Source organism: Tenrec ecaudatus, chromosome 5 (assembly GCF_050624435.1).
Source record: "Tenrec ecaudatus isolate mTenEca1 chromosome 5, mTenEca1.hap1, whole genome shotgun sequence".
Taxonomy (NCBI): Eukaryota; Metazoa; Chordata; class Mammalia; order Afrosoricida; family Tenrecidae; genus Tenrec; species Tenrec ecaudatus.
Genome location: NC_134534.1, coordinates 84,228,057 through 84,372,235, shown reverse-complemented (window position 1 = coordinate 84,372,235; position 144,179 = coordinate 84,228,057). Strand labels below are relative to the sequence as shown.

Sequence of the window (144,179 nt, the reverse complement as noted above, 5' to 3'; positions counted from 1 at the left end):
AGCAGCGTCTTGGGTTTGGCATATATTGGGGGAGACAACTTGGGAGAAATCTTTCTGTATCCATAATTTCTTCAAATAGGGTTGATCACTTTCTTATAGGATGGATGTGAGAAAAGTTATTTTAAAGTTTTGTGAATTTCAGGTTTCTACAAATTTAAAACAAACGAAAAATACAACGTATATTATATAATCACTTAAAAGTAGTAACTAGTAAAATTTGATCTTTTTCAGTTTTCTTTCATGTATGAAGTAAAATCTAAGAGAACAAAGCTAGAAAGTGAACCCAAAGTTGACACTTTAATATGGACTATAGTATATGGTGTATGAAATTATTTCTCATTTTCATTGATATGATAGAAAAAAGTAAGGCTCTGCTTAAAAGTCCCGGTGGGTATAAAGTTTTGGCTACAATGAAAATGCTAGTATAAAGATTGCCTGGTGAAAGGACATTTAGGGTGCAGGCCGTATTTTGCAATGCTGGGTGGGGCTGACTTTTCTCATAGAGACAGTAATTTTCTCCTAGAGCAAATGCGTGAGAATGAATAGAGAGAGGAAATGCTCCTAAGAGCTGAGAGCAGAAGACAGGGTTCAAGAAATGTATGTGTGAATCTTATTTTGAAACCAACTGATCACGTGATCGTGGGCTAGCTTCAATTTCTCTAAACTGAAAAAGTTAGATAATATCATATTTGTTATGTATTTGTGTGAGATAATTGGTAAGAGATATTTTTTCACTCTCTTCAAAAAAAAGTAGAAAGGACAACAGCAATATAACTATTATAAGTGATCACATAAAGGGCTGTGATTAATGAATCATTTTTCATTCTTGTTAGCAGAGGTTTTCTTAGATCACACCGCACTCAGAAAAGTAGCACAGACATATTTAAGGGACTCAGAGTGAATGGCCTTCGGGTGAGCGCATGGGGTTGTAGAATCTCAGGAGGGGAAAAATTCCAGAGAGCGTGGTAAGCAGGAACTAGTGTGTGACAAGGAAGGTTTCTTTTAAAAGTACTGTCTCCACTGAGACTTGTTGTTGACAGAATGCAGCTGGGTGAGAGACAGTGTGTGTATACATCATAATCCCACCTTGGGAACAGTCCACACAAAACTCAGAGGAACTTAGGACGTGAGGATGGTAGAGGGAGGGCGAAGGACGAGAGTGGGATCGAAGCATGCCATAGATCATGCTAACCTTTCGTATCTTGGGAAGAATTAGAAATGCTTCATGAGGGCTATGTGAGGGGGATCCAGAAGAGAGGGTTAGGTTTGTCACTTGGCTAAAGGTGTGGATCCTGGAGCAGCCATTAAAATGCTGGAAGTTGGAAGAGATATGGTCAACTTTACAGTTTTAAAAAGAGCATCCTGCTCTAGAGCTGGAGGAGAGATTGATGGGGAGCAGCGCTGGAGTCGGGACTAAAGTTAGGAGTCCTTTGCAGACATCTCTATTAGAGGGGAAAGTAATTTAAACTAGGATATATCATCCGTGTAACACAAGGGAAAAAAAGAGATGATTCCGTGCTTACTTAAAAATGAGAACTTCTTGCTAATGAGTTACATGTGAACTGTGAAGGTAAAGGGAAATGCAAGACGCAGGATTTGGGTCCGGCCACTGGGTGGATGTGTTGCCTCCATGGATTGGTAATTCTATTTGCTATTTATTGCCGTGTCTCAAATTACCTCAGAATATAGCAGGTGAAAGCAGTCCACGTTTATTATCTCACAGTTTTGTGGTATAGCACAGATGGATAGCTCTGGTTTAAGGTCTCTCTGTAGTCAAGTCATTGGCCAGGGCTGTGATCTCATCTAAACACCCAAATGAGAAGGAATCTACTTCAATCCACAGTCCTTCACTTTACGACCTCAGTCCCGTATCAAAAGACTTCACATGATAGCTTGATTCCTTCAAAGTGAGCAATGCAAGGATGAAAGAGCACCCAAGACAGAAAGCACAGTCTTTTTGTAGCCTATTCTAAGAAGTGACAGCTTGTTGGGTTCACATTCTGTTTGATGGAAGAGCCCACGTGCAAAGAGAGGGGATTAAATAAGGGTAAAGGCTAGGATGCAGAAACCATGGGGGTCATTTTGTTGTTGTTGTTTTAAGGCACCACCTAGAAGGTTCCTATGATCCTGTGCACAAGAAAATGAAGAACTACTTTGTCCTACACTAGCTTCCAAATTGTTGCATGTGTAGTTCATTCTTTTCCAGGTACTGATCTTTTCTGATGAGATATCTAAATTATGTGAGACCAACTCTCAATCAACATCCTCATTTCTATGCAGTATTCTGACTATAATTCTTCCAAGACAGGTTTGTTTGTTCTTCTGGAGGTCCATGGTACTTCCAATATTCTTTGCCAACACCAGATTCAAATGCATCAGCTCTTCTTTAGTCTTCCTAATTCATCGTCCAACTTTACATGCATACGAGGCCATTGAAAACACCATGGTTTGGGTAAGGCACACCTTAGGCCTCAAAATGACACCCTTACTCATGAACAGATTTACCCAGTGGCATGTACCATTTGATTTCTTGACTGTTCCTTCCATGAGAATGGTGAATCCAAGCAAGATGATATTCTTGAGAAGTTCAATTTCCATTAGTAAGTCCTCCTCACTTTCAGTAAGCAAGGTTGTGTCATTTCTTGTTACAAGTAGTTAATAAGCCTTCTGCCAATGCTCATCTGTATTCTTTTTCATATAGTCAAGCTTTTCAAATTATTTTCTGAGCATGCATGTTGAATAAGTGTTAGGGTCTCGACCAGCGAGACCCTCACACGGTGACCCGGAGGGGCAACGAACCTGGATGGGAAAAAGAAACAGAGACATGGGGCAAGACAAGTGCTGATCAAGCCCGTTTATTTTGCCAAAACTCTGGGTATATATTCACAACAGAGAAGGAAGTGGGAGGCACATATTCCAATGAAGCACACTGTAACAACCACACACTGTACAACAACCAATCAGCCACATGTTCCCAATAAGGTACAAAGGGTGCGCAACAGTACTCAAAGACGTCCGTGGTGACGTCCACATGCAAATCAAGGCTTACCGGGTGAACTTATCACGATGTTCCTAATACGGTATATCTGCAGTTCAATGGGTGCTCAGTACTTTGACTAATGGCAACAAGGTCAGTTATCAGAACTGCCCATGCTACAGTAGCTTGGAATGTGGGGGCGAAGTTGGGCAGGAAACAAAGCCTTGCTGTTAGAAAGCGGCCACGTTTCTGCTACGTGTCTGAGGCCAGGGTCTTAATGACTATCGGCTCCCAACAGGTCCTCCTTTTTTGTTTTATGTATTTAGAAAATGAGAGATTCCCTTAGGGAGTTGTGCCTGTCTTAGGTTGCCAGGTGCGGCTCTGACCCTTAACCGTCTTCGGCTTCTGTGAACGCATCTTATCCACCTTAGGTGGAGGTGAGCAAAGGCCTGTCTTAGGTTGGTGTCAGGGGCACCCAGTCTTACCCGTCATTGGCTATCCAACTCATCTCATAAGGGCGGAGGGTCTTATCGGTGACGCATACTCATCGTCAGATACCGAGCCACCCCGACTAATCATCTCAAGGCGATGGTAATGGACCTGTATGGGCTTAGCCTGGATGGCCTCTATTTGTTGTTTGATAAAAGACATAAGTTTGTTAAAGATGACAGGCCCCAATGAAATTACGACAAGCAAAACAATTACCGGCCCTGTAAAGGGGGCAAGAAACGAAAATAACGGCGAAGACCACCAATTCATTGAGTTGAGTGAATTTGGGGGCGGGCGTCCGAAATTAAGTAATTCCTTACTGATCTTATTGAGATTGTTCACCCGCTCCTCAACTAATCCAGATTCATTAATATAGTAACAACATTCTTCTTGTAAAAACAGACAAGTACCCCCCCTTTTTGGCTGTAATAAGGTCCAGTGAGCGCTGATTTTGCAAAACAACTTGAGCTAAAGAGTTGATTTGTCGTTGGAGAGACGCCAGAGACTGTGCAGAGTCATCCAGAGCTTCTTGAAGGCGGGCGGCCAGATCGTTGGTGGCGGTGATAGAATGTCCAAGTGCTCCTCCTCCAAAACCAACAGCGGCGACAGGGAGGCCAATGAAAGGCCCATTAAGACAGGGAGAAAAATAGCTCTTTTTGACTTGGAAAGGGGGTGAGGAGAAATTTTAGATTGAAATTCAGCGGTGGTATAAACAGTTAATTGGGGCACCAGAGTAACAGGCATACACCATAAGGAAGACGGAAGGGAAGCATTCAAATGTTTTGTGAGGGTATGATTACACCACAAGAAAAAGCCATTGGGCGCAACTGCTTCTGTTGTGAGTGTGAGAGAGTTATTACAAAGAGATGAGGACGGCGCAGAGTAACAAAACGGAACTAGGGTTGTGCCAGGAGGTAAATAAAGCGGAACATCATTGACAATTATAGGAGTTTGGGGAGGCGGGGTGGTGTTGGTATTATTAGAAATAGGGTTGGAGGTTGGGACTGCAGCAAGCGGGGGGCGATTGCTGCGATTCTGATTCCAAGACAAGAGGTGAAGGTCCACATCTGTGAGTAGAAGGGTCTTCGGGCTAATATAAATTTGTTGAACCTGTAAAAACACAAAAGGAGAACTATCTCCCAGGGGGTTGACTCCTCCCTGGAGGGTATTACTTCAGGTTTATGGTCCATTTGTCTGACCAGTTTTTCTGGTAACCATCTTGCTGCATTGTGCTCTTGAGACTAGACACAAACGGAGCCTCTTCCCCAGATAAGTACTGGGTCCGGTCCGTGCCATGAATTGTTTATAGGATCTTTCCATTTTGCCATGGCAAATTGTGAATTAGATTTAGGGTGCCAAAACCGGTCTGCAGCTGATTTTCCCGAGTCATCAAGGCGTAAGAAATTGAGTATCCTGCTTTTATTTTTTCAATAGTAAGTTTTAATGTTAGGTTTGATCTTTCCACTACCCCCTGGCCTTGGGGGTTATATGGGATGCCAGTAACATGTTTTATAAAGAGTTTGCAACAAAATTCTTGAAAGGCTGCAGAGGTGTAACCAGGGCCATTGCCTGTTTTTATTTGCTTAGGGGCCCCAAGTATAGAGAAACAGTGTAAGAGGTGAGCTATAACATGTCTGGTGGCCTCTCCTGTTTGGAGGGAGGCCACTATGAACCCACTAAAGGTGTCCACGCACACATGAACATATTTTAAATTGCCAAACTCAGAAAGGTGGGTTACATCCATTTGCCAGATATCATTTGGCACCAACCCTTTAGGATTGACTCCCAAGTGCGGTACCGGGAGATGGGTTACACAGTTGGAGCACTGTTTTACTATTTGTCTAGCTTGTTCCCTGGTTATTTTATACATTAGGCGTAAAGTTCGAGCATTAATATGATGTAAGGAATGGGCGGCGTGAGCCTTTTCAACGTTATCTGTGGAGGCAAAGGCGACAAATCGGGTGGCCGCATCAACAACCCCGTTGCCTTGGGATAAGGGACCGGGGAGGCCTGACTGGGCTCTAATATGACCAATGAAAAGGGGGGCTGTCCTGGCATGAATTGTTTTTTGACAGTCTTTTTTATTTGAGGAGCGGTTTCCAGCAAAGGAATGGAATGTGCCAAGTAAGCGCTATCAGTGTATATATTAAGGGTTTGTCTGCAAATTGTGATAAAACGCACATAATAGCCTTGAGCTCAACCAACTGAGCTGAAACGCAGTGAGTCTGGATTTTTGTAATTATGCCATTTACACAAAAGGCCGCAATCCCTGTTTTAACATTTGATGAGCAACAGTGTCGTTGGGGCTGCACATTATAAGCTTCATTTGGGAAAGAATGTCTCGACCCCATAAATTAACAGGAATACCTTTTATTACAAAAGGCTTGACAATGTCGGTGTTTCCTTCAGGGTCTTTCCAGTGTAAATACTTAGAACTTTGCATGGGGTTGGCAGATTGCCCGATACCCTGTAAATGAGTTAAGGAGGGAGTAAGAGGCCAGGAAGCGGGCCAACAATCGGAGGAGATTATGGAGGCATCAGCCCCAATATCAAGAAGACCTTCAAATTGTTTGCCATTCAGTGTGAGTGTTAATAAAGGCTGTTCAGGGGAAATTTGCTGGACCCAATAGGCATCAGAGGAGCCAAATTTGGAATTGCCTCTAGCAGGTCCCTGAACCTGGTTAGAAAAATTGACTAAGGGCGAAAGAACTAATTGTGCTATGCGGGATCCGGCAGGGAGGTCAATAACTTGCTCTGATTTGACAAGGATTTGAATCTGTATCTGTCCTGTATAGTCATTATCAATAATGCCAGGAAAGACAAATAATCCACAGAGATTAGAGTTGCCTTTACCTAAAATGAGGCCAAAAAATCCCTTTGGCAGAGGACCGAAGGTGGTGGTGTTAACTACTTGAGTGTCCTGTTCAGGAGTTAATATTGTGTGGGAGGAGCAACAGAGGTCCAGTACTGCACTGCCTGCTGTTGCCCTTGAAAGGGAGGCAAGGCTTGTGGCTTGATACCAGGTGCTGGGTCTGAGGGAGTTGGTGGCCTTGAGGAACAAACCTGATAGCCCCAGGGGTTTGTCTCGCAAAGGGGGCCCCCCCCCGCTCAGAGTTACCCTGTACCGCAGAGTGAGGGGACAAAGGGCTTCCTTGAAAATCAGCCCTGGATCTGCATTCAGAAGCCCAGTGAAAACCACGTTTGCAGCGAGGGCAGGCGGTGGACGGTCTCGGCCTTTCAGGGTGAGGAGCCCTAGGCGCTGGGCAGTCTCGGGAGATATGACCAGGCTGTTTACAGTTAAAACAGGTTTTTTTGAGCAAGCACAGCAGGGCTTTGGATTAGACCTTAAAGAGCAGCTCCTATGGCTAGTCCAAGGTTATACGAGGGACCAACTCCTGCGCAGTATTTTATAAAGTCAGAAATATCTCCCGTGCGGCGGTGTGGGCGGAGAACATCCTGACAAATAGGGTTTGCATTTTCATAAGCTGGTGTTTGATAAATTCACTTTCATTTTCATCTTTGCCAACAAGTCGCTCATCCGCGGCCGTTAAACGGTTAATAAAATCACTATAGGGCTCCTCAGGTCTCTGCTGAATTTTTGCCAAACTGTTGCAAAACATTTTGTAAAGACTGGAAACCTTCACAACACGTTTTCATGGTTTCCTTTAAAAGCGCCCAGTTATGAGGGGCGTGCGTGATAGGAGCTGAGGCGGCAGCGGCAGGATCAGGGGCGTGCTTTCCCAGGATATTGTACGGCGGTGGCCGGCCAGAGAATCCCGATAAGGGAGGCCAATCGGGGTTATGATAACACACCGCTGCTGCTTCTAAATCATCCCAATTAATTTCTGGGTCGGTGTTTCGTAGCGGATTTTGCGGGGCTGGAGTTTGTAATGGCGCCTGCAAGGGCGCTTGAGGGTTACTAGAAGGAGGTCGATTTTTATGGTCAGCGAGGGACGGGTAAAGTAACTTTGAAGGAGTTATCTCTGTCTCGGAAACAATAGAAAGGGAATCCTGTTCTCTGGGTTTTTCTGGGGGAGGAATAGAAGGTGGAGGTGACAAACAGACGGAGCTCGGGAGGAAGGTTTACTGCTCTTATATCCAGTTTTTAAATAATCATGCGACTGGGACACAACCTGAGAAATATCAGGGTGATAATGGTGAATTTTCAAAATTTCCCATATCAAAGACCAGAGATTATAGGCATCAACAGGCACTTTAGAAGGCCCAAAAGAACAATAATAATCTTGTAAACAATCCCCTACCGGTAATCAACATTTTTCGTGGATAGTTCCTTCCTGGGGAACCAAGAACACACATCTTCCAGCAAAAGAAAAAGTTTACTAAATCTATCTTTTTAACCCGAGTCCCATGTGTCTTAAGGGATGCTTTTAGTTCCTCAATGAATTGATCGTGTGCGGACAAAGTTTGTCCCATGTTGTGATGCGCTGCTTTGCTTACCTTACGAGTGTCGATATCGCAGTTGGGCTGCCTGAGTTGACCTCAATGTGAGTCATTTTCTGCGGCTCCGGCAGGGAGTGGGCGGGAACCGCAGTGGACTCAAACTGATCTCCGATGCTTCTCAGGAGACGGAGATTTCACTGCTCAGAACGGCCGTTCTTCGGGGAAGCAGCGTCCAGGATCGAAGACCACTGTCGGGCCCCACGTTTGGGCGCCAGTTGTTAGGGTCTCGTCCAGCGAGACCCTCACACGGTGCCCCGGAGGGGCAACGAACCTGGATGGGAAAAAGAAACAGAGACATGGGGCAAGACAAGTGCTGATCAAGCCCGTTTATTTTGCCAAAACTCTGGGTATATATTCACAACAGAGAAGGAAGTGGGAGGCACATATTCCAATGAAGCACACTGTGTAACAACCGCACACTGTACAACAACCAATCAGCCACATGTTCCCAATAAGGTACAAAGGGTGCGCGACAGTACTCAAAGACATCGTGGTGACATCTGCATGCAAATCAAGGCTTACCGGGTGAACTTATCACGATGTTCCTAATATGGTATATCTGCAGTTCAATGGGTGCTCAGTACTTTGACTAATGGCAACAAGGTCAGTTATCAGAACTGCCCATGCTACAGTAGCTTGGAATGTGGGGGCGAAGTTGGGCAGGAAACAAAGCCTTGCTGTTAGAAAGCGGCCACGTTTCTGCTACGTGTCTGAGGCCAGGGTCTTAATGGCTATCGGCTCCCAACAAATAAGTATGGTGAAAAGATACAAACCAGACCCAACCCTTTCCTTATTTTAAACCATCAAATATCTTTTTGTTTTGTTCCGGCAGTTGATTCTTGGTCTGTATGAAGAGGTCTGGAATTCCCATTCCTCTCATAGTTACCCATGGTGTGTTATGGTCCACGCAGTCAAATCCCTTTGCGTCGTTAATAAAACACAAATGAACATCTGTAATAAACAATGGAGGTGCACATATCTGACTTCCTTTATTGCCAAAAACCCGAGTTTAGAAAAGCCGCCATGGTCCATTCTTCTTCATCTGTTCTGACTGCAACCATTTCACACCACTCTGCATCTATGCTGGGTTTAATACATCTTTGCAATGACCAAACAAAACTCAGAGACAATACTGACCAGTAAAGGGGGTTGGTGGGCAAGTCAATAGGTAAGGACAATTCAGGATCAGCAAACAGTAAGGATATAGTCATTGTTCTCCTCAACTCCCAGTCAAGTTTCTCTCTCCAGTTCTCAACCTCTCAGTCACCTGGTCCCTTGGCCTTTGCTTCCGTGGGCCAGGAAGGCAGCCCGCCTGTCGCTCTGTCCCACAGTCCCACGGTCTCAGGTCAGATGAGAAGTACAGTGGAACCCTGGACCTCAACGCTAATCCGTTCTCGAAGGAGCATCGAGATGCGATGCAGTCGAGTACTGAATCATTTTTCCCATTAGAAATAACTGAAAACAGATTAATCCATTCTCTACCACCAAGCTTTTACCCTAACCTTGCCTTCTTATACAAAACATGACAAAGAACTTTCAAAGTAAGTAAGTTCACAGTTAAATCTATAATTTAAATAGGAATACATTTAAAAAGTTTTTAACAACAACTGTATGGCCCATACCTTGAGAATGAGAGGATCTGGATCTGTGGGCATGGCTGTGGAGAGGAGGCATGGAGCGAGAGGCATTGTTGGAAGGGAATTCTCTTCCATCAAATCAACCTGCTTCCATCAAATCAATCTGATTGACGTAGCTGCTTTTCAGGAGGTCCCCCCCCTCCCCTCTTTGCTATTTTCACTAGGACCTGGCTGGTTTTATCTAAAAAACAAACAAACAAACAATCTGTCTAATGTGGTCTGCTGTTGGTACTTCCTTAACTGTTTTCTAAAAGGGTTTACTAAGTTATCATCAACAAGAGCAATAGCATAGCTAACCAGCTCCTTATCATGATGATTCTTTTAAAAAAACTCTTTCTTAGGACCCATGTTTTTTAATCTAAAAACAGTACAAAAACCCACAAAAAGTAAGAAAATGATAGCAAAAGGCTTGAAACACAACCTCAAAAGGTTTAAACAATGCGTACTAACAATGCCAACTAACTGTCAAGTGACTGAGTGACCGAAACATGAACTGCTTTTGTTTACAACCATCACTTGCATCAGAAGGATTCCGATGAGCTTGATACAAAATTGTCAGGTAGAGTTGGGATCATGATAGTGGGGGAGGAAGCATTACAGAACTAGAGGAAAGTTGTATGTTTCATCGTTGATACCCTGCACCCTGAATGGCTTGTCTCCTCCCCACGACCCTTCTGTAAGGGGGTGTCCAGTTGACTACTGATGGGTTTTGGGTTTCCCCTCCGTACTCCCCCTCATTTACAATGATATGATTTTTTGTTCTTTGATGCCTTATACCTGATTCCTTCGACACCTGGTGATCACACAGGCTGGCGTGCTTCTTCCATGTGGGCGTTGTTGCTTCTCAGCTAGATAGCCACTTGTTTATCTTCAAGCCTTTAAGACTCCAGATGCTATATCCCAAACTGCCATTTTGATGTGGTATATATGTAGAGTTCTTCAAGGAAAGGTTAAGTGATAGAACCCTCTACTTTCAGAAGTGTATAGACCTAAGTAAAACATATTGAGATACAATAACTTCACATTTCTATATTTTCATTCAATAAAAGTTTCGATGGCTCGTTTCAGTGATGCTTCTTGACTTACTTTGTACCTGTGTCTGCCGGAGGCTCTGCTTTCATATTTCTTGAATAGGCACCTACAAATGAAAACTCTGGTGGCACAATGTTTGCAAAGCGGTGGCAGTTTGAAGCCACTAGCTACTTTGAGAGAAAGAATACCTGACCATCTGTAAAAATTACAACCTAACAAAACACAGTTCTCTCTTGTCAGATAGGGTTGTTACATGCCAGTATCAACTCCACTGCACATAGCAACAGTGCCAGTTCTATGTTTACCTTTTCTTAGTCATCACCAAACTCTTGGTTTTTGTTTTGTTTTTATAGTAGCTAGTTTTACAATCCCAGTAGCATTGGATGACGGTTCCAATTTCCCCTCATCATTGCCAGGATGTTACTATTTATAAAGCGCTAATTACTGAGTGATAAGCTGGTCCTTGAAGGTGGTTTTAATTGATATTATTCATCCTCAAAGTCTAGCAGTGCCCGGCACCTCTGTTAATTAAATGATTATTGGGGAGACGAAATATCTCTTATGCTTACGTACTATTTGCATGATTTCATGTAAAGCAACACAAAAATGGCCTTTTTCTATTTATTTAAAATAATTTAAAGACACTAATTCTAAAGAAATTTTAAAAATTAATTTTAATGAAGGGAACATATATACTCTCAAGCAGGTTTAACAAAACCTTCCCACTCTTGTTGAATGCAGGGGTCCCGAGAAGGGTGGTTAATGACTATGAGGTTGATATGATTTTTAAGTTCAAGGAGACACCATAATATTGGTAAGCGTTCAAACAAATTCATCCAAGAACCATAAATCGGCAAATGTAGGCCCAGAAATAATTCATTGTTACAATTACTACAACAAAAATCTTACACATATACATTATTTTAAGTGTCTGTTTTATCATTGTAAAAGGGTAGTGGTAGTAAGTGTCAGAATTTGTCTAATTTTGTTGTTCTATTGTTTGAATCAGTTCTGACCCATAGTGACTCTATGAACAACCGAACAAGACGCTACAGGGTCCTGCGTCATCTTTGCTAGTCTTCCTTTGCTTGAGCCCATTGATGCAGCTACTGCGCCAACCCATCTCATTGAGAGATTTCCCCTCCTTCACTGCCCTTCCACTTTAAAGCATGCGGTCTTTCTCCAGCCACTGATCTCTCCTGAAAACGTGTCCAAAGTGTGTAAGATGAAGTTTTGCCTCTAAGGAGCACTCTGGACTAACTTATTCCAATACAGATCGATTTGCCCATTTAGCAGTCCATGGTACTTTCAATATTCTTCTCCAGCACCACAAGTTAAATGCATGGTTATTTCTTTGGCTCTCTATTTTCAATGTTTAATTTCTTAAATTTATTTTAAAAATCATTTTATTGGGGGCCTGTACAACTCTTATCACAATCCATACATACACCCATGTGTCAATCACATTTTTAATGTCCAACTTTTTTATGCATGAGGTAATAGAGAAACCCATGGCTTGGGTCAGGCGCATCTTAGTCCTCAAAGCAGCCCCCTTGCTTTTCAATACTCTAAAGAGGTCTAGTGCAGGGAATCTAGGACGGACGAACACCTCAACACCAGGAGGGAAGGGAGTGTAGAAAGGGAGAACCAATCTTGGAGATCTATGTGTAACCTCCTCTCTGGGAGATGGGCAATGGGGAGGTGGGTGAGGGGAGACACCGGGCAGTGTAAGATAAGATATAATAATTATTTATAAACTATTAAGGGACCAGGGGGAAAGGGAAAGGGGGAAGCGGGGAGGGAGAAGGAGGGGGGAAAAAGGGAAACCAAGTTGATTCCAGGAACCCAAGTGGAAGGTGAATTTTGAGAATGACGAGTGCAATGAATGTATAAGGGTGCTTTGCTCAATTGGTGTATGTATGGATTGTTATAAGAATTGTATGAACTCCAATAAAAAGATTTATTAATAGAAAAAATAAATAGTTCAAGGTAAAAAAAAAGAGGTCTAGTGCAACAGATTTACCTAATGCAATATATCTTTTGATCTCTTGACTACTGCTTCATGAGTGTTGATTGTGGATCCAAGCAAGACAAAAATCCTTGGCAACTTCAAACTTTTTTCCACTTATCATGATGTTACCTATTGGTCCAGTTGTGAGGATTTTGTTTATCTTGATATTAAGTTGTAATGCAATCCATACTGAAAAAAGGAAAATACTTTTACATCAAGTGCTTCAATTCCTCTTCATTTTCAGCAAGCAAGTTGTGTCATCTACATATTCCAGGTTGTTAATAAGCCTTACTCCAATCCTGATATCACAATCTTCTCCAATAAGCCAGCTTCTCTGATGATTTGCTCAGCATCCAAATGGGAAACAAGTATAGTGATAGGATACAACCCTGATGCCCACCTATCCTAATTTTAAACCATGCAGTATTTCCTTATTCTGTTCATACAACTGCCTCTTGATTTATGTACATGTTCCTCATGAGCACAATGAAGTGCCCAAGGTTATCCACAGTTTACTATGGTCCATACTGTCAAATATCTTTGCATAGTCAATGAAACACAAGTAAACATCTTTCTGGTATTCGATGCTTTGGGCCAAGATTCATCTGACATCAGCAATGATATCCCTTGTTCCATGTGCTCTTCTGAATCCAGATGAAATCTTTGTCAGCTTCTGTCAATATATTGTTGTGACCATTCTTGGATGATCTTAAGCAAAATTTTGCTGTGTATTATATCAATGATATTATACTATAGTTTGAACACTTTTGGGTCACCTTTATTTGGCACGGGCACAAATATGGATCTCTTCAGCCAGTTGGCTGCGTAGCTGTGTTCAAAATTTCCTGCCATAGAAGAGTGATTCTTCCAGTGCTTCTTCCGCTTGCTGAAACAGTTAAATTAATATTCCATCAATTCTTGGAGTCTTGCTTTCTTCGTGAATGATGTTCTTGTCATCCTCCCACAGTTCATTAGTTTAAAATATTTTCTTTCTACTTGAGCCTTTGGTATCAGCTCATTTCACCCCCCCCCCTCATGAAGCCTTGATAATTTATAAATTGTTTTCATGTTTTACACAGATCTGTCTCCCTTTCTTATACATATAGGAGAGTTTATAGATTTGTTTCTCTAGTCTACCCAGATTAACACAGTGGTTGGTACATAAATTTCAATAATAGTTGTATTGATTGGATTTCCTTGAAGGTAGATAGATATAATCCTCTTACAGACAGCATTGTACTTCATGATGGACTTAGCAAGATCAATTTCAGCTCATTAATGCCTAGGATACCAATCTACATGCATACTATTTCACTTTTAAACAGCTTCCAATTTTCCTAAATTCATAGTTTACACATTCCATGTTCTGATCATTATCCTGAGTCATACCCCATCAGCAAATTAAGCTCTCAAAGACTCCACTCCCACAGGCTTTATGTGACTCATGTCACCATTGTCAACTCCCCTCCAAGAACTTACCTCTTCTTTAGTCACTTTTTGAGTGCCCTTGACCCTGAGGGACCCATCTGTGAACAGTATCTGACATGGTTCCGTTTCCTTTGTTTGGGCTTTCACATTTGAAAATGCTTTGAAGTTATGCATAAGGTTGTCAGCTGCTTCTTCCTCTGAAAGGGAACTGGAGCCGTCTTTGTAGTCTGGAAGTTCTGCTGAAACCTGTTCACTTTGGGTGAGCCTGCTGGCATTTGAAATACCAGAGACATAGCTTCCAGCATCACAGAAACACACAAGGCAAAACAGTAAGACAAACTGCCAGACAGGAGGTGGTATATAATTTTAGGGAGAACGATGACCAGGATATGCCTCAAACTAGTTCTCTGTTGTTTTTTATTAATTATTTTATTGGGGGCTCTTACAAATCTTATAGCAATCCATCATTCTATTGTATTAAGCACACTGCAGGTATGCTGACATCAACATTTTCAAAACATTTTTTTCTACTTGAGCCCTTGCTATCAGCAACTCTTTTCCCCCCTCGCATCCCCACCTTCCCAAGCTCGTTAATCCTTGATCAATTAAATATTATTTTTATTTTGTGTCTTACACTCTCCATTGTCTTCCTTCACCCACATTTCTGTTATTTGTCCCCCTCAGGGTTGGGGGTGGGGGCTATATACCCAATCTTGTCCTGGGTTCGCCTTTCTTCCCCTCCCTCCCCCCCCCCCCCACATCCTCCTACCCTCATGATATCACTACTCCCACTACTGTTCCTGAGGCGTTTATCTGTCCTGAATTCCATATGTTGAGATCTCTGCGTGCACTCTGGTCTAGCTGGACTTGTAAGGTAGAACTGGTTCATGGTAATAGGGGGGAGGAGGCATTTAGGAACCAGAGGAATGATGGGCCCTGTCGGTGCTAAACTGCACCCTGGTTGAATTGTCTGTTCCTTGAAACCATTCTGTGAGGGGATGTCCAATTATCTACAGATGGGCTGAGTCTCCACTCCAAGGCCCCTCATTTATATCAACACAATTGTTTGTTTGGGATCTTTTGATACCTGATACCTTATCCCATCAACACCTCAGGATCACACAGGCTGGGGTGCTTCTTCCACGTGGGCTTATTTGCTTCCCTGCTGGATGGCTGCTTGTTTAACTTCAAGCCTTTAAGACCCAAAAGGCTATATCTTTTGATAGCCAGGCACCATCTGATCTCTTCCTCACATTTGCTTATGCACCCATTTTGTCTTCAGCGATCATGCCGGGAAGGTGTGTATCAAAGAGTGCCAGGTTATTGGAACGAAGTTTTCCTGTGGTTAGGGAGGCCTTGAGTAGAAGTCCAAAGTCCATCTGCTAACTTAATACTAAACATAAAAAAATATTTAACATATAAATACATATACATTGACCTCTATCCCTTTCATTATAAATTAATACTTACATATATACATGCCTATAGATATACCACTATAAATAGCTTTTGCCTCCTAGTTCTTTCCTCTATTTCCAGTTACCTTTCTCCTACCACACTATCACGCTCACCCTCCATTTGGCTCTCAGTAATTCCTCTTGGATACATTGCACTTGATCAAATCCCACCAGGCATTATACGCCCTCCTGGCCATCAATTTTAGATCTCTTGTTCCCTTATCCCTGAGTTTGTTGGCTCCCCACTCCCCCTCTTCACGCCCTCCTCTCATGTCCCCACAGGACTGCCAGATCTGTTTTTTTTATCCTTGGGATTGTTGGTCCTACCTATTTTATATAGATATAGTTAAAGAAAGAAAAAAAAGATAAAGAGTTCCAGGTCTGTCTTCTGACCCAGTACCTAGCTCAGCAGGAGGGGAAAAGAGAAAAAAAAATCATTGGATCTGATGAGGTGACAAACCCTGTCCCTCAAGTCAGAAGTCTTTTTTCAGGACTTCTTGGGGACTTTGTTACTTTGCTCCCCTTGTTGGATTCCCTTTGAGTTTTGCCCTGCTGTGCGTGAAGCAGACTGGGAACACTTCCCACACAGTGTCTCCAGTGCTGTCTCCAGTAGCGCTATGGACTCGTTGTGGGGTTGGTCCTACGGTCCTCTCTGTGCCTTGGCTACTCTGAGCAAGAATGTTGTCCCTGAGGCTTGGTGGGCAATGATGAGGTCCTCTCTCTCTCTTTCCTTCTTTGTTTGCACTGGTATAGTTTAGACAGGTTCACCACTCTCCCTGGGCTGTATCTTCAGTACTATCCTCTGTGTTACATTCTTCTGGGGAGGGGGGTCAACATAGTCAGCTTGGGTCCGTCGTCCTCTCTATTAGTTCGCTGCTCCATGTCCTGTGTATATAAGAGACAGTTTTATATCAAAAGTAATTGTACATTAAAAAACCGTCCCAACCCAGTCCAGTCCAAGCCCATTACGTCCGATATTAGCCCATATGCCTGACACCAATCTATAAAATCATCTTTCAACTTACAAAACACATTTAGGGACGCCAAATGCATGATGATCACAGGCCAGTGAGTAGAAAGCCTTTGGATCCAGTGGTGTTTTAAGCATCTCAGCACTGGCAGGGGTCTCTATGTGGCTTCTCCAGCTTCCAGGGCTGCATCAGGGTAGGTTATGTGGTTTGTCCTCAGGGATGTCTCACAGGGAGTCAGTAGAGAGAAAGTGTCTCCCGCCTCCAAGAAGGAATACCGGATTTCCCAGAATTCTCAGGAGAAGGCCATGCCCATACAGAGGCCTCATTGACTATGATCTGATTGACAGACTAGACTCCACCCTTTCACTTGCAATCCTCTCAAGTTGACACCAGATTATGTAACTACCACAAGTGCCTTGTTCCCTCATTTTTTGTTTCTTTTTTCTCTCTTTTCCCCTTCTTTTTAGTTGGCGGCCATATGCATCCCTGGGTTGAGTCTGACCTCTGCCAAAGTGCCTAGACCTCGACCCAGGATTTATGCATGAAGCAGCTTATCCTCCATGCCCATTGCACTTCTTGACCTTCCCTCAGTGGACTCCTGTTGTGCTTGTCCCTTTGTGCCTGGCTAACTTCACTTAGCATCATTTCCTCCAACTCTTCCCAGGATACAATGTGCTTCATGTGTTTGTCAGCTACTTTTGGGGGCTGCATACTACTCCATTGTATGTATATGCCAGAGATTTTAATCCATTCATCAATGGATAGACATTTAGATGGTTTCCAATTCTTCCCGATTGTGAACGGTGCTGCAATGAAATTTGGAGCACAGATGTCTAGTCTTGGTCTGCAAAACTAGTCCTTATTAGGTGGAGGTCATACGTAGTAGCTCTACTCTCCAGGGTTGTTTTTTTTGTGTGTGTGTGCCAGGTTTGATACCAGCTGTCCCTCTCATGGAACTTTACTTCTTTGCTCACTACTCTCTTGCAGTGGCCACACAACACTCACCAACCACACTTACAGTTAAGTAGTGTGTTAAGGAACAGGGTGCAATTCCGGATCGGGAAAGATGCAGCCAAAGTCTCCCTTCTACCGCGCAGGCCTCCTCTTATCCCTGTAGGGCACACTCCTCTTGGCCCTGCTGTCTGTCAGGCCCCTTCCAAGCCTCTGGTTGACTTCAGCATTCTTTACCTTCTTCCTCGGTTTCTTCTCTCTTGCCCATTCTCCTTTTGGCTTTGCCCCATTTCCTTCTTGCTTGCTTCTTTCTGCTTCAAAGGGTCTGTGAGTTGAGCTGCTTACACACACATTTTTGGGGGGTCAGTATCAAGGCAAGGCCCATCCCAGAAGAAGATAGCACATAGATACTTCATGTATGTAGTTTACTTACCTATAAGGTGTACAAGGAGATTCTCCCCCCCCCCCAAAAAAAAACCAGAATTTGTTTTTCAAGGCTATATATTTAAATTTTTTAAACAAACTTACCACCTTCAAAGTACTCTCCATTACACTTAATACATTTGTCAAATCTGCAATTCCATTCATGAAAATCCTTTCAAACACTTATAATTGAACGGCTGACAGCACCTCCCTTGTTTTTTTCCTCACCTCTTCTACATCCTCAAATCACTGTCCTTTTTATGTTCTCTTAAGTCATGGGAAAAAAAAGAAGTCTCACAACGTGAGGTCAGATAAATAAGGTGCGTGGCCAAGAAAGGCATGCTGGCTTTTGCCCAAAACTGGCTCACTGAGATGGCTGCGTGAACAGGTGAATTGTTGTGGTGGCAAAACCAGTCCCCTGTCTGCCACCAATCAGGTCTTTTTTGTCGCACACCATTACACAATCTTTTCAGAACCTCTAAATAGAAAGCTTGATTAACAGTCTGACCTGGTGGAACAAACTCCAGATACATTGTTAGTCGACATTTTCATCCATTTGGGAAGTTGAAAGAGCTCCAAAATGAGGTTTGTCATCAATTGACATTTCACCCTTTGTGAATCGAGAAAACCACTCCTACATTTGAGTTTTTCCCATAGTGCTGTCCTTCTAAGCTGTGTTCAACATCACAACTGTTTCTGTGGCATTGTTTTCTGAGTAGGAAACAAAATTTCACAGCCACACATTGTTCTCTTAAATTGGCCATCACAAAAATTGAGGTTTCGGTGAAATTGCTTTTATGAAAAAAATCCACTGTGACCAGAGAGAACCTTCCCTAGCCACGCCACTGGGTGCACTAACTCAGAGCAAGTTGCTCAATGCTCACTTAGTGGAAAAAATGCATCATATGAAAGTTCTGTCCAGCAGAACTTTTTGGGGGGATGGTACCCCCTTCTATACCAGTCACAGGACAGGCGGCAGCCCAGGACTAGACAAAAAATATCAAACTACACAAGTTGTTTACAACTTCCCCCAGGAAATGTCAATCAGCTTGGATAAAAGTAGCGACAATCTGGGGTAAAAAATCTAGGAAAACAGTAATACCTTAGAGTTTAGGGGGAAATTTCTTCAATTCATTTTCCAAAAATAGCCAAAGAACTCCCTTAGGAACAATAATTGAAGTAGCAATACCATGAGGGTAAGGGTAAGGTGGTTGGAGAAGGGGGAAATAGGGGAACTGATCACAATGACGGATGCATAATACTGCCCCTTCAAGGGGGATGAACAATAGAAACATGGGTGAAGGGAGACAGCAGATAGTGTAAGATATGAAAATAATAATAGTTAATAATTTATCAACAGGTCACAGGGTGGGAGAGGAAGGGGAAAAAAGAAGAGCTGATGCCAAGGGTGAGTAGAAAATGTTTTGAAAAGGATAAGTGCAACATATGTACAAATGTGCTTGATACAATTGATATATGGATTGTTATAAGAGCTGTAAGAGCCCCAAGGAAAATGATTTGTAAGAAAAAACATTTGTGGAAAAATGAAATTAAAAAAAGAAGAGAACACAAAATTTCCACCAACTTTTTGAAGTCCCTTCATATGTGTCTATGTACAACAAATATATTGTTTTGTGAGGTTGTTTACAACTTCATGAAATGCTGTACTAATGTAGTTTTCTGCAACTTTGCTTTTGTTTCCTTCAACAATATATTTCTGCCATGCTGAAAAACACCAAGCTAACTAAAGTAAAGGCCATATAAAGGAATTTATCCACCATAGTAATTCTTAGTAATTTGAAGCCAATAAATTACCTCAATGGAAATAATTAAACTAGGAGAAATTGGACACTGTCACTGTATTAATGTAAGGTTTCTTAAACTCTTCCTCAAACTCCTACCAAAAAAATCAATAGCCAGATTTTTAGTCTTTGTCCTCCTTTCAACTTTCCAATGCAACCTTCACCTAAAGCTATAAAATGCTCCAATTTTGCTGCTTAAAATGCTGTGACTCCTATTGGCAGGGACAGCACAGGGGCTTCGGCCCTGCCTGCTGAGGGAATGAACAAGTTATCAACACAGGAGTCTGTAAAAATTAGCTTGGTAAACACCTTAACCATGCGAAAACCCTGACACAAGACTGTCCTCGAAGACATGCTGTCTGGGTCACGCTCACCCAGAGTAGCAGCCCACAAAAAACGGAGAGAATGATGTCTGAGACCCGAGGACAAACTGAGGAACTAATGAGAACGTTGCTGGACCATCTTGAGTGGCATCCCTGCCTCTTTGGAAATTGCCATAAACACTTAAAGTGTTCCCCTGGACAAGGTATCTTCTCAGCTTCTGAGCGGGACCCGCTTCATTTCTTTTGAAGGAGTATTTCTACACTTCAATGAAATGGTTGCTTAACTCTGTTGTTGCTGTGTGTGTGTGTGTGTGTGTGTGTGTGTGTGTGTGTGTGTGTGTGCTTGGCTTACACCTGGATCCTAACACATCATGCATGATCATCTGGGCACAAAACTTCACATCTATCACCTATGGATGAAATCTAAATTTCTAAGCATATTAATTTTAAGATATAAAAATCCTCAAAATAATACACAGTGCTGTTTTGCTTTCCAAAAATCTAGTTGAACACTACCCCAAAGGAACCACTAGGAAGAGCAGCTACTGAATATGTGAAATAGAGCTAGGACAAACAGACATGTGCTGTAAGTTTTAAATATTCATGGGCTATAGAAGACTTAGCAATATTTTAGGATACAAAAATCGAAACCCAACTCACTATGCTTGATCCCAACTCATAGCAACCCTAGAGGACATGGTAGAACTGCTGCTGTGGGTTACTATTTATGGGAGTAGAAAGCCTCCTTTTTCTTCTGAAGGTACAAAGAGACCTCAAATGTTAAATACAATTTAAAGAGAATATTTATTAAATATTAAATAGAAGACAAGACGAAGACACATCATCCAGATAGAGACCATTAACCTGAGATCATAAGAGCACCCGAGGATTTTGAGAATTGGAGACATAAACAGGATATAGGAGGGCAACAGAGAGTGTCACAAAAGCTTGATTAGTGGCAGATCAATACATCCCAGTTCAGGTAGGACTACAGAAGCAGGAATGGGACCATAATTGGTACACATGTGTTGTGATAGACAGACGAGCTTAGCAGATTGGTTCAGCGCTCTCTAACTTAGGTAATCAGGATGTGACTCTTGACCACTCAACCCTAGTGCCCAATTTCCATCAAGGGCACACCCAGGCCAATCCCCAAGGGCTATGCCACTTCCCCCTTGACGGGCAAAGCATGTCACACTGCCAGTTAATGATCAGAATGAATTCAGTGGAGGCTGAATGTATGTGAATGGATTTAGAGCTTCCACACTTTGTGACCACTGGTTTATTAAAAGTCTTTTGATCACACATAGACTGGAGTGGTTTTTTTTGTACAAACTTTTTGACACCTTCCTTACATGGCTGGCTGCTTGTCTTCAGAAGCCTGTGAGACCTCAGACGCTATTCTTTCTGACGGCTGAAAGCTGCTTTCATCGCACTCTGAGCTCATCGCGTCTTAAGGGTCGGCGCAGCAGGGCCAAGCTAAGAGCTAATTACGCCCAGGTTAGCGTTTAAAGTAAGTGCAAGCTCAAAGTATATCTACACAGTTATGGATATGTATTTCTATGATATCTCCCGAAGAAATTACATTGTAAGTAATTTCTATGGGATATTTGATAATTCTAATAATAACAGTACCATTAGCCTAAACAAATCGTATCGATTTAAAGTGCTAGTGAGAAAAGGAAAATATATCATTGTAAAGGAAAGATGGTTTAGTTAAACGTGTGGAGGAAAGGTTCACAAACAAAACAACAAACCTTAGGTGACAAAACACGTATTAAAGAAATCAATGAGGGTGGAGCTTAAGGCAACAATTTCAATAGCGTTCATTCCCTGGGGCAAACTCTTAAGTTACAGAATTTAAGACATATAATAAAAAGCAAAGGCTATGACCATAGGTGGTAAATAGATGATAGACCTAAATGGACAAATATAAGGTTGTCAAGTTCCGTTCGCGGGCTGTTGCCCACGGGGGACCTAGCAAACTCTGAACCCCTGTGGTTTATTGGGGTGTCGAGGTAAGCCTCACTCACCCACACATACACAAAATAGCAGCAAAGAGTGAAGCCACAAGTTCGTAAAGCAGAGTCACTTCAAAGGAAACGAAGCTTCTGAGAAGGACGCCTTGGCACAGATAAGATACACTGTGCTCCGGGAGTCAAGCAAGTTCCCGAGGAGGTGAGCAGGGACACTTTAAGTCTAGTTGCGATAGGCTTTGCTCAGGAAGTGAGGCGAGTCTTCTAGGGGTACGCTTCCGGTTTTCATATGGATGGCACTCTCCAAGGGGAGGAAGTTGTTGCTCTGCAGATGACTGAGTGAGTGACTTTCTAATTAGTCACACAGTTCATCTGGGCTGCTGCTCTGGGTCAGCACATCCTCTGAATTATCTTTGAGGGCCATCCTGTGCCAGAATTTTACTGGGGCCTGGCTCCAAGGCCAAGGCGTTTACTAAGCCAGTTGCCACAGTCTTTTGCTCACTATAGGGTCCCTTACCCGTTTCCTGGGGTGCTTTCTTCATTCCCTTCCCAGACAGGGCAGCAGTCCCTGTTCTGTCCCTGTCCAGGTAGCCTGACAGGCAACAGTGGTTTAAACGTAATCCAGTGAGTTTACCATCCAGGAGCCTAAAATATCTGCCCTCTATTCCTGGTCACATGGAGGCATTCTGTTTTAAGTCCAAAGAAGTATTTAAGTTTCGTTCATGCACAACAGATGTACTTAAGTCAAAGCCCAATTTTGCTTCAGTAGAATTCTAGCTAGAGAATTTCTGATGTGATTTAAGAAAATTGCGGTACCCCTTGTAAAGATAAAAGTCCAAAGTCCAGGTACCCTAATGCTTGAGGCCCTACTCACCAAAGACAGAAAGAAGTCCAGTTAAAAGTGCGTAATTACAGGGCCGAGCTTTTTCTATTGGGTGTGTACAAAAAGCAGGTTAAATGTTTTTTGTTAAGTTTCTTTTTCTAAAAGGGCAAACTATCCTAGAAGTGAGATCACCATCTCAGTGGTAGACACAAATGTTGTCAGGAGAGACCAGTCCCTAGAGAAGACATCATGCTTGGTACAATAGAGGGGAAGGGCAAAGGAAGAGGAAGGTCCTCAGAGAGATGGGTTGATATAAGGGCTAAAACATTGGGCTCGGGCATAGAACAATTGTGAGAATGGTGCAGGACCAGGCACCTAACAAAGCAATAAAATATATGTACATTTATGCTTACATTTATATACATGATTTGTGTGTGTGTAGATAGATCATTCCCTCTTCTGATCATGAATTTCCATAGAAATTCATTGTTCAGACTGAATACTTCGTGCACAGCACCCAACACCCACCAGGCCCAGTGCCCAGCCTCCAGCAAAGTGAAGACTCATGAGTCACTGTGAATTGGCTGGCTCCTGGCGGGATAGCCAGGCATACAGACACCAGTCCAAAGGGCCAATCATCAAACTTGAAAATAGGCCAATCAATAAGAAGGTTTCACAGACAAATCAGAGGCTGTCCAAAAGGACCAATCAATACGAGGCCTCATTGACCAATCAGAACACCAAGGGTCAGACCAAAGAGAGGACTCAGTCTGGGCTTAAACTAGCTAATGGAATCCCACCTCCATGCCCCTATAAAGTCTGCGCTTCGTTCCCAGACCGAGCTTTCCTCAACTCATGAGAGGACCTGCTTTGATCTCTCTGAAAGAGTACTTTGCTTATTAAATCCTTGCTTTGCTTTCTGTTTTATTGCTGTGTTGCCTTGCTGTCATGTGTAGCTTCCTCGTTTGCAGTACAGCACGACTTGGGAGAAACTTGCTGCTTTCTCTGAGGTAGTGACATCCTCTTGCAGCAAGAGCAGGCAAATCGATTACATTAGGGTGTCTGTGGGGCAAAGCTACACTGGGGGAGCTATTTGGCCCCTCCCCCACTCTCCCAAAAGGAAACTGCCTCTAACTGAGGGGGACCTCATCTGAAAAAGTAGTATTATTTTTTAATGTGCAATAAGGGGGTGGTGAACGAATGGATGGTTAACATTTGTGAGGCAATTCAAGTATCAGTGGAGCACAATGCTCAGAGCAAAAAGATCTACTGCTTTTTCCAAACTATTGTTCTAATATCAAATGGCTTTTAGGCATTAGATACTTTGTGGACATTTTTAGTTTATTTTTCCAAGCCCCAAAGTTAAAAAATATCTGGAGATCGATAACTCTAAAATTGCAAAAAGGGCATGAAAAAAATATGAACACCAGTATTAGTCTAAATATTTGAAAATAACATTCAAGACGAAGAATAATCGGTAGCATGAAGTGTTTGCTCATATCTAAACAACTCCAGTAGCAGCTACAGTGTATAAAACCTCAGGTTGTATGTCAGCAAGAATACGGACCCAGACAGGGAAACATTCTTCTTTAAGACTTTAAACGTTTCTTGGGACTTAGTAGGAAATCTCACTGCCATCCTACATTGTTACCCAGAGCTCAAATCTCAGCTTCTCCAGTCAGGACGCTTTCCCGAAAACCATTTTATTAGGAGCTAATCAAAAAAATCACACCCTTCCACAGTTCCATCATATCAAACAGCGTTGTAGAGTCGCTACCATAATCGGTTTCATAGTATTTTCTTTCTTCTTAAACTCTTTATATCAGTTCCCCCTTATACCCTCATCTCCCCTGACATACACCCCAGGAACTTTTATTCTTGTTATTGTCGCTATAGGTTCACCTATCCTGGGTTTCATATACTGAAAAATATAGAAAAATACATACCATAGAGTCAAGAAGTCTACCCACAATGGAAAAATACAGCAGAAATTAAACCCCATATGGAAAAAAACCCACAGAAAATATTAAAAATCAGATTAAGCTCAAAGTGTAGCAAAAGGGATATCAAATTACAAAGTTTTAACCAAGTCAGATGTATCATTTTCTTCTACCATAATCATCTCTCTAATACCCGTGGTCTGATAGCCAGGTTATTCCCATCCCTCAATTATGGTTAAAGGGAAATTGCCAGAGACTTATTCCCTGTGTAGATTCTGCAAGTGTAATTTTGGCTTCTACTGTCATCCATAGTCTCTGCAAACCAGAATCTTATAATTTAAGCTCTTATACTATTCCCTTCTTCAGATTTGGATTATAAAATTTACAATCTTTGGATCATGGATGTTGGTGTGCTACTTCCATGTGGAGTTAGTTGACATCTCACCTGAATGGCTGCTTCTTTGAAAAGAAGCCTTTAAGAACCTAGACCCTATTCTGTCTGATAGCCTGGCACCATCTAATTTCTTCACCACATTTTGCTATAGCATCTATATCTTACAGGTTTCCATCATGAGGACAAGTATTGAGGAGGGTCATGTCATAAGAACTATTTGATTTTAGATTGTTACTAAGATTATTTTTTAATGAATTTATTAAATTGCTAATAAAAACTGTCAATTTGAGAGTTGTGATGTCTTAAGTTAAACAATTTGAGAGAAATGAGAAAAACAGTTGTTTAAATACCGAGAATACTCTTAAACCCCACAGTACTCTCACATAAAGACCTTACAGAAACAATCAATCTATGTAGTGGTTAATTCCTGTTCTTGACAACATTCTAATTAGTTGTAACTTATGAATACTGTCACCTTTCAGAGTTCTAGAAAGCTTGAGTCTATGGTGCTCCAAGCTCAAGATATTAGTACCATTTTCATATATCCAGTATAGTCCACTTTTTAGTTGAGGATTTTGGGGCAAATGTCTTTGTTTCACAAAGCAAAAGTTTATCTTGATATGGCATGGTTAATTCATAATTATAATTAAGTGATTAATAATTATTATGGAACATATATGGAAGAGCTTATCTAAATTTACAATGAAATATCTGGTTATTATGAAATATACACATGAAAAATCTGATCAGGAAATTTTGGAACTAATACAACTACTTATCTCTTGATGATGCTGGAAGCTATGTCACCAGCAGGGTCACTGAATGTGAACAGGTTTCTACAGAGCTTCAAGACTAAGAACAGACTATGAAGAAGAAATAGGCTATCCATTTCTGGGGAATTGGCCACTGAAAACCTCATAAATGCAGTAGAACATTGTTCGATCCAGTGCTAGATGGCCCCTTGGGTTGGAAGGCACTCTAAAGGAGGTTGAGTACAGCTGCCTTCTCAAAGGAGAGGTGACCATAATGATGGGGATGGAGTAAAGTTTTTGGAACCTTCATTTGCTGATGGAACATGGCTCAAAATGAGAATAAGCAGCTACAAACATCTACGAATAATCAAAATTTGGAATGTACAAAGTATGAATCTAGGAAAACTGGAAATAAGAAAAAATGAAATACAATGCATAAGATTGATATCCTAGGCAGTGGTGAGCGACTGGCCATTTTGAATCAGACAATTATATGGTTTTCTATGCCAGGAATGACAAATATAAGAGAAATGGCTTCACATAAATCTTCAAAAAACCTAGTTCAAGATCTTGAAGTACAATGATGTCTATGACAGGTTAAGGTCTATATGCATACAAAGAAATCCAATTCATACAAAGATGATTTATTCATGAACCAGTAAAGCTAGTGATGAAGAAATTGAAGAATTCTACTAACTTCTTCAGTCTGAATTCGATCAAGTGTGTAATCAAGATGCATTGATGATTAGTGTTCATTTGGAAACAAGGAAGAAATAGTTAGAAAATATGGCTTTGGTGATAGAAATGAAGCTGGAGATAGCATAATAGAATTCTGCAAATTCAATAATTTCTTCATTACCTTTCAAAAAATAGTTTTATTGGACTACATTTCACATATCATACAACTCAATAGTTCAATCATATTAAAGAAAGTTGCACAGTCATCTATGTAATCAATTTAAGAACATTTACTTCTTTCTTGTACTAGGTGTCATTAGCTCCCCACCTCCACACAGCCTCTCCTGACTTACCCCCCAATAAACTATTAATGTATTGACTTTTTATAGCTCTATCCATCCCAGATTATGAAAACATGAAGAGAAAATAATGTAGAAAGCAAAACAAAAACACTGCATTCTGTATGAACCAAGACTATTCCCAACCCTGGCCTATGGTCAGAGAGAATTCACCAGAGACTTAATCCATATGTAAATCCTGAGAATGGATTTTGGTCTCCCACTGCCATCCAGTGCCTTCCACATGTGAGGTGCCCACATTTTAAGCTCTGATAGCATTCCTTCCTTTGGATTTGGATTTTATTGTTCATGCCCTTATGACATGGCCCCTGATTGACACTTGTCCTCATGAGATCATTGAAAATGTGGTGCTATAGCAAAGTGTGGTGAAGAAACTAGATGGTACATGGCTATTAGGACAAAACAGCATCTTTAAAGAATTAACTTTGCAGGGAATCAGTAGAGAGGTCTGAGGGGTCAGCCCCAATCCCAGATACATGGACAGCCCCACCTACCCACAGAAGATTTCACTTCAGAGGACAGCAGTGAAACTACAGCTTGGGGAGAGGGACATATCTGATTAGAGCACACAGGAGCAAATGAAGGGGGAGGAAGGGAAAGTGGAACATATTCTGGCCCACTAAGCCCTGAAGATAATATTCCTGCTCAGAGCAGCCAATGCACAGAGAGGACCACAATGCACAGCCCCACTATGAAACACAACACCCCTCACTGACCCATAGTGCTACCAGGGGAAACACTGGAGACAGTGGAGGAATTGCACCTGATCTGACCCCACCACACTGAGGTAAAACGCTAGGGCATGCAGCATAACAGCAAGGGGAACAGAGCAATAAAGTCCCCAGGGAATAACAAAAATAAACTTTAAGGCCAGGGCATGTCACCCCATCAGACTCGAATGGAAAACACTCCTAAAGGTCAACAAACAGACCTTGAACTATTTACAGGCTTTTCTTTTTTTGGTCTTTGTTTTTTTTTGTTGTTGTTGTTATTCTTTTCTTTTGTTGCTTTGTTTTGCTCTCTGCTGTTTTTTGCGCATATTATTTTCTCTGCAGGTCTAGCTAGATAAGATAGGGGGTGATAAACAATCTGGAGGAGAAAACAACGGGACCAATAGTTCCAGAGGGACATGGGAGATGGGGTGGCAGAGGAAAGAAAATGGGTGTTAATAAACCCAGGGACAAGGGAACAACAAGTGATCCAAAATCGATGGTGAGGAGGGTGTAGGAGGCCTGGTAGGGCTTAATCAAGGGCAATGTAACAGAGAGGAATTACTGAAACCCAAATGAAGGCTGAGCATGATAGTGGGACAAGAGGAAAGTAAAAGGAAATAGAGGAAAGAACTAGGAGGCAAAGGGCATTTATAGAGGTCTAAATACAGACATATACATATGTAAATATATTTATACATGATGATGGGGAAATGGACTTATGTGCATATATTTATAAGTTTAGTATTAAGGTAGCAGATGGACATTGGGCCTCTACTCAAGTACTCTCTCAATGCAAGAACATCTTGTTCTATTAAACTAGTATTCCATGATGCTCACTTTCCCAACATGATCACTGAAGACAAAGAAGGTGCAATGTGGTGAAGAAAGCGGATGATGCTCGGCTATCAAAAGATATAGCATCTGAGGTCTTAAAGGCTTGAAGATAAACAAGTGGCCATCTAACTCAGAAGCAACAAAGCCCACATGGAAGAAGCACACCAGCCTGTGTGATCACAAGGTCTCGAAGGGATCAGTTATCAGGCATCAAAGAACCAAAAAAATCATATCATTGTGACTGTGGGGGAGTGCAGAGTGGGGACCCAAAGTCCACCTGTAGGCAACTGGACATCCCCTTACAGAAGAGTCGTGGGGAGGAGATAAGCTGGGGAGGGTACAGTGCAGCAATGATGAAACATACAAATTTCCTCTGGTTCTTAAATGCTTCCTCCCTCCCACTATCATGATCCCAATTTTACCTTACAAATCTGGCTAGACCAAAGCATGTACACTGGTGCAGATGAGCTGAAAACACAGGGAATCCAGGACAGATTAAATAATCAGCACCAATAATGAGAGTAGCAATACCAGGAGGGTAGGGAGAAGGTGGGCTAGAAAGGAGGAACCGATCACAATGATCTACATACAGAAAAGTGGGTGAAGGGAAACATTGCACAGTGTAAGACATGAAAAAATAATAGTTTATAAATGATCAAGGTTTCATGAGGGAGGGGGAAAACGCGGAGCTGATACCAAGAGATTAAGTAGAAAGCAACTGTTTTCAGAATGATGATGGCAACTAATGTACAAATATGCATGCCACATTGGATGTATGTGTGGATTGTGATAAGAGTTGTATGAGCCCCCAATAAAATGATTTAAAAAGAAAGAAAGACTTATCTTTGAACCAGCAGCCATTTGAATGAGGTGTCAATTGGGCCCACACTGTAGAAGCACACTAGCCTCTCTTATGCAAGGATTGCAAATACCCCTTTAAACTACATAAATGGCTACTATAAACGTGTACTTTGCCAGATTAAATACACAGAAATCAAATTGACCTCCTCTGTGGGAAGAGATGATAGAGGTCAATATTAACAAACCAAAACGAGGCCAGGTGCTGACCATCTATTGCTCATTTGAAGTGAAAGTTAGAAAATCAAATGGGAGAAAATCCCTCCAATATGGCCATGTAGTTGGAGGTTCTATGAAATCCTCTTCAAACACTTTTGAAAAAGTGGAGTCAACTCAAGAACCGGAATTCTGGACCACCCTGAAAGAACAGAAACCTGTACTAATTACACGGTGGTATTTCAGAGGAAGGAATCATCATCATAAAAGATCCCAATGAGCTGCAGACTCTGTACTGCTCCTAGAGGATGACTACAGAGCTACCCCCCTCTCCCAGCATACTAGAGCTCAACAGAGGGGGAAAGGCAAGCACAACAGAGGACATGAGCACTTGATACTAGCACTTCAACTTACTTGGGAGAGCTGGGAGTCAAGTCCATGTTGAGGAGGGGCACCTGTGATTGAACTTGGGCAGGAAAATCCACAGGTTATCCCAATCTAGATTTGCTGCATTCTGATAGGAGAGATTAAAATCAGGGGGAGGCTGACTCTCAACACGCAATTGGAACTTCGGGACCGTACTGCGGAAATCCTGACATGAACACCAGGGTGTTGATCCAGCCCTGGAGGAGTGAAACATTTGGAGAGCCTGTGTCAGAAAAAATAGCACAGGAGTGTTTGACCTTCATCTCTCCACAGACCCAGGGCTGAAGGGGGCCTTGCCTGCCTGTCTGTTGGCTCACAACCAAAGGAGAAGAATTAAAGAAGAGGTCCGATCCTGCTCTAACACATGGAGTCAGTGAACACAGTTTGGGCAGGGGAGCAGGCCGTGTCTTGGACAGTCTTCTCTCAGTTGTGTTGATCATGGATCTCCATTCCCTGAAATCATAGGAGCTGATCTCAAAAGGAGTATCTTGACAGGTAGTATTTCACTGTTTACTCTCTTTGTGAGAGGCTGGTTCTGGGCAATCTAGCCACTGTTGACTCTTCAGGACCGACAGCAGGTGCACAGGGATTGATGTTCAGCCAGAGAAAATATTAAAACACTATAGAGGCAGCAACCAATCTCTGTGCACATGTGAAAGCAAGGGGAGGAAAGCTCGAGTGGAATACAAACATACGCGACAACAGAGGAGGTCTTGGAAGAAGAGAAAGCTTTAGATCTTCCTATAAAAGTGTTTAAGGGAATGATACTGTTCCTTTAAAGCAGTGGTTCTCAACCTGTGGGTCGTGACCCCCTTGGGGGTTGAATGACCCTTTCACAGGGGTTGCCCGATTCATAACAGGAGCAAAATTACAGTTATGAAGTAGCAACAAAAATAGTTTTATGGTTGGGGTCACCACAACATGAGGAGCTGTATGAAAGGGTCGCGGCATTACGACGCTTGAGAACCACGGCTTTAAAGGAATGGAGGGAAAAATTGACAGAAAGAAGAAAGCAAAGCACTAGAACAGCAATCTGAAAAAAAAATTAAAAGCTAAGAATAATTCAACAACTCCAAATAGAAATTCAAAAGATATTAGATTCCAAGATATTAGAACTAGATAATAATTTGAAAATATAAAAATTAAAATAATGGAAACAATGAAATCAGTGATCTTGAAGACAAATCTCTCAAGACCAAACTACAAGATCAAACTATTGAAAAGACCAAAACGCATAAGAAAGCTTTACAATAGTATAGGACACTGTCAAAAGGAAAAATTTACATTTGATAAATGTTCCAAAATAGAAAGAAAAATTAACGAGAGAAAACAGTTGAAGTATTGAAAGAAAACTTCAATAATATTGTGACAGAACAGAAAATAACTATCCAAGAAGCCTAGAGAAACCCAAGTAGAATTGATCCCAAACCTATTGCTTTGAGAATGCACACTAAATGGTGGGCCAGGCTACCATATTTTACTGTTTTAACGCCCTCCTTGCTTTACTGTGATATGCTTTAATCATGTGGGTGTGGGTGTGGGTCTGCCACTGTCAAGGAACATTATTGAAAGTTTGCCCTATCACCAACCCCGAGTCCAGTCACTTAAGAGTTTCATCTGTACAAGTCAATAATTCATCTACTGCAGTCTGAAGCCAGACTAAACTAGTATAATTTCCTTTTCTCTACAGTGTCTTAAATGCTATACCATTGGCTAAACCAATGGCACTGTCAATGTGTAATGGTTTTGCATTGGCTGGTAGCTGCAAGATGAGCAGTTCAAAGCCTCCAGCAGCGTTGTGGGAGAAGGATGAGGCTTTCTGCTGTTTTAATGATTTAGGGTCTGGGAAACTCATAGGGGCAGTTCTATCCTGTTCTATAAGGTCTCTGAGTCAGCATTGATTCGATGGTATTGGAAGCGATGTCTCAGGGGGATGATTGGTAATGTTTTCTAACATAAAATGACAAAGATGTTTTTAAGCTGAACAAGAGATACAACCAAGCACTTGTAGACATCTAATTTTTAACAAACAACTGAAGAGTATTAAGTGGGGTTAAAGACAGCCTTTTCAATAAATGGTGCTGGAAAAATTGGATCTCCATTTACAGAAGAATAAAACAGATCCAAGAATAGGAACAAAGTTAAAGGTCCTAATACAAGGCAAAAATACACTACTAAGCAAAATGGAAAGCACCCACACAATAGAGGACTAGAATCTTCTAAAAATACAAACATCAAAAGACTTCACCAAAAGAGAACCCACAGACTGCGGAAAAAGTTTGATAATGATATGTCAGAAAAAGAACTAATTAAAAAAATTTATAGACAACTGCATTAATAAGAAAAAAAGGGAACAATACACGAATAGACAATTTACTCAAGATGACACCCAGGTAACCAACAATCATATGAAGAAATGCTCACATTAGCTATAAGGGACATAAAAATTAAAACAATGTTGAGATATCACCTCACCCCAACGCTTTTAACAAAAATGTTAAAACAAACTGAAAATAAAAGCAGGAGAGGATGAAGGGTGTGAAATGCGCACACATTGGTGGTGGGATTGCAAGATTGTGGTCACTATGGAAAACACTCATGTTTATCACAATTTCTTTTTTTAAATTGTTTTATTAGGGGTATCACAACAATTTCTATAATATCAAAAGGATGGAAAAAAATCAGAAGCCCCATTTGTGGAAGAATGCATGAGTAAACGTTGGTGCATACATACAAGCCTTGGTGGCAAAGTGGTTATGCATTCGACTACTAACTACCAGGTCAGAAGTTTGAAATTACCACCTACTCTACAGAGGAAAGATGAGGTTTTTCTATTCCTGTAAGGAGTTAGTTTGAGAAATCCAGAGGGACAGTTCTACTTTTTTTTTAAATTTTTAAAAAGCATTTATTTATTTAATCATTTTGGGGGCTCATACAACTCTTATCACAATCCATCTATTGTGTAAAGCACATTAGTACATTTGTTGCCTTCATCATTCTCAAAACATTTGATCTCCATTTAAGCCCCTGGTATCAGCTCATTTTTCCCCTCCCTCCCTGCTCCCCCTACCTCATGAACCCTTGATAATTTATAAATTATTTTGTCATATCTTGCACTGTCTGACTTCTCACTTCACCCACTTTTCTGTTGTCCATCCCCCCAGCGAGGAGGTCACATGTAGATCCTTGTAATCAGTTTCCCCTTTCTACCCCACCCTCCTTTCACCCTCCCAGTATTACCATTCTCAGCACTGGTCATGAAGGGATCATCCACCCTGGATTCCCAGCGTTTCCAGTTCCTATCTGTGCCAGTATACATCCTCTGGTCTAGCCAGATTTGTAAGGTAGAATTGGGATCATGATAGTGGGTGGGGAGAAAGCATTTAGGAATTAGAGGAAAGTTGTATGTTTCATCGTTGCTACACTGCACCCTGACTGGCTCCTCTCTTCCCTGTGAAAAATAAGCTTAAGGCTATGATGAGGCTGGGGTAGGAGGTGGAGGGAGAGATGGGGGAAAAGAAAAAAAAAATGATGAAAGAGCCACATACACTAGGGATTTGCTGGGATAGGGTCGTTGTTTCAATGCGATGGACTGCAACTATGTATCCTATGTTTTTCTTTGTAGGTATTATATTCCACAAAGAAATGGGAAAAGAAAAAAAAATAGAAGAGAAAATTTCACAGCCTTAAAAACCTCTCTAGATTTCTTACCCATCAGATGTACATACTGGTCTAGGTGGTTATCAAAGGAGGGAAAGTAAAATGGAAACTGACTTCAATTCTTTTGTGCCATGGGCGTGTTTCAGACAAGCAAACAACAGTCGAATGATCCATTGCGTTGCAGGAATCTGCTGTCTAAGACCTCCTTAAAGTACTGGAGAGCAAGGATTTTACTTTGAAGACTAAGATGTGCCTGACCCCAGACATGGTATTTTTAACTTCGTCATAAGCATGTTAAAGTTGGATGTGGGATAAGCAATTAAAGGAAGAATGACTGCATTTTCATTATGCTCTGCAGCAAATAATTCCATCTTGGAAGAAGAGAAGCCAGAATGATCCTTGGAAGAGGGAATGTCGAGGCTTTGTCTTAAGTACTTTGGACATAGAATCCAGAGAGACCACTTCCTAGAGAAGGACATCATGCTTGGTGAAGCAGAAGGGCTACAGAAAAGAGGATGGCTCCCAAAGATGGATTGACACCGGGGCTGCAAAATGGGCTCAAACATAAGCACAACAATTTTGAGAATGGGCCAGAACTGGGTAGTGGTTAGTTCTATTGTAGATAGGTCCTTTATGAGTCAGAACCGACTCGATGGCACCTAACAACGCCAAGCCAAACCAAGTTAATGTAAGGTCAGAAGAATCGTTTGACAAAAGAAATGTCTTAAAATACAATGATCAATCCTATTCTTTAAAATTTCAAATATAAGGCGTAATCTTCAAGCTATTAAATCTTTGTTTTTCCCCTCTGTTGGACGTGTAATTGAGGAGTTTTGGGAGTGACTTATGGGCAATCACTCCCAAATTTCATTTCTCCTGAACAAATATATTTGCCACGATGAACAGTATTTACACGAACTGATTATCATTATAAACATGCCATGACATAGGACTTTTAACCCCTATTTTGTGGCTTTTTTCACAGCACCTATGTGGCATTGTGCAGTGAAAGATCCACCAGTTTTTATTCCATCTTGTGAATGATCTACTAAAATTCCTCTAATATTGTAAACATTTTAAAACATCCCACTGTTTCTTGTATTCCAGACCGAAGCGAATAAAATCTATTTAACCTCAAATCTTCTACAACTTAGCATACACCTTCAAGTTTGCCTTTCTCGTCTTTCACTTTCTGGTATAACCTGATATTCTGCTTTAAGACAAACTACTTTTTTTATTTTAAGAGAAAACAAAACAGCCCAAAGGACAAAAACTTGTTAACAGTCACTCTGTCTCCTGTCTAGCCTTTCAGTCCACTCCACCTTTTGACTCTGTTCTTAAGGTGGTCTTCATTCAGCCGGGCCAGATGCACTAAGTTATTTCGTGCAGGCTCAGCGCCCTCTAAGTGCTACGCTTTAAAAATTGGATATGATACAATCATAGTTTACATCAAGGAAGAATAGTTTAAAGACATAAATTTGAACAAGTATGAGTTTAAAAAGTAAATCTTAATTAAGCATGTAGGTAAGTGGGTAGATTTAAAACAAACAAGTTAGCATTGAAACGATCAAAATGATAACTTAAGTAGAAATAATAATCATAAGATGTACAGGTCTGCAAGAGTAATCGACAATCCAATCAGAGGGACACTTCTGACTAGCAAGCCATTGCTTGGTCGGTGCTCATGACCGCATGGCGGAGTAGCCCTGATGGCCCTGCACCCTACATCATGCAGATGGTTGCACACTATGTTTATTCTAGAACAATGCAGCAAGTCATTAAAAAACTCCACAGAGGTTGGGGTGAGGAACAGGGCAACATGACTTTCATAAAGTGTTCAATTGTCAGGAATTTATAACAATCTGAGAAATGACACTTGAGTTTCAGTCTTTTTCAAAACCACATGGTTTGTTGAACCTAAATCACCCTTGTCCTGGAAGTCACATTATCGACGGAATGAATTAGGTTTTCAAGTGATTTGAAAAAATTTTTATTTCAATGGCAAGAAACTCAATTATTTGTTAATGCCATATAATATGAATGCTTCTCCTCCTAAAATGTCAACCAATTACACTGTTAGATAAGCAAGGCTTTGAGTATATCAAATAAAAGTATCATTAATGAACCCTGTAAATATTATTCTTATTGTATTCATATACCTCTTTTATAACCCTTTAAAATAAAGGGATAAAATGAGCATGCTATTCAACAGACTGAAAGATACATGTATCTTTTCTTTAAAAAACTTAAGTGAACTTCAAATTGTAACAAACATTTCTTTTTAATTATTTTATTGGGGGCTCATAAAACTCTTATCACAATCCATAAATACATCCATTGTGTCAAGCACATTTGTACATCTGTTGCCATCATCATTCTCAAAACATTTGTTTCTAGTTGAGCCCTTGGTATCAGCTCCTCATTTTTTCCCCTCCTTCCCCACTCCCTCCTCCCTCATGAACCCTTAATAATTTATAAATTATTATTTTGTCTTGTCTTACACTGTCCAGCGTTTCTCTTCACCCACTTTTCTGTTGTCCGTCCCCCAAGGAGGAGGTTATATGTAGATCCTTGTGATCAGTTCCCCCTTTCCACCCCACCCTCCCTCTACCTTCCTGGTATCGCCACTCTCACCACTGGTCCTGAAGGGATCATCTGTCCTGGATCCCCTGTGTTTCCAGTTCCTACCTGTACCAGTGGTAACAAACATTTTTTAACCCAATTTAGTATCAGCAAATTGCTTAAAAGATTCTATGCACTGCAAGACATAGCTGAAAACTTTAAAAAAGTATTTTAAGGTTTTTCTTTACTTGTTTTATCTAAATTTAGCTCTCCTGGATTTAAAAAAAATTATTTCTAAAAGCGGTCATTAATTTTGGACTTAACTGGACTTAATTTTGAATCATAGCAACCTAACAGAATAGAGTAAAAACTGCTTTCCAGGTTTCTGAGACTGGAAAAGTCAATGCGAGCAGACTGATTGACCTTTCTCTTTAAGCAAATGTTAAGCTTGAACAGGCAACATTTTGATCAGCAGTCAAAGCCTTGACCTTCTGTGCCACTGGGGGGGTCTGTTTCTGCATTGGGTTTGGTAGGAGTTTTCCGTCAAAAACCGTTTCTGTGGCTCTTCCTTAGGTTGTTATCTATAAACATGGCTCAGGTGGGAAAAGAATAAGGAAAACAAGTTTTTTCCTTAATACCCCACCTCCACCAACCTTTGTAATGAAACCTATTCGGCAATATTTACTTTAAATTATTTGTAAATGTCTAGCTTCTAAGGTACATCTATATCTATACACACACAAAATCCATCGAATTAATAATCTCATTAATTCTCCAAAATATTAAAACAAGTTAACTCATAACCATACTCATGTCATGGATTACAAATGAAACTCTTTGAAAAATAAAATATATACATGAATTCTAAATAATGCCACTTGGAGGCAACATTTCTATAATTTGGACATATTTTGCTTTGGAAAGACTTTGTTATACCAATAAAAAATTAATAGGTTTTCTATAGTGTACTTTCTTACAAGGACTATCTAATTAAAGAGCACAAAAAGACAGTTTCTTAAGGAGAGGGGTGGGGCGAAACTCAGATAGCATGCTGTGAAGGGAAAGGAAGTCCATGGTGGACTTTCACCCAGCAGTTTAGCTGCCTCACAAGCTGTTTTCACGTTAAGCATGAGCCATATTAGGAGAATGTTAAACACTTTCTTTATAACAGGCTAAAAGATCACTCACTTGCTGCCTGTGTTTTTTGCTTATTATCTTTCACGCTACGAGGATTAACAACTGCACAACATTCTCAACACAGTACAAACATATAAAAGGAAGCCACATGATTGTCAAGTTCTGTTAGTTAAGTTAACCCATTTTAAAATGGTTGGAAATATTCTATTGCATGAGTCCAAAGGAGGCATTCCATTTTACCAAAGGGTTAAATACATGTTCAAAACTGTTCCAACCCGCGGGAACTTCAACGCGGACCCTGGAGGAGGGAGTGCAAATTGAGGAGACAAGAGACACGAGAAATGGAAACAAGACAAGTAGCCTGATCAAGTCTCTTTCATTAAATGGAAGGTTACAGCTTATATAGGCCAGTAATGGTTGAAGCAAGCCACAGGTGTTTCCCTGAGAACAATAAATGGGGGAAGCAAGCTGCAGGTGTTTCCCTGAGAGCAATGACCGCAGAACAAACAGCAACTGTGCGTTCCTGTGGAAAGTTACAGAGCTCAGGCAATAAAGATCAAGACAATGGCCGGGCCTCATGGCTCCGGACAGGCAAGGTTATGGCCGGGCCTCATGGCTCCGGACAGGTCACCCTTTTTTATTTTGTAAAGCCAAGAGAGATCCCTTCGGGAACTGCGTCTGTCTTAGGTTGTCAGCATCAAGAGTCATCCTTACCCGTCATTGATCAATGGAATGCTTTCATAAAATAAGAGCAAACCAATGTCTGTCTTAGGTTGGTATGTCTTGTGCCGATCTTACCCGTCATTGACTGTCCAGTTCAGCACACAAGGGCAGGGGGTCTTATCATAACTACTCGTATGAGCCACCCTGTTCGCACATCTCAAGGCGGTGGTAACGGACCTGTACAGGCTTTGCCGGATGGCCTCAATCTGTTGCTTGATAAATTCCATGAGCTGTTAACCACCACAGGTCCCAGTGAGAGCAAGAGTAATAGGCTAACCAAGGGGCCCAAAAGTGGTAAGAGAGAGGGTAAAAGCCCGTTCTCTTCTTTGCTTCTCCAGGTCTTCTTGTAGTTGTCTGATCTTGTCTCTGACAACCCGACTTATTGGCGTAAAAACAGCATTTTTCCTGTAAAGCCAAACAGATACCTCCCTGTTCTGCTGTAAGTCTAAACCTCTTCTATTTTGTAACACTACTTCTGCTAAAGAGTCTACCTCATCTTGCAGATCTTGTATGGTGCTTGATAAAGCTTGTGCATCTGAAACCAATTGTCTAGACAGTTTGGTATATTGGGTAAGGGAAAGGCTGAAACCTGCAGTTCCAGATGTCACTGCAGTGGTAATTCCCAAACCTCCTAGCAAAGGAACAAACTCTACTGCTCTTTTAGTTCTTCCGTCTGGGCCATGGCCACCGTTATTTGTGGACAACTCTCCTTTCTATCAAATCTTTAATTAAATTCCAATAAGAAAAAGTTGTAACAGGAATTCTTTCCGATCCAAAGACCTCATAATAATCCTCCAAAGCATTACCAACTCTTTTCCATCATTTTATGTCGATTGTCCCTTCTTGCGGAAACCAATGACAAGTATTTTTTATAAAGTCAAAAAATTTAAATAAATCACAACTTTTAACCTTTACTCCTCGTGTATTTAAAGCCTCTTTCAGTTGTTTAACATAAATCTGATGCTGGCTTAATTCTCTTCCCATTTTCAGGCGCTTTTACTCACCTTCTGTCTCGGCGTGGCAGGTTCCCGTGACTGCCGAAGGATTTTTCTTTCATTTTTACTCGCCGGCCTCCTTTGGCACCTTCTTTGTCAAGGTATCCCTCGTATCCGGGCCCCACATTGGGCGCCAGATGTCCCAACCTGCCAGAACTTCAACGCGGACCCTGGAGGAGGGAGTGCAAATTGAGGAGACAAGAGACACGAGAAATGGAAACAAGACAAGTAGCCTGATCAAGTCTCTTTCATTAAATGGAAGGTTACAGCTTATATAGGCCAGTAATGGGGGAAAGAAGCCGCAGGTGTTTCCCTGAGAACAATAAATGGGGGAAGCAAGCCGCAGGTGTTTCCCTGAGAGCATTGACCGCAGAACAAACAGCAACTGTGCGTTCCTGTGGAAAGTTACAGAGCTCAGGCAATAAAGATCAAGACAATGGCCGGGCCTCGGCTCCGGACAGGCAAGGTTATGGCCAGGCCTCATGGCTCCGGACATAAAACGGAATGGGGACTGTCCCTTATTTCCCCACCGTTCTGGGTGAGATAATCCGCAAAGCACATGAAAACTCATGGCAACAAGTTGATACAGAAATATGTAAATCATAGTAAATCACTCGGCCTAACAGCAACACTATTCACACCACCAGTGACTGATCAGAAGGAATTCAATGGAGGCTTAATTCACATGGGGACTCATCAATGGACTAAGGGCTTCTACTGTAAACGCTGACAATGCAAAATCATTCAGTTGTGTGGACACAAGCCTTGAGAAGAGTGTGAACTCCAGATCAACCAGTTTGTGCTCGTGTAGAACCTGTACATGGATCAGGGAAACGTAGTGAGAACAGAACAAGAGACTACTGCATGGTTTAAAGTCTAGAATGATTATTATCAGTGTTGTTTCCTCTCTCCATATTTATTCAATCTGTAGGCTGAGTAAATCATCAGGGAGGCTAGATATATGAAGAATGTGGTATCAGGATTGGAAGAAGGCTTATTAGCAACTTGTGATATGCAGATGACACAACCTTGTTTGCTGAAAGTGAGGAGGAATTTAAGGACAAAGTAATGATGACCCAAATCCTCACAACCGGACCAATAGGTAACCATGATAAACAGAGAAAAGACTGAAGTCAACCAGGTTTCATCTTGTTTGGATCCACAACTAAGGCTCATGCAAGCAGCAGTAGACCAAAGAAGAATGGTGCATTTCAGTTGTGGTGCTGGCAAACAATATTGAGATGATGGGCTGCCAAAAGAACAAAGGAATCTGTCTTGGAAGTACAGCCAGAATGCTCCTTAGAAGCAAGGATGGTGAGACCTTGTCTCATTTACTTTAGATAAGCATCATCTCCTGATAACATGGCGGCAGCACATTTTTACATACGTTGCCATCATAATTTTCAAAACATTTTCTTTTTACTTGAGTCTTTGGTATCAGCTCCTCTCTTTTCCCTTCCTCCCTGCCTCCCCCCGACCCAATGCCTTTTTCTTTCAAGATAGATTGGTTTGTCCTTTTAGCAGTCTAGGGTATTTTCAAAATGTTACTCCAGTACCACAATTCAAATGTATCCATTCTTCTCAGTCTTCCTTATTCAATGCCCAGCTTTCACATGTGTATAAGGCAATGGAAAATACCTTGAATTGTGTCAGATGCACCTTAGTCCAAAGAAATGTCCTTGGTATTCAATACTTTAAAGCGGTCTTGTGCAGTAGACTTGCCTCATGTAAAGTGTCTTTTGATCTCTTGATTGCTGCTTGCATGAGCATTGATTGTAGTGCCAAGCAAAACAAAAACCTGAACAACTTCCATGTTTTCCATTGATCACAATGTTACCTAGGAGTCCAGTTATGAGGATTTCGGTCTTCTTTACATTGATGTGTAATTCATGCTGAAAGCTGCAGTCTTTGATCTTCACCAGACAGTGCTTCAAGTCCTCCTCACTTTCAGTAAGCAAGGTTGGGTCATCTGCATATTGTAAGTCTTCCTCTAATCCTGATGCGGCCTGTTCAAATAATTCAGCTTCTCTAGTGATTTGCTCAGCATACAGATTGAATGAGTATGGTGAGAGGCTACAACCCTGTTACATACCTTTCCTGATTTTAATCCTTGTTTTGTTTGCACAAGTGCTTCTTGATCCATGTCCAAGTTCCACAGGAGCACAATGAAGTGTTCTGGAATTCTCACCCTTCTAAAAGTTTTCCACAGTTTATTATGGTCCACACAGTAGCATGCCTTTGCAGTCAATAAAACACCAGTAAACATCTTCTGGGATAGTCTATTTTCAGTGGAGAGCCACCTGACATCAGCAATGATATCCCTTGTTCCAAGTCCTCTTCTGAGTCTGACCTGTACCCCTGGAAACTCCCTGTCAATGTACTGCTACAACATTGTTGATGATCGACAGCAACATTTTGCTTGTATGCATTATCAATGATATTATTGAATACTTTGAGCATTCTGTTGGGTCACCTTCCTCTGAAATAGGTACAAATATGGATCTCTTAACTGGCTAAGTAGCTGTCTTCCAAATTTCCTGGCATAGACTAGTGAGTGCTTCCAGTGCTTCATCAGCTTGTTGAAACATTTCGATTGGTGTTCTGTCAGTACCTGCAGCCCGTAGCTGGCTAGTGCCTTCAGTGCAGTTTGGACTTCTTTCTTCAGTACCATTGGGTCTCGATCATATGCTACCTCTTGGAATGGTGGTATATCGACTAGTTCTTTTTGGTACAGCGACTGTGCATTTTTTCCATCTTTTTTGTATGCTTTCTGCATCATTAAATATTTTGCTAATCGATTCTTCCAATATGACATTCACTCACAGAAGGGTCACAAGGAAAAAAATGAGGCAGCCAGGATGCAGCATAGCACCAACAAAACACACACATTCCTCTAGTTCTTTAATGCTTCCTCCCCCCTACTATCACGACCACAGTTCTAGCTTACAAATCAGGCTAGACTGGAACATGTACAATGCTACAGATAAGAGCTCTCGACACACGGAATCCAGGACAGATAAACCCCTCAGGAGCAGTAATGGGAATAGCGATACCATGAGGGTGGGGGGAAGGGGGGGAATGGGGAACCATCTTCAATGATTGATGTATAACCCACCCCCAGGGGGACAAACAACAGAAATGTGGGTGGAGACAGTGGATGGTGTAAGATATGAAAATAATAATTTGTAATCTAGGGGTCCCTGAGGGTGGGAGGGTGGGTGAGGAAGGGAAAAAAGAGGAGCTATTATCAAGGGCTCAAAAATATTTAGAAAATGATGGCAATATATGTGTAAATAAGCTTGATACAATTGATGTATGGGTTGTTATTAGAACTGTAATAACCCCAAATAAAATGATTTATTGATAATAATAATTTTTAAAAGAACCTTCCAATATTGTAACTCAAGGCTAGAACCTTTTCCTTCGGTTCTCTTAGTTTAAGATATGCTGAGCTTGTTCTTCCTTTTGGGTTTTCTAACTCGAGGTGTTTGAACATTTCAGTAACTATTTGACTTCATCTTTTGGAGTTACCATTTTAAATGTTCTATTCAGCTCTTTGACTGCATTGTTTCCTCCATTTGCTTTAGTTAGTCTATAGTTAAGAGCCAATGTGGGCATATCCACTTACATCTTTTCTTTCTTTCCTGTCTTTTTAATGACCTTTTGCTTTCTTCATGAATCATGAGTTGGTTTTTTTTAAATGATTGTTTTATGTCCACCCACAATGTATAGGGTTTTCTGTATTAGGGTTTAATGCTGTTCTCAAAATTGAGATGTCATTGAGATGTTCTCAAAACTCAGGTTAAGTAGTTTCAAGGTTGCAATGCGGATCTTGTGGATTTGTTTGAATTTTTTTTCCAGCTTTGATCTTAACTTACATAAGCAGTTGATAGCCTATTCCAAAGTCTGCCCCTGGCTTGGTTTTAGCTGCTGCTATGGAGTTTCTCCATCATTTCTTCCCACAGATGTAGTCAGTTTGATTTCTGTGTAATCCTTCTGGAGAAGTCAATGTGTATAGCTGCTTTTTTTGTGTGTTTTTGGAAAATAAGGTATTTGTTATAAGTCATTGGTCTTGCAAAATTGTATCTCTATAACCTGGCACTCTTTGATACTTACCTTCCCGACATGATTGTTGAAGACAAAATGAGTACATAAGCAAATGTGGTGAAGAGAGCAGATGGTGCCTAGCTAACAAAAGATATAGCATCTGGGGTTTTAAAGGTTCGAAGTTAAACATGTAGCCATCCAGCAGGGAAGCAAACAAGGCCCTTGAAGAAGCATACCAGTCTGTGTGATTATGAGGTGTTGAGGGGATCAAGTATCAGGTATCAAAAGATCCAAAACAAACAACTGTATCAGGGCGAACAAGGGGATTTGGGGTGGAGACCCAAAGCCTACCTGTAGACAATTGGATATCTTCTCACAGAAGAGTTCTAAGGGAGGGGTGATTGAACCAAGGTGTAATGTAGCACCAATGAATCACACATCATTCCTCTAGTTTCTGAATGCTCCCCCCACATCTCCCTCCCCACCCATGACCCAATTCTACCTTACAAATCTGGTCAAATCAGAGAACACACATTTGTTCAGATAAGAGATCTCAACACATAACATTCAGGACAGATAACCTCCTCAGAAACAGTAGTGGGAGTCATGATATGAGGGTAGGGGAATGGTCGGGAAGGGGGAATGGGGAGAAGGGGGAACCCATCACAAGGTTGGATATATAGCCCCCCCCCCCCACCTTGAAGGGGACAAATAACAGAAATGTGAGCGAAGGGAGACAGCAGACAGTGTAAGATATGAAATAATAATAATAATATATAATTGATCAAGGATTCATGAGGGTGGGGGGAAAAGAGCTTATACCAAGGAATCAAGTAGAAAATGTTTTATAATTGATGATGGCAACATATGTACACATATGCTTGATACAATTGATGTATGGAATGTTATAGAAGCTGTAAGAGCCCCCAATAAAATTTTTAAAAATTTCCATCTCTAGGTTCATTTCTATCACCAATGCCATATTTTCCAACTACTGTTCTTTCCTTTGTCTCTACCTTTGAATTCCAAGCATCAGTAATTATCAACGCATCTTGGTTTCATGTTTCATCAATTTATGACTGAAGTCATTGGTAGAATTCTTCAATTTCCTCATCATTAGCTTTTGGTGAAAATATTTTAAATAATATTTGTATTGATTGGATTTCTTTGAAGGTGATTTGATACCATCCTTTCACAGACAGCATTGCACTTCAAGGTTGATTTTGAGATGTCCTTTTTGAGAATGCAAAGCCATTCTTCTTGACTGTGTCACTCCTAGAATAGTAAATCATAAGATTTCTGATTCAAAATGGCCAGTACCCAGATCAGTCCAGCTTCCGAACACCTAGGATGTCAATTTTTGTATGTTCCATTTCATTTGTCACAATCTTCAGTTTTCCGAGATTCATATTCAGTACATTCCATGTCCCTATCATTAGCTTATTTTGTACCTATATCTTCTTGAGTTGTGCCTCATAAGCAGATGAAGATTCCAAAGGCTCCACTTCCACAGGCTGCACCCCACTCGTGTCACCACTGTTGACCTCACTCTGAGAAAGCCGCTCCTTCTCAGCCGCTTTCCAAGTGCCCTCCGACTTCCAGGGCCCATTCTTCCACTCTTGCTCTCTGACAATGTTCTGCTTCCATTCATTAGGCCTCCAGTATCTGAAGATGTTAGACATATCTTTGCAGTGTCTATGTCCTCCAAGTCCTTCGTCATAGTCTCTTCTTCACCAGGAAGTGCCATTGAAACCCGTTCCCTTGGAGTGGCGCTGCTGGCATTTGAAATACCAGCGACAGAACTTCCAACATCACAACCCACAACCCACCACAGTATGAACAGCTGACAGACAAGTGGTGGGTTCATTAACAGTTTATATTGATGATTAAATTACATAAAATCTGTATGCATTTAATTTCTTTTCTCCACAAAACAGAAACCCTTAAAATTGGACTGGTAGAAACATGATAAATGGAGAAGAAATTGAAGTTAATGATTTCATCTTACTTGGGTCAATAATCAACTTTCATGGAGGCAGCAGTCAAGATATTAAATAATATACTGTATTGAGCAAATCTGCTGTAAAAGGGCTCTTGAAAGTTTTCGATGGCAACGATGTCACTTTGATGACAGAGAAGCTGGATTATATGAAGAATGTGGCATCAGGATTGGAGGAAAGCTTATTAACAACCTGTGATAAGCAGATGGTACAACCTTGTTTGCTGAAAGTGAGGAGGAATTGAAACACAATGTAAAGAAAATAAAAATCCTCAGTTCTGGACCTATCTGTAACATGATGACAAATGGAGACATTGAATTTGTCAAGGACTGTGTCTTGCTTGGGCCCAACATCAATGCCAAGGAGCAGCAGTCAAGAGACCAAAAGAGGAGTTGCATGAGACAAATGTGCTTCACAAGAATACGTCACAGTTCTGCAAAGCAAAGGTGTGACGTGGAGGACTAAGGGGCACCTGATCCATGTCGTGGTATTCCCCATTGCCTCATATGCATGTGAAAGTTGAACATTGAATAAGCAAGACTGAAGAAGTATCCATGAATTTAAATTGGGGTACTGGAGAATATTGAATGTGTCATGCATTGTTAAAAGGGCAAACAGATCTGTCTTGGGTACAGCTAGAATGCTCATTAGAGGCAAGGATAGCAAGACTTCGTCTTACATTTCTTGGACATATTGTCAGGAGCGATGCATCCTTGATAAAGGGCATCATACTTGGTAAAGGAGAGGGGCAGAGAGAAAGAGGAAGGCTCTCAATCAGATGGATTGACACCAGGGCTCCAACAGTGGTCTCAAGCGTAGGAACAATTGTGAGGTTGACACAGGACTGGGCAATGTTCCATTTTCTCATGCATAGTTTAGCTCTAAGTCAGAACCAACTTGATGGCAACTAACAATAGCTCTTGTTTGAGGCATTAAGACATCAGTTTGAAAAAAGTTCCTGTCATAGCAATATAAATGCTGCTGAAGTTGAAGTATGAATATCAAATTCATGCGTAGAAGATTCGTAAATTTATTGATGCTTTTGAAAAAGTTTGTAGAGACAATGACCTATATAGATTCTAAGAAGGGAACCGAAGTTGATGAAGACTGGTTAGCAGCAGGAAAATAGTCAACACTGTAGACATCTCAATTTAGTTGAGGTTTCACAGTTCTGACTGAAAAGTTAAAAGTTGAGTAAACTTTTAGGGGTGATAAAACTATTGCACCTCGATCAGTTGCAGATAAGAGCAAAAGTTTCAACGGATTTTTTTTGCCCTAATCATTTTCTTTTTTTTTCTCCTCTTTTCTTTTTTTACATTTTATTAGGGACTCATACAACTCTTCTCACAATCCATACATATACATACATCAATTGTATAAAGCACATCCATACATTCCCTGCCCCAGTCATTCTCAAAGCATTTGCTCTCCCCTTAAGCCCTTTGCATCAGGTCCTCTTTTTTTCCCCCCTCCCTCCCCGCTCCCCTCCTCCCTCATGTGTCCTTGGTAATTTATACATCGTTATTTTGTCATATCTTGCCCTATCTGGAGTCTCCCTTCCCCACCTTCTCCGCTGTCCCTCCCCCAGGGAGGAGGTCACATGTGGATCCTTGTAATCAGTTCCCCCTTTCCAAGCCACTCACCCTCCACTCTCCCAGCATCGCCCCTCACATCCTTGGTCCTGAAGGTATCATCCACCCTGGATTCCCTGTGCCTCCAGCCCTCAGATGTACCAGTGTGCAACCTCTGCCCTATCCAGCCCTGCAAGGTAGAATTCGGATCATGGTAGTTGGGGGGAGGAAGCATCCAGGATCTGGGGGGAAGCTGTGTTCTTCATCGGTACTACCCGGCTATCAAAAGAGATAGTGTCTGGGGTCTTAAAGGCTTGAAGGTGAACAAGCGGCCATCTAGCTCAGAAGCAAAAAACCCACATGGACGAAGCACACCAGCCAGTGCGATCACGAGGTGCCAAAGGGACCAGGTATAAGGCATCATGCAAAAAAAAAAAAAGATATATGTGTGTATATGTATATGTGTATGTATGTATATATATGTGTGTGTGTATATATATATATATATATATATACACACACACCATATTGAATGAAGGGGGAAGTGCAGAGTGGAGACCCAAGGCCCAAGTGTCGGCCAATGGAGATCCCCTCATAGAGGGGTTTAGGAGAGGAGATGGGTTAATTAGGGTGCGAGGTAGTACCGATGAAGAACACAGCTTCCCCCCAGATCCTCAATGGATTTTTAAACAAATAGGATCAATATCTTGAAGCATTTCTTCAATGAATTATAACAGATAAAATATAGCTTTACCAGTATGATTTTGATGAGAAAGCATCACTAAAGCAACAGTGACCAAGGGGTGGAAGTGGTCCAGTGAAAGCAAAAGCAGGCAGGTCAAGAGTGAAGGTCATGGCAAGTTTTTGAGATGCTCAAAAAATTCTGCTTGTTGACTTTATGGAGGATCCAAGAATAACATTTACTTATTACAAGAATATTTGGGAAAAGCTAGTCACAGCTGTAGCAGAACAAAGCCTGGGAAGGTTTCACCAAGCAGTCTTGTCCATCACCACAATGTTCCTCCTCCTCCTTCCTCTCATCAAACAAGGGCAATTTCACAAGAGTTTCTATGGGAAATCATTAGGTATTCACCCTGCTGTCTTGATTTGGCTGCTTCTTTGTGTTTTCTATTCTTAAAAAAATATATAAAGGACACCCATTTTTCTTCAGTTAATAATGTGAAAGACTGCCTTAACATGGTTAAATCCACAAATGAGTCTCAATTCTTTTTTTTAATAAGTGGTAAGCATTTCAACATATAATTAAATCTCCACATAGCTTCAAGCCACAAGGACACAGATTTCCCTCCCCCAACACCCATGCTTAATCTACTCTTCAGCAATTCTCTGCTGAAGAATTTGGCCTTCCCAATGGCAGGTTGCTTTGGGAGTTTTCACTTCCCCAACTTTGTCACAGTCCAACAGCACCACAGGCTGCTTCTGTAACGATACACAGCAGTGTCCGTTCTACAGGGTTGCTATGAGTTGGAATTGAATTGACAGCATCAGTTTGGGGGGTACACTTGGTAATACAGTGTCATAAAATGGACTTGGACTCAGCAACCCAATAGAAGTAGAAGTCCCCCTGTGGGTTTCTGCGGCTACAAACTTTCATGGGAGAAGCCTCATGTTCCTCTCAAGGAGCAGCTGGAGCATTGGTGGGTTTAAGCTGCTAAACTTGCTGTTAGCAGCCCAATTTGTAAGCCAGAACACTACGCAGGGCTCTTACACTTGGGTAGTCTAAGAAAAAACTGCTCACAACTCACGATTAGGGCATGCAAAGTGAAATAACATCAGACTGGAACAAATACATTGGAAAACACATGCAATGCATTTTCCTATTCCTTGATAAGAGGTTATACATTTTTTGAAGAGCAACTTGACTTGTAACAAATACCAGATTTCAGTTCTAGGATTCAATCTGATCTAGAAAATACACACAGCAGTACAATGTGCAGTTACCAAAAAATTTCATAATCTAAAAATGGTTAGAGCAAGTCTAAAAAATTTGTACAATGTATGTTAGAAATGTATGCACTGATATGGAAAAATATGGAAGATACACTATGAAAAAAGTTTCGGCACAATCAAATCTCATTCCACTCTGTACGGCATGTACTTTTACTGCAGAGAAAGGTCTCAAAGGGCAGATGCCAAAGTGTTCATGGTAGATTCTGGAAGCAGAAATGTGAGAAATGGGTATAAAGAGGTTAGAGAAAGCTTTTTTCATGGCTCATTTCATATCTAATGGTCAAAGTGTACATTCATTTTTGTAAGCTATTCTTTAAAACACTTTGCAGTTGAGCAGGAAAAAGAGGAAGGCTTGGGCAAGAGCAACGGCTGCTGACTTCCTTACTTGGCTCTATGCGAAACGGCTCCAGGGGCTTCGATTTCCCCACTTTATGCACTTGGCTTCTTTGTGAGATTTTGTTTGGATATAGAACTGAAATAATAGATCACGTTTATTTTAACTCTTGAGTACTAGCGTACTGAGTCTACACATCTGTCATCTTCATTCATGTGCAAGAATACATACATTCTGGTTCAGCTTTCAGCTTAACCAATATAAACTTATGTAAAAGCAAGAAAAATTGGCTTTAAAATGAACACAAGCAACAAAATGGGAGAAAACATGAAAAGGGAAATGTCAAAAAACGAATAGCTGTTGACTGTTTTACTCTAGTCTTCTATGGCTTTATGACACACTTTAGCTCTAGGGAATGCCTAGACGATCTATGACCAATGCTGCTACTATCTTTAAAATGGTGATGGGTTTTTAACATATCCAGTAGAGAAAAATACATCATGTTGGACTATTAATGGTTTCTTGGGGGTATGGAAGGGAAGGTTTGGGGGGAAATGGGGAGTTAACAAGAAATACAATGAAGAAAATGTGCTAAAATTGATTGTAATGATTGTACAGCTAATCTTGCCATGATTTAACTACTGAATTGTCTATGTGCCAATAAAATTGTTAAAAAATACTTAACTGATTTTGATAATGCAGTTGATTACAAATTTAACTTTCAGTGACTACTGTATATACTCGTGTATAAGCCGAGTTTTTCAGCACATTTTTGGACTTATACACGGGTCAGTGGTACCCCAGCGAGGTCTAGCATCTTGCGGTGATTGCCATTCCTCCACTGTTCATTCAAAGCCCCGCTGACACTGTAGGGCTTTGAATGTTTCTTTACTCACATCTAACCAATCAGAGCTGTCCTATGACGTGGCCGGCTCCAATTCGCAGAAGCACCTATACTGATTCACTTACGCCGGCAGTTGAACTGGTAAGGATGTGTCTGTGGCTGCGCTCCATCTCTTCCGTCTGGTTTCTGTATTAATTCACATCCTGCATTTCTCACCCTAGGCTTATACTCGAGTCAATCAGTTTTCCTGGTTTCCCCGGTAATTAGGTGCCTCGGCTTACACTCGGGATGGCTTATATTTGAGTATATACGGTATTTCAAATGCAATTCATTACAGAGGATATACAAGGGGGTTTCAAAATGTTCATGAAAAAATTTCATTATCTTTTAATTCTATTTTCCCAGAAACTTTTTGAAGCCCCTGCATGTTATAAAGGTTCAAGATAATAAAATCAGCATTGCTCTTCTGCAATCCAACTTCTTTTTAATTTAGTATCAATCATCCACATTTCTATTGTTTATTGAAAACAATAGATTACCCCAGGCCCATCTGGGCCAAAATCATGTTCTTTTTTGTGTTTAACACACTCATTTTTGGGTCCCAAATTTCACCCCATGGCAAATGTGTAACCATCTCACCTTGGATCATTGGATTCTAGCATCAATTAACTATTTGGGAAAATGATTGGATACTTTTTTTTTTCAGGTGAATAATTAAGAACACAGTCTTCCTCCTGTTTTATTGTCATTTTAATACAAAAAATAAAGTTTTATATTACAAAATAGACCTGTTACTTTTACAGTGACAATATAACAACATTAAATCCAAAATAATATAATGGTCAAGCAAATTTTAGATGGAAAAACAACATTTAATGAAGGCATTTCTAGGGAAACGAACTGAATACACATATACTTTTACTCTGGGATTTGAAGGAATATTCTTACAGGGCCTGAAGGGTGCAAGACCCAGAAGCAGGAACAAAAAAGAATAAGACTGATATACATGACTGAAAAATAAAACAAAACACAAAAAGACTGATATGTGTGACAAGTAAAAAACAAAACACTTTAGAAAATAAAAAACTTACATATGGCAAAAACCAAAAAAATAAGATAATTTTCTAGTTCACAAAGAATGCAAAAAACACATCAACAGAAAAATGTAACAATCTAAAAAAATTTTTAAAAATAGGAATAGGTTTAAAGGAGGCACACAATTAAATGACAAATATATGAAAACATAAAGTCTTGTTTATTAGCAGGAAAACACAGCCAGTAAGATACCATTTTCTCTCCATGAGAGGAAAAGTTGAAATGTTTGATGATGCTCAGAGCTGGCAGGTGAAGGAGGGCTAAGATTTGTCCCATGGGGAATCCAGGGTGGATGATACCTTCAGGACCAAGGGTGTGAGGGGCGATGCTGGGAGAGTGTAGGGTGAGTGGGTTGGAAAGGGGGAACTGATTACAGGGATCCACATGGGAGAGGGACGGCAGAGAAGGGGGAAGGGAGACTCCGGATAGAGCAAGATATGACAAAATAACAATGTATAAATCACCAAGGGCATATGAGGGGGGGTTGCGGGGAGGGAGGGAAAAAAAAAAAGAGGACCTGATGCAGAGGGCTTAAGTGGAGAGCAAATGCTTTGAGAATGATTAGGGCAAAGAATGTACAGATGTGCTTTATACAATTGATGTATATATATGTATGGACTGTGATAAGAGTTGTATGAGCCCCTAATAATACGTTTTAAATAAAAACAAACAAAAAAAAGATTTGTCCCATGGGTACACTTGTTCAATAGCATTTTAATATTTAAGAGCAATGCAAACAATTGGCAATCACATTATATGAAAAGCAGCCTAAGTGTTCATTCACAGGGAACTAGTTAGATGAGTTATGGTTAGGCCATTAGATGAAAATGCAAAATGAACATTAAAAAGAGTAAAGCATTTAGCTGTATATACTGTTAATTAAACAAGTGTGTGTGTGTGCGTTTGTAAGGGGGTGTAGAACAGTGCATCAGTAAGAGAAAAATGGCTTTTACTTTTTCATTTTGTGTTATCCTATACTGTTTTAAGGAGCCCTGGGTGTAGCAGTAGGTCCTAAGTTGGGCTGTACCACAAGGTCAGCAGTTTGAACCCACCAGCCACTCTGCAGAATAAAGATTAGCTTCTCTACTCCTGTAAAGATTTACATCCTTGGAAACCCAAAGGGACAGTTCTACCGTCCTATAAGGTCACTATGAGTTGGCATCAACACAATGGCAGTGAGTTTGGTTTTCTGCTTGTTTCTAGTCTCAAATGAATAACATTTATTTTAATAGAAGGTAAATGAGTAGAGAGAACAGCATTTCTTGTTTCTTTTAATCTATGTTAAAGGAAGATCCCCGTTGGTGCCATGGTTAAGCTCTCACTGCCAACCTGGTGATCTGCTTGCCTTAAGCAAACCTAGAAAGACTAAAGCCTAGAAAACCCTATGGGGCAGCTCTTCTCTCACTTAGGGCTGACAGGGGCGTCAAAATGGACTTGATAGCAATGAACAACAATGGATTTTAAAAATTGCATATATGAAGACGCTAAGTCAAGATTAAACAGATATATAGATATATACACCCTGTTCTTTTGATACAAGACACTTATATCTTAAAATATGTACATGGTGAATACTACCCACAGATCTCAAGAGTACTTTATAAATCTAAATATTGGGCTCCGGTGAGTGACAGACTTCATTATGTATGCTTACATAAGACAAGTGGGTCCAAAACATAAGGGAACACAGGAATTACTGGTGTCTGAGACCACCAGGCAGCATTGCTTCTCAGGCCCCGTCAGCTACGTTTTAGGGGCTGATCTTTTGATCAGGTCACCAAAATAAGCAGTGATTGTCTTCAATTTATTGTTCAGAAAATTTTGCTCTATTTCTACTTCCCCACCAGGTCCAGCTAAGGATGCCACCTAAAAAAGGAACAGAAGAGAGTCACATGAGCAAAACCTAAAACAACTTTTCATTCTTAGTGCTTTATCAACCAATACCAAGACTCTACTTTTTCATTCAAGCCCTTGAAATAATGGTCATTCCAATGTCCAGTTCCTTCTCGGTGGGTTTAAATAGTTTGAGGAGGGTAAACCAGTGGAACTACATTGCGGTATGGGACCTAATCTCTTCAACATCATAAACCACAATACTCAGAGGAAGAGAAGCCAAATAAATCCTCTCCAAATATCTACCAGCTAATTTACTTCCATAAAATTAATAACCCTTCCCCGAAAGAGTGGCATAATGGTTCCACTGTGCTGCTAACTACAAGGTCAGCAGTTCAAAACCAGCAGCTACTCGGCAGGAGAAAGACGAGGCTTTCGACTCTCATGAAGACTTAGCTTCAGAAACGCGTAAGGGCAATTCTACCCTGTCCTATCGGGTGGCTAAGTCAGAATGGACTTGATAACAGTGAGTTTTGGACTTGTTTCCTTGCAAAATTTCCACTTCATTTTATCAGAAGCATCTTATCCTCTCATTGCTTTGATGATATTTACTAAATACCTGTTATCCAAGTCTAGGAATACAATAGAAAGTATGACAGATAAGATAAATACTCTGGTGAGGATTCTACACTCTACTCTTCAGTTTTCCAACTCTAATTGGTGTCATTTGCTGTTCTCTCAATTGTCCATCGTCTCTCCTTTTGAGTATACTATAATAAAGTGAAGAAACCCCGATGGCACAATGACTAAGTGCTTGGCTGCCAAAAGAAAGTCCAGCAGGTCACTCATTAGCCACTCCTGGGAGGAAAGAGCTAGCGATCCACTCCTGTGAAGAAACCAGATGGGGCGGTTCTACTGCATCCTAAAGGCTAAGAGTGTGAATGAACTCAACAGCACACATGACGAGACGCGCTCCTGTGATCATTTGCTCCATGGGGCAAAGATCCAAGCTAAACACTGGCTTCCAAGCTGATCTTCTAGGCCACTTAAACTCCATGGGTCCCTTCAGAAGGTTTTTTGGTGATAATTCTTATGGGCTTCTAAAGGGCTAATACTCAAAAGATTTTCTTGAAGGACACAGAATGATTCTGAGGGCTTATCATGAAGTTTTAAGAAAACGGAAAACGCCACATGTAAGAAAAACAAACCGAAACAAACAAGGCCCCTGCGCACTGGAGAAGGGTAGTGAGGGCTGCCCTAATAGGATTTCATCAGTAGGGCACTCTGCACTTCGGGGCTTGCCTCATCAGACATCTCTTTGTTCCCTAAATTCACAATTCTGGCTCCTTGGGGATGCCAGTTTGTATGGTGGAAACTGAAAGGTGCAGAATTCTTCAATGAAGGGTGAGAGAGAGAAAGAGAAAGAGAGAGAGAGACAAAAACAAACAAACAAACAAAAACTTCCCGTAGAGGTGTACAGACGCAGGGGGGTGAAATGTTGAGAAACCATAGCTTCTCATTGTGATATTTTTGTTTAATAAAGCTTTCAATGATTTTGTAACAATGCTTTTTGCCTTACCCTTATATCAAACCCAATCCTTTAAGAAAGTAACTTATTTAAGGAAAATGAGATTGGTTAGTGGAAGTTTTAAAAAATTGAGCGTGTGTGGAGGGGAATAGAAGTGAGTAGAAGAAAAATACAAGAAAAGAAAGGACGGAATGAAATATCCAAAGTAAAATAAAGGCAACTGAGCCAGTAAAAAACTTGCTAGAATAGATTAAGTTGGGGTCGTGGTGGGGAAGCAGAGGTAAAGCAAATTTTAATTCGTTTTAATAATAATCAGCTGCATCAATTTAGAAAACCATTTCAATAGGCTTTGTCTCCCCAGATCTGAAAAATAGCACTGGTCTTCCTAAAAAGGGCACTGAAGAAAAAAAAAAGCAATTTCTGAAATTTATTTAGAAAAAAAATTTTTTTTGAGTGGTTCTATACAAATAATATGCAGCCCCTGTATTTTGCAAATAGTTTGCTCAGGTGCTAACCAAATAGTTAAGTTTCACCCAGTCGTCCCTCAGAAAAAGACCCGATGATTTACTTCTGAGAAACCCGTTGTCGATCACCATGAGCAGAACTGACTTGACAACAACTACTTTTGGTTATACAAATAATAAGCTCCAATAACATTACATTTAAAACATTTCCCAAGAAGATCAGGCGATTTCTTCCTTTTTTATACATTTAAAACAGGCACTTGCATTTGGATGCTTTGGAAAACAGGAATGAGGATATACTTTCATGGGAGTTTTCTGACTTCTCTAACAAAATAATTAACTTTCCTGTGAGGATTTTGAAATCTCCATATAAAAATATAATAAGGAAACATAAGCATCTTTTTAGTCTTTAGAAAAGAATTTCAGAAAATACAGCTTGCTAGTTTAAAGTCATCTCGTTAAAAATAATTTGTAGTTTAGCTTTTTGGTACTTCATTTTCTAAACTGCACACATTTTACGTTAAAGTTTTTAGACCTTAGATTACATGTTCTTCAGGTCAATAAGTAATACTTTATTTCAAACAAACCTAATTTTCCGCTGCTCCCCTTATCTTTCACAAGCAGGTCTAACTGACCAAATTGGTTCCTTCCGCTTTCTCTAAGCGTAGTCAGTTGGGGGTGGGGTAGAGTGAGGGCAGAAGGGAGAGGAATAGATAGGTAAGCAACTAAAGATTAGTAGGTCTGCATTATGTGCCATGTTTTTGATCTATTACCTGTATACATTCGAGAACTGCAAAGGAATGTACACTTCATTAATACTGGAAGACTGGGGAGACTACTATAATAGAGCAATTAGATTTTATGTCAGTCCTATGGAGACCATGAAGGCAGACACGGGAGAAAATTCACAAATATAGTGGGGACTATTTTAGTGAAAATGAAGGCATGGAAGATTTAGGGTTATGCAAACATTCACAACTGCATTTTTCAAAACTCAAAATTGATTTAAAGTACAAAAAATGAGGAAAGATAACTTCTGAGGGTAAATCACCAACTAGCACGAAGATGCATAACGACGTAAGTGAAGGCAATATACGATAAAGGAGAGATCAGCAAAAAAGGATGAAGGCAAGACACCAAGAGGCATACAAGAATGGAATCTTATATACATAGTCCCATGCTAAGAGTAATGCCAAGAATCTTTGAGTAGATACTTGCAGGCTGAAAAGGCATGCAGAGCACAATGTGACTATATCTATGAATCTATGAATATATAGGTCCAGTATATAGGAATCAGTAAAGCATGCAGGAAAGGAAGTTATATCAACTTGGCCATAAGCAAATACATCAAAGGAATAAGGTCTTAGAATCATCTCAGGGGGCACCACGAGCAAGTGCCTAACAGAAGCCACAGTGTCCTAAATCCTAAGTGGTGAGGGGTCTTAGCAGCTTATGAGCAGTTATCTAAGGGGGAGAAAGGTAAACTAGAAGCCCGTCTAGGGTATGAAGGATATTAGGCTTCAGCATCTGCCAACCACTGACTTCCAGGGTTGATTAGGCTGAACTGGCTGGCTAGGTGGGCGTCTCCTTCCACCCTCCCTGCTCCATGTGCGTGCCTGCTGAAGCGGCACGCTCCGATGAAGAGGACGACTCCCCCAGCTAGACGAGGACTGTCCTCCAGTCAAGGTTATATGAGAAGCTGTGGTTCTCCACTAGGACTTCCAAACAAGCTCCCAGGGTCTAAAATCTCCCAAACAGATCCTAATGGAAGAACAGATAATAAATACTATGGACAATGAGAGATGCAGAAAAACTAGAGAGAACAGGAAAAAAAAAGTCCTATGGCTCTATTAGAGAAGTAATGAAATATGAAATATGTAAGCCACGCTGGTGAAAACGGGCAGAGCAGCAGTGATGGTGCACAGAGAAGGGCCTTTCCGCTCTGTGGGAGACGATGGGGCAGCTCCAGTCATACAGGGTCACTGTGAACTGGAATCCACTTGAGAGTAATAGGGGATAAAGCATAATAATAGAACTTTAAAAAGGTCGTGGAAAAATTTCATCATCTTTTAATTCCATTTGGGAGCCCCCCTGTATATGCAGCGCAAGAACAAACAATACTGATCTAAAAGAGACAATTTCCCCATGGGAAGACTAGACTAATTATTAAGAGAGCCTCAATTATTATCCTTAATTGTAAAGCATGACTAAGAAGCTGATTTTACCAAGAGGAGAGCTGGTTAAAAACCAGTCACAAAAAGACCGGACAGGTGCCCATGGCACACAGCACTTAGGAGCACGTCTACGTGGGCTTTGGTGATTTGATGCTCACCTGGTCTTTCTCACCAAACTGGGATGGAGCAGGAACGGAAGCAGAGCAATTCTTTGACAATGTGGTAACAGCCGAGTGCTTTGTGCCAGTCAGGCACTAAGGTTGTGATCACAGGGTGGAATGACTAGACAAATCACTGTCCCAAGTTTGCGCAATAAAAGTGGCTTGATTTGCTTATTCTCCAGAGTGATCTAATGAAATACATGAGATTTCTAACTCTACCGGTGCCTTTTGCCTCAAAAGGATGAATAGCCTTTTGAATGCATGAGTTTTAAAGGCCACGCTCTTCTCAGACAACTTTCTGCTTTCAAGGAAAGGTTGCATTGATGTAAGTGATGAAAGGTCCATTGGTAAAGCTTAGGCTAACTGTCCTTTACAGGCATTGTGTGGGGAAATGCAGCCTGTGTTTCAAAGAGCAGACTGAGAACTTGGGAGACCCAACCTGTTTAGTGCAGGATGATGACATGTTAAGTGTCTCTTAACAACACAGCTAATTAATTAATTTCTCTATAACCCTGTGATCTCACAAAAACTACTTTAAAAAAATTCTACATATGAAATAAATTTTCTCCATTTGAAAAAGTAAAAAGGGATTTTTCAATGTTATTCCATCTGAATTCCAAACTGAACATAATGACGTACTTGACTTTCATGATTGTCCACTGTCTTTACAGGGAGCCCGGGTGGTAGAGTGGCTTAACCACGTGGTTGCTAATGAAAAAGTCGGTGGTCTGAACTCACTGGTTGTTCTGTGAAAGAAAGAGGAGCCAGCCAGCTTCCGTAAAAATTACAGCCTCAGGCCTTAAGGGCAGTTCTACTTTGCCCTATTCAAGTTGTCCGGAGCCATGATCAATTTGAGGGCAATGGCTTTTGGGGCTAGTGTCTTTACTCCCTCTAGAGGCAGAAGATGCGCATGAACCACCATCCCTCATCCTGGCAGGTTTTCCAAAGTGAATCAAAACCACGTGTAAAAAGCAAAAAGTGAATTTCTTTCTCTTGGGAGATTCAACTAGTAAAAACTATCTACAGTATCCTTGACACTAAACTGAATTTCTGATGACCTATTGAGTACCTAAATGTACCATTTATATTTAATATAAGGATAATACAGTCCAGTATGTATCTTATCCCTTATGAAATTAAACAGTGTATATACAGATGAAAGAAACAAGACTTATGAATCAATATCTTATTTGGGAGTCTAAAAATCAGCGTTGAATCACATGAACAGCAGCATTTTTCATAAAATTGAATATTTTCCTATATGGACATCACCTATTTTGAGACCTCTCATCTGTGTTTGTTGTATTCTAGTGTGTGTGTGTTGCTACGATGCCACCAGTATTTCAAATCCCAGAAGGCTCACTGTGGTGGATAGGTTTCAGCAAAGCTTCCAGACTAAGACAGACCAGGAAGAAAAGCCTGGTATTCTACTACTGAAAATTAGCTCAGGAAAAACACCAGGGTCACAACAGAATCTCATCTAACAAGTGCTGTAAAACAGGTCTCCTAGGAGAGAAGGTACAACAACAGACTCAAACCAACCAATGGTCGTGAGGAAGATGTGGGACCAAGCAACTTTTTCTGAGACGTCTTCGGGGGGAAAGTCCATTTTTTTTAACTTTCATTCTCCCATGAGTTTTCTGAAGCCCCCGTGTATTCTGTTACACATGGGGTCACACGATCCAAGGTCCACTCAAGAGCATTAAACTAACATCAACACTAGATCAACTGTACAGACAGGATGGCTCATAAATGAGACTTCAAGAAGAAAATCCCATTATCTTCTAATACCATTTTCCCGTGAACTTGATGAAACCCCCTAGTAGATGCCTGGCAGCAAGATATCATTTCACCTCTTTCTGAACCCCAGGAGGAACCTAAGCTTGCTAATTTCCTTTCTTCTTTTTAACTCAGAGGATCTCAAGTCTAGAAGCATGCTACTTATTCCAGGGGCTTAAAAAATATGCGTGTCACTTTGAGTGTGTGTGCGCATGTGTGTGTAGGGGTGGTGACTGCGGTTTAGAGGTGGCATGTGCTTGAAAGACTACAAGGAAGAGATTTACAACTGCTCTTGCGCCCTCCTTTCCTTACAGAATGGGGTGGGGGTGGGGGGCTGTTTTGTGGAAGAAACCCCGTGCAGGGCACATGGGGAGCGAAGTGGGTGGGACCTAACTTCTGGCAGTCACTTGCCCACTCTAATACCATGATAGTTGGCGACACTCCAGGCAGGAGGGCAGCCTGGATATGCTACCTCTAGCTGGCCCTCCATAAGTCAGCACTGCAGAGTCTGCTTTGTGAGGTAATTAGTTGTGGTATGGGGCGCCTGGGTTAGCACGCACAGCGTTCATCAATCCTATTTTTAGAGACTGTCGCTGGAGCTGACCCAGGCTGGACAGTAGTTCTCAACTCAGGCTACATATTAGAGCGGCCTGCAGGCACCCAGGAGCTTCTAAGTGCGGCAGAATTGGAGGTGATACGCATAGGATCCCTCTCAGGCCTTTCTCTTGCCTCGCTTTAGAATTATTAATCCCTCAGGTGAAAATGAGACCCCTTGTCTGGTTCCACACCACCCTCACAGTTGTTCCTATGCTTGAACTCACTGTTCCAGTCATTGTGTAAATTCACCTCATCCAAGGACTGCCTTATTTTGTTTTTTGGGCGGCCCCTTTACTTTACCAAAGCATGATGTGCTTCTCCAGAGGCAGGTCTCTCCTGATATGTCCAAAGTGTAAAACAGGGGTCCTCAAACTTTTTAAACAGGGGGCAGGTCACTGTCCTTCAGGCCGGTACTAAAGTTTATGAAGCCTGATGATCCTTGCCTTTAAGGAGCACTTTGGCCTTATTTATTCCAAAATAGATGTTTGTCTTCTAGCAGGCCACAGTACTTTAAATATATTTTTGCATTGCTTTTTTTCTAACACAATTCAAATGTGTCAATTTTTTCAGTCTTATTTAATATGTAACTTTCACATGCATATGAGGCAATGGAAAATATGGCTTGGGTCAGGTAGACTCAGTTCTAAATGTGACATCCTTGCTCTTCAATATTCAAAAGAGATCTTGTGCTATGCATTTACCCAATGCAATGCAGTTTGATATTTTGACTGCTGCTTCCGTGATCATTGTGGATCCAAGCCAAAATAAAACAAATCCTTGACAACTTCTGTCTTTTCTCCATTTATCATGCTGTTATCTACTGTTCCAGTTGTGAGGATTTGTTTTAATTACACTGAGTGGTAATCCACACTAAGGCTGCAATCGCTAAGCCCTCGGCAAGTGCTTCAGGCCTTCACTTTCAGCAGGCAAGATTGTGTCATCTACATCGGAAGACTGTTAGTAAGCCTTCCGCCAATGCCGAGGCCACGATCTTCCTTATGTATGCCGGCTTCTCTGATGAACTGCTCGGCATACAGATCAAGTAGAATGGGAGGGCACTGCCCTGTTGCACACCTTTCTTGCTATTAAACCATGCGGCATTCCCTTGTTCTTCTCACACAACTGCCTCTCGATCCACGTACAAGTTCCACAGGAGCACAAGGTGAGTTCTGGAATTCCTATTCTACACGGTCCACACCTTGGCACGTAATGCCTTGGCATAGTCTACACAACACAAGTAGCATCTTTTTGGTATCCTTTGCTTTCAAATCCATTGGACAACAGCAGTACTGTCCTTGTTTTATGTTCTCTTCTGAATCCAGCCTATTTCAGCTCCCTGTCAACGTACTGCTGCAACGGTTGATGGGTGATCTTCAGCAAAATTTTACTTGTATGTGATATCAAAGATATTGTTTGATAGTCTGAGAATTCTGTTGGGTCACCTTTCTTTGGAATGAGTACAGACAGGGATCTCTTATAGTCCGTTGGCCAAGTAGCTGTCTCGGACTTCCTGGCTGCATCAGCTCGTTGAAACATTTTCATTGGTATCCTATCAATTTCTGGCACCTCATTTTTAGCTAATGCTTACAGTACAGCTTGAACCTCTTTCACCAACACTGGGTCCCGAATAGCTGACAGTCAACCAATGACTATATCATTTCCATCTTCTCTTTCTAGCTTCCTTAGATGCTGCCTACACCATTCAATATTTTACCCATAGAATCTTCCAATATTGCAACTTGAAGCTTCAATTGTTTAAGTTCTTTCAGTTTAAGATATGCTGAGTGTTTCTTGTTTTTGGTTTTCTAACTTTGGGTGTTTGCACATTTCATTGCAATGCTTCTTGAGCTGGTTTTGAAATTTTCTATTTAACCTGTTGCATCATTTCTTCCATTTGCTATAGCTACTCTCAGATCAAGAGCAAGTTTCAGTCTCTTCTCACATCCTCTTTGATGCTTTCTTTCTTTCCTGTCCTTTTAATGACCTTTGCTTCCTTCACATGCAATATTCTTGATGTCATCTATAGCTCATCACGTTTTCTTTCATTAAGGTTCAATGTGTCTAATCTGACCTTGAAATGGAGGCGGGATAAGCCCAAGGTGGTATTTTGGTACGTGTTTAAATTTCTTCAGCTTCAGTCTAAACTTACATATGTGCAGTTGATCTCTTCTACAGTAAGCCCCTGGTTTGATTTTAGCTACTGATACTGAGTATCTCCATTGTTTCTTTCCAGAAATATAGTCAATTTGATTTCTACGTATTCCATCTGGAGAAAACCACATTTATAGTCAGTCACTTTTTCTGTTATTGAAAAAAGATATTTGCTATGAACAAGTACTTGGTCTTGAAAATTCTATCATCTTCAGCTTAATTTATGTCACCGAATCCACATTTTCCAATTACTGTTCCCTGTTTCCAACTTCAGTCACGACTGATCAATTGCCAACTGAAGAAGTCTCCAGGTTTATCATTAGCTCTTGTGGTGGCGGGTAAATCTGAGCAATAGCTGTGTTGATTGGATTTCTTGAAGGATAGATATGATCCTATTATAGACTGCATTGTATTTCAATATAGACCTTGAATTCATTTGTGACAATTTCTAATTTTCCTAGATTCATAATTTGTATAATCCAAGCTCCGATTATTAGGTTTTGCAGCTGTTTTTTCTTACGTGAGTTGGGCCCGCACCAGCCAATGAAGATCCTGACGCTTCACTGCCCCAGGCTTTATCCCCTTCACATCGCGTGTTTGACTCCTCAGTCACACTGCAAGAGTCTGCCGAGCAGCGGCGGGGCGCATTCTCTGCCACTATTCCTGATAATGTTCTGCTTCCATTCACTAGGCCTTCAGTCTACGACTTGCTCAAAATTGACAAAAGCCCAGCAGTCCTTTTCTCTGCAGCTCTTCCTTTCAACAGTAAAACTCCTCTCCCCCTCAAAGTTTTGAGTGGGGCTCAGGCTTTTTGTTTAAGCCCCTTACTCTATCTTGGCATCGAACAAAATGCCTTTCCTTTTCAGGCAATTCTTAACTCCATTTTCTGCATATCTACTCAAATATGGGCCCATGATGGGCTTACAAGCTCTTATAATCATGATTTTAAACTTATGTATAAATGCGCACACATATATATGTGTTTATATATGCACGCTTCAAAAATTTGGGGGAGGGAAATGGAATCAAAAGATAGACTCCTATTTAAAAGATAACTTTTAAAGCCCGCTCCTATATACCTATGCCAGTTGTGGGGACTGAGGAGATGCAATAGATGGGGATCTGACAAACACTTGCAGTGCTTTGGTAGACACCAAGCCGGGACTCTGCTCATGTGTTATCACGTAAGGAAACACACACATCGTTTACTTCCCATTCTCTGAAACAGGCCAAAGGCTCACAGAAGTTCTTCAGCACTCACCTGGTCAATATCAGCATTTCTTGGCAGAAAATAGACAATATTATTAGTGATCTTCTGGGAAAGCCTGAAAATTTCAAATGTGGAGAGCAGTTAAGGAAAAGTAACAGAAACAGCCGCGATTTTCTGATCAGAGAGTTCTTTACTCATTATATAACGATCTAAACATTACATTTTGATATGTAAACAACAAAACACAAGTTTAAATTCTCATGACCACACCTAAAAGGAATGACTAAGGAGCAATTTCCTAATTCAGCAGCACATGCTTGGTAAGTCAGAGATGAGAACTGGAGACTGCGGAGGGACAGTGGCCTCTGGCACCCGACCTTGCAGTTAGCAGTCCAGGGCATCACCAGCAAGTCACACTTCGGCTCCGAAGTGAAGCTGGTGGAATCTTTTCACCTACTATTCTAGTGGAAGGACGCCAAGCGCAGTGACAGGCACGCTGTCCTGCTGCCACTGCTAATTACTGCAAAGAGAGAAGAGACAGGAGTACGCAGTAAGTCCGTCTTTCCAGGAAAAAATAAGATGAGCAGCTCTTGTCATTGAAGTCTACACTCTGAGTTTTAAGTACTAAGTTGGAAATGGATCTCTTTTTTTGTTAAAGTCAGACAGATGAGTGTTTTGGGGAGCAGGGAATGAAGGAGAAAATAATGCTATTCTTAATGAAATGTCTGTTCCAGCACCTGAAAGTTTAACAACAACAAAAAGAAAGAAAACAATTCAAGACATACCAAGAAGTAGCCCCGAAGTCAATGTGTGTTGAAGAAAACCACCCAAACTCTGGGGAAAGGTCTTGAGGGGTTCTCCAATCGTGCAACAATATCCTTTCATGCTTTCCATTTCTCTTGCTTTGCAATTAAAAAATCACATAATTTTCGTATACCTACTTTTTATGTTAAAGAAACTGGAGCTTATCAGATGCTATTGGAAAATATTACTCTTCATTAATTTCAATTACTCACACACACACCCCCTCACAATGACTTTTATACCCAAACACGCGGGGCTTTCAAAGGATATCCATCAGGAGACATCATTGTCCTGATGTCAAAGGTCTCTGCGGTGGCGTAGTCTGGTCCACCCCAGGGAGGGCTGAGGAACACAACGTCTGCCTTTAGGTGGGAAGCCAGCAGGAGAAAATCTCCACAGATAAACTCTATCTTATCTGCTACCCCATACACTTCTGCATTATTTCGAGCGAGATCAATCTTCACAGGATCAATATCAATGGCGATCACTAAAAATGGCAAAAGGTCAAATGAGTCATTAATATTATCATTTCATAAAGTTAACCTTTATAAGTCTGCTTACCTTCCGTACAACAAACATTTTTTAAAGACTAAAGGACACATCATTAAGGTATTTGGCTCCATAGACCAGTTATATACCAAAAACAAGCAACCTTTCCCCGTACCCCCTACCAAAACCCCCACCAACCACACACACATACAAATAAAAAACTCAAACCCACTGTTAGCGTCAGTTCTGACTCACAGTTAGTGCTGCCCTAAAGTAGAATGAGTTCTTTAAGAATGTTGACCAAGAAAATGTGACTGGCTGTCAAAATAATTTCCCTCACTCAGCTGTACCAAAGCAAGATGGTAGTACTATTTTCTAGTCTTAATAGTTTTATTGTCATATAATTCCACACCATACAATCTAATAGTTCAGTCAGATTAAATTTAGGCAACCACCACCATCACAATCAGTTTCGCAACATTCTTTCTCATACTCAGTTGTCCTTAGCTTCCTCTGCCACGCCCCTAGGTATTTATTAATTCAGTTATCATCTCTATAGTTTTACCTATCCCGATTTCATATGTAGAAAATCATACAAAAAAACCAAGAACCAAATAAAAACAATAGTCACCAAGAAACAAAACAATGAGTTGGGCCATGTCCTAAGTGCAAGGCCATTATCCATTCATACATCTATGGCTTATGTCTCCTGTTCATTTTAGAGACAACATGTCATGGAGCACAACATAAATAATCCCCATGGGGCATAAGGCAATTCTATTGAGAGTATTATTAATTTAGCCCATTGTATTAAATTTAAAACAATGTTGAGAAAAGGAAATTAGACCTGCATAGGCTGGCTTTTCTTACCACAATGCATGAATTGTTGACTTGTACAGATTAAAAGTTCAATGACTGGACACAATTTACACAGGGAGGTTTGGAGATAGGGCACAACTTTCAATAACATTCAATCATAGGCAGAACTGTGCCTGACAGATAAATATATGTCCTGAAAAGTAAAAGTCAAACCAAACTCACTACCATTGAGTAAATCCCGACTCACAGCGACCCCACAGAGCAGGGTAGATATAACTGCTCCTGAGGATTTCTGAGACCTTAACTGCTTATGGGAGTAAAAAGCCGCGTCTTTCTTCTGAACTATTTTGAACTGACTATGGGGATTACAGTCCAACTTGTAACCATGACATCATCAAAATAGTAATTACTTATTAGTCCAGGGTCACCATTCACTGGACACCCTCAAAGCAAGATAGCTGAACCCAATGACTACCAATTCCATAACCTTGGGATAGTGGCCACCTGCTTCTTCTCATTCTGAGGCATTTCAGCCTTAAGTCCAAGGGAGTATGTTGGTTCCTGAAATCTGCTACACGGGAGTTTAATATAAAGCTCAGTGCACTGAGAGGAGTGTCTACACTGAATCCTGTGGTATGGTCTATGGAGGACAGCTGGAGAGAAACTAAGTCAAAAGTGTCCAGTTAGGAACATAATTCTGGGTGTATTCTCCCTTGGGGCCTATATAAGTATTATTTTTTTCCTGGTTGCAGGTTGCCCCACCAGTTTGCACAAAAAGAAATGTAATTGCCTCCTCTGAGATAGACACCCTCTTCCCACCTGCCCCTGCATCACATTCAGTAAGGTTTGCTAATCACGCTTGTAGGACTATCTGTTGATTTGGGGTGATCTTAGAACTATGTTGTATGGTAATAATTGATTGGTCTTCTCCCTTTACTGGCATCTTGAGAGAGTGACCCCAAATGAAGTGAGGCCTCTCTACAATGGTTGTACATTTTTACAAGCCTATCAGCCCTGTATGAGTTGCAATCTCTCTGCAGCCTCTCCTGCATTTGTTCTGTTTTTGTTTTTTTTTGAGTTATCATTATCATTGTAGGTGTAAGGTGATGTCATTATTTTGATTTGCATATCTTTAATGATTAGTGATCATGAGTCATAAGCATTCTAGTTGTCCTTTGCCTGTCTTTCTTTTTCTTATTGATATATTACAGAATTCTATATATTTTAGTAATTAGTCCCTTGTCCAGGTATCATGGCTAACAATATTTTTTCCAAATCCATGGGCTCGTTTCACTAGTGTTTAAATAAGTCCCAGTCATATAGTTTGTCCTTCACATGTGTGTTTGCTTTGTTATATTTGGTAGTCTGGGTGTGTCCTACAGTAGGATCAATGTTTATCCCAATTTTCTCATTTATAATGCCCATAGCTCTGGGGCTTACATTTAGGTTTCTAATCCATAGTAAGTTAATTTTACTGTAAAATTTTATCCATTTGAGCACACCTTTATCTGCACATTTATTTTGACCTGAATGTGCTAACTTTATAGTGCCAGAAAAACTCATAGACCAAAAAAATATAAAGTACTTCCCAAATGTTGAAATCTATGTTGGGCTGCTAACCACAAGGTGAGCAGTTTGAAAGCACCAGTCACTGTGAGGGAGAAAGATGATTTTCTCTCATAAATTTAGTTTAGAAAACCCACAAGAGGCAGTTCCACCCTGTCTAAAGGACCACTATGGGTCACAATCAACTCAATGGCAGTGAGTTTTTCCAACTTCACTGTGTTCTGTGTAGCCTGGTAGGAGGCACTTGAAAACATCACCAATTGCACAGAAGGCTGATAATGCAAAGGTTTCAAGAAATACAAATTTTATCAAAATGAGATAGCCTTCAAAGACCACAAATTTGACAAATCCAAAGAAAACACACTTACAGAGCTATATAGTCAAATTATGAGCAATTTCTATTGCAGAAGCAATAGAAAGCATTATTTTCACTAAAGGTTTTGGTTAGATGCCCTTCTAACTCATAGCAAGCCTCTGTCCAATGGAATGAAGTTTGCTGCCTGGTGCTGCCTGAGCCTCACAACAGTCTCTCTGTTTGAGGCTATTGTTGCAGTCATTGTGTCAATCCAGCTTGAGGTAGTTAATTGTGCTAACCTGGCCGATAAACACATGTGGGGTAATTGAAGGGTGGAGGAATAAATGGCTTGGTGACCTTGGCCTTTCTAGTTCTTGGGTCTCTTGCTTTGTGATGGTTGGACCACGGTTCAGCTGCCTTAGCCAGTTTCCTGCTTCAGCTGGCAAGGCTCACTTCCTGCAAGACATTCCCAAGGACCTACCCCGATGCAGCCCTGAGATGCTTACACGCCCACCGATTCGGCTTTCCTCCTGCGATCGGCGTCATAGTGTTTTTGTGAGCTGGAGGAGGACTTTGTGGATCGGTGTCGGACATATGGGCTAATGTTGTTTTTTTGGGTTAATGTTGGATTTGTGAGCTTGGGCAGCACTGGGTTGAGATGTTTTCTTGATGTACACTTACCCTTTATATAAAACTCTCTCTTATACGTCAGTTTCTGTGGGTTTATTTCTCTAAAGTCCCCAGACTAACATACAGCTCCTCAACAGCTTTCCCCTTTTTAGATGACCAACTACTTCACCAGACAAGACGCCCTTTGCTATGGACTGGTCTCTTCTGACAGATGTCTACAGATTAGGCTTTCACTTAACTTAGCGTACTTTGATAAAGATTTATGAATAATGTTAAGTTATTTAAAGCTTACCAACAGCTTGGAGCAAACAACTCACATGCACCTGAATGTATACCACTGGGTGAATGGCAACAGTTTATATTTGAAGGGATTAAGTGGGCAACTGATAGAACTGGAAATCTTTCCAAAGAAACACCAATTTCATAATTTATTCATGCTTTTGAGAAACAATGTTTCAAATAAATTACCTAAATAATGGTTCTAAGCACCAGTTACAATATATTGCAAAACTATGCAACATGAGGATGGTACTGTTCTGTTAGAAAGAAGCTCCCACTTAACATTTAAAAGAAAAAACGTCTTTTCAGCTCTTTAATCTGCTGAATTTATAAAAAGACAGAGATGTGCTGACACCATCAAAAAATTCAAAGATAAAGCAGCTTTCAACAACGAATTCGTTTAGCAGCTCTCAAACTGTGGGTTGTGACCCCTTTGGGGGTCAAACGGGTCACCTGATTCATAACAGTAGCAAGATTAAAGTTATGAAGTAGCAACAAAAATAATTATGGTTGGGGGTTACCACAACCCGAGGAACTGTATGAAAGGATGGCAGCAGCATTAGGAAGGTTGAGATCCACTGTATTATTAATCCTCATGGTTCCTCTGCATTGCTCTTGGAGGCAGATTTCATGGAATTTTACACGAGCAAAATGCTGACAAATGCAGGATGACACTATCTAGAGCTGCATCACCCAGTAGTGGCAGCCATTACCACATGAAAATTGGTTAAGATTAAATGATAACAAGCCACATTTCAAGTGTCAATAGACACATGTGTTTACGGGCTACCATAGCAGAGAGCTCAGGAGATGTTCCACCATTGCAGAAAGTTCCACCAGGTGATAACACAGTTATGTTCTGTGATTTGGATGCCGGTGAAGCACTCTATTATATAGTAATATTCTTTTACAAAGCTCTGTTAGTGCCGTAGTAAAGTGGCTGCTAACTACAATGTTGATGTGTTCGGAGCCATGGTAGCAGAACTGAAGTATATGTGACTATCCACATTTTGCACTGCAATGGGCATTGTTATGTAATACGGGCATTGTAAGAGCATCGTATTATATAAAGCACGTTTACATACATTTGATATACAAAGGGGCTTCCAAAATTGGTGGACAAGTGAAACTAATAAAAATGGTTTTTGTTTTTTTTTCTGAGTTCAAGTTTAATACAACTACAAAAGATCAATGGGCTTATGCCCCACTACTAGTACATGATACATATCAGGCCCTGCCCGAAACAGCTCAGGGTCATTTTCACTGGGGTGTAGAAAGACTGCCCCTCCCCAGCCCCTACAAAAAATGCCTATCATATTATCAAATACCATGCTCTCAGTAGAGTCTAAGGCCTTATGTTTGAAACACGAAGAATACAAAAGAGGTTTGTTTGTTTTTCTCAAGGCTACTCATGGCTGCCCAGCACTGAAATGGTCCAGTGCTCACTTCTACTTGGCGAAATACTCTCTGCTCTTCTGGACATCAGGCTTGATAGTATCGCTGCCAGGCTTCCAACCAGCTGGACACACTTCTCCATGTTTATCCGTGAACTGGAAGGCCTGAACCAGTCTTAGAATCTCATCCACAGAGCAGCCAACAGGGAGGTCATTTACAGTGATCTGCCTAAGAATTCCTTTATCATCAATGATGAAGAGGCCCCTAAATGAGATGTCTTCATCCACCTTTAAGACCCCATAGTCCTGAGCAATGGTACGCTTGGCATCTGATACCAAAGGAATGTTCATAGGCCCTAAGCCTCCTTCTTTCTTGGGTGTGTTGATCCAAACCAGATGGCAGAAGTGAGAATCCACAGAAGCACCAATCACTTGGCAGTTGAGTTTCTTAAATTCTTCTGCCCTGTCACTGAAAGCAATGACCTCCGTAGGGCACACAAAGGTGAAGTCAAGAGGGTAAAAAAAGAACACGATGTATTTTCCTTTACAGTCAGTCAGGCTGATATCTTTGAACTGACCATCAGGCATAACAGCTGTAGCTTTGAAGTTGGGGGCAGGGTGCCCAATTTTGGCAGTTCCTGAAGACATCTTGTTAACAGAAGGGGCGCCTACAGGAGCGAGCACCCGTCGTCACCAGCCGGGGAGAGCGTCAAAAATGGTTTTTGCATAGACTTTAATTCTTCTATACTTCAGAACCCCTCCGCTAGAGGGGTTATCAAAGTAACCCCTCTCTCAAGCTGCTCTGGCTCTCCATTAGTGCTAGGAGTCTGGAGATTTGCAAACTTGCACCAGCAATTGGCTGTCTCGGTGTACCCTGTTCTCTGAGTGATCGCTAAGAAGCCTCAAGGATGGAACAGTGGCTGCAGCCCAGTCTCTCTGTACACAATGAACCAGGGGGCAGCTGTGGTAACTGTGACAGCGGCAGCCAAGGCTCAGGGGCGCATGATGCACTTTGGCTGTAGCTTAGTCAGGTCAGCTACAGGGACTCAGCTGTGGCTGCCACACAGCGCAAACCACACTCACGTACATACAACAAGGTCTAACAGAGAAATGCTTAAGAATCATCATTTCTGAGTTGAAAGACATTTTTTTTTAATGATACATTTGGATTCATGGGACTGACTTGTCTGGCAAACATTTAGAAGAACTTTATGAGTAAACAGTAAATTCGGGGAAAATATAAAGTAATTATCATTTTGGTAATCATAAAAAATAGCTTTTATCCAAGATGCTAGAAAACTGTATAAAATTAGCAAATGACAAGACTTATTCAGAGGAGCAATTGCCCATTTACAAGTGCTGCTTTTAACTGATGCTAAACATCACTTTCCTATTGTTCTTTTTATATTGTCCTTTCCTAGTCAATATAATGAAATGCATAATAATTACCAAGACTCAGTGAAAAGCTGCTTTGAAGATAACAGGGGAAAAACCACCCTAAGTGTCTACAGACTGTGAAGACATGAACAACAAACCTCTCTACAACCTCACCTGATACTACTTTTTAAACAGAATCAGGACAGCACGATCAGAAAAACTGAATAAAAGCCCTGGCTTTACTACGTAGTCATGCCATTTTGGACAAATTGTTCAAGTTCTTCTCATTGCTATACATCTCCCTGTGGTCCTAAATTACAGTGGTATGCAACAGAATTGCACAAGAGACAACTGTAAGGTTGATGTACTATTTAAAGTCATTTATTAGACACACGGGATATTAAAGTGGACAGGGACCACAAAGGCCATTGCAGGTAGGTAAGGAAACGAGTGGTCAAGTTAGCATTCCCTCCTCATTTTAGTATCTTGCTTTTTATGCAATGTTATAATCTTGCTCCATCATTCAAAACCCAACCGACTGCCATTGAGTTATTCAGACTCATGGCTACAAGGGAAGAGTAGCATTGCCCCTCTGGGATTCCAGGCGTGTATAACTTTGCACTAAGCCTCATGTTGCTCCTGTGGGGTGACTGCTGAGTTTGAAATGTCGACCTGAGGTTAGCCACCCAACACGGAGGTCCTGACACCACCACGGCCCTTCTACCTGTCCAACAGGTGTAGTTAAATCATTTTGGGCAACTTCCTTTATCTTCTAGGGGGACAGTAAAAAGCATGCTTCCCCAAGTCTCTGAGGATTAAATACGTTAATGCATACTAACAACAGTGTCTGACACGTATCAGTCTCCATGGAGTGCGTTCTGCCTCACAGGGTGTCTGATGCATTTCAAGGTAAGTAAAAAATTGTTGTTATAAAAAAGAAGATGTCTTTATTAAGTAAAAATAAAGACTACAACTTGCTGTTAGGTCCTCTGTCTAGGTCTGTACACTCCTTCAGGTGTGGCTGCAGCTCTCCACTCACCTTCCCTCCCCTGAAGAATTGTTTCCTAATTGATATCAAAACGGTTGTTTTGACATCAAGGAACAAAAATTGTGTTCCTCTGAAATAGTGAGTTTGGGAACAAAGTCAAGCCTGAAGTTGCACGATCCAGGGCTGTTGGGTAGATGTGTCAAGGTTTCCTAATGAATTCACACAAGCCCTGTCTCTTGAGAATGAGCAGCCATATCGTGATGAAAAAATATACCGAAACACAACTCTTCTGGCCTTTTTCCCCACCAATGAGGTGTTTATCTTAACACTTCTTCCCAATAAGTGTGATTGCCCTGTGTCTTTCGAGAAAATCTATCAAAATTGCCCCTGGGAATTCTCCAAACAGTATCCACAACGCTCTGAGCTGACCTTTTAACCTTGAACTTAACTGGCAAAGCAGATTCCCTTAGAGGTCACTGTTGATGGCTGTGTTTCTTTTTAAACATGTTAGCCATTATGTAAAGTATTGGGGGCTAATATAATAATAATAATTAGTATTAATTATATAGTAAATCTCAGAAAAGGCAGGCTAAAACAAAGTGAAATGGTTATTGAATAAACAGAAAACTGTTCACTTCCATTAATGGCTAATTACCTGTGTTTCCAGTCAAGGCAAACTGAATGGTATTTCCTCCAACTCCACAGAAGGCGTCCACCACAATGCTGCCCGTGAAGGACTCGCCCACTCGGCTGGCAATGTGTTCAGCTATCTTCTCAGGAGTCACAGAAAACCAACCCTCTGGAGGAAAGCGCACCACTGTTAAGATACTCAGTTTTAAGAAGTTGGCCAAGCATGATGAGTGAGATGTTTGTAACACATGATTCACTCCTGCCCCCTACAGGCTTTTTCAAGTTGGACTTTTCTTTTTTACTATCTAGCAAAGTTATGATCATCCAATAGATTTTTTTCCAAACTTCGCTGTTTGAGTAGTGGAATGTTTATAAAGCTTAGAGTCATCAGACAATGGAGGTATCACTCTATTATATACTTTTTAAAAACACAGTTTTGTTTTCCAAATATATATATCTCATATAGTTTTAAATAATAGTTTTACAAAGCTTATTATGAAAAACAGCAGGGAAACACTCCAATTCCTGACTTCTGCAGAAGCAACTACCTTAAAATCCTACCTATTTGGTGTAGCATATCTCCAGCACTCTAAACACAGAATATAATTCTGATTTTTCTGTTTTAGGCATTATAAAACATGAAAAGTTAGGTCAACTATTAGCTAACTCTCCAGACTCCATTGAACTTCCAAGTTTCTTTTTGTCCTCCTGAAGAAGCAATGAGTAAGATGTGTACATTTTTCTACATTTGTAAAAAATTCTCACCTTACCAAAGGGCTGGAAAAAGCAAGCAGAACAAGGCCTCAAAGTTGCAGAAGTAAACAATGAAAGGGTACACTGCTGCTTCTTTCCCAGAATTTACATTTTTGAGATATTTCCCTAAACAAAATGGTGAGCAAATGTCCTGGCTTACATTCCTCCTCCAAACTTTAAATTGCTCCTTTCCGCTAGAAGAGTCAAGACGGGAACCTCAAGAATGACATGCAAAGCACTCTCCAGTTTCACCTCTCGGAACAAGCTCCTAGGAACTCCCCTAATTCACAGCATTCTGTTAAGTTGGAAGAGGTCCCCGAGTCCCAACATTCTACCATGTATGAAGACCTCCTGGTTTTGATAGCTAATCAGTATTAATTTGTAGGTAGCTTATATCTGAAAACGCACACTACCCCCAGACCGAATTAAAAAGTTGTTAAAGTTACAGCAGGATGTCTCAAGTAAAATTTCAAAGTTTCCACTATTAATCCAGTAAATCACCTCTTTTAAATATAAATGTCTTTTGTTTTTAGTAAATCACGCCTTCACTGATGTTTCATTTACTAAACCTATCAATTGTTTTGCTATATGATGCTACAAATACAGATTAAGCCTGAATCGGTATTTGAATATGCACACACACATAGACCTATGTTGAAGGGCAGTCTATAGAATAACTAACTGCCTGTGTTCTTTAAAATGCCAACAGCCGGAAAGACCAAGAAGGCTGAGGAACTGTTGCCAATGGAGGAACCCAAAGAAACACGAACATCCAATGTACTTCGTGAACACCTACTGGAAAGAGAAGTGCTACAACGGACACGCTTAGGACAACAAACGAAACGGGAAGTTAGAGTGTACTGGCAAAAAGTCCGTATTCCCTAATTTTACTACTGCCACGTAAGAAAATATCCTTGTTATTTGGATAGAAATATGTTGTAACTGTATTAAGAGGTAAGACATGATGATGTAACCAATCTACATTCATATGGATCAGATTTTTCCCAACTTTTCTGTAACTTTGAAATGGTTCAAAAATAAAGTTAAAAATATTTATAAGCCTTACCTTTGTCCAATTTAATGCCGTCATCAAAACGGGAGAAGAGTCTGTACCTCTGGGCCCAGTACTTTGCCAGCTTAGGAACAGCAGCTATTTCAGGAGGTAAACAATTCACCTTTCTGTTCTTGTTTTTCTTCTTCTTAATTTCAGCTAAAAACAAAACCAAAAAATACAAAACACAAGTGAATTTATTTTAAAATGTGGTCACACAGAATCATTCCAACTTTGGATGACATCCAGTTTATGCACGCCAACTAGACTCTGAGAAGCAGAAGGGTATTTATAATAGAAAAGGCACTGCCCTTAGATTAAAGACTCCTTGCTCTTGTTCCTTAGCAGCTTTTCAAACTCAGACATAACCAGGCTAAGTTCCAACCTCTAATTCCTTCATAGAACAAATGAGTGGAGTAACGAGCAGTATCTGCTCTCACGTAGCCTTGACGATGTGGCAGTTACCAGTTGAGTTGTGACCCACAAGGCCATCAGTATGAACGTGGCAGTGGCTGAGGGAGAAAGACCAGATCACCTGCTCTTGTAAAGATTCATTGGTAGGTGCCATCCCGTCTGCTCCAACTCACAGTCACCTCTATGTACAAGAAAACGAGAAACGGCCTCATCCTGCGCCATCGTGACACTGAGTCTTGTATCTGAGCAGCTCCTTGTGCAGTCAGTGTCTGTCTACCTCATGGAGGGCTGACCCGTTTTCACTGCCACTGGACATTACAAAGCATGAGGTCCTGCTCCAGGGACTGGTTTCCCTGACAGTACGTCGAAAGTTCATGAGACAAAGTCTCAAAATCTTTGCCTTTAAGGAGCATTCTAGCTGTATTTCTTCCAAAGTCAGAGGTGTTTGTTCTTCTGGCAATCTGTGGTATTTTCAATATTCTTCTCCAGCACAATTCAAATGCATCGATTCTTCTTTGACCTTCTGTATTCAATGTCCAACTTTCACATGCATAAGAGGCAATGGAAAATACCAGGACTTGAGGGCTCAAAGAAACATCTTTGCTTTTCAATACTTTAAAAGAGGCCTTGTGCAGCACATTTTCCCAATTACATAATGCAAGTTTATGATGCCCAAAAGACTTGAAAAGAGGAAATTAAAACAGATGCTGGTACAACACAATTATTCACAAGGCTGAAAGTGTCCACCAGGTAGGTAAGTGAGCAAACAAAGTAGGATATATCCATTCCATGGAATATTATGCAGCCATAGAGAGATGAAACATGCCGACACATTTATAACAGAATGGAGAAAACAACATTGAGATAAGTGAAAAAAAGAGAGAAAAGGAAAAATAGTTTTCAACACCATTTATATAAAACATGTAGTACAGAAAGATGTGTAACTTGGTAGTTACCAAAGGCTGAGGAGTTATGGAACAAAGGTCATTCCTTGTGATGATTAAGGTAATTATTTATAGTGATTTGGCAAAAACAGTGTATGTGATTTAGTGTCATTGTTAATGGTCAAAATAGGAAGATGTGTTTTGTGTATATTTCCCCACAGATGAAAACATTCAAACAGTATAAAGGGTATACTGCTCTAAATACTATTGGTCAATGTCACATGGAAAAAACCTACTACCCCAAAACCAAAAATAAAAAGAATTAACAGAACGAAAAGCAGGTCACAGCAGAGACCAATCTGAGTGGCATACCCGTTTACAGCACCGTACTTTGCTCAGCCAAGAGGGAAGAATGCTTGGTGTTTCCAACACTGTCATTCGTGTACCACACTTCATGCTTTCTTACAACTCAAACAATACACAGCAGTGAATTCATGGTACTGATTTTAAGAGAAAATTAGGAAAAAACGTACTGAAGGGACAACATATTTATCTAAATCAAGTAGCAAGTCAGGGCATATTCAGCCTTACCTTCACCTTCTACCAGAACCGAATCTGGCCTCTGCTCCATGACACAATCTTGCTTTTCTGCCACAGTCCGTACTGGGTTGTCTCCTTCTTTTCCTCCAGTTTCACATCGGGCAGCTGAAGACAAGCTGTGGCATTTGTCAGGTTCTAGATTACGAGTCTCCAACGAATCCCCGTTTGGTATCACAGGTGCTTGCTCCTCTGATTCACTACTTGTGCAACAGTCTTGGATGCCGTCCCGAGAAAATGACTTCTGCGATGCTTCCACCTCCATTTCATCCTTTGGCTCATTAATCCATTTTAGGAATTTTTCTACCTGATTTTAAGATGTCATGAGCATAAGTTAATCCCACATTACACACAATTTCCCCCACTGGTTTTATTCTCCACTTGTTCTTGTTGTTAAGAATATACACCGAACAGGCGCCATGCCAGCAATTTCTACAGGCATACGTCAATGATGTTGATTTCCCACCAGTTTTATCATCTATAATTTGACTGCCAGGCTGTACCACAAATACTATCTCTGCTCTCTAGCTCATTCTGAGCCAATAGCATTTTGTTATCCTGACATAACTCAAATTTATTGACGATTTTAAAAAATAAAGATCTTTTTCTCAAAACCATGGTCAATTTTGACTCAGAGTGACCTGCCAGGACAGAGTAGATCTGCTCTTGTTAGCTTCGGAGACTGTGACTCTTCACTGCAGTAGAGAACCCCATCATTTCCTGCTGAGCTGCTGGTGGATTAGAACTACTGACCTTGTAGTTAGGAGCTTAACCCACGATACCACCGGGGCGCCACAAAGATTTCTTTAGAAATAATAAAATTAGTAGATTTAAAAGATTAGTACTTTCCTATAGTGGACTAACACTAGGAGATTAAGTAAAATTTGCCTAAGTAGCCTTGCATAAAGGTCCCCAACAAGATAACTCAGTATAATGCTACGATTATAAACAGACCTACTTATTATTGAACCCTGATTTTTTCTAATGACATGCAGCTCTCATCAACGGTTCAGGCTACAACCTATGTTAAATGTTACTATCATTAAAGATGAATGCTGACAAGATTTAGTGTCAATTTGTCTAAAAATAGACGAGAAAAAATGGAAAACAGCTCTTTTGGATAGAACGAGGGTAACTTATTTTATTTTTTAAATAAATCATTTTATTGGGGGCTCTTATAGCTCTTACAACAACCCATACATCAATTGCATCAAGCACGTTTGTACATATGTTGCCATGATCATTTCCAAAAAGTTTCTTTCTACTTGAGCCCTTGGTATCAGCCTATTTTTTCCCTTCCCTCCCCCCCACTCCCTTGATAAATTATTAGTTTTCATTTTACATGGTTTGCTATGTACCTTTACCCATGTGTTTGTTGTTTGTACCCACCCCCCACCAACTCGGTGTGTGTGTTACACATTCATCATTGTGACTGGTTCTCCCTTTCTCCCTCTTTGTTCTCACCTTCTTACTCTCATGGTATTGCTACTCTCATTGCTGTTCCTGGGGGCTGTATCTGTCCTGAATTCCTTGTCGAGAGCTCTTATCTGTACCAGTGTACATGCTCCAATCTAGCAGGGTTTTATAAGGTAGAACTGGGGTCATGATAGTAGGGGCAGGAAGCATTACAGAACTAGAGGACTGTTTTGTCAGTGCTACACAGCACCCTGATTGGCTCATCCCTTCTGTGAGGGGATGTCCAATTGTCTACAGATTGGCTTTGGGTCTCCACTCTGACCCCACTCATTTGCATTGGTATGATTATTTTAGATTTTCTGATGCCTGATATCTGATCCTGTCCACACCATGTGATCACACCGGCTTATGTGCTTCTTACATGTAGGCTTTGTTGTTTCCCTGCTAGATGGCTTCTTGTTTAACTTCAAGCCTTTTAAGACCCCAGATGCTATATCTTTGAATAGCTGAGTGTTTTCAGCTTTCTTCACAACGTTTGCTTAAGTGTCCATTTTGACTTCAGCACTAGGGTTGGGAAGGTAAGTATCACAAAATGCCAGGTTGTTAGAACAAAGTGTTCTAGCGTTGAGGGAGGGCTTGAGTCTGCTTTCTTAATTCTAAACCTATAAAAATATATGTACATAGACCTATATCCCTATAATTATCTATTAATATAGTTACATGCCCATGTTTATGCCTCTATAAATGTCTTTTGCCTCCTAGTTTCTTCTTTTTACTTTGCCCCGTCTCACTAGCATGTTCGACCTGTTTGGCTCTCAGTAATTCCTCTCAGCTATAGTGCCCTTGATTGAACACCACCCAGCATTCTATTCCTTCCTCGCCATCGATTTTAGATCTTACTGTCCCCTGTCCCTGGGTTTGTTGGCTCCCCTCTCCCATTTCTGTCCACCCTCTCCTGTCCCTCCGGAAGCTATAAAGCCCCCCTGAAAAATCCACTGCCACTGAGTCAATTCTGATACATAGCAACCTTAACAGGGGGTTTTGCAACTGCAATTATTTATGGGAGCAGAGTGTCTGAGGAGTGGTCGGTGGGTTTGAATCACGGATCTTGCAGTTGGCAATCCAAAGCTAAGCCCGTGCCAATGAGTATTTACATCTAGGTTTATTCTACGATGTTAACCCGTTTCTGGCTCGATCTTTTATTGCCTTTACTAGACTCACTTGCAAGGACATTCCTCATAATAGCAAGGGTGACTGACCTTGCTGACAGTTAGTTAATAGATGCTATGGGCACAGCCAAGACCCGGGACCTCTCTGAAGGGATGGTGGCAACAGAGCAACCGGGCACATTTACATTTTCTCAGCAACACTTCACTGTGAAGCCCTTCCTCCTTGCCACAGGTGAAAACATGAGGATTATTAGCCCCACCACACTGTAGAAAGTTCTTTATGATTGATCATACTGATAGTGGGTACTTAATTTAAGACAGAACCAGGGTCACTAAACTTTAATGAGCTATCATTAACAACTAACCTAAATGAAATATAGTAAAAAACAAACCAAACTACACCCATGTATGGCGTGGCGTGGTAGTATGCAGAAGTTAGGGGTGGCAAAACTTTCCTCATGGAGTCACAGAACACGCTCTAAAGGGTTGCTGGAGATGGGATGGATGCAAACCCGTCTGCTCACTGTACAATGGTTCACTGTGATCTCTTACAGGAATTCAGAATCACAGCAAAACTTGAATCAGAATTAAAAGTACTAAGATGCTATTTAGTGTGAAAGAGACTGCTACTGCACAAGCGACGCAATGTTACCCACTTATTTTCTGTCACCCCACACTTACAGCTTTCAAAGCACTCCAACTGCACAACGCTGTAACTTAATGTCTTACACAATACACGAGGGGGCACAAATCATTAAAAGAGAAGACATTTTGGGGGGAAGACCCCTTGAATATTCCCTCCAGTAAGCAAGTGGAAAAGAATTTTATTTACTCTGATCTCCATCAGAAATAAGCTTCCAACTTAAATATAACATTTTTTAAGGTTCAAAGTCCAGCTCACAAAATGAGGTTCTATTTTGTATTTATAAAGTAAAATTTATACATACCTTACTCAAAGTTTTGCTCTTCTTGCAAAATTCTTTGGTAAACATTTGCTTATTTTTCATATTTATTTGTCTTCGCATGTCCAGGAACTTGGACTTATACTTCACATTCTTCTCCAGATACTTGACCTTTCGTTGACTAAAATTTGAAATCCCACCATATCTAGGGCAAATACAGAAGTTTGTTTCTTTATCAGAAAGTTTTATAGGGACTAAACCCAACCATTTTCAATAGTCTTTTTTTTAAAGGAGCTAGCACTTTAATTCCATTTAAAATTCTAAAAATCATTAAATAAGGTTAAAATGTAGAGCTTAAGGTCTATTTTATGTTAATTATACAGCAAATGTAAAAAATCAAAGTTGGAGAGTATCAACATATCTAACATAGAGCAGAATGTAGAAATCTATATAAAAACCCCTGACTTATGACAGGGCTTAGTCCTAAGTATTACAAACTGGAATCGCACCACTTTATTATTAATAGAAGATAGGTCTTTCTTCTGTGGGGTGGATTTGAACCGGTCATCTTTAGGTCAGTACAGATGAGTGCAAACTGTGCCACTCAGAAGGCCTATGATGTAACTGTGGATTTTTATAATGCTGAAGACTATTTACTATCAAGCCTTACCTGCTTCAAAACATCTGAATATTTACCGACTACAGAGTACTTTAAATAGAATAGCTAAGCTAAATCCCAGGTAACGGAATAAAATGCTTAAAAAATATTCTAACACAAGCTGCCCAAGTAATTTCTCAAAATTTAAAACATGGATAGTAATATAATGTAAAAAATAAAGCAATATCAAGAAAATCTTTTCTATCAGAACTTTAGATCTCACACGATCATATGAACAACTGCTTTGAAGGACCAGAAAGAAATAAAATAATTGTTTAAAATAAAAATTCTCATTGGGTAGCTTTGCTACCCTCAAAAAACGAGCAGGTACACCATCGTGTTAGAAACAAATTCCACTTTCCTGGCCCTTTTCTCTTAGCGCCATTTTCAAGTGTTCAAAAACTCCCCTTTAAGAAAAGGATCCTCTGTGATCATCCTTTGTCTTCCAGGAATTTTATCAAGATTATTCTTTTAGAACCCTAAATATCAGCTATCATACATTTCTGAGCTGGCCCCTCTGCTCTGAATGTAATAGACCTAGCAGACACCCTCCAAAGCACCATGGCTGAATTGGACCACTAGTACTCTCTGAATTGTAGTAGTCGATGTAAGACTCATCTTGATTAGAATTCATTTCATAAACTACTATTAATCAGCTTATTGAGTTAGCTGATCTCCGTACAATGCTTGTAACACCCATGAAGCTGGCAGCTTGCTCAGGCCAAGATGTTCACTTACAATTCAAAATGACAACCACGTGTGATCCCAATTTCAGAAGCAATTGTATCAATGATAATTGTGATTTTGACTCCATAGCTTTGGAACGTTAGTCAGTTTCCTCATTTATCATAACTGATGGCCTTCCTTCTCTCACATCATCTTTGAGGTTTTCCCAACCTTCCTTGAACACTCAATCGATTTAAAATTCTGTTGTTCTGTGGGGGGGTACCATTCCTGTATTCTTGTCGCAGGTTCAATGATTTGGCAAGATTGCCACTTGAGTTTTGCTAAAAATCGGTTATAAGTTGCAATCTCAAAATTATTTATTTAAGTCCCCCCACCCAAAAAATTTCCCCAACTCCCAAAGACACCAGAACAAGACGGTAACAATTGTCTTAAAGGGAATTTGTACGTAGCTCCCCACCGATTGCAGGGGCATGCCTAAGCAGTTTGTCTTTGGATAGGCTGAGATGATGCGTGCATGAACTACAATCCTAGCTGCGCTGTGTTTGGGTGTTTCCTGGTAGATCTTCAGGCCTTTCTTCTGAAGCAACTTTGCCTGGACTCAAGTGGCTAAAGTGTGCTAATAACTTTATTTCCTAAGCCAAATGTATTACTGAATTTGTTTGCAACCATCCCCTGAATGCAGAAACATGTTTAAGCACATTTTCTTTGTAATACACCTACACATACATGAATGGGAACTTTAGCAACAATACTTTTTAACTTGCCCTCATCCGATTCTCTACTTTTTCATGCTTTCCTTATCTCTACACAAAAACTTATATACAAATGTTCATTAAAAAAAAAAAGGCACTGCCATCAAATTGATTCTGAAGGGTTGGAGGGTTGCACACCGGGCTGTTCTGCAGGAGACAGAAGACCAGGCTCCCTGCTCCCACAAAGATTCATAGCTCAGCAACTCACAGGGCAGATCTTGCCTGTCCTATGGGGTGGCTATGAGACAAATGTCCACAATAGGTTTATTTGTGTAATAGTGAAAGTGAAGAAACAACCCCCACGTCCTTGATGAGCAGTCAAACCCATTTTGCTACATGTATACAATGTGTACAATTATAGAGCAATAAGAAGGAGTGAACTCTTCGTATGTGCAATAACCTGGATGGACTTTAAGGGCATTGAACTTAGATATTCAGTCTGTTTGTAATATCACTATTAGTTGTGATAGCCCCAAATGGGAAACAGCCTAGATTCTCATACAATCTGAACGGTGAATTAAATACTATGCTTCTTATCAACAAGATTAGATAAATGTTCTCTTTACTGCTAAATGTCCATGGTACACAATAGAATGGGAAAAAAGAGTAAGCTGCAGATTATGTAAACTATGATTTTAGTATTCTTGTGCTTTTAAAAAACTGGAGTCATGTGCATAACACAGTATACAGTCATAAAAATACACACACAAATACATGCGCGACTCTTAGCGCTGTCTGCCTCTGGTGAAATAACGTGAAGGATTTACACACGTAATTACCTTTGTTTGAGTTTTACTAATTTCATAATAAAAACAACCAAAGGTTATTACAGATTGGAACTTTTCATGACAGGTACACCAATACCAGTGAGACACAATGTGAAATGAGAACTGCAGTTAGAAGTTAACAGACCTGGCCTATATTCTCTTCTCCAATTAAGGATATGATATTGACCAAGTGAAAAATTTCTGTGAATTATGTTGCTTATCTATTAAGAAGGGAATAAAAACAATAGATTGATATGAAGATCAACTGAGTTCATGTATCATCAGTGTAGGGTAAGAGTTCTACAAATCTACTAATAGAAGCTCATGTTTCAGTGATAAAATCCCCAGATAAGACTTCACTTAGGAATGATTACTTCTGTCCGGAGCCTTGCTGGAATCCTAGAAGGCAACCATTTTCATGCAAGTCTGACGGTGGGCTTTCATCGATGTCCAATTCATGGCTACACAAACAAACAAGCAGAAGGTAAACAGTGATAAGCCCGCTAGTAGAAGCAAATATCAAAAGGTAAATATAATCAACCTATGCAAACTTTCCCATCACAATTTTACCTACTGCACATAAATCTACAAATGTAGGAAAAAGTATCTTAATCAGGATTTTTCAAAGGCGAAAAAGTATCTGACAGTATTTGAAACATAATGATAAGCACTCCATCCTAAGTCATTTCCTGCAGTTATTTCCATTCCTAAACACATTATAGTATGAATCTTCTCATTTTTTTTTTTTGAAAATCACAAGTTAAAGCTGCAGTCTTAACTTTCTCTCTCAGTGTAATTTGCCTAGAAGGAAAGCATTTGGAAACGTATCAACCCAACCAAAATAAATAAACAGCAAAAGAAAAACCTATTTTCAGAAGAATCAGGCTGTGATACAAGTGATATTAAAAAATGCAGACGCTTACATATATCAGAGAGGCTTTTATAACTGTAAAGGAAGAAGCGATTGTGTGCTATACACAAAAAATGGTGAAATAAATTACAAATGTATTTACAAAGTTTGTAAATGTCTTAATTACAAAGTTTGTCCTTCTAGTTAAGTTAATTCACTTAACATTTGTCATTACGTTCTATAAGATTTTAGAAATAATAATTACACATCTGGTCTGTCTCCGCACGCCAACAAGATCCAGGAGGACTTATCAGGAAGCTAATAAGTAATGTCCAATAGGTTGAGGGAACACCAGAAGCAAGTGTTTTATATACGGTGTTCCGAGTTCTGCTCTCAGTTCTTCTAGGGGTCTTGAGCATGAAATCTTATATGGAACACTTCATACCCTGCCAGGTAAGTGTTTCTAACTATCTTTCAAATGACATAATGATTCACCCATTCCTTGAGTACTTATAGCAGTAGTTCTCAACCTCCCTAATGCCGTGACTCTTTAATATAGTTCCTCATGTTGTGGTGACACCCCCCACACCATACAATTATTTTTGTTGCTATTTCATAACTGCAATTCTGATATTGTTATGAATCAGGCGACCCCTGTGAAAGGGTCATTCGCCCCTCCAAAGGGGTCGCAACCCACAGGTTGAGAACCACTAACTTAAAGTGATTGTTAGCATTTGACCATATCCAACCTTAGATTCCAGAAATCATCATATTGTGGTGACTTGAAGGTTGCTCAATGCTGGACACGCTGTAACTGGTATTTCAAATGTCAGCATGGACACTCAATGTGAACTGGTTTCCCCAGAACTTTCAGACTGAGGACAAACTACAAAGAAGGAATAGGCTGTCCATTTCTAGATGGGTTAGCCACTAAAAAGCCAAAACACTAGGAAGAATATCAAAACATTTCCAGTTACTGAAAACCTAAGGAATAAAAGCAGAACACTGTCAGAGACGGTGCCAGTAGTTGAGCCTCGGGTCAGAAAGCAGTCAAAATAGGCCCGGGGACTTGGTGCCTTCTCAGAGTCAACTTTAATGAAGTAAACGGAGTGAAGTCTGTGGGAGTAAATCCTTTGTGACCTTCATTTGCTGATAGGTCACAAATCAAAGAGAAGATTTAGCTGCAAACATTGATTAAAAGTTGGAACTTGGAATGAATGAAGTATTAACCTAGGACAATTGAATGTCAACAAAATGAAATGGAACACATAACTATCTATACTCTAGGTGTTAGATAATTAAAACGAACCGTTATTAGACATTCTAAATCAGATTATCACATGGTTTACTATGTTGGGAATAACACATTCAAGAGGAATGACTTTGCATTTATAATCGAAAAGGACATTTGAAGATCTTGACGTAAAAGGGAGGGGGGCGCGGGAAGGGAGGGGAAAAAAAAAGAGGACCTGATGCAAAGGGCTTAAGTGGAGAGCAAATGCTTTGAAAATGATGAGGGCAAAGAATGTACAGATGTACTTTACACAATTGATATATGTATGGATTGTGATAAGAGTTGCATGAGTCCCTAATAAAATGTTTTTAAAAAAAATACCTTGACGTACAATGCTGTCTGTGATAGGATAATATCACAAGGAAATACAGTCAATACAACTGTCGTAGTTATGTAATCTGGTGTCAACTCGAGATTATCGCGCGTGAAGGGGTCACAGCATGATGACCTCATGTGGAGGTGCTACGGAGATAAATAGTTCACCAGAGGCCAGACCCTCACTTCTGTCTGCATCGAGACATTTCTGTTGACAAGCCAGATGGAGCTCCACTGATGGAGTCAGAGCCCTGGGGCTGGAGGAGCTCCACACCAGAGCGGTGATGCCTCCACTGCCACTGGATTCGTAAGACTTTCCACCCATCGACTTGTGACATTCCTGCATTCGCCAGCATTGCATGTTGTGTGAGTCAGAAGAGGAATTTATAGACTGGTATCGCCCATATGGGCTAGTATCAGGCTTACAGACTTAAAACTGGACAAGGCTGGGAATTTTTCCAAATTCTTCCGTCTGAATTTCATCACCCATGCAATCAAGATACGGTGCTAATTATTGGTGATTGGAATGCAAAAGTGGGAAAGATGGATGAAAGAATAGAAGCTGGAAACTTTTTCTCGGTGTAAAAATGAACCTGGAGATCACATGATAAAATTTTGCAACACCAATGACTTCTTTATTAAATATACCATTTTTCAACAACTCATAGACTTCTCCAGGTCGAAAACAAGTCCACGAGAGCCGAAAATACTACCCTGAACATATACCACTTGATAATCCAGAGCACCTCAGGACAGAACACTCATGAAAGAAGACCAAATGAGCTGTGGGGGGACATGAATACATACTATCTGAAGAGACAAGATAAAAAGATCAAAGTGGGTATCAGAAGAGACTAAGAAACTTGACCTTAGTTGTAGAGTAGCTAAGGCAAATGGAAGAAATGAATTCAAAGAACTAAACAAAATTTCAAAGGGCAGCTTAAAAAGACAAAGCAACATATTATAATGAAATGTGCAAACGCCTAGTTACCAAACCAAAAAGAAAAGACACTTATCATACCTTACATTGGAAGAACTTAAGAAAATTTCAAGTCTTGCATTGAAATACAGTCTAAGGGGAAAATATTGAATGATGCAGGAAGCAATCAAGACACGATGGAAAGAATTCATAATTTAACAAAAATAACCAGTCGACATTCTAGCATTTGAAGAGGTAGCACATGAATAAGAACCAATGGTCCTGAAGGAAGATGGCCAAGCTGCACTGAAAGCCTTAGTCAATAATAAGGCACCAGGAACCAACATATTGCCAATTGAAATGTTTCAACAAGCTGACGAAGCACTGGAAGCATTCATTCATCTGTGCCAGGAAATTTGGAAGACAGCTACTTGGCCAACTCATTGAAAGAGATCCATATTCAGAATCATTCCAAAGAAAAGTGACTCAACAGAATGATCAAATTATAGAACAATATGATATCACACGCAGTAATATTTTGCTGAAGATTATCCAGCAAAAGTTGCAGCAGTACATTGACAGGGAGCTCTCAGAGGTTCAGGCAGATTCAGAAGAGGACATGAAACAAAGGGTTTAACTGTGGGTGTCAGCTGGATCTTGGCTGAAAGTAGAAAATAACAGAAAGATGTGTTTCACTGACTATGCCAATATGGGGAGCCTATGACTATGCAAAGTCCATGTGTGGATTGTAACAAATTATGGATAGCCTTGGCAACTGGGATTTCAGAACACGTAGTTGTGCTCATGGAGAAACTGTACATAGATCAAGAGGTAGTTTTGTTAACAGAACAAGAGGACACTGCATGGTTTAAAATCAGGAAAGGTGGGTATCGAGGTTGTAGCCTCTCACCATACTTTTTCAATCTGTATGCCGAGCAAATCAACAGAGAAGCTAGATTCCGTGATTAAGCTCTTAGATTGGAAGAAGGCACAGTAACAACACGTGATAGCACATGGCATAACCTTGCCTGCTGAAAGTAAGGACGGCCCAATGTATTTGCAGATGAAGATCCAGGATGGCAGCCTTCAGCATGGCTTAAGACTCAATATAAAGGAGACCAAATCTTTACATTTGGACCAATAGATAACATCTTTCATCTTGCTTGGACCCACAATCAATATTCATGTAAGCAGCAGTTAAAAACTCAACCAACCCACTGCATTGGGTAAATGGCCCCTGAACAAGGAAGGTCAAAGAAAGAATGATGCGTTTGCATTGTGGTGCTGGAGAAGCAAACGGAAAGCACCACGGAGTGCCAAACGAACCGATCTTGGAAGAAGTGTGGCCTGATGGCTCTGTAGAGGCAAAAATGGGGAGACTGATGTACTTTGGACAAACTATAATCAGAAACCAGTTCCTGGAAGGACATCAAGCCTGTTGAACTGGAGGGGCAATGAACCAAAGAAGCTCCTTGACAAGATGGATTGTGACACAGTGGCTGCAAAAATGGGCTCAAACCTAAGAGCAACTGTGTGGATGGAGCAGGACTGGGCTGTTTTGTTGTACGTAAGGGTCGCTATCAGCTGGAGCCAGATGGCACCTATAACAATCACTACCTAAGATTATTCTCTACTGCTTTCATCACATACATCAAGAGTATAATAACGAGATTACTGCTGAGAAAAGCAGTTGGTCTTAGCACTAGCCTTACAGCTCCCACTAGCGCTTTATGTAACTTTCCCTGAGGCCCTTGCTTTCTTTAGCATCCTACAAATACAATGAGCATTAGATTTGTTACATTGGAAGTCTATTTCATGGAAATTCTGTGATTACGCTGAGGCTTCTGGGGTGGGCGAGGACAAAGTTCCTTGAGAGAGATTGTATCAGCCTTTGTTTCATTTATTTACCGAGTGTCAGAGAAAATCATATGGTCTAGAAGCAAGCCTTCCAGTCATCTCCTTCAAAAGGGCACCAATCCCATTTTATAGATGAGAGTGCTTAAGGTCTTGCTGTGTAATTTATCTCTTTCCCACATGGAGTAGCGGGGCTGCACGCAGACCAGGCATTTTATCATCACATACTTGGGTACAAACACTTAGATGAACACATTCAGGAAAAGAACTGGTGCGTAACTTGCCTCCTCTTGAGCTTGGTTGGTTTACATTCAGGTGGATCTTCTTCACTCTCGTCTCCATCGGTACCATTGGTGTGTGGTTTTTCTTTGTTTGTGCTTGCTCCTGAAGACTCCCGCGGATCTAAAGAGGAAGAGATACACGGTAATGATGCGCCCTTATTTTAGGTTTAGGGTGTCCTGTGGTATAGTGGTTAAGCTAATCACATGGTCAACACTTTGAAACCATAGCCGCTCCTACGGAGAAAGAGGGGACTTTCTTACTACTTGGAAACTCAAAGAGGCCACTCTACCCTGTCCCGCAGGGTTGCTATGAGCTGGCATCTATTTGATGGCAGTGAGTTTGGGTATTCTAAGTTCAGCAATCCTTCTGCCATTAAATATTTCATTGCCTCTGTTGCAATAAACTATACAGGCACACCAAGTATAGCGCCGCATCACGTCTATTCTGTGTCTATGTGCAAACTATCATTAAAAGCAAGGTACAACCGTGTCTACTAAGTGTTAAAAGGTTCCATGACCCAATTATTAAAATGCCAAATAAAATTACTTCCTAGCTGTGGAAATGTTACATCAATTAACCCACAATGTTATCTTTATGATATAGCACTCATGAATTTGTAATCTAAATGTCTCCAAGGACAGCACGATCACATTTAAAAAAAATTAGGAACAAATGTACTTAATTGACCCTACTGCGTGTGCTGTGTTTTTTGAGTGAAATTAAGTGAGGGGGTGGGAGGATGGGACTAAAGTTGTAATGTGCTGCAAAGTACACAGTAGTAAGTGTTGATGATTTTGGGAAAATACCCAAACTACAAACAGTAGAAAACATTCATTTAGGACTGCTATACCTTATATTTTGTCCTTAAGAAGGTTCTAAACAAATCACAACTTGAAGTCTTTAATTATAGGGAATAATAAAAAGCAATAAAATAGAAAAAGCAACATATTACCAAAATACAATAAAAAATTTATGGTTAAACTAAGTATAGAAAAGTACTAATACAGAAATGCACAGGAATGTACTAAAAGACTAATTTGGCCCTGATCATGCAGATACAGAGAATACACCTACATGGAAAGTAGTCAGTCCTCCTCCAAGTTAGATCTGCCATCTTCGATGAGCAGAGTAAATTAACTAGTTAAGCAAAAGGTCAAAGCTTTTATTTAGCTAGAAATAAGGCTGACAAGTTTCTAAATGTCAGACTTTCCGGCATCAAGGATGCCAAGATGACATCTATAATCACTGGGTTTTACAAAGTCCAAGATATAATCATTTCCTTCTCGCCAGTGTCTCGGTGCCGTGAGTCTGCAGCAAGTAAGAGAAGGCTCATCCTGCCAATCTCACTGCTGCTATTATTCCTATTGATGGTATTATCCTACACAGGGAGTTTTTAGTAAACTACTTATTCAGGAACCAACTAAGTGTCTTATCCTGAATACTTTTTTGATGAGACTTAGCTGAATTCCATGTATGAATAAATTCTATATCACTCACAATGATGCCTAGCTCACCCAAACTTAGGTTTCCAACCACTCTAACCCTGCTTCTTATAAACGTCATTCCTTGAAGAACTCTGGGAAGGTCCAAAAATCACTATAAATTAGATTTCTCAAGGAATTTCTAAATATCAAAGTGTAAGGAAGCCATGATAAATCTCAGAAATCCATGCAAACATTCTTTTTGTTAACATAAGGATAATGAGCGATATGAAATTAAGATGGATTATAGCATTTCATTATATTATAAAAAGTTATTTAAATATAGCAGAAAGGATTACTAGTTATTTTGCTACCCAGTTTTCATTTTACTATCCATTATCCAACTTAGCAAGTGGGAGTGATCTTACCCTGAGCCGGTGAGCTAGTGTGTCCATTAGTAGACTCGTTCCTTTTCTGAGTTCCATTACGCGGCTCACTTTGGCTGGAAGCAGGGCATTCTCGTCTCCTGTTATCTTCAGTTAGCTGCTGATGACCACCAACATTTACAGAAAACTCTAGTTGGTTTTGTTTTACTTCTTCTTCAGAATTCAGAGTTATATTATTAATTCTGTCAAGTATTTCATTATGATCATCATCACTTGAACTAGAATCTTCATTACCAATTGAACTAGATAAAGATGGAAAAATCAGGTCCACTTGCGTGCAATTTTCATCTTTGTCCTCGTCAACTTTGGTTTTAGATTCTGAAGTAACTGTATCACAGTTTTGGGAAGCATCGAAAGTCCAACCCTGGGCAGCCCAATACTGAAACTGCTCCAAATAATACCAATAGAGTTGACTATAATGCTGCTCCCACTCTGCTTTTGTATCTGGGCATTTCCAAGGTTCAGAAGATAGTGTTTGCGAGGAATGCTTCTCTTGCCAACCTTGCCACAACAGCCCTTCTCCATACTCGTTCCAGTACTTTCCCCATTTCTCTGCAATGTCCAGCTTTGGAGATAATGCATTTTCATTAGGAAGATGTTCAGTTTCAATGTCATTCTTGCCTTGAAGTTCACATGTTCGCATGTCCTCACACTGTCCGAATGAGGATGGACTCTCTGGGGCCAAACTGTCATCTTCGTCATTCTCATTTCTGCATGATTCTCTCATGATTTCATCTAAATACTTCTTTTGATATTTTTTCTTTTTCTTTTTCCTTTTAACTTTATTTCCAGCATTCATAGACACCTGTATCAGACAAATGATAGGATGAATATAAAATGCGCTTTTCAAACTGTAAGACAATGTAGAATACAAATCTACTTTGACATTTTGGACCCCACCCTAGGGTTTTATTAACAAACAAGTTTATGAAGGGGCTTCAAAAAGTTCTTGGAAAATGGAATTAAACGGGATGGGAGGGTGAGGGGATTTCGGGAGCACACAGTGAAGGCAGGATGGGGAGCGAGCACTAGAACGGAATGTGATTACACAACTCATTTTAAAGGTGATTTAGTCATGGGGGAAAACTGAAATGTTATGAAATTGATTGTGGTTAAGGATTGTACAATTCTTCTAGACATGATTGATTGGGTTGTATGATGTGAATTACAATAAAACTGGGGGAAAAATCCTTGTATTATTTTATAAAGAACACTAAGAAGAAAAATAACAAATTAATATTTACCTCAAAATTCTTGTGGGCAGACACTCCACCGAATTGAAGTGGGAGTCCCATACTTTTCATGAGTTCAGCCTCAGAATCAAGTTCACTTTCATCTAGGTCTACACTTTTGCTGTCATGTGATTCTGCATTGCCATGAGCATGACCATTTTCTTCCTCTTCTGTATCTTGATCACCTACAGAGAGCATTTGTTAGCTAAGTTTTAGAGGAAATTTGAAGGCATGTCTTATCATTCCATTTTAAATAAATAGATCTGCCGATGCAGAGTTCTGACCCTGCAAAAAGGCGTGCATATTATGATTTTTAAGAGGATTAATAAGAGAACTTGATGGTAATATGGACTAGCGACAAAAGCCAACTTAAGAATCAAAAACAACTTCCAGTTTCTGCTCTGCCTTCCACCCACCCAGCTGCTCCTTGCTCAGATTTGCTGAGCTGCTCTGGGGCAGGCACTGTGTGGTGTGTGCAGGGGGGAGGTACGAAGGACTAGGGCGGAAAAGGTCTCTGTTCCCACGGAAGGGTCACCACGGGTAACCCAGCCACATGAGGACCGAGCTATGTTAGTGGGCTTAGAACGATGATGTATGTAGTTCTTTGAGAAATCATTAATTAGAAAGGAGTGTCAGAAACCTCTCACGGACACTTTGGGCACAGATACAGATGTCGGGATGTTGTGTAAGGGTTGATTTAATGAAGAAGCCTGCTTAAAAAAGTTCAAAATTCACTGAGTTGGAAGAACGTTCCCAATTCCTTCATCCTAGTTTTTAAGAGAAAACATACAAAGATTTTTATCCTAACAAAAATGAGTTTCACTTTATTTGTATGGTTACCTAATAATAAATGCTACAAATCAAATGTCAATTCAAGTGCTCTTTTCCCTAAGTGTTTGATAAACATTATTTTTATTTTAACATACCTCAATTACATCACAGATTACAATTCACTGATCACAGGCAATGGGGGAAATTGGAGACTACAAATGTTCCTACAAGATAAAAGGGAAAATATACTGCATATACTCACACATAAGCTGAGTTTTCCAGCACATTTTTAATGCAGTTTTTGTGGTAAAATTAGGTGCCTTGGCTGATATTCGGGTCGGCTTATACTAGAGTACATACAGAACCTATTTAAATAATGAAGGGCACTTAACTTACTGTTTCACTCACTGGATTTGTGAAAAGCCCAGGAAGATGAGAAAAGTGAAGAAAAAAAAAGAGTGGGAAATATGAATCTGCTTTAAATGTTTTCTTCCTCTCATGGTATTAATAATGTCTTATGCGTGGTGTGTGTGTAAAACCTCTAAGTCAGTGATTCTCACCCTGTGGGTCGTGACCCCTTTGAGGGGTTGAAGACTTTTTTCACAGGGGCCTCCTGATTCATAACAGTGGCAAAATTAAGAAGTAGCAATGAAAATCATTTTATGGTTGGGGAGGACACAACATAAAGAGCTATATTAAAGGGTCGCAGCATTAGGAAGATTGAGAAACCACTGCTTCAAGTTGAAGAATTTTCAAGGGTAACTATGACATGGTTTACTTCTGTTAACCCATGGGAAGTTTTCTCAGTGTCTAGAAACATACAAGATCTATGTGGAAAGGGAAAAATGGAATTCAGGTGGTGAGTTAGTTTATTGTGCCAACCTGGCCAATAAACAAGGGCGGAGAGATAAATGGCTCGGTGAGCCTTGCCTTTCGAGTTCTCAGGTCTCTTGCTTTATGATGGTCACACCAGGGTGCAGCTGTCTTAGCCAGTTCCCTGCTTCAGCTGGCAAGGCTCACTTCCTGCAAGACATCCCCAAGGAGAAGCCACATGGACCTACCCTGATGCAGCCCTGGGTACTGGAGCAGCCGGGTAGAGAGCCCTGCCAGCGCTGAGATGCTTACACATTCACTGACTCGGCTTTCAGCGTCATTGAGTCAGCGTCATTGAATGTTTTGTGAGATGGAGGAGGACTTTGTGGATTGGTGTCGGACATAAGGGTTAATGTTGGACTTGTGGGCTTGGGCAGCACTGGGTTGGGATGTTTTCTTGATGTGGACTTACCCTTTATTATATAAAACGCTCTCTTATACATGAGTTTCTGTGGATTTGTTTCTCTAAAGTATGCAGACTAACACAGGTGGGGAAGTCAGAGAGAGCAAGGAAGTTTTCAGTTCATTAAGTTAGGCTTAATGTACAGACCAAATTCTACTTGGTAAAATGGAAGGTTAACCCTTTACTTCATGCAGAAGACACTTGTTTATTTGAAATGTCATCAGAATCACTATCTATGCTGTAACATTTTGAATAAGACATAATATATTCCTTTACTTTTCAACACTTTAAATTCTAAGGTGCTTTTATTTAATGGCAACAATTCAAAAAGGAATCTCACACACACACTATTCAATCAATAGCTATAGAAAAATAAAATTGTTTTGACTTGTATACTAGAGCCAAGATAATACAGACTGGTTATAATTACAGAATTATACCTCCTATTTCATGCAAAGAAATTTACACAACATTTCAACAAATTAATACAGTATTAAATTACCTGCATTATTTCCTTTAACATAGAAGTGTTTTAATCCTAAATTGCACAGTCTTCGGTCCCTGAAAAACAAATCAAGCAGTTCATATGAACATAAATTTAGCTGTGACTTTAGAGACAAATGAGTTCAAGGCAGTCTAATGCTATTTATGAAATGACTTCTCACCTACCGTGTTGTCAGGTGCTCTCCAGTCACTTCCAACTCCTCACCACCCTTTGTGTAACAGAATGAAACACTGCCTGCTCTTGTGTCATACTCACAATTGGTCTTGTTTTGGTTTTCTTGTTTTATTGGCATTTAATTCAAATATCATAAAATTCAATAGTTCAATCACATCAAGAATTGCACAATCATCATGAGAATCAACTCCAGATCATTTTCTTTCTTCTTGTACTCATCATTATTAGCTCATTTACCCAACCATGCCCTTGCCATACCCCCCAAAACATTAATCCAGTGACTGTCTCTATAGATTTACCTATCCTGGATTTCATGCACAGGAAACCACTAAAAAACAAGACCAAACCAAAACCAGCAACGCTTAACTACAACAACAAAGTAAAACAGACAAAAATTTCAATACAAAAGCACACTTAGAAAACACTAAAAACTAGGGCAAACTTAAGATGTGTCAAAAGGAAGATTTAAGGATACAGCGTTAAATTTTACCCTAACTGCATCTGCAACAATCCACGTTCCAATGCACTCTGCAAGGTTCTTCACCTTCCCAGTCTGTGTTCAGAGGGGATTCACTAGAAGCCTAAACCACATGTATGTATTCCCAGTTTACGCTTTTAAAAATCGGCAACTTTAAAATGGGTCAAAGGGAGAGCAAACGATAAGATAGTACATTTTAACCTAACTCCATCTGCCATAATTGTGTTTACTATTATAATGCTCTCTGATCCTGCTACTATGGCCAGCGGGGATTCACCTGAGGCTTAATCCATGTGGGGACCCTGCAAATGGATTTTGGGCTTCCACTGTCTCCCACAGCCTGCTGCAAACCAGGTGTTCCCAATTTAAACTCTGATACCATTCATTCCCTCTGGATTTGGGCTTTATTAACATGGGACACTAGGAGGGGTAAAAATGGAAGCCACAGAGGGGATCAATGCCAACACCTAGGTTATGCAGCACTAGGTCAAGCTCATCAGAGAGCCATTATGGTTGGACTAGTAGGTGCACTGTGTAAGTATGTACATATATTGAACATCATTATCGCCACAGTTCTGCATGTTGGAGAGGGCTATTAAACACATGGAAATATAGAAGGCTAGAAAGGACCTGAATGTGTGTGCTAAAATTGGAAGTGTTATGAGGTCATTATTTTTAAATTTAGACACAAAATACAGAATTGTAAATATGTGTGCAAAAGTGACGTATATAACACACACCCAAACGTATCATGAGGTACTTGTTGATGAAGCTCAACAAGATTGCAGCCTTCGGTATGGATTATAACTCATTATACATCATGATAAATGGAGAAAGACTGAAGTAGTCCAGAATTTCATTCTGCTTGGATCCACAATCAAAGCTCATGGAAGTAGCAGTGAAGAGATGGAACCACTTTCCAGAGTGACTAAATGTGCTGCAGAAGCCCAGAACGAAGAGGCCACTTGGAGGTTGTACGGCAAACCCGGCCCAAGCCGTGGTACTTTCTATCACCCCACATACAGGTGGATTTTGACAATGAATAAGAAAGATCAAAGAAGAATTCTTGTATTTGAACTAAGGTTTTGGTGAAGAATATGGAAAACTGCAATGGATGTCAGAAGAACAACCAAATCTGTGTTAGAAGTACTGCCAGAATGCTCCCTACAAGAAAGAATAGTGAAACTTTGTCTCAAATCACTTTGGATGTTATCAGGAGAAACCAGTCCCTAAATAAGGATACCATGCCTGGTACAGGAAGATGGACTGACTAAGGGTCAAAAATGTGCTCAGACATGCAAAGTATGAGGATGGTGCAGGGCTGGGGACTGTTTGCTTCCGAGATGGAAGTGACTCAGCAGCACTAACAACAGCCATCTATGCGTAGCTCACTGCTAGTCGATCCTGACTCAACACCCCACCAAGCAGGGTAGAACCGTCTTCTGGGTTTCCATGACATTTACAGCGTAAAAAGCCTCCTCTTTCTCCCATGTAGTGGCTGGTAGTCTGAAGTGCTGATCTTTAGGTTAGTAGGCTATACATGTCACGCACTATGTCACCAGGGCTCCCAGAAATAGGTAGCATGCACACGCTTTATGTATATATTTTATATAGACTACCTCTCGTTCGCTGAAATTATGTTGAAGCAACAACAGCTAAGTAGCAATACACACAACAAGTTTCCAGATTTTGGTATCTAAATATATTTTCCAATAAAAGGGACCAGAGCACCTTGAAGAAATGGCAATTCCAGGTAGGAGCACGGTCTGTAAATGGTCAAGCTGCTAAGCCAGAAGACTAAGAAATATTCAAGGAAGGCTGGGAACCCAAAGTATCAAGTAACTGTCCAAATCTCAAACAACCTTGAGCATCAAGGTAAACGATGAGAGAATCTATCCCATTGATAAAGACCAACAGTATAAATTCATTTCAAAATCATAGAAATTTTTATTAAATAAAACCATAAAAAGGTGAAGCTATTGTTCTTGACACATCTTCCATCCAGGTCTCTGAAATTACTGAGGCCTTGCTACCTTCAAAGTATGCGCCAATACACTGTCATGATAGACAAGCTTATCAGTGCAACGCTCCTGGTTTTTTCCTCACCAATGCAGTTTTTTTTTTTAACTCCCAATAGGACCCCAAATCGTCCTGTGCCCTCTGAGAAAATCTACTCATTTAGAATCCCCCGGAATCAGTTGCCATAAAGTTCTCTGCCTTGAAAGAGTCACTGTTTTGATTGGACCACGCTCTCTGGATCACGTTGCTAAGTGCATGACTCATTCCTGGTTACAATTCACTCCATCAAAGTGGTCATCATCTCAAGCCTACTAGAAAGATACACTCTCTGAGCTAGGTGATCTCTGCACAATGCTTTTGACACCCATCAAGCCAAAAGCTTCTTCAATTACGTAGGTTGTTGGTCTTACATCTCTCTCTCGATTCCTCGTTGAGGTCTTCCTAGCCTTCTTAAAAAACACTTGATCCGCCTTAGAACTGCTGTTTCATGCAGGTCAATGTTTCTAGTAGTAACTTGGGAAGATGTTCACTTGAGTTTTGTCCAAAATTTGATAATAGGCTTTGCAGGGGAAGTGAATTATTTAACGTGGCTCTTCTGGATAAGTCTCTAACTTCTACTAAACAACCTTTTCCAGCAAGGGTCTAGTAAATTTGGGGGGACGATACTGTTAGACTTCACCTGAAACTGTGAACAGGATTCCCGGGAATACCATCCTGCTGTATATAAAACGAGTCCTCTGATATTCTGAGAAGCTCCCAGCAAGAGCTAGGAATGGAGCATGTGCTAGTCTACGTTATTTGCTAGACGTCAGAATCAACTCAAGAGCGCCTAAAAACAACATCTAGGTTCTTTATAGAAGCACACACGATATTTAAATAGACATCATTATAGAGCTTATTCTCTCATAATTTAGGTAATTGGAAGTGTGAGTTCAAGATGCTACTTTTAGGGAAAGACTCCTCTCTTCTGGCTCACAGTTTACAAGGCCTTTACACCCTTTCAGCACATGTGGACACAGCATTCTATGGAGATTCTCGGGTGTCTTGGCATAAATACTCCGGTGGCTCTAGAACAGTGGTTCTCAACTTTCCTAATGCTGTGACCCTTTAATACAGTTCCTCATGTTGTGGTGACCCCCAGCCATAAAATTACTTTCATTGCTACTTCGTAGCTATAATTTAGCTACTGTTATGAATCAGGCGACCCTTGTGAAAGGGTCATTCGACAACCACCCTCCCCCCCCAAAGGGGCCGTGACCCCCAGGTTGAGAATTGCTGGTCTAGGGGGTTCTTAGAACAGGGAGGCTGTGTTCTACTCTCCACCCTTCTTTCTTTATGGAAGTCTCTGCTTACTAGTTTAATCACTTTTATATATCAAAAGGCATTAACCCAATATAAAACCTAGTACTGTAGATGGCATCCTGCTCCAGTAACATCAGAGGTTAGGATTTGCAATACTTAGGATAATTACAGATCACAAAATATAGGACATTTACATAGTCTAGAGAAAGTTAAGCCTCAGTAGTGGCCTCAAAGATCTAAATGCATACCAGAAGGGACTTTGAAACCTGCTTTTATTCATAGAGTGGCTACAACAAATGGAAGAAATGATGAAATCAAAGGCCTGACTGAAGACAGAGTAAAACATTATAAAGAAATGTGCAACGACCCAGCTAGAAAACAAAAAAGCACATGCCCACCGTATCTTATACTGGAGGAACTCAAGAAAAAATTCAAGCCCCAAGTTGCAATATTGAAAGATACTATGGGCAAAACACTGAATGATGAAGGACGCATCCACAGAAGATGGATGGAATTCAGCATCACTGTAGCAGAAAGAAATGGCCGACATGCAAGCATTTCAGGAGGTGGCATATGAACAAGAGCCAATGTTGCTGAAGGAAGGAGTTCAGCTGCACTGAAGGCATTAGCCAAAGACAAGCATTAGACTGTGTGGAACACAACAAACAACAGATAACCTTGAGAATGGGAACTCTAGAATACTTCATTATGCTTGTGCTGAACTTACACATGGCTCAAGAGACAGTTGTGCAAAGGAAAGGTACCGCATGGTTTAAAATCAGGGAAGGTGTGCATCAAAGCTGTATCTTCCTATCAGACTCAATTTGTAATCAGAGAAGCTGGATGTTATGAAGAAGAATGTTGCATCAGGATTGGAGGGAAGCTTATTTACAGCCTACAATATGCACAGCCTTGCTTGCTGAAAGTGAGGACATGAAGCACTTGCTGATGAAGATCAAGGATTGCAGCCTTCAGTAGGGATTACAACTCAATGTAAGGAAAACCAAATCCTCACAACTGGACCAATCTGTAACATCAGGATAAATGCAGAAAAGGCTTAAGTTATCAAGGATTTTGCTTGCTTGCATCCACAATCAATGCTCCTGGAAGCAAGAGTCAGTAGAACAAATGACACCATTGCCTTGGGTAAGTACACAGCACAAGTAAGGCCTCTTCGGGGTATTAGAAAGCAAGCATGTTACCTTGAGGAGTAAGGTGTGCCTGACTCAAACCAATGGCTCATGTGCATGTGAAAGTTGGACTAGGAATAAGGAAGGCTGAAGAAGAATCAACGCATCTGAACTGGGCTGGCGAGGAGTACTGAAAGTACCAGAGACTTCTAAAAGGACAAACTAACCAGTGTTTAAAGAAGCATGGCCAGAGTGCTCCTGAGCCGCCCGGCTGGCAAGACTTTATCTAATATACTTCAGGCATGTTGCCTTAAGAGACCAGTCCCTGGAGAATGACATCATGCTTGGTAGAGGGGCAACAAAAAAAGAGGAAGACTTTGGATGAAATGGATCAACCAATGGCTGCGACAATGAACCCAGCAAGCACAGAACAATCCCAAAGATAGCGCAGAATGTGCAGAACCAGGCAGTGTTTTGTTCTGCTGTGTATACCATTGCTATTGGTTGGAATGCGTTACACCCAGCAGTATTCATGCTCTTCTTTAGCAAACCACACCCTCAGAGATAACAAAGGATGGGGTCTTAAGTCATACATTCCAGTAAAGTAGGATTTTCAAAATCATTTTATTACCAACTCTTATCACAATCCATACATACATCAATTGTGTAAAGCACATCTGTACATTCATTGCCTTCATCATTCTCAAAACATTTGCTCTCCACTTAAGGCCTTGGCACCAGGTCCTCCTTTTCCCCCCTCCCTCCCCACTCCCCCTTTCCTCATGAGCCCTTGATAATTTATAATTTATTATTTTGTCATATCTTGCCCTGTCTGACGTCTCCCTTCACCCCCTTTTCTATTGTCTGTCCCCCAGGGAGGAGGTCACATGTAGATCCTTGTAATGGGTTCCCTCTTTCCAACCCACTCTTCCTCTACCCTCTCAGTATCACCACTCACACCACTGGTTCTGAAGGGATCATCCACCCTGGATTCCCTGTTTCCAGTTCCTATCTGCACCAGTGTACATCCTCTGGTCTAGCCAAACTTGCAAGGTAGAATTCGGATCATGATAGTGGGGGGGCGGGCTCCACTCTGCACCACACTCCATTCACTACGATAAGATATTTTTTGTTCTGATGATGCCTTATACCTGATCCCTTCAACACCCCGTGATCGCACAAGCTGGTGTGCTTCTTCCATGTGGGCTTTGTTGCTTCTGAGCTATATGGCCGCTGTTTACCTTCAAGCCTTTAAGACCCAGATTCTACACCTTTTGATAGCCGAATAGTCGGGCACCATCAGCTTTCTTGGTCACATTTGCTTATGCACCCATTTGTCCTCAGCTATCTTATCATGGAGGTGTGAAGATACATTCCACCCTAATCTTGGAACAGAGAACTCCCTACAAAGCCTTCCCACTGGTCTAGCCTAGTTTATCTCACCAACCGGATCTCTTAATTTTCTTTCCTCATTGTTACATTTGCTTTACTTTCCTTTGATTCCCCAGGAGTTTACACAGAGTTCTTTGGGGCATGCATGCTCCCACACAAACTTAGGAGTGACCAGTTGCCCTGAGCTGGCCCCAACTCCTGACCCTATGTCTGGGAGCAGAACTGGGCGCTGTACTTTTTTCTTTTTTTCCTGGAAGTAGAATATGAAGCCTTTCTTTAAAGGTGCATCCTCATTTTATTTCCACATACAAAGTCAAAAACATTAACTTCCACAAGATTTGATTTTCACAATAAGAATGTGAGATTATGGCCAATCTGCCTGCTTAGAAATGAACAAAGATTTAAGCAACTTAGGTCAGTTGTAAACTTTGAGAAAATCATTCCTAGAAGCCATTTCTTTAGTCCCCCACACTAGCTATCTTTCATGCAAGACTTTTCCCTGACAGAAATATTTTCCAAAGATGAAGACACCTCAAAGCACATGAGCGTCCATAGATGACTACTGGTTTTAATTATATACACTTCAGAATTAAGACTTTTAACGTTTTTTTTTTTACAAAAGGTTAACCACAAGTATTAAAGCAGAACCTTGTGCCGTCGCACCCACTAAAGCTATTGCATTTTACTTTCCCAGAATATTAAATGTCCACAACTGATAAATATAAAGTTACATGCTAGCGAATATTTTTTGCACTATAGCTTCAAACAAAGTAGATTTAGTCGTGAATGTACATAATAAAGTCAATGTCTGGGGACTTGTCTTCTTTCTTACGCATCCCCTTGTCTAGTACATAATGAAGTCAATATCCGGGGACTTTTCTTCTCTCTCACACATCCCCTTGTCTAAGTGTCACACACTATGGCCGTGATTTCAAGGGTCAACTCATCACAACCACGTCTGCACCATCTATCTTTCTGGGGAAAACGGTACTACGGGCCACGAGAAACACGTGGGTACTTACTCTACAAACGCCCTGGAGCAGAGGCAGCGGATCTTGCAATCCTCCGCTAGGTCTTCAATGAAGAGGAGCATTTCGGCGACGCGGCTCCACTTCTCGCAGCACATCTTGCTCGCTCAGCGTCAGCCTGCTCTCTAACGAGGCCTTTTGCTCCGTGACGGGGAGTGACGAGCGGCCCACGGGCCCGGCCAGCCCTGCAAACAGGGTTAGGAAAGGAGACTGCGGCTCCCGCCCGGACGCAGGAGGGTCGCCGACGGAAGTGGCCAGGCGGCACCGGAAGGGGCGGGGTCCCGTCGGTGCAACCGGCAACCCCGCCCGGGCTGCAGCAACAGCCCCCGCCTCCCGGCTACTTCCTCACAGGCGCGGGGTTTGGCGGACCGATCTTCCCGCTTCACTCAGCGGCCGGGCCACTGGAGAGCTCCCGCTGCCGCTCGCTCCCGCCCGGCCGAGGTATGTGCCGCCCGCGCCATGTCCGCTCCGCGCGCTTCCCAGCTCGGCCTCCCCGGGCCCGGCCCGTGCCGCTCCGCTGGAAGCCGGGAAGGCCGCGTGCCGGGACCGCGCGCGCCCCCCCGCGTCCCGGGATGCTCGGCGGCGGAGTGCGGGCTTCGTGCCCGAGGCGGGAGGTCTGGCTTGGGAGACCGGGAGCCGGTTCTCCTCTCGTCTAGTCTCTCCCCGCCGCGCGAGAAACGCTCCAGTTTGGCTTGTTTAATGTAAATGGATGGGGCCCCGGGATGTCGTGGGCTGCAATCTGAAGGCTCGACAGTTCGAAACCACCAGCAGCTCCGCGGGCTTAGGACTGGACTTTCTACTCTCGTTAACAATTGCAGTCTCGGAAACCCCACCAGGGGATCGCTGTAAGTCAGCACTGACTCGATGGCAGTGAGCTGAGAATCTAAATTTAGGGAGGGCGAGGTGCCACCTTTCTTGAGCCCCCTAGGCTTGCCCAGGGGACCTTTCGAGCTACTTTGTGTATAACAGCTAAAGAAATGCAGGTAGGAATTAGGAGAGTTTACTGCGGGACACTGAGGAAATTAGCTGAAGAGTGTTTGCTTCCTTGGAATTCTGGCGATGCCGTGCTTCCTGTGCACCTGGGCAAGCCACCGAACCTGCCAGCTTCCCTTTGATCGTCTTTACAATGGAGCTGATTTATGTTACCTCCCTCATAGGGCGTATGAAAGGCGAAATGAAGCCGTGCACGTGCAGTGTTGCATGGGTGCTATTAAGACCTTGAGTCGGCACACAGCTTGCGGACTCTTAGCACGGTCTATCCCTGCGTTTTACAATCTGTAAAGTAGGTCGCTCCTCAGCGGCTAGTGTAGGCTAGAGAACATAAGCAGGACCTAGACAAGTGACGCAGCCCTGCCGGATTTGGAAAAGGGCAGTCAGGAGTGTGATTCCGGTTGCAACTTGCCCAGACAGGTTTGTCAAAGAACTAGATGAGAGTGCAAGTCGTTGGAGCCAGTCGGACTCGGTTGGTATTCTTAATGGCATCGATTCGTTGGAACGATATGAAAATGAGGTAAAATCTACACATATCTGTAGGCCCCCAAACAAAACCCAACTACTCTCTCTGCCACCTGGTCCATTACAAGTCATAGCGACCAGATAGGACAGGGTAGAATTGTCCTTGTGTGTTTTTGAGTAGACAGCCTCGTTTTCCTCCAGCGTAGTTGCTCGATTTGAGCGACTGGCTTTTGGGTTAGGAGCCCAATGCATAACCTTGATACCACCAGAGCTCCTTTTTGACATTTAGGGTGGTCACCAATATTTTGGCTACATTTACCAGTGCTGACAAAATATTAGTGGGCAATATGGGTGGAAAACTGTAGAAAACTGATTTGAAATTAAACTACACTTTTACAAATTCACTGCCAGTGAGTCAGTTCTGACTCCTATCGACCCTACAGGACAGGCTCTACTGCCCCTACGACTTTCCAAGAGTATAAATCTTTACAGGAGCAGAGAGCAAGCTTTCTGGCTTTTGCCCATTCTGAGTTCATAGTTAGGCTCATTTTAAGAACTCAAGAAGCTCAGAATGCTGCAGTTACAGGTTTTGTGTGCCTTGAATTGATTCCAACTCACAGTGACCCTTTATGATGGAATAGCACTGTCCCATAAGGTTTCCTACATTGTAACCATTGTAAAAGCAGATTAAGTCACTGGGTCTTTTCTCCTGCCTGAGCCACTTGAGAGGGTCTAGCAACCAACCTTTTGGTCAGCAGCCAAGCACCTAACCACTGTGCTACCAAACTATGGAACTGATTCTGTTACGTACTAACCCTATAGGAGAGAGTAGACTTGCCCTTGTAGGTTTCTAATATCCGTCCATCTTTCTGGGACCAGACAGCCATATTTTTCTTCTTCAGAGAGGTCAGTGAGTTTGAGCCACTGATCTTGAAGTTAGCAGCTCAAATCCTAAAATACACCCATATTTTTTTTTGTTTGCTTTACTTTTGTTTTTTGATGAGCAACTAAGCTAATAAAGTCAAAATCAACTCTAAAATCCCTGCTATCGAGTCAATTCTGATTCCTAGCAACCCCTTAAGATAGAGTAGAACTGCCCTTCTTTTTTAACAATTTTATTGACATAATCACATATGAGACATTTTATTATTTCAATCATATTAAAAAGTTCTGTAATCATCACCAAATTAACTTTAGAACATTCTCTTCTTTCTTGTACTCCTTGTTATTCGCTCTCCATCCCCCACACCTCTCCTGCCATAGCCCTAAGAAAATATTAATCCACTAAGAAAATATTAATCCATACTGTGTAGATTTAACTATCCTGGATTTCATGTGCTGAAAAATATACAAGAGGACAATAAAAACCAAAACAACCAACCAAGATAAAAAAAACAATGAAACAATAACAGTAAAACCGAGAAAAACCTCACTTGAATGTAGAAAATAATAACAACTAGCACAAATTTAAAAGGAGTCAAAAAGGAGAACAAATGATAAGGTGTTTTAATCTAACTGTGTCTGGAATACTCCACTTTTCAGTGTATTCTAAGGCTGTTGCAGCCTTGGTCTACTGCCAGAGGGGCTTCACCAGAGGCTTAATCCTGTGGGAACCCTACTAATAGGTTTTGGTCTTTCACTGTCATATTGAGGCTGTCAGCAAACCTCATCTTTCTTAGCAGAGTGGCTGGTGGATTAGAACTAATGACCTTGTGGTTTGCAGTCCAGCTCTTAAGTCATCAAGTGGAATGAAGAGTTTACTAAATTCATATCAGAATTTAGAATTTGAAGCTTGAAAAGTAAACAGTATTTTAAAGATACTGTTCACCAATTGCAACGGATTTTATATGGTAAAAGGATTGAGTTTGCCAGATGTCTAGATGAAATAGATAAGTTTTAGCGTTCTAATTTTTCCAGGTAGGATGCATATTTACTAAAACTGAGTACCAGACCTTTGTTAAGCAATTGAAAATATATATGCCCCTCCCCCAAAGGGAAATATTTGAAGAAAGTATTTCTTTCAATTAGCATTTTAGAATATTCTCAAAGCAACTGATAACATAAAAGTAAAGGAATAGATAAGTTATTATCAAGGGTGGTAATAGGCGTATTAATATGAGAGCCTTGAGAAGTTCATAGGACATTTCCATTATCTTTTAATTCTATTTTTCCTGAACTTTGAAGCCCAAGCCCACTTGTATTTCCTAAAGTCTCTTAAAAAAACACAACAAAAAAGTACTAATTAAAAAAGTATTCCTATTAGGTTAATTAGCATAAATGTACCATGCCATCAATATCAATTAATAATGGTCCCGTTGTTATTCTTTTCTTACAAATTAAAATTACATGAATTCCAGATGGGAAAAAGGACATTTTATTAAAAAAAAAATTTTTTAATGATACTTTCTAAGGACCATAGAACTATGCTTCATTTTAGCTTTTTTTTCCCCTTTATGTGTGGTAATGATGACAGAATTTTGGCAACTAAAATATTTAATCTCTCAGAAACTAGCTCTTAATAATTACTGTTTTTACTAGATTAAAATAAAGACGGTGGTAAGAAATCAAGGGCAGCATATGATAAACTGGAAGAGAGGAAGACTGAGCAGAAGTAGAGAAAAGACAAAAACTATTTATTATACCTAAACCCTCCTGTTTAATAAAAGAAATGAAAGAAAATGATGGAAACTAGACTAGAAATTAGAAATAGATTGACATTTGTCTCTATGCTGAGTTAGTGTCGTGACTTTGGGCAGATCAACCTGGCTCTTTGTGTTTAAAATTTGTTTTTTGCACTCAATGAGTTATATATCATACATTATTTTAGTATTTGTATTTTCTCAGTTAACAATCTATTTTGTTATTAAATATTCCCAGTGCCTAGAATAGGGTCTGTTGTCATATATACTATAACCAGTCTTTACTCCCCATAACACTTGTCATTATTTGATGAAGTATATTTACCAGTAAGTATCGGTGATACTCTTAAGCATTGGATTGCTAACTGCAAGGTCAGTAGTTTGAACCCATCAGCAACTCCAAGGGAAAAAGACGAGGCTGTCTGTGTCCATCAAGATTGATAGACTTGGAAAGCCTTTGGAGGAATTTTCTGCCATAAAGGGTGATTGTGAGTCAGAATGGACTCTGTAGCAATGGGAATAACTACTAGTTTCTTTGTTTCTTGTCTTTCTTCCTCTTTCCAAATGTGAACTGCATGAAGTCATGGACTTTGCTTTATTTCCTGCTATTTTGGAAAATGATTATTATTTGCATAGTATGATACACAGTGCTTCAAAAGCTTTTATTGAATGAATGATTCTGTTTATTAGAAGGTCACACTGAGACTTACCAAGGTTAAGTAACTTCCTCAAAGTTACATAGCCAGAGTAATCAAGCCAATAGTCCAGTGTGGGAAATCTTCCTAGTTTTCACTTGTACTCTCTGTATCTAATGTAGGCTAAAAGGGTGGGCCATGCCTTCTACCATAAAAGCTAAAGGTTATAGAATGTGCAGTCTTACCGGGTTCAAAATTTTTTCCCAGGTGTGGTTTGTGACAGTGTCAAAAGTACATTTTTAAACAACATGAGTTAACAGTGTAATAACGGATGTTATCTTACATTCTGCTAATAGTAACAAGTACACAACACTATGTCATGTTAGTTATTGTTTTAGGATCTCTACATAAATTAATTCAGTGGTGCCCAGAATAGTCCTAAGGGCATATGCTATTATTCCAATTTTATAGACTTCTACCAGACTGAAGCAGAAGAAGGATATTCCACATGGCATTCTCAATATTAAATAACTGAAGTGAAATAACTACTGAAGGGTTAAGAAATTAAGATGTGAAGAAGAGTTTTTAAAATTCTAACTAGAAAAGGGAATTTGGTGACTACTCATGATTCAAAATCAAATTCACTGAAATTGAGTTAATTATGGCTTATAATGATCTGATAGGACAGAATAGAACTGCTTCTTTGGTTTTCCAAGGCTGTAAATCGATGGGAGCAGAAAGCCTTATGTCTCTCCTAAGGAGTGCCCACTGGGTTCGAACTTCAGGCCTTGTGGCTAGTGGCCCACCACGTAACCTGCTTGAAATGTAGTAAATTAATATGGCCCTCTAGCCATACTCCCTTTTGTGATGTATTACAAATGCCTGGGTTAGTTAAAGTTTATTGTGCCAACTTGGCCAATAAACAAATGTGGGGTTAATTGAGGGGTGGAGAGCTAAATGGCTCAGTGAGCCTCACCTTTCTAGTTCTCGGGTCTCTTGCTTTCTGATGGTCGGAGCAGGGTGCAGCTGCCTTAGCCAGTTCCCTGTTTCAGCTGGCAAGGCTCACTTCCTGACAGACATCGCTGAGGAGAAGCTGCATGGATCTATCCCGATGCAACCCTGGGTGCTGGAGCAGCCGTATGGAGACCCCTGCCAGCGCCGAGATGCTTACTTGTTCACTGACTCTGCTTTCCTCCCGTAGTCAGCATCATTGTGTGTGTTTTGTGAGATGGTAGAGGACTTTGTGGATTAGTATTGGACGTTTGGGTTATTGGGTTAATGTTGGACTTGTGGCCTTGGACAGCACTGGCTTGAGATGTTTTCTTGATGTGCACTTAAGTTTTATATAAAACTCTCTTATACATGAGTTTCTGTGAATTTGTTTCTCTAAAGTACCCAGGCTAACACATGCCTATGATTGTAATCTCATTTTGGATGGAGTTCTCTATTGCAGGATTAAGGTGAACTGTATTCTAATTCTCCAGTTTATTAGGAGATGTGACTTAAGTTACCACCTTTTGTTTCCTTGGGGGTATGGTCTGCTGAAAGACAAACATTACACTTCCATATAAGAAGCAGGAGCAGAGAGAGAAATCCTAGGACCCTAAAAGAAAAGGATCCATCAATGGAATATGTTCAAGAACTCTCTGTGAAGTGGCGGAGGCCAAGACTAGAGGCGTCAGAGGCAAAGGGACATGGGACAGACAGAGCAAAGGAGACAGACCAAGAACAGAGGCCAAGGTAAAAGAGACCAGGAGATAAAGCAGAGGAGGCAGAGGCCAAGGGACCTTGTGGCTGAGAGGCTGAGGACCACACAAAACTCACAGTGGAAACAAATAATCCAATGTAGCAGAAAAAATAGAGTGTCATAGGAGGAAACGTTAGTGTCAGAGCAGTGTAAAGAAATGTGGAGCGTGGAGATACGTGTGAGATTGTGTGGAGTTGAAATCTCCTCCCTCGAGTAGCCAGAGGAGAACTCCATGCTATTTTAGCACCACTGAACCCCTCAGGCTACTTCTGATACATGATCCCCAAACTGATAAACAAAAATCAAACTCACAGCCATCAAGTTGGTTTCTACTCAAAGCGACTATGGGACAGGGTAGAACTGCCCCTGTGGGTTTCCCAAAGTGCAACTCTTCATAGGAGCAGAAAATTTATCTCTCCCACTGAACCCAACTGCTGGGGATTTCCAACTGCTGGCCCTGTGGCGAGCAGCCCAGTGGATAACCACTAGGGCTGTCCTCAAACTTCAGAGGTGGTTTAATGGAAGAGACTCGTAAGTACAGGACTAGGGCCAGAGTTGAAGGTTACTGTACGGGAGGGGGCTTTACTGTAAATCAGTAGACGATTTTGAAGATGTAATGGGATATCTTTTGAGCTTTCCTTTATGAATGGTTTACATCAAGCCTCGGTGATTTTTTGTAGATAAAGTTCTTGCATGGTGCACTGTTTATATCTCATGACTTTGTAACTACTCTCACTGGCATTCTATTGTTAACAGTACCTTTTCCTTTTACTGTGTGCATAAAGCATGTATAATAAGAATGAGATTGAGAGAGAGAATTTTATTACTAGTTTGTATGAGGAGAAAGCCTAAGGAAGCTTTTCAGATCCCAAGATTTTATACTCCTCTAAGAAACTGGAAATGAGACTTGATTACTGCTAGCAGTAGAAGTAAGCAGGAAGGATCAGATGGTCAACTGTCAGCCCAGTAGTAGAACGCTACCGCAAACAACATTTGTGAGGAAGGTGAGCCTCAGGACAGTCCATAGGAGACCAAAGGGGCAACATTACCTCAACCAAAGAGGAGAAGAATGCAGGAAAGGAAGAGTAAACCAGACGAGTGGAAGTGGGGATCGGAGGGAGGAAAGAGAACATTCAGTGTCAAGGAATACTTTTGTATGAATATTGATTGAGAAAATTAATTTGTGAGGTAAACTTGCAGCTGAGACACAAGAAAATATTTGAAATGCTGATTGGATTTTAGAACCAGGAAAGGCTCTTTTAACATATTTCAGATATTACTATAAATTTTGTTTGTTAGCAATAGTTAAGATCTTTGTAATTGAAATCTAATTCACAAATTGTAATACTCCACATTTTGGATGTACATTTACTAATTACAGAACATGTTTACCATCCTAAAAAGGGCCTATCTGTACCCATTTATTGTGGCACCTTGGTGGCATTGTGAGTTACACGTTGGCCTACTAGCTGCAAGGTGTCAGCAGTTTGAAACCACCAGCTGCTCTGGGAGAGAAAGTTGGGACTTTATATTCCCATGAAGATTTATAGCCTTGGAAACCCAAAGAAGCAATTCTGCTTAGTCCTCTAAGGTCACTGAGTTGGAGTTGACTCTGGCAGTGGGTAGGTTTAGTACCATTAGCATTTACTCTTCATTCCTTGCTCCACCAGCACCTGGTAACCATTAGTATCTGCTGTTTGGATGAACTTATTCGGGGTATTTCTGTAATGGAATCTTATAATATATGGCTTTTTCTGAGTGTCTTCTCAAAAAAGTAAACCAAACTCACTGCCAGAGTCAATTTCTACTAGAGCAACCCAATAGGACAGAGTAGAACTGTCTATTTTTGAGACTAAATCTTTACAGGAGCAGCAAGCTTCATCTTTGTGCTGTAGAGCAGCTGGTTTTACATTGTTGGCTTCGTGCTTTTCAGCCCATCATTATCCACTATGCCACTAGGACTGTTTCAGTCAACAACATTTTTTAAGGTCTATGTCATGGCGTGTGTCAGGACTTCCTTTCTTTTTAGCGGGGAATAATATTCTGTGGTACGTGTATGCCACGTTTTATTTACCTGTTCATTAGGTGATAGTCACTGAGCTAGTTCCATTTATTGGCTATTGGGAGTAATGCTGCTGTGAACATTCATGTGAGCATCTGTTTTTTGTTTTCTTGGAGCTGTACCTTGGAGTGGGATTGTTATGTTGAAATGCCATGTTTTAACTTTTTAAGTTTTTTCTAAAGAACTGCCAAGCTATTTTCCATGGAGCTGCACCATTTTGTATTCCCATCAGGAATGCATGTCGGTCCCAATTTTTCCGCACCCATATCAGCACTTGGTATTTTCTATGTTTTGGATTATAACCATTTTAGTGGGAAAAGCTCTCATGTTAAAAAGAATTAAGTTATACTTTTAGTAATTCTACCCTCTAAGTGGATCGATAATAATATGTACATAAAGTCCAAGTGGTGCTTTTATATCTTGGTGTACTCTGTGTTCACCTTGTATCACCTTAACATGTCCACATTTCTCACAAATAAATGCTGTTGTATGCAAGATGGCTACAGTAAGTCTTCCTTCCTTGGAAGCATTCACAGTGATGCGCTTAGCAAGATGGTGCTTGCATACAGATAACATATTGCATTTTATATGCCTGTCTCTTCCTCTCCTGTCCATTTATTTATCCATCTGGTCTCATCCTCAAAGCATTTAAATAGATGTTTCATTAGGATTATGTAGTATGGATTAATGATTTAAAAAAAACAAAACTCCCTAGGCATGGATTCAGAACCAGAGAAAAGATAATAGAAGAGGGAATTTTTATGTAGGAAAATATGATCATAAGAGTTAACATATATATACTTTGTAATTAAAAGATCATTTCATTGGGACTTTTACAGCTCTTATAACAATCCATACATCAATTGTATCAAGCATATTTGTACATACGTTGCCATCATTTTTTTAGACATTTACTTTCTATTGAGCCCTTAGAAGAGTTAAAGTAATTTATATAGTAGCGCCTCATACTCAGCAGACCTGGGTTCAGTTCCCAGCAATTGCACCTCATGTGCAAGTTCAACCCAGCTATCACTGGAGGCTTACATGTTGCTATTGAAGTTGAACATGTTTCAGCAGAGCCAAGACTGGCTAGGAAGAAAGGCCTGGTGGTCTCCATTGTAAATAGAATTTCTTGGCGGGGGGCGTTGGGGGTGGGGCCGCTCATGGTAGCTAACAATAGTAAATATGTAGATGTATTCTCACTACAACAATGGTAACACGAGCATAAATTTTCATTGTGATCAATTCGTGCAGGGCTATGCACATACTTGTCAAACGTTTCGTCATGAATATCTGGTAATTTATTTATGGAAATTCTAGCTAGGTGTTATTTTTTCAATCATTTTTTCCTTTGTATATTATAGTGTTCAAAATACATACACTGACGGTTAAAGCAAGATATTTATCTAATTTCTGGTAAGTCAAATAACTTAGAGAATGAGTTTCATAGCTGCATGTAAACTCATCTGCTATTCAAGAGAATTTTTAATGACAAAGGATAATGGTCATGAAATTTTATTATTGTGTAATGTCAGTTTCAAAAGATTGGCTTTTATGTAAGTTTGTTTTTCTATAAAGGACAGTGCCAAAAAATTAATACTGTTTCCCAAAGGATTAAGTTACTCTTACTGAATCAGGATTCATGTTTTTCTTTTGTGAAGAACGGTTAACAAAATCCAGTTTAAGATACACATATCCAGTGTGACCTACTGTAGATGTCAGTTGAATTTTAAAGATCAATTTGAAATTTTACTCTCTGTCACTTTATTTTTGCCTCTCAATTTAGCTTACGCATTGTTTGAAAAGCTTAACTTCGTGAGAGGACAGTTGAAACTTTATGACCCTCACACTTAACTCTTCAATAAAGATAGCCATTACCAATCTACTCATTTTGGTTTTGAGAAAAAACGATATTTATGCATACTGAAATATTTAGTGTTTCTTCTGTGAAGAAAATAATATTGAATTATTTTTCCCTTCTAGTGACAAAATTTAAGGAGCTGCTATGACAAGGAAGAAAGAAATGAAAGTTGTCATTTTCACCTAAGGAAAAATGATAGCCAAAAATCAAACCTGTGATGCAGGACCATATTCTATGCCCTACATGATCTGTCTGATCCACATACTTGAAGAATGGTTTGGTGTGGAACAATTGGAGGACTATTTAAATTTTGTCAACTATCTCTTGTGGGTTTTTACACCACTAATACTTTTAATACTTCCTTACTTTACCATCTTTCTCCTTTACCTGACAATTATTTTCTTACACATTTATAAGAGAAAGAAGGTATTAAAAGAAGCTTATTCTCATAACTTATGGGATGGTGCACGGAAAACCGTGGCAACTCTGTGGGATGGACATGCGGCAGTTTGGCATGGTAAGCAAGAAAACCTGGGTCTCTTTGTATTGCTAGACATGTGTGGTCAACTGTCTCATTCTATTTTAACAGCTGAGATTATACTAGAAAATAGAGAACAGGGGAAACGTAATTTATCTGTTCTTGCATATTATGCCTGTGTGTGTATCTTAAAATGACTTTTCCGGCCACATTAATTTCCATTAAAGAAAGAAGCATACGCTCTGACTCTCACTCTCATTCTCACTCTCAGTCTCACTCTCACTCTCACACTCACTCACTCTCACACTCTCACTCTCTCTCACACTCTCACACTCTCTCTCACTCTCTCTCACTCTCTCTCACTCTCTCTCATTCCTTGATCATCAGACCAAGGAACACCTCCATTTGCAAGCTACATTATAAAAAAAAAAGAAAGAAGCATACAACAGTATAGACTGTTACCATAAGCTAATATGCAATAATTTATGTTTAAATACCTATAAGACTAAGAGAAAAATACAAACAATATAGAAAACAGTTTTGAAAATGTTTTCTTTATTTAGTATCTACTTCTCTAACCTTTTCAAAATAAGTTTGATTTTCTCAGAGTAATGTATTTTTTTCATGAAATATTAAATATAATTTGTTCATCAAAATTAACCCATTTGCTGTTTGGTTCATTCCAGAGGTCATAATAATGTAAGCAATCAGATGGCAGTATATTTCTCTCAGGATATTTGTGCCTTTATTTCTTGTGAAGTGTGTATCTTTGTCACTAAAATTGCCCTCTAGTGGCTTATTTTTGTGACTTGGTTGTTTTGTCTACCATTTTTCACTTTATTATTATTATGTGGGGATCAATAGGGTTTTAAATAGCTGATTTTCAGAAGTGAATTGCCAGTCCTTTCTTCCTAGTCTATCTTTTTTTTCCAAACCATTTTATTGGACACTAATCCAGACATCATACCGTTCCATAGTTCAATCACATCAAGTGGTATTATTGTACAATTGCTACCACAGTTTCAAAACATTTTCCTCCGTCTTGAACTCTTTGATATCAGCTCCCCTTTCCCCTCCCTCCTATGTCCCTCACTGTACTCCCCAGGACCCTTATTCTAATTGTTGTCTCTATAGGTTCACCAATCCCGGTTTTCGTATATCGAAAAATGGAAAATGCATAACAAAGATTCAAGAAGGCTACCCACCATGACAAAATACATCAGTACCCAAATATGAAAAAAAAAAAAACCAAAACACAGAAAATATTGAAAACCAGATGAAGCTCAAAGTGTAACAGAGGGGAGATCAAGTGACAAGGTTTTAACCGTTCAAGTCAGACTTACCATTTTGCTCTCCTATAGTTGTCTCTCCAGTGCTCTGCTTGGTAATCAGTTTATTCCCGTTTCTTAATTATATTGAGAGGGAAATCACCAGAGGCTTATTTCCTGTGTAGTCACCTCATTATTCTGCTAATACCTTATTTGTTGGTCTCTTGTTTAAAAACTATACAAAAATGCAGAGGTTAGGTAGACATGAACATGTTGTGCAGGGATGTAGTGTTTTCACAGACATGAAGGGAAGCATGGATTTTAAAATAGATGCTTAAAGGGTTTATACTACTGAAATATAAAATTGCCATTAGTAGACATCATTAGTAATATGCTCATTAGTTGAATTGTTATTTAGTGGTTACGTTTGGACTGTGATTAGATAGCTCATCGGTCCAGCAACTTGGTGGGAGAAAGACTGGGCTTTCTACTCCTGGGAAGAGTTTCAGTCTCAGAAATCCACCAGACAGCTCTACTCTTTCTATAGGGTCTCTGAGTTGACATCAACTCAAAGGCAGTGAGTTTGAGGGTTTTGTTATATAAACACCATATTATTTTAATACTACCGGCATACATCCCATATTTACTTTATTAGCAAGCCATCCGGACCCGATGTAAGCCACAAGCACCTCTTATTTTGCATAGTCCTACCCAGACCTGGCAGTGGAGTGGTTATGCATTGGGCTGCTAACCATAGATCAGCAGTTTGAAACCACCTGTAATTTCAGGGGAGAAAGACAAGGCTTTCTACTCCTATAGTTAGGTTCTTGGAAACCTGTTCTATACTGCCTTTATGCGGTAGTTCTCAACCTGTGGGTCACGACCGCTTGGGGGGTCGAACGTCCCTTTCACAGGGGCCGCCCAATCATAACAGTAGCAGAATGACAGTGATGAAGTAGTAGCGAAAATCATTTTATGGTTGGGGAATCACCACAACATGGGGAACTGTATTAAAGGGTCACGGCATTTGGAAGGTTGAGAACCACTGCCTTATAGAGTCACTGTGAGTTAAAATTGACTCTAAGATAGTGATAAAGTAAAGCCCAGTCTTACACTGTAAAGATTTACAGCTTTGAAAACTGTATGTAACATTGGTATGAATCAGAAATGAATTGATGGCAATTGACTTGGTTTTTCTTGACCCAATCACTTGCCATACTAAGCAAGTCACAGCGCCACACTTGGATTGAGATTATGAATTTTTAGCAAGAATCCCACAAAATGATGTGCCCTCAGTACATTGTATCATGCTGTTGATGTTTTACTGTGATGAAAGCTTTCTCCATTGTAAAGTTTTTCCAGTTCTGTAAAATGGATTGTTAAAAGAATCCAGTGAAATATTTAGGGTAGTTTTTATTACTTTTTGCCCCCTGCTATTGAGTCAATTCCAACTAATAGAAATGCTATAGGACTGAGTGAAACTGCTCTTTATAGTGTTTCCAAGACTGACTCATTATAGGAACAGTCTTATCTTTGTCCCGTGAAGCGGCTGGTGAGCTTGAACCTCTGACCATGCAATTAGCAGTCCGATGCTTTAGCAGTCCAGTGCTTAACCGACAGCATCACCATGGTTCCTTTCTATTATAACCGGAGTAGGTATTTCCATGAATGATTTACAAACTATTTTCTATTGTACTCTCTTTGGTTAAAGAAAAAAATGTTGATCATAGCCTACGAAGTGATTTTGTTACTTACTAAATTGTTTTCACAACCCATGCATAAGATACCATCTAGCCTTTAAAAAACATGTATGTAGGTTAGTGTGTTTTGTTGGCTGCCTCGAGTAGTTTCCCAACTCCTGGAGACCCGTATCTGTAATAGGAAGTGTGGTATAGGGAAAGAGCTAGACTTTGGATGGACAAATGTGGCTTTGCATCCACGCCATTCTCCGTGACCTTATGAGGTTATGTGGGCTCTTCTCACTTAGGCTTCCTTTTCTGTGCAGGGACTTTGTGCGGACCAAATGAGATAATAGTTATGAAGGGTCCAGTACCGTGCTTGCCTCGGGGGACCATACATGCCGTGAAAATGTTGGAGTAGTCTTGTAAATGTATGTTTCATTTCCGAGCGAGGAATGCTATACTTACATCTGTGTTTCGGAGTAACCCGAGTCAACAGTTGTGAACATCGTGTTTATTGGCAATAGGAGCACTGGTGGTATAGTGGTTTTGTACTGCAGAGTCAGACGTCTGAAATACCAGGCGCTCCACTGGAGAAAGATGAAGCTTTCTGATTTCATAAAGAGTCAGAAACCCGCAAGGGCCGTTCTCCTCTATCCTATAGGGTCGCCGTGAGTCTGACTCGATGGCAGTGAAATTTATTTTTTAAACGGTAAATAATTGAGTAGTTGACTTTTTCTTTTTCAGAAGTTTATTTGGCATTATATACAGTTTATTTTCTTCCCTTTTTATCCTGGAAGAGTATCTCAGAAACATTCTGGACAGAATTCTTCAAAGGGATATTCTTTGTTTCTCAGATACTTGTCTAATGGGTCAGTTGATCCTTTTGGTCACTTTACCCCAGTGACAGTTTTATAGTGCCTTAGGTAAAGTGAATAACCTAACTAGAATTAAATAATTAAAAGAAATGTTAAAGTATGGAAAAATACTAAATCTTGAAATGACATTGCATTTAAAAAAAAAAAAACTCCTTTTGGTCGCTATGAGATAATACCAAATAATTAATTCATTTAATACTCAAATTACAGTTACCATTGCTGATTAGTGATGTTCTAGAAATTACTTATCAACTGTAAAATTTAAACTGAAGCCTTTATTATTGTTTAATGCTTATTTCATAGTAAATCAAACAGTGATAAACTAAAGAACCACATTGATCATATCCTAGTTCTGTGTTTTAACTTTGCTCTCTTGAAGGTGAATGGCAAAGGCTCGCTAACGCATGCCTGATAGTGGAGAGGTAGAAAGGAAAGAGGAATAATTATCAGCCATAATCATCACTCTACTCACATTTCAGAATATGAATACCAACTCCTGCGAGAAAATGTGCAGTATATTTTCCTCTGCTGATAGGTGGATTTTACAGTCTATTACATTCCTCCCCACTACTTGTCTGTCAGTTTGCTGTGCTCCGGTGGTTTGTGTGTTGCTGGAAGCTGGAAGCTTTGTCACTGGTATTTCAGATGCCATTAGGATCACCCAAAGTAAACAGATTTCAGCAGAGCTTCCAGACTAAGAGCAGACATGAGAGATGGAATCCATTATATACTTTGGAGGAAGTCGCCACTGAAAACCTTATGGCTAACTTTGAAACACTGTCAGATACTGAAAGCCTAATGAATGGAAGCAGAACGTAGCTGGAGAAAGTACCCAAGGATGGACTCCCTTCGTTGGAGGGTACTCGAAATAAGGAGGTCCTGCCTTCTGAGAGTGGAGTCAGCCATGGGGATTCGAGTCAGGTAAAGCTTGTGGGAATGGCACCTTCGAGGATTTCATTTACTGGTTAGGGACTACGAAAGGGAAGGAGAAACAGCTGCAGAGATCTTAAGGACTGGAACTTAGAATGTGTCAAGTATGACTAGGACAATTGGAAGGCATCACAAAGGAAATGGAACACATAAGATCTATATACTAGGCATTAGTGAGCTGAAATGGGTTGGTATTGGCCATTTTTACTCAGAAAAATCATATGATTTACTATACTGGGCATAATCAAGGGAATAGCTTTCTATTTGCTATCAGAAAGGACATTGCAAAATCAGTCTTGAAGTACCATGTTATCTATAACATTAGCTCTATTCCCTTAAATGAAACCTAGTCAGTACAACTGTTATTCAGATTTAAGCACCAGCCACCAAAGTTAGTGATGAAGAAATTGAAGGAGTCTACCAACAATTACATCAGGCAATTGGTCAAACATGCAATCAAGATGCATCAATAATTTTAGGTGATTGAAATGCAAAGGGTGTGAAAAAGGAGGAACAGTACTTGGAAAAGAAGGACTTGGTTGAAGCGGGAGATCACGTGATAGAACTTTGCAAGACCAATGACTTGTTCATAGCAAATACCTTTTATCAATAACACATATGGGATTGTCTAGAAGGAATACACAGAAATCAAATCGACTACATCTATGGGAAGAGACACTGGCGAAGCATGACATCAGCAGTTAAAACCAGATCGGGCTGACTAAGACCATCAATTGCTCATATGTAGTTTAGCTTAGAAGAAAATTAAAACAAGTCCAGGGGAACTAAAATCAACCTTGAGTCTATCCCACCTAAATTCAGAGAACATCTCAATAAAAGATTTGATTCATTGAAAATTAATGGCAGAAAACCTGATGAGCTGCGGGAGGACGTCAAGAACATCATTGAGGAAGAAAGCAGAAAGACAGTAAAGGAAGAAAAGGTCAAGATGGATGTAAGAAGAGACCCTGAAACTTACACTTAATTGTAGAGTAGCTAAAGCAAAGGAAAGAAATGTTGAAGTCGAAGAGTTGAATAGAAAATTACAAAGGGAAGCTCAAGAAGACAGGGTAAGACAGAGTTTAAAAACCAAAATGCAGTAACATGCTTAGCATATTTTAAACTGGAAGAACCCGAGAAGAAAATCAAGCCCCAAGTTGCAATATTGAAAACTTGTATGACAAGATATGGACTAGTGCAGCAGGCATTGAAAGAAGATGGATTCACCGAACCAAAAAGAACTACTGGGCATGCAACCATTCCAGGAGGCTGCACATGAGCAAGAACCAATGTTCCCGCAGGAAGAAGTCCAAGCTGCACGGAAGGCATGAGCCAAAGACAAGGCATCAGGAATTAATGGAAAACCAGCTGAACTATTTCAGCAAGCTAAGGCACTCACTTGTCTATGCCAAGACATTTGGAAGTCGGCTACTTGGCTCACTGACTGGAAGAGATTCATATTTGTACCCATTCCACAGAAAGATGACTAAACAGAATGCTCACATTGTAGAACGATACCATTAATAATATCACATGAAAGTAAAAGTTGGCTGAAGATCGTCTAAAAATGGCTACAGCAGTACATTGACAGGGAGCTGCCAGGTTCAAGCCGGAATCAGTAGAGGAAGTGGAGCAGGGGTATCCTTGCTGATGTCAGCTGGATCTTGGTTGAAATCTGAGAATTTGCTTGTGTTACTGAGTATGTGAAGGCATTCAACTGTGTGGATCATAAAAACGGAATAACCTGAGAAGAATGAGAATTACATAACACTTCATTGTGCTTCTACACAACTTGTACCTGCATCTAGAGGCAGTTGTGCAACGGGAACAAGGAAACGCTACATGGTTTAAAATTAGGAAAGATGTACATCGGGGTTGTATCCTCTCACCATACTTAGTCTGTGCTCAGCAAATAATCAGAGAAGCTGACTTACATGGAGAAGAATGCGGCATTGGATTGGAGGGAGGCTTTTTTTTTTTAAATCATTTTTTTGAGAGCTCTTACAATGCGTATTATAATACATGCATCAATTGTATCAGGCATATTTGTACATATGTTGCTATCTTTTCTAGACAGTTACTTTCTATTGAGCCCTTGGTATCAGCTCCTCTTCCCCCCCCCCCTCTAGATCTCCCCTTACCCTTGTGACCCCTTGATAGATTATAAATTATTATTTCCATGTCTAACACCAACCACTGTTAGGTTTCCATTCTTCCCCCTGAAGGGGGGGTGGCTGTGTGTAGATCAGTTTCCTTTTCTTCCCCTCCCTGCCCCTTCACCCTTCCCATCTGGTATCTCTTCATTCCTGCTCCTGGGTTGCATGTATCCCGAGCTCTTATCTTTTGCTGTGTACATGCTCTGGTCTAGTCCAAAGTGAGAGGCATCCTTGGGGTCGTGGTGGGGGTGAGGAGGCCTCAAGGGACCAGAGGAATATTGTGTGTTTCATCGGTGCTTTACTGCACTGTGGTTGACTCATCCCTTCCCTGTGACCACTCTGTGGGGGATGTTCCCTTGTCTACAGATGGGCTTTGGGTCTCTGCTTCCATCCTCCTTGTTCTTAACCATATGATTTTGTTTGTTTACTGTTAAGGGTCTTCTGATGCCTGTTACCTGGTCCCAATGACACCTCCTGATCACACAGGCTGGTGTGCTTCTTCCATGTGAGCTGGATGACCGCTTGTTTCACTTCAAGGCTTTAAGACCCCAGACGCTATTTCTTTTAATAGCTGGGCACCATCTGTCTTGTTCACATTTGCTTATGCACACATTTTATCTTCAGTGATTGTGTTGGGAGGGTGAGCATCTCAGATTGTCAGTTTGTTAGAACAGTGTGATCTTGTTTTGAAGGAGGGTATGAGCAGAGGCCCAAAGTCCGTCTGCTACCTCAGTGTATTGCCATATAAATATATGTACATACGCCAATACTTCTATTTTTATGAATTAGTGTAATTGCGTATGGACACGCCTATGGTCATGCCTCTATCCTAGTTTTGCTTCATACACCATTCCTCTGTTTCCTTTTACCTTCCTTATGCCCCACCATCATGCTCGCCCTACTTCGGCCTCATAGTACTTCCTTTCAGCTAGATTGCTCTTACGCCCCAGCACTCCCAGGATCTCTATATCCTCCTCGTTCTTGTTTTTTATTCCCTAGTTGTCCTCCTGTCTATGGCGTTGTTTGCCCATTGCACCTTTCCCCTGCCCCCTTCTTCCCCATTGTTTTCTCCTCGTGCTTGCTTCCCATGTCTGTCTTGTGTAAGTAGGCATACCAACAACGGCATAGTCCAAACAAATAGAAAACAGTTGACCAAAAAAAAAAAAAGTTACGGAGGAAAAAAAAAACCCAAACAGAAACAAAAAAAACAAACCCAACAACCACAGCAAAACAACAACAGCAACAAAAACCATGCATGCTTCCAGATCTGTCTGCTGACCTTTATGACTCTCTCTTTAGGGCTTTGTGGCTTTGCTGGGCTCCCCTCACTCATCTGTTGTGTTCCCTTCTTGGTTTGTCCCATGGCAGGGGGTTTAGACCGCTCTGAGGAAGGCTTATTAGTTAGCCTACAATATGCAGGTGACACAACCTTGCTTGCTAAAAGTGAGGAGGACCTCCATTGCAGTCCTCAGTGTGGATTACATTCACCTCAGTGTCAAGAAGACCAAAATCCTCACAACTAGACTATTAGGTAGCATTATGATAATGGAGAAAAGATTGAAGTTGTCCAGGATTTCATCTTGCTTATATCCACAATCAGTGCTCCTGGAAGCAGAAGGCAAAAGGCCGAAAGACAGGTTGCATTAGGTAAATTCACTGCATAAAACCTCTTTAGAGATTTGAAAAGCAAGTATATTACTTTAGGGACTAAGGTGCTCCAGACCCATGCCATCTTGGTATTTTAAATTGTTTCATATGCATGTGAAAGTTGGACATTGAATAAGGAAGACTGAAGAAGAATCAATGCACTTGCATTGTGGTGCTGGTGAGGAATATTGAAAAGTAGCATGGACTGCTGAAAGGATAAACAGATCTGCCTTGGAGGAAGTAGGGCAAGAATGCTCTTAGTGGCCATGATGGTGAGACTTCTCACATACTTTGGACATGCTGTCAGGAGAGACCAGTCTCTGGAAAAGCATATCTTGCTTTTGGAAGGCCCTGGATGAGATGGATTGACACAGTGACTACAGCAATAGGCTCAGGCACATGAATGAATGATTGGGAAGACGTTGCAGGACTCAGCAGTGTTTTCATTCTGTTGTGCAGAGGGATCGCTATGAGTTGGAACCCACTAGATGATACCTGACAACAACTTTATATTCCCTAGTATTCACCAACCACATAGCATTGGTCAAAATGTGAAAAGCAGTAAACACGTTCATCTCTCTAGCTGGCAGGAAAGAAAAGAAAGCAGTAACTCAAACTTAAAATGGAGTTACTTTAATTGAAGCATCCAGAGATCTCCTCCCTCCCCTTCTTCACTACCTTTTTCATCTTTATTTCCCTTGGTTGCTGCCACCTTTGCTTCTGGGTACAGTAGCTTGGAGTAGACAGGAGAGGGACGAGGTGGCATGATTCTCATTGTACTGTGCTGTACTATGCTTATGGACAGCCAATTGAAACCACAGACACTTTTTTCTCACTTGGACCAGTTAGAGTCAATATTTTTTTTTTAATTACTAGAAGGGGAATTTAAAAAGAATAATTTCAATATAAAATATTAAGTCTTCTGTTTGTAAATAAAATAAAAGTTCACATTATGACAGCATCTATTTGTGTTTAGCAATTTAAAATGCTATTTCATTTTGTATTAGGTCACTAATAGAGGATGTTTCGATCAGTACGTTGTTTTTAGACTCACAATTCAGGTTTACGGTTGCTTTTATTACAGTCAAGTTTCAACATAGTTGATGCTCCTAGCCTGATTCTTTTCAGTTAGTCTGCTGCTCGTTGTTTGGTTTCTTCAAATACATTTTGTATTACGTCTTCCTATGGTGTTGTCCTGTACTAAGCTTATAAAAAATGTCTGCATTATTTTTCAGATGAGACTGGATTCCAGAAAGTGAGTTTGATGTTTCAGAGATGTGTGACTACTTGGATAACTATTTAATATTGTTTGTTAGGTTAGGATTTGGAGGCATTATTTTACTTTCTAGATTTGATCTTACATGATTTTTCTATTGATGCCACAAATACCTTTCCACCCCCACCCCCACCCCTAAATCATTAGACTGTAGTGTAAATCAAGCAAAACTCATGGCTGGCAATTCAATTTTGACCCATAGAGACCCTATATCTTAATGTAGAACTACTTCATAGAGTGTCCATAGCTGGAATCCTTCTGGAAGCAGACGGCCACATTTTCTTCTGCAGAGTAAGTGGTGAGTTTGAACTACTGGCCTTTCATCGGCAGCCTAGCATTTAACCACCGTGGTGCCAAGGCTCCTCGTGTCTCTTACCTTCCCTGATTCTTTAATGTGTACTTCCTGCAAGCAAGGATGCTCTCTTAATCTCAACAAAACTCTTAAAATCAGGAATTTATCACTTAATGTAATAGTAACTTCTAATTTTTAAATCTCATGCAAATTTATAGCTTTTCCATAGGACCCTCATAATTCTCATCTCTGCTGAAATTCTAGTCTGTTTATCCATGTTTTCTCGCTTTCCCATTGCATCCTTTATCAAGTCCTTTATCATAGTTGTTTAGTATGTCCTTTATCAGACTGTATGAGAGGGTCTTCAAAACCTTTGTGGTGGAAATCCGTTTATCTCTTCACTCAACTTTCCATGAACTTGAAAGCCCCTTCATGTGTCTGATAGTTTCAACTTCGGAGTCTATTTTGATTGATTGTTTTGTGATCTCAACAATACCTTGTTTTATCCTATTTTGTGTCTCAACTTTACATTGAATTTTGGCTATTATTTGCAAAAGATCAGTGGAAATTGAGATAATGTTTCTGTCTGGAAGTTGGCGTTCCTCTCAGGCCACTAGCGAGTGGAGTCAGGGTTTAGATTTTGTTATTGCTATAGTTAGTCTTGAGCTCAGCACAGACGTGCCATTTCTACTGATCCTTTGGACATAATAAACAGGGTGGAAAGGAGTTATAGAAGCCCCTGCGCTCTCCTGTTTGCCTGCCCTTCCATCCATAGAAGATTGCTTTCGCTTGTAATTCTATGTGAGGCTTATGGTGGATTTTCTGGTTCAGCCAGAGGCTGCCCTGTATGCCTAGGACTCAGGGGTGTATGTTTCTCTGTGTTCTTTTTATTCTGCCCTGTTACAATCAAACATTTCCTTGTTTAGAAGGAAGTTTGGGTAGCAATGAATGCCCCGTCCCTTCCCCAGATCTCTACTTTCTATCATTTCAGGATCTTCGAACTACTGGCCTTTCCTTACCTCCCAGGAGCAGACACTTCGGGGTTTGCCCTTTCTTTAGCAATAATGAACTTTCTCCCAGATACTGGGAGTGGCTCCTCCTACCTCCAGGTATGTTTTGCAGATACCCCCTTTCTGGAGGGAGTGGAAGGGCTTCCGTCACCTCTCCCAGTATTTGAGAATCTTTGCCTCTTCTGAGTGAAGAGTCCCGAGAAGCAGATTGTGTGTTATGTCTGTACATGACTAAGAGGGGTTCTTGGGTTTCTGACCTAGCCCCTAGTCTTTATGCCAGGCACTCACTGAGGGCCTGTGGGAAGTTGCTGTTGAGTGAGTGTGTCCTCTCTTTGTTTAAGACTAAGGTTTCTAGGAAGTCTCCATTCACACTAGCCCGCCCATGACCTTCACTGGTTCTGTTTACTAATCTTTCTATGACTGCTGTCTCTTCCTTCCATACTTCCTTTTTTCTCTCCTTGAAGGAACTTCTCATACATGGACTCTCAGTTTACTTGATCACCTTGCCATCTGAAATCTGACATGCCTGAGGAAAGTTGTTTTTGTTTGTAGACTATCACCATTTCTTCTTGTTAGGGTGGGAAGAACAATCTTTTTTGGCTAACGAGTTTATTCTAGTTTCTCTTTTTCTGTATTTGTAACCCCTTTTTCCAACAACGAGAAACCTGGTTCACATTATCCTTGATGTTTAGGTTGGTTTGTTCAACACCCCTCCCCACCTCCACCAACCTCCCGTATATGTCACCCGTACCTCATCACAGACACTTTCCCATCTTGTCAGTAGTCTCACACCCCACTCAGGCTCTGAAACCTTGTGCTGGCCAGCTTCCTTTCCCAGGAGCCCTCCTTTCCCCACTAGGACTTCTGCTCGCCATCCCAGACACCCCCACCCCGACCCCACATGGATGCCTCCTTACCCTGCTCAGACTGTAATTCCCTCCATCGGGCCACTACTCTGAGGACACTGTCTCACCCCACTCAGGCTTTAACACCCATGGCAAGCCGCCTGTGTGCTTGGATGCTCTTCTTGCTTCAAACTCTGAGCTTCCGTAAACACTGCTCCCCCACTGACCGCTTTTCGCCCACTCAGGCCAGCAGCGGCTTCTCCCTAATGGATACTCTGACTCTGGCCTTTGAGTCCTTCCAAGTCCACCCTCCACAAATAACCTACTTTCTTCTAACCCAGCTTATAGCTCCAGGACTGACTTGTTCAAGAGGGCACAGGGAGATAAAGAAAGAAAAGGGAAGAGAAGAGAAATGGGAAGACTTACGTGTCTTTGTAAGAAAAAACAACTAATAAATAGATTTTAAGTATTTGTATTTTCTCTTTCCAACAGGCTATGAAGTCCATGGGATGGATAAAATACCAGAAAAAGGACCAGCACTTATAATTTTTTATCATGGAGCGATTCCCATAGATTTTTACTATTTCATGGCTAAAATTTTTATTCAAAAAGGCAGAACTTGCCGAGTAGTAGCTGATCACTTTGTCTTTAAAATTCCAGGTAAACTGTCGCTGTAGATAATGGTGTAAAAATATGTAATTAACATGATCATGGTAGTCTACATTTTTGAGGCCTCTGGTAGTCTTTCGATTTTTTTTTAAACCTTTTTAGTTTGGTGCACTTGGAACCTCAATTTGGGAATACAGAATTATCTGGTTTAATTTAGAAATCTAAATAGTAAAGTATTAAAATGTTAACTGATTTATTTATTAACAGGTTTTCAAGTTAAATTTTTTAACTCTAACTTTTAAAAAATAAACTATAATGTTAACACAGCTTAGTTTTTTATATAGAAGAGGTAGTTAATTCTTCATATGAATTTTTTCATCAGCTGTTGATTTTTGGATTTAATTTTGCTATGATTAGATTTTGATAATTCATGCTTGATCTCAAACTCATTGCTATTGAGTCCTACTCATATCATCCCTCTGACTCCTAGTAGAACAGCCTCATAGTGTTTCCAAACCTCTAACCTGTTCACCTAGGAAGCGCCGCATCTTTCGCCCAGAGAACAGCTGAGGGGTTTGAACCGCTAACTTTTGGTTAGTAGCCGAGCCCTTTAACCACTGTACCACCAGTGATCTTCCTTGGGTTAATAGCAAATCAAAATGAATTTTTAAAAATTAGCCAGGATATATCTTGTCTTCATATAATAATCTTACCTCAGAAAAGCTATAAAAAGAAGCTTAAGAAGTGTGTTATGTTCCTCATGCCTGACTGGCGCGATGGATTTGCCTCTCCGAGATTACGGCTGCATGATTTTTCATCTGTTCATCAAGGCATTGTACCGTTTTTTAAAAAAGGTATTATTACGTAAACTCATTGAAACGATCTACTTTCTCCTACTAGAAATACTAGAAAGTCTTGTTTTCTTTCACTAAGAATAAGCCAAAAAAGTACTTGTATGTGGTGTGCTCTCTGCAATTAAAACTGCGGAAGCCAGCGAATTAACCAGACAAAAACCACACAGTGAATTAAAGAGCTGTGTACTTAGTGCCTTTCATAATCTTGGTTAATATTTTATATATCAGTTTCACTAAAAGTCCATATATATTTTGTATATAAACTAAATAGACTCATGTTTTCCTTCAAAAAGTAATTAAATTGCCATATAACAAATTTGGAAGCTAGAGAAAAGAAAGAAATCATTATCATCTTACTACTGTAACATAACCCTGTATTTTGATTTATTTTAATTTGCATATTTTCCACAAATTAAGCAAATAATCTTTTAAAATTTAGTGGTAGCATTAACATTTTACCACATTGAAGGAACAGTTTTAATGAAGGACTAAAATATTAACTTGTTAGCTTTCTTCTGTGGCATGTTATGTTGCCTTTTTTTTCCTTTTAAGTAATAGGATGTAGATATCTTTAAAAAATTTTTCTTTGATTTGTTTAATATTCTAACAAATTTGCTTGATCATTTTCTGAATATTCTTGCTTAAGGTAGGCAGAGATCTCTAAAACTATGAGAAGTTTGGTTAGTCCACATAATTTTCATCATATATATATTTCTCAGTCTCTAATGTATAGTGAAATCAGCCTTAAAAGTTCAAGTTTATAGTTTTATTCCAATATTTATGGTAGGATATTTTTCATCCATAAATAATTTGAAAAGCTATACAATATTAGGACTCTGAATTAACTGAGCCATGCACCCTCACTTTACCAAAAACCCTTAGTCATATTTGGTGCTAATATTAGTTTTAAAATTTAGTAGTAGAATTTATAAGATCTAACTTATAGTTGTCTTGGCAATTCTGGTAAGACCAACTATAGTCAAATTCACATTCTTTTGAATGGTTTGCTTGTATGGTTAATGGAAATTAGATTTGTGATTGCTGATTGAGTATCAGAACTGCTCTATTGTTTAACTGTGAGATGCTACAGAAGGAGCGGAACTGGACTGTGGATCGGACTGTCTGCTGTGCCAGTTATCTGGTGTGTGACTTTCACCAGGCCGCTTTCCTCTGTGAACACAAGTTTCCTCACCTGTAAGCGGGCATAAGAATCCCTATTTTTCAGGTTGTAAGAATTAGCATTTGATTATGTCAAGTACCCAGAATAGTTGATCATCACAAGGAGAGGATCAATAAGAAATCACCATTATTTCAGGTCAGCAGTTCAGAATCCCCAGTTTCTCCTGGAGACAAAGATTAGACCTTTTACTCCCATACAGTCTCAGCACCGCAGGGGCCGGTCTGACTCAATCACATGGGACTGAGTGAGGGGTTACTTCACCAATGAGCCCTGGCGGTGCAGTGGTTAAAACGCTCAGCTGCTCACTGAGAAGGTGGTGGTTCAAATCTGCCAGCTGCTGTACCATACAAAGATACAGTACAGCCCTCTGCTTCTGTAAAGATCACAGCCTTGGGAACTCTGTGGGCAGTTTTACTCTGTCTGATGGGGTCACTGTGTGCCAGAATCGACTCGTAGGCAATGGGGTTGGGCTTTATTACTTCACCAGCAATTTTACATTTGTTTTAACAGAGTTTTTGCTGATTGAAAGAAAAGTTTACTGTTTTAAGCACAGGTATACATTCTAGATTGTGATGATTTTTTGCTTTTGAATAAGAAGTACTAAAGATATATCTTAATGCTAATTTTTTACAGGGTTTAGTTTATTGCTTGATGTATTTTGTGCTCTTCATGGACCGAGAGAAAAATGTGTTGAAATTCTGAGGAGTGGTCACTTGTTAGCTATTTCACCAGGTGGGGTTCGGGAAGCCCTAATTAGTGATGAAACCTACAGCATTATATGGGGTAACCGTAAAGGCTTCGCTCAGGTCGCAATTGATGCAAAAGTGGTGAGTTATATAAGATTAATCATTGAGATAACGTATAACTGCATTGAAAATAAATGTGTAGTGAACAAAAGCATTTGAGCATTTAGATATTTTTCTTGTGATACTTTTAACGTGGCATATGTGTCGGGTATAAAGAACTACTTTAAAATCTAGAGAAATAGTCCTCATGTGTGGGAAGTCATCCTAAAAGAATTCATCTGGAACGTTGGAAGAGTTCTTGTACACTTAAGTGCTTCTTTTCATCCAACTGTAAAACTTCTGGTATTCCTTCATTTATACTTTTATTTTTAACAGAAGTATGATTTCAATTCTGTGTATTCTAATTCTTTAGCATACTTGAGTTGAGTGGATGGTTTAATCATTTTACTGGGGACTCGTACAACTCTTATCACAATCCATACATACAACCATGGTGTCAAGCACATTTGTACATTTGTGTCCATCATTCTCAAAACATTTGCTTTCTACTTGAGCCCTTGGTATCCTTATGCGTATCTTGCAAGCACGCCTGCTGCTTTACAAGGAGAAGATTATAGCAGACTCATCCTAACCCAAGACCTGCATTTGAGGAAGAATGGACCTTTTCTGTCTTTTGTTAATTACAAAGGAGCCCTGGTGGCATAGTAATTATTCATAAGGCTGTGATTCACATGGTTGGCAGTTCAAAACCACCAGAAGCTCTGAGAAAGACTAGACTTTCTACTCTCATAAACAGCTACAGTCTCGGAAACCCACAGGGCACGGCTATGAGTCAGCACTGACTCAATGGCAGGGAGTTTGTTTTTTAATTACAAATTATAATAAAAATGTCCCTGAATTCTAGGGTCTCCTATGCATATGTAAATCATACAATTAAATGATTATTGTCATGATTTAGCAGAGTGATTCTAGACGATGCATGTATTTACCCAATGACGTAATAAACTATGTTAAGATTTTCATCAGTACCATCTTGTAGACTATCAACTTCCTAAGAACAATGCCATCATTTTATATTCTAAGTTCGTGTGCAGGGTCCAAGCTCTAAATATTTGTTGAATTAGATAAAAAAGTTTCCCATTAATACAGAATACTTATGCACTATAGGAAATAGCTTTCTTGAGTGTAACTTTATGATATTGGTGGCATGTTTAAATTATAGCATTTTGTTTGCTGAAAAGTTATATGAGCACTGATGTAGACAACAAAAACTGAGACGACGTGAATCATAGACTGCAAAAGGATATATGCATGGCTATGCAAATATTAATGTTCACCTGGGACATGTGTACTAAAATAATGATTAAAGACTAGAACCTAATCATAGCGTAAATTTCCTGATATAGTTTAAAAGAATTATTTCTTCTATGCTTTAAGATAAATTGACATCAATGGATTTAAAATACTCATATTTCAGGAGAGTCTATCTCATCTGGAAAGCTTCTTAGTAGTCCTTAAAAAATTAATAGCTCTAAACAAAATTTGACTGGAAATATAAGCCTATTATTACTGCATTAAAAAATCAAAATAAATACTGCCATCACTTTGATTCTGACTCATGACAACCTTATAGTAAAGCTGTCCTGTAGCATGTCCAAAGCCTGAAATATTTATGGGCATAGATAGCCATATCTTTCTTCTGTGGTTCGAACTGCTGACCTCTTGGTTAGCAGCGAAGCACTTTGACCATCTATTTAAAATATGACATATTACAGAGCTTAAGAGGGGCATATCAGATTATGATTGCTGTTCACAGAATAGTGTTAGAAAGTAATTAAGATTGATATGAAAAGTGGCAGGTTTTGATATGTCAATCTTGTTTTATGAATTTCTGATATTTGATAGAATTTTTAGATAACTTCTTGTCAAATTTAATTGGAAGGAAAATTAACTCACTATTTAGACAGTAAATGACAAATGTAAAAGAAATAGCATTTTTAAAAATAGTATTTCACTTAGTCTATAAACCAATCACTGAGATAAGGAAAATTGATATCCTCATTTGATATATGAAAAACAAAACAAAAAACCTGAGGCTTAAGGAGGGAAAATATCTTGCCCAAAGGTTCTGAGTTTTGTGTTGTTGGGAATATACAAAGCAAAACAGACACCAGTTCAGCAGTTTGTGCAGGTACTGTGTAGTGAGCACAGTCGTCGGCGCTGAAGAAGACCCAGCTTACGTTCCCCACAGTCCTGGGCCAAGCCACCGATTCCCCGCAGCTTCACAGTGTTTGCTTTCTTCCTTCTCTCTTACCTTCATCTTAGCATCCTAGTGAAAGTGAAATGGTAGCATCTTGCTGTGATTTGCATCTCTGATGACTAATGGTGTTGAAAATCTTCTCATGTTTGGTGGCCATTTAAATGCTCTCTTTGGTGAAATGCGTATTCAAAATCCTGTGCCTATTTTAGGATTGTGTTGCTTTTTGTTAACTTTTTAAAAGTTTAAGTGTATTCCTGTCAGCTTATGTTGGTTTGTCTTCTGCTTTTCTGGTGAAGTCTTAAGAAGTTTGAAAATTTTATGAGGCTCCATTTATTTATTCTCATTTTTGTTATTATGTTAGGTAATCCATTGTCAAAAGCAGGTCTGAAAGTGTTGTTCCTATTTTCTAAGAATAATATGGTTTTAGTTTGCACATTTAGGGCCTTAATCAATGTGAATACATTTTGGGGTTTTTTCCCCCTATGATGTGAAGCATGGACCCTGTTTCATTTTACTGTGTGTGAAAATCCAAATTTGCTTACACAGCTATTGATAAACCTCCCCCTTCCTTCCCCCAAATCATGAACTTATAGCTAGCTCTCTTGTCAAAAATCAGTTGAGTGCGTTGATTTCTGCACATGGTTCTATTCCATTGGTCTATCTGTTTATTGTTAGAGCAATACAGGCAGTTTTCACTAGTGGACTTGTATTACGTTTGGTAGGTCAAGCAGGATGTTCCACAGAATGAACCACTACCCAGTTTACTTCCATCCTTAGCATGATGGCTGGATTGGAGCTATTTTTGTAGCCACTGTGCTCATCCATCACATTAAGAGTTTTCTCTTTTTTTTTTGATACTTTCCCGACCCTGATGCCCTTCTCCAAAGATTGGGCCCTCCTGATACCATGTGTAAAGTATGTGAAATAAATTTTTGCCATTCTTGCTTCTGTGGAGCATTGCATTTCTTCCAAGACAGATTTGTGTGTTCTTTGGCAATTTATGATACAGACTATATTTATTGCCAACAGCATATTTCAGAGGGCATCAGTTCTTCCTCAGTTTTCCTTATTTGTTGTCCAGCTTCTCCATGCATATGAAGCAATTGAAAAAATACCAGGGCATGAGTCAGTTGTGCCTTAACTATTGTTTCTCCTTTCAATTATATCAGTGTTTATACGTATTTACTTTTCACCTAGTAACTATCTTATTGTCTGACATTTTGAATTTACAACAAAATATTGACCCAACTATTTTGTGTATTAATGTTCCCTTGCTCCTTGCAGATGTGTAGGTTAAACTTGGGTACCTCATAGCCACTCTGTTGGACAGAGTAGACCTACCCCTGTGACTTTCCAATACTAAATCTGATTTGGACTAGAAAACAATCTTTCTTCCATGGAGTGGTTGGTGGTTTTGAACCATGACATTGCTGTTACCAGCCCAATACAAAGCGGTACCAAAAAACACCCAGAATTTTTTTACCCCCAGAGCTATGCATTTAATTTTTTTTTTTTTTTTACAAAACAACCTTATCACCTTCAAAGTACTCGCCATTACACTTAATACATTTGTCAAATCTTTGATTTCATTCTTGGGAACATTTTTCAAACTCATCTATTTGGATGGCTGACAGCACCTCCCTTGCTTTTTTCTTCACCTCTTTTATGTTGACAAATCACCATCCTTTTATGCCCTTCTTCACTCACGGAAACAAAAAGAAGTTGCATGGAGTGAGGTGAGGTAAGGTGCATGGGGCAAGAGAGGCATGCTGTTTTTTGCCAAAAACTGATATACTGAGCAGGTGCCTTGTGGTGGCAAATCCAGCCCCCATCTGCCACAAATCAGCACTTTTTAATTATACACCGTTAGGCTTACTTCAGAACCTCTACTTAGAAAGCTTGATTAAAGGTCTGATCTGATGGAGTGAACTCCAAAGGCACCGTGAGTTGACATTTTCATCCATTCAGGAGGTTGACAGATGTTCAGATGAGGTGTGTCATCAACTGACCTTTCACCTTTTCTGAAGTGAGAAAACCACTCCTACTACTCTTGAGTTTTTCCCACAGTGCTGTCCTTGTAAACTGTTCAACATCACAACAGTTTCTGTGGTGTTTTTCCCAAGCAGGAAACAAAATTCCACAGTGTTCTCTTAAATTGGCCATCACAAAAAACAAAGTCCAAGCGTAACTGATGTACAAAAAAATTCACTGTGACCAGAGAAAGCCTTCCCAGGGGACACGCCTAGGTGCACTAACTCAGAACGAGTTGCTTGGTGCTTCCTTCCCAGAGAAATGCATTCTATGAAAGCTCTGCTCCGCCTCGTGCAATTCCATGTGTTGTTTTTTTGCGGGGTGGGGGGGGGCTCTCCCCTGGTAATCCACTACACCTCCAGGGCTACTTGTGTAGTTGGGTCCTATTTTTTTTTGTATCCCTTATGCTCCTTTCTGCCTTTTGATTGAAGCATTTCATCCAGTTATATTCATTAGAATTACTGATAAGTGGCTTCTAATTATTATTTATGTGTTTTTTAGCTGTCTTTGACTTTTTTCTGTAGTACTGCTTGATTTTGTGTTTTGTTTATTATAATGAACATTTTTGCTTCTGTTTTCACTTCATGGATGTTTTTAAAAACTTTTTTCCTAGTAGTGATCACAAATATTACTTTAAGAGTTTGTATTTGTAGTATTCTAATATAAGTTGATACCAACTTAACTTGAGTACATACTCTCTACCATTCTTCTCTACTCTCCCATTTTCTTATCACTATTGTATTTTTAAATTCTTGTATGTCCTGTAACACAATTTTATTCTTGTTCTTTTTGTGTTTAAAGAGCTTTTATGGTGCAGTAATGATTAAACACTAGGCTGCTAACCAAAAGGCTAGAAATTTAAACCCACTATCTGCTCTGTGGTAGAAAGATATGGCACTCTGATACTAAAACAATGAAGCCTTGGAAACTGTTAGTCTGGATATATCAGAGAGAAAAATCCACAGAAACTCTTATGTATAAGAGAAAGTTTTATATAAAGGGTAAGTGCACATCACAAAAGCATCCCAACCCAGTGCTGCATCGGGGTAAGTCCATGTGGCTTCTCCTCAGGGATGTCTTGCAGGAAGTGAGCCTTGCCAGCTAAAGCAGGGACCTGGTTAAGGCAGATGCACCCTGGTCCGACCATCAGTAAGAGACCCGAGAGCTAGAAAGGCGAGGCTCATCGAGCCATTTATCTCTCTGCCCTTCGGTTAACCCCACATGTGTTTATCAGCCAGGTTGGCACAATAAACTTTAACTATCTCAGAAACCCAATAAAGAGAGGAATCAACATTACAGCATGGGGTTTACTTTTTGGTAACTCCGTTTTATCCTTGCTGTTTGTATCCTTAAAAAGCAGCAGAAGAGGAAGAAGGTTAAAGCATTGAGAATTATCTAGCATGTTTACCTTCATACGGAGACCTGGTGCTGGAGTGATCATGCATTGGGCTTCTAATTGCCAGGTCTGCAAGTTCATGGGAGAAAGATGAGACTTGCTACTTCTGTAAAGAGTTACAGTCTTGGAAACCCACAAGGGCAGTTCTGCCCTGGCCGACAGGGCCACCAGGAGTCAGAATTGACTTGGCAAGGAATTCAGGTTTTTCGTCTATCTGTTGAACTCCAGTCAGTACTTTTTATAGGATCGATCTGGTGTGAATACGCATGCTTAGCTTATTTTTCTGGAGGTATTTTAATTTCATCCTCACTTTTGAGGAAAACATTGCTTGGTATTGTATTCTTAGTTAACAGTTTTCTTTGTTTCTTTTAGTTTTTCAGTATGTTAAATATATCATCCCATTGCTTTCTGGCTTCCAGTATTTCTGAGGGAAAAAATTCTTCATTTAATCTTAAAGAATAAAGTATTCTTCCTTTATCTTTAAATTTTGAGAGCTAACTGTGATGTGTCCTGGTGTAGATCTCTTTAAGTTTATCCTGTCTGGGCTCTTTGATCTTCTTGTTAGTTTGGAGAAATATTCTTTTTTTTTTTTATCTCTTCACATATTTTTCCCTTTCTCTTGACTCATTTTAGAATTCTAATGATGTGTACACTTGGTCTCTTCTTACTGTCCCATAATTCCATTAAACAGCACTCACTCTTTTTTGAGCTTGCCTTCAGCAAATGTAATATTAACTATCCTCTAAATTGCTGATTCTTTCTTCTGCCTCATTACATATGTTGGTTAACTCTTTCCATTGTCTTGCATATCTCAATTATTTCCCTTTGGTCTTGCAATATTTGTTTTTTTTCGATTTTCATTCTGTTGTGTGCTGTTTTCCTTACGCCTTAGAAGGCTTGCCAAGAGATCTTTCTTGTTGACTGTAGAGCCCCAGTGGTCTTGTGGAAGTTTGTAAATTATTCTTCACTTAGTTGATCAACTTCTTGACTCTACTGTAGGGAATTGGTATAGACTCAATTAAGCTCCTCAAATATGTGTTATACACATAAAGGCTCACCTATATTTGATTTATATGATTCAGAAAATGAGATTTTGGACCTAAGAGTTAGTTGAAGACTTTTGAGATGTTGTGCTGTGGTAAATGTGTTCACATATGGAAGGATGTGAATTTTGGAGGCCAGAGGGTAAAATTGAAGTGTGAACTCCAGAAATATGTGTTGTAAATCCTAGCTTATATGTTTTTGTTTATAGTTCCATTGGGAATGGGCTGTCTTTGTTATGCTAAGGAGGCAGGATTAGTATAAGGTAAATCTTGAGTCAATCCTGAGTCAAACTTTTGAGATAATGAAAGAGATTAAAGAAATGGTCAAAGATGGGATAAGATAAATGCTGAATCACCTGGGAAAGGTTGAGGAACCATGAAACTGAAGAGGTAAGGACCTTCCTGCAGAGCCAGCAGAAAGCCTTTACCTAGAGGTAGCATTGCAAATTCTGAGTGTTTGCTTCCAGGCAACTGTGAGAAAATAAATGTCTGCTTGTTAAAGCCAGACACTTGTGGTAGTTTAGATGCAGGAGCACTAGATAACTAAGAAAGGAACCTTCTGGAGGAGTTTGTATTAGTTCAGTGGTGAATTGTTACAGCTGGGGGAGGGCTGGCCTTGGGATAGTCACGTCCAAACAGTCCCCGGCCCCTAGTGAGGTCGGCCTTGTTGTCAGAGCCCAGCCGATAGTGCGTTGTCTGCGTGTGTGGTTTCCAATGAAGCACACAGCATCCTTGCTCAGTCTCGAGCAGAAAGACTAAAGCTGATCCTCAGGGATGTCCTACTGCCAACAGACATCCGAGGCCTAAACTATGTGATGGATAGGGAGGTGGGTAGAGTGCTTACTCTGGGGGCAAGCCTCCACTCTGAGGCCTTCTAGTTAGTCCAGGAGTCGGCAAAGTGGCTCAAGAGACATGCACCTTTGTTTGTTGGCACAGACATGTGGCTTTGAAGTAAAATTGAAAATGCAACTATCAAAGTTTCATTTATAAAATTTTTAAAGGATAATATTCATTCATAGTGATTTTGTTTGCAATAGCTTTTAATGGTTGTGAGGGACAGAATTGGCTCTTCTGTCTCAAACGTTTACCAGCCCTTGTTGTAGACGCTTGGCAGCAGCCTGGTAATGAACAGTCACCAGGTGTGGCCACACTGTTCAGATTCCCCATGGAAATCTACCTACTCGATTGTTTGGCTCTATGACCTCTACTCAAGACTTGTGCTTCATAAGCAGCCTCAGACCACAGTCTCAGCGTATACTTGCAATGGGAGCAGACTTGGTCTCAGCTGCCAGAGCTACTGGGGGTGTCCAGGGAAGCAAGTAGAGTGCTTACTGTGGCAGCAGAGCTCTTGCTGTAAAATTCACAACAGGCGTGCAGTTGAGAGAGAGGCTGCCCTGCTCCAAAGGGGCCTCTGGGAAGGTTTGTCTTAATGCCATCAGCATCCTCTCTGTAGTATGCTTTTAAAGATGTAGCCGCCACTGTAGATGGCTGCTTCTTAGCACACTGTTCTCCTTCAGCAGTCCTTAGCACCAGCTGAAATGGCCCAGAATGCGTCTCCATGTGCTTTCAAAGACCTGTGCTATCCATGCACAGAGGCAAGGAGAATGCTTAAGAGGAGACTAGATTCTCCTGCAGGGGCCTGCCTTGGTGATTTGTAGTTGACTTGAGGTTAGCACCCTAGGTGGGGTAGGTGCTAACACCGTCTGAACAGACCCCTGGAGAGGCATGCCTCGTGGCTTTAGAGCGTATGCTTGGGGTCCTGTCTGTACAAGTAGGGGCTGTTGTGGTTAGAAACACAGGCTTTTTATCCCCCTGGGACCAGTTCTACAGTTTATATCACCAGAGCCTGTGCCCTCCCTGCTTGGCTGGGGGAGGGGCAAAAGTGGCAGAGGAAGTGATTTTCCACCGTATAGAACTGGTTGATTCCTTGAGCTTTGCCTGTCTCTGCTTCTGATGCAAAGTCCCTGAAAGCCTTGTTTTCTCGGAGGGACTCTGAAAGGTGGTTTACGCTGTCATCTTCAGCTAATCCAGTTCCCTCTCTAGTAGCAGAGTTAAGACTCCAAGACAGGCTTACGCCGATCCCCCAGACAATTTTCAGAGATCGATCCCATTGATGTCTCTCTCCCCTGAGGCTTTCTGCTCCTGTAAAGATGTACAGCCTTGGAAAGCTTAGGGACAGCTCTGTGTCCTGAGAGGTTACTGTGAATTGGAGTCAACTTGATGGCAGTGCGTTTGTTTTTTTTAATAAGTAACGTGGTGCTTGGCATATGTGCACATGAATGCACCTGCACGCACACGTGCCCCCCACACACGTGAAGCATTTAATAATTCTAAAACATTGAATAATTCAGCATAATCTGTATAGTTTATAGTGTTTTACTTTTTATCTACCTCAGTGTTTGCAATGACCTCCTTCTTGGTATTTCATCCATTTTATGATGACCTCTGTTTAAAGTCCCCATTTAAAAAACTACTCGAATCATTTATATTGATGGAAAACTAGGAGCTGAACTATACAATTAATGATACAAAGAATTCTTTAATGTTTATGCTTTTTCTTTTTTACTGCAAATATATTTCCTTTTCATTGTGTCAAACATTGTAGATTTAATATGTTTACCAAATGATTTCACTGATTGCATGATGGCATCATGCAGAAATCTTGGCCATTTTCATTTATAGTACTGGTTCTCAACCTGTGGGTCGTGACCCCTGTGGGGGGTCGAACGACCCTTTCACAGTGGTCACCTACGACCATTGGAAAACACATATTTCCAATGTTCTTAGGAACCAAGATACTGCTCCTCTGTCCGTCTCCCACATGCAGATACACCCACATACCTGGCGTGAAGACTGTTACCCATGCTACACCATGCTTCAAGACAAATTTTCATTTATTTTTAATTAGAAATAAACATTTCACAATATATAATTATATGTTGTTTTTGTGATTAATCACTATGCTTTTTTATGTTCACTTTGTAACAATGAAAATATATCCTGCATTTCATTTACTTACATGACGATTCATAACAGTAGCAAAATTACAGTTATGAAGTAGCAACAAAAATAATGTTATGGTTGGGGGGTTACCACAACATGAGGAACTATATTAAAGGGTCATAGCATTTGGAAGGTCGAGAACCACTGATTCATAGAATTTACCCTTAGAATCTTCAGTACCTTTTAACTTTTACTTCAGTAAACACACCATAGAGTATTTCTTTGAAATTAATGTGATTCACCATCCTCATTTAATGGGAGGAACAATTACTTTAACCTACAGACTGAGTTTAGGAATACTAAGCAAGCTGCTAAATGAAATACCCTATGTTGCCACTAGAGGGTAGTGTTTCTAATTTATATTTTCACAAATGACCCAGATGAATTTATTCAGAAAAAACACTAGTCACAAGTGTAAATTTATCTTAAGAGATCCTATTTTCATGATCTCAAACAGGCTCTCAAAAATTACACTAGTTAATGGAAGTGATTTATAATGTTCCTCAATAAAATTATAAGGCTGTCTCTAAAGTGGTCCAGGGACATAGAGAAATCAGATATATAGGAATGGATTTAGAGCTAGCACGTAATCATACCCCTAATGTGAGGACAGTTCTTATGGCATGGAACTGCTTGATATTTTCCCTTTTGAAGATATAGTAGGTGCTTTATCAAGGTATGGTAAATCAAATGGTACATAAATAGCTGAAAGAATAGCATCTTAAAGGGCCCAAGGCTTGTCTTCAAACAAGCAGTCATCTAAGTGCGGTGTCCACTAAGTTCACATGGGGAAAGCACTGCAGCCTCTGTGGTCCAAGGATTGAAAACAATAAAATCCAACACTGGAGGAGGAAACAGTCTTGCCATCAAGTCATGCTGACTCAGTGTCCCTTGTAGTATCCGGAGAGAACAGCCCCTGTGACTTTCCAAGACTGTAACTGTTTACAGGAGTAGAAAGCCCCATAGTTCTCCTGCAGATCAACTAGTGTTTCAAACTTAGGATCTTGTAGATCACAGGCCTCCAGCTCCTGGAAAGAATAGTATCAGAGCTTAGATTCTGAGCACTCACATTGTAGAAGACATGGTCCCTGTGTGGATGAAGCCTCTGGTGGTTCCCTCCACCCCCCCCCCCCACCCCAAACCATTGACCAGAGATGTGAGTAGCCGGGCGATTGGACACATTAGATTGGAAAGTGGACTAATACAGGTGTAGTTACATTAAAACATTTGTTCTCCCTTTTGACCCATTTAAAATTTGTTCCAATTTTTAATATAGCCTGCTTTTTTTCTGTTGTGTCTTTGTTTTTATTTTGTTAGTGATTTCTTTTAGATTTTGGCATATTTTTCTGTATATAAAATTGAAGATAGGGAAATCTATAGGGAGAGTAACTGGATTCATAGTTTCTTAGGCTATAGCTGTGCAGATTGGGGGAAAATGGGAATCATTCATAACGAGAACAAAAAGTATAAATGTTCTAAAATTGATTTTGGTCATGATTGCACAACTCTTTAATATGATTAAACCATTGGATTGTATGTGAATTAACTATCAATAAAACTGTTAACATTTGTACTAGTTAATCAGTGGATTAATGTATCTTAATCTAATTCCAATTCTCTTTCTTTAGCCCATTATTCCTATGTTTACACAAAATATTCGGGAAGGATTTCGATCACTTGGAGGAACAAGTAAGTTGTGAATTGTGATTTTTTTTCTAAATCAAGTATATTTAAAATGCAATACTATATTTAAAATATCCAGGTCTTGAACCCTTTTGACTTATTACTTCAGATAATAGATATAGTTTAAATATTTTTTATCCTATTGAAGGTTTAAATGATAACGGTTTTTAACTAATGACAGTTTAGATTTTTGTCAAGAGTATTATGTTTCATGAAGCGCATTTGTAGTGGTTTTTAAGATTTCCGAGAGAATTATATAATTGATTGCGTTAACCCATGTTGTTGCGGTTTAGAACACATTTGCAGAATGCCCAGACTGTCTTTAGAACTCTTCCCAGGAGAAATTGTAGTTTACAAAATGAAGAAATAATACTGAACTAAGATGAGCAGCCTAAGGACATTTACTTCGGTTTACTTCTATCACTTCTTGTTATTTTAATACATTGTTCTTTTTCTTATCATTCTATATTACTAACAAAATAAATTTTAATATAGTTTTAGGAGCAATAACAATTGGATGTTCTATATCTTCACAATGTCTTTGTTGTTTGATCTGTTCAGTATTACCATGTATTTATTAATTCCTGCCAAATTTCAGACTTGGCCATTCATGTTAATTAATTTTTGTTAGGTTCATTTTATTCTTCCTATTTAAATAGTGTTTCTAGTTAGTTTGCTTAGTTTATTGGTGCTTTACAGTCTCATGTTTACAGAAATGTCTGTTATGCTTCCATTTATTCTTTTATGCATTTAATGCATTGATTTGTGAGATTTCTAGACTCATCTGTTTGTACCTTTTAGTTGCCAGTTGTACCTTTGTTTTGCAATGATAGTAATTGGTTTGCCTCTTTAAAGTTTTCGTCATTTTAAAACTCATCTTTTTAAGAAGTATTGCTTTCCAGTCATTGATATTGAGCTATCTTCTTTAAAAGTCATATAATTAACTTGGATACTTAAACCTACATACTCAGAATGTTAGCCAAGTAAGTGACTTTACTTACCTTCAAACAGGGCTGTTTAGGTGGCTGTATGAGAAGTTTCGTTGCCCGTTTGCTCCCATGTACGGAGGGTTCCCAGTGAAGCTACGCACTTATTTGGGTGATCCCATTCCATATGATCCAACGATGACAGCAGAAGAATTAGCTCACAAGGTCAATTGTTTTTTTTCTTTCTTAGGGAATATATTTCTTTTAATTGTTGTATTTTAAAATGTTATTTTGTATTCATTGATAAAGGCTGAAACCATGTTCTGTGTCTGTGGTTCTCCATCAGGAGCAATTTTGCCAAACCAAGAACACTTGATAGTGTCTGAAGTTTCTATTACCTCATCAGGAGTTCAAGAGTGGGGTTTGCTACACCATGTGATATTTAGGCCAGGGATGCTGCTAAACATCTTAGCGTGCACACACAGCCTCTACAATAAAGAGTTATTATTTATTGAAAATCCTAGGGACTGCAAAAGAACGAACAGAATCTCTCTTGCAAGAAGTACATCCAGAATGTTCCTTTCTGGCAAAGATGGCAAGACTTCTTTTCACATTCTGTAGAGATGCTGTCAGGAAAGATCAGTCCTGGAGAACATCACGCTTGGTAAAGTGGAGGGACCGTGAAAAGGAGAAAGGTCCTCTACACAATGGAGTGACACCGTGGCTGCAGCAGTGAGTTCAAGGAGAAGAAAACTGGTGAGGATGGCACTGGAGCAGGCAGATTTTCATTCTGTTGCCCATAGGGTCTCTGTGAGTCGGAACCGACTTGATGGTACATACACAGCACTGCTAACTTAAAAGTCAATGAGAGATGTTCAGAAGAAGAAAGGAAACTTTCACCTCCATGAAAGAAAGAAATCACTCTTGTCATGTAGCGCTATCCTGAAATAAAATAGTGCTGGAAGCCTTCTCAGTCAGATTGCTCTAGCTCCACTGTTTGCGGTAACCCCCTCCCCCCTCTGGAACAGCATGTGTTTCGGTCACCTCATTTGTAGAGCAGGGCAGAGAATGTGCTCCAGTGTTTGCGGTGCCCCCCCCCCCGCCTCCCCCCCCTGGGCAGCATGTGTTTCAGTGACCTCATTTGCAGAGCAGGGCAGAGAATGCTCCCCACTGAGCCACAGTCATGAAGTCACCCAGACCAGTGTTTACAACAGTGCACGCCAGGTAAGTAGTGCTCCACGAAGGCTGGCTGCTGCTGTTTTCCCAGGCCCTTCCACCCAGTTGGAGTGATAAGTAACGAGATAAGCATTGATAAGGTGCTGCGTGTAGCAGTAATGACATGCTAATAGCAAGCTTTCCCACCCTCCGCACCACTGATGTTTTGGGTTATATGAGTCTTTGTTGTGTCAGGCTTATTGTGGGATGTCTATCAGCACCCCTTCAAGGAATGTCCCTTTTTGTGTGTAAGCAGCATCCCTCAAAGTGAACAGATTTCAGCAGAGCATCCAAACTAAGACCAGACTACAAAGGCGTCAGTTATCCACTTCAGAGGAGGAAGCCGCTGAAAACCTTGTGGATAGCATCCCACATTGTCATGAGTAGCAGCAGATGAGTCCCTCAGGTAGGAAGGCACTCAGAATATGGTTGAAGAACAGCCCAAAGTGGAGTTGACCATCAGCTATGGATGGAGTAAAGCTTTTGGGAGTAAAGGCTTCAGGACCTTGACTTGCCAACGGGGCACAATTTAAAATGAGAAGAAGCAGCCACAAATGTCCATTAATAAGTGAAACCTGGAATGTACAAAGTCTGAGGCTAGGAATATTGGAAGTTGTCAAAAATGAGATGGAAAGCATAAATGTCAATACCGTAGGCATCTGTGAGCTGAAATGGACTGGTATTGGCTATTTTGAATCAGAAAAGCATATGGTTTATGACAGATTTAAGAGGAAATGCATCACATTCATTGTCAAAAGAATATTTCAAGATCTATGTGGAAAGGCAGTACTGTGATAGGATAATGTCTGTCCAACTATGAGGAAATCCAATCAATACATCTATTATTCAAACTTAATGCACCAAACCACTATGGCTACTGATGTAAATATTGAAGAATTTTATCAATGTCTTCAGTATGAAACTAATCAAATATGCAGTCAAGATGCATTGATAATTATTACTAATTGGAACGAAAAAAAGTTGTAAGGAACAGTACTTGTAAAATATGGCCATGGCAATATAAAGGAAGCGGAAATCGCTGGACAGAATTTTGTAAGATCAACAACTTCTTCATCACAAGTATACTCTGAACAACACAAGTGGAATACACAGAAATCAAATTGACTACATCTGAGTCAAGAGACAGTGGAGCAATTGCCACATCTTTCTTCCGCAGAGTGGATGCTGGCTTCGAACTGCTGATCTTTTGGTTGGCAGCTGGTGCTTAATTCATTGTGTCAGTAGAGCTGAAGTTGCCTCTGGGTGGCCCAACACACTGGGTTAACAACTGAGTAGGCTAACCATCTGAATTACCTAGGGATCCCATCTCACAGTCAATGGTGGTTTGTTTTTTTCCCTTCAGTTTTTCTTTTTTTTTGGAAATAGGTGCTAAGTTAAGGAGTACTTCTTGAAAGTAATATGAAAATCTTTACAAAAGAAATTATATTGAGAGCTAACGTAATCACTTGTTTTTCTTTTCTTCATAGACAAAGAATGCTGTTCAAGCTTTGATTGACAAGCACCAAAGAATCCCAGGAAATATTATGAGTGCTTTGTTAGAACGCTTTCATAACAAAGAAAAGGTCAACTAGTGTATGATTCAATATTTTGTATCAATATATTTGGTTCTGTGGTCTGGGATTCTAAATTTTATTGGTTCTACAATTAAAATTTTGAAAAATCATGTTTGAAAGTATCTTTCAAGGAACTGGTTTACTTAACATTAATGGTATTCTGTTGATTTTGTTTTTGTATTCAGTTGTGTCAAAAAACTCGTTATACGCCTAAAATTCAGAAAATGATTATATTTCATTTGTACATTTTTAATAATATATGGTAAACATGGATTCTTCAGGTTAGATTTATTAATAACAATTTATGTTAAGTAAGCACTCCTGAGTATTATAGCTAATTTTTATATTTGTTGCGCTGGGCTAATTATGAGAAATGACGTAACCTCCTGGAGAGACACAATAAAAACAGCTCTCTTTTATCTGTCCTTAGTCCCCTCATGACCTCAGGCAAGTCACTTAATGATTTTGTGCCTCAACAGTTCACTAACTATGATAACACTAAGATGAGGAAAGTTATTTTAAATTTCTCTATTTCTGCAGTCGGTAACTAGAACTGAAATTGTAGCTGAGTTAAATACAGAACACCAAGCTTTTTTACAGGTTGAGTGTGCTCCATTGGATGTGTAAATCATTCCTTCACACATGGTCTCCAGTTGCCAAACATAATGAAAAAGGTATTGTTTTCCAAATCGAGTAAAAAGGAAATGAGAATAACATGTCTAATCAGGAATATTGTTTGTATGTATTAGTTTGCAGGCGTCTATAAAGAAACCATATATGCTGTGCTGTGTATTGTCTAACATGGCATTTAATAACGTAAGGTTAAAAATCACTTGTATGTCAGTGGACTCTCGCTAGATGAAAGTAGAGCAGAAGTTCTACTTTTGTTTAGTATCAGAGTTCATTCTGTTTGATTTTGCATCCAGTGAGTTGGTTTATGGTTCCAATAAAATATAGGTGTATGGTTAATTTATGTGAACGGAAAACCGAAAATTTAATGGCTTTTGATTCATTGTCTCCTTGAAAATCTAATTTTAAATGTATTTTAAGCAGACAAGTATCAATTCAAGTGCAGTATCTCCCTTTCCATTTTGTAGATGTTAAATTACTTTGATATTTGTATAGACCTTTGTATTACTATCGTGTATTTATTATATGTGTAGTATACAGAAGATGGAACAACGTAATAATAAAAGTTGAATTGCAATTCATTATCTTGTGATTGCATATTATGTTTTTAAACTAGTTATTTTTAAGTTTTACCATTTATACATTTCTCACCTACAGTCATGTGTTTTTATCTCAGTCCCAATGAACACATTTACTTTTTTCAATGTAGTATTTATTCTAGCTTCAATGAAGTCACCTGAAGGTTACTTGCAGTTCTTTTCTGTTCCAGCAGGGTGCAGTGTTTGGTTAAAGTTGATAAGTACTTCCTGAATCATCCAGTGACAGTTTAGGGGTAACTACTGAGATTAAAGACAGAAGAAAGAGTAGAATTCATTTAAGAAAAGCTGTTGTTTCTAAACTATTTAAAATTTCTGTCTTATATTTAAAATTATTCTTGTTTTCTGAAACTCAGAATAACAAAGGTTTTGTATCACACTTTGTAAGGTCTTTATCTTTGCTATTTGAGTTTAAATACCATTTTAAAGTTGGAATATGATTAAATACAGAAATTTAAGAAATCTTGACCAATATAGGGAAGAACGTTTGCATGACAAGTGCGGCCTCTCTCCTGAGGCAAGCACACACACAGATTTTTCTCGTACAGTTTCTTACCCATAAAAATTCCAATTTTGAATGTACAGAAGCATTGCAAGATATCTCACATGAAATTCTTAACCAGAGTCCCCGGTTAACATGTTGCCACCTTGTTTTATTTCTGTTTCACATAGATCAATATTTCTTTCTCCTAAAGCATCTGATAGTAAATTGCAAATATCACATCCCTAACCTTGACTGTATGTTATCTATTCACAGAAACAGTAATGATCAAAACAGAAAAATATGTAAAATATACATGCGAGGGGGTGTATCCCCCCAAACGAGAAAAATCTCTGCTGGGTGGAGGTTTTGTAGAAG

General features: G+C 40.2%; 2 protein-coding genes and 1 pseudogene across 7 annotated transcripts; 1 reads left to right on the top strand and 2 right to left on the bottom strand.

Moving 5' to 3' along the window:
* Positions 1-50,450: 50,450 nt before the first annotated feature.
* On the bottom strand, positions 50,451-100,959 carry TGS1 (trimethylguanosine synthase 1). Its single transcript, XM_075549674.1, has 13 exons — positions 100,711-100,959; positions 93,191-93,249; positions 90,654-90,826; positions 89,392-90,214; positions 87,545-87,662; positions 82,403-82,489; positions 79,210-79,369; positions 75,672-75,984; positions 73,798-73,941; positions 72,004-72,147; positions 63,782-63,998; positions 62,759-62,837; positions 50,451-52,676 (listed from the first exon to the last, which is right to left on the bottom strand). The coding sequence occupies exons 1-13, from the start codon at positions 100,812-100,814 to the stop codon at positions 52,554-52,556; spliced, it is 2,544 nt and encodes an 847-aa protein (XP_075405789.1). The 5' UTR covers positions 100,815-100,959; the 3' UTR covers positions 50,451-52,553.
* On the bottom strand, positions 68,732-69,647 carry LOC142448821 (peroxiredoxin-1 pseudogene; annotated as a pseudogene).
* Positions 100,960-101,020: 61 nt separating the features above from the next.
* On the top strand, positions 101,021-143,305 carry TMEM68 (transmembrane protein 68). 6 transcript variants are annotated; one of them, XM_075549676.1, is made up of 8 exons: positions 101,025-101,157; positions 110,619-110,670; positions 111,238-111,632; positions 124,067-124,234; positions 126,851-127,044; positions 138,325-138,385; positions 139,391-139,530; positions 142,008-143,305. In XM_075549676.1, exons 3-8 carry the CDS (start codon positions 111,308-111,310, stop codon positions 142,110-142,112), a joined length of 993 nt encoding a protein of 330 aa, XP_075405791.1. In that variant the 5' UTR covers positions 101,025-101,157; positions 110,619-110,670; positions 111,238-111,307; the 3' UTR covers positions 142,113-143,305. The 6 variants fall into 6 exon arrangements, with proteins under 6 accessions (XP_075405790.1, XP_075405794.1, XP_075405791.1 ...); XM_075549675.1 differs by lacking the exon at positions 110,619-110,670 and having other exon boundaries at positions 101,021-101,157; XM_075549677.1 differs by lacking the exons at positions 101,025-101,157; positions 110,619-110,670 and adding an exon at positions 101,328-101,561.
* Positions 143,306-144,179: the final 874 nt, after the last annotated feature.

Coding starts and splice junctions, on each gene's coding strand:
- TGS1 (XM_075549674.1), bottom strand. CDS start 100,814: ATGTGCTGCGAGAAGTGGAGCCGCGTCGCCGAAATGCTCCTCTTCATT. Junction 93,250..100,710: donor TGCTCCAGGGCGTTTGTAGA/GTAAGTACCCAC, acceptor TTTGTTTTTCAG/GGACCGAAGACTGTGCAATT. Junction 63,999..72,003: donor TGCCTTGACTGGAAACACAG/GTAATTAGCCAT, acceptor TGCCATTTTTAG/TGATCGCCATTGATATTGAT.
- TMEM68 (XM_075549675.1), top strand. CDS start 111,308: ATGATAGCCAAAAATCAAACCTGTGATGCAGGACCATATTCTATGCCC. Junction 127,045..138,324: donor TCGCAATTGATGCAAAAGTG/GTGAGTTATATA, acceptor CTCTTTCTTTAG/CCCATTATTCCTATGTTTAC. Junction 139,531..142,007: donor CAGAAGAATTAGCTCACAAG/GTCAATTGTTTT, acceptor TTTTCTTCATAG/ACAAAGAATGCTGTTCAAGC.